At 35.1% G+C, this 144,179-nt stretch overlaps 4 protein-coding genes across 4 annotated transcripts; 3 read left to right on the top strand and 1 right to left on the bottom strand.

The window, feature by feature from the left end:
* Positions 1 to 11,658: 11,658 nt before the first annotated feature.
* On the bottom strand, positions 11,659 to 31,399 carry NMBR (neuromedin B receptor). Its single transcript, XM_059177399.1, has 3 exons — positions 30,597 to 31,399; positions 14,513 to 14,861; positions 11,659 to 12,079 (listed from the first exon to the last, which is right to left on the bottom strand). Exons 1-3 carry the CDS (start codon positions 31,052 to 31,054, stop codon positions 11,678 to 11,680), a joined length of 1,209 nt encoding a protein of 402 aa, XP_059033382.1. The 5' UTR covers positions 31,055 to 31,399; the 3' UTR covers positions 11,659 to 11,677.
* A 5,285-nt stretch (positions 31,400 to 36,684) lies between these two features.
* LOC131833739 (translationally-controlled tumor protein-like) lies at positions 36,685 to 37,101 on the top strand. The gene is given in 1 exon segment (XM_059177402.1): positions 36,685 to 37,101. A coding segment is annotated over 1 exon segment (417 nt).
* A 24,809-nt stretch (positions 37,102 to 61,910) lies between these two features.
* GJE1 (gap junction protein epsilon 1) lies at positions 61,911 to 63,723 on the top strand. Its single transcript, XM_059177401.1, has 3 exons — positions 61,911 to 61,949; positions 62,643 to 62,825; positions 63,328 to 63,723. The coding sequence occupies exons 1-3, from the start codon at positions 61,911 to 61,913 to the stop codon at positions 63,721 to 63,723; spliced, it is 618 nt and encodes a 205-aa protein (XP_059033384.1).
* A 9,595-nt stretch (positions 63,724 to 73,318) lies between these two features.
* VTA1 (vesicle trafficking 1) lies at positions 73,319 to 140,989 on the top strand. The gene is made up of 8 exons (XM_059177400.1): positions 73,319 to 73,481; positions 92,427 to 92,521; positions 95,459 to 95,586; positions 96,462 to 96,537; positions 116,116 to 116,224; positions 128,209 to 128,382; positions 133,586 to 133,666; positions 139,634 to 140,989. The coding sequence occupies exons 1-8, from the start codon at positions 73,370 to 73,372 to the stop codon at positions 139,777 to 139,779; spliced, it is 921 nt and encodes a 306-aa protein (XP_059033383.1). The 5' UTR covers positions 73,319 to 73,369; the 3' UTR covers positions 139,780 to 140,989.
* The last annotated feature ends 3,190 nt before the right edge of the window (positions 140,990 to 144,179 follow it).

Genomic DNA, 144,179 nt, shown 5'->3' with positions numbered 1-144,179 from the left:
GGAGTCCGATGTGGGACTCGATCCCAGGACGCTGGGATCATGACCTGAGCCGAAGGCAGCTGCTTAACCAACTGAGCCACCCAGGCATCCCTCATTCACTCTTTTATTCATAAAGTCAATAAACACTTGTGAAGGACATACTATACTCCAAGCCTCATGACAGGCCTTAGGGAAGGAGTTATGCCAACAAGATACCTGCCTTCATGAAACTCACAGTCGGGTAAGCAAACAGACTGTACACAAGGTAATAAATAAATAAGAAGCCTATAAATTGGTACAAATTCTATAAAGAAAATAAATATGATGGTACAAGTGTGAGAGGTCATTTTATCTAGGGTAACAGAAAAGACTGCCCTGAAAGAATGACAATTAAGCTGACACTTCCAGAGTAAGCAAAAACTGGCTTATGAAGTGCTCAAGATGATCATTTCAGCTGAAGAAACTACAAGGGCAAAGTCCTGGATATTAATGATTTGGTACACTTTCAAAAGTCCAGGGGAAGTGTTTAATAGGATACGAGGTTAACTTAGAGATTTTGTTCTATCAGGCTGTGCAGTTCATGGGTAGAGTTCGGGTTTTGTTTTAGGAGCGATGGAAAAACAGTGACGTTTATTCATAATGGAATCCTTTCATTAATTCATTAATTCAACATTTATTAAATACCCACTTTATATCAGGAATATTGCTGGCTTGGGTGCCTGGGTGGCTCAGCAGTTTAAGCCTCTGCCTTTGGCTCAGGTCACAATCTCATAGTCCAGGGATCCAGCCCCGCATCAGGCTCTCTGCTCAGCATGGAGCCTGCTTCCTCCTCTCTCTCTCTGCCTGCCTCTCTGCCTACTTGTGATCTCTCGCTGTCACATAAATAAATAAAATCCTAAAAAAAAAAAAAAAAAAAAAAAAAAGGAATACTGCTAGCTCCTTTAAACATATTGATATTTTTTGTTTTCTTGGTTATTGTAGTTCTCCCATACTTTTCTATAAGGCCCATGAGGACTGACACTGACTAGTCAGTATATTTTACTTAATATTATTAAATATACTTTAAATATACTTTTAAAAATATACTTTACAGTATATTTTACAATTTATACTAGTCAGTATAAATTATTTGTTCTTGCCTAGTTTTCCACTTTCCATTAATTTGGGGGAATAAATATTCCTCTCCAAGATTTCCCTTCCACTGGAGTTAATCACTATCTGTTGTTGACAATTAAGATGTCTCTGTTCATGTCTGTTTTATTTACACTGTATACCCAGGACCTAATAGAGCAGAGAGCACATACTTGTTGCTACATAAATACTTATCGAAATCAAATTTTATGCTATTTCATGTAGAAAACACAGATCTAAGGACTATTGCTATAATCCCCCACCAAAAAAGAAAAAAGAAACGTAATCAAATCAATATAGTTGAAGGCTTTCTCTGGACAAGTTAAGGCAAAGGGGCTTACTATAAGACCTTGATCTTAGTCACAGAGAGATTTCAAAATCCAGGAAACCAATGATTTTCTATCTGGCCGGGGCTCTAATCATTTGGGGACTGTGAGACTAAAATCAACATCCTCAAACATAAGTAGTCATAATAGACCACTGTGCAGAGTAACGATTGGTTTACAGGAGTTTCATAGACTTAAAACGTATTGTTTGTACATGTCTTTCTTACTATTTGGGTCTGTTAATCAGTTGTCACAATAAAGTGCAAAAACATCTTGGGAAGCTTAAACTTGAGGTCACCAAAAAAAGATTTTCATCTGTAAGTTAAATAATAACAACAACAACAAAAAAGGAAAAACTATCGAGAAAAATATTCTGATGTTGAAGCTATACACTGCCATGCATTACCAAGAAAGCTATACAGTTGTTTCTTATGAAGATGTTAAAGATAAGATACCACAATTATCTTACCAGTAGTTTAGATGTCGTCTTACACCCAGATAGAGCTCTGACACAGATTATGATTGTAGTGATCTGTGGTTGTTTATGAAGCTAATACAATGAATCTATAAAAAACCACCATATGCAAACTTGCTCATCAATGCTACAGTTTAAATGCCATTTTACCACGCAAAATTTAGAAATAGAAATAGTATTAGAATCTACATTAGACCAGCAAAGGACAGTCCTGAGTTATTCTGAGGTGTTAGACTTCACATTTATCCCACGGTTAATTATTTCCCCCCTCAGTAGTGTTTTACCAAAGTCCGATTCTGGGCAACTTTATTTTTGTTTTTGTTACTAAGCATAACAAGATGACAAAAAAGGAAAAAGACCAACCAGGTTCATCGTCACCTATATTTTCTGTAAGTCAATGAAATAGTCTCTCTCGATCAACAAAACATCTGGCATCCAGATGGAGGAAAAAAAAAAAAGAATTACATTTCTAGCCTTTCTCAGTGCTATTACTTAGTTATACACTGCATTTTTAAGCAGCATGCATCCAATGAAAGAAGAAGTGAATGTGGAAGGGTGGGAGATTGTTTGTAATAATACAAACTACGTAATACTTAAATAATACGAACTATGGAATTTACAGCATTCAGAAGTTCAGAATTTTCAATTCAAGAACTCTATCAGAAAAGCAGATACTCAGAATAGCAAATGTCCACACCTGGCCCAAAGTCTCCAGCCTCTGCATTCTAATCAGTTGAATATAACCAACTATAAGCATTTAAATCAGAACGTATTTGACAGGCATTCATAACTTTTATAAATTATCTTCAAAAACTAATTTATCCGTACTATGGCTAGCATTAAGAATACAATCTGAGATTATATTACACAGTGACTCTTTTCAAAATATTTCTCAATTAGTGGAACAATCAAGCAAAATAGAATGCAGCCAGTTTTTAGTTGTAAGTTCCTAAAAAGGGAAGAAATTTTCATGAAGACATAGTGGGAGTCAGTTTATTACTATCCATCTATAGTAGAGTTATGGTCCCACATCACAAAGTGGCTGCTTTTACTTGCAAGAAGGACTCTTGCAGTACACAAAAAGGTGTTTCCTGATGACCAACCATGAGCTTGCTTCTCACCTCAAACCACAGAGCATTTAAGATTAAGGCAAATTCTAAAGCATGAGCATCCCATGTTGCTTTCAAGAGAAATATTCCAGTTTTACTTTATCCCCTTGGCATTTTCCCTGAAAAATATAATCCAAATGTTACTTTGTAAGAAATTCTAAGCACTGTGACACCAGATATACAAAGCTATAAAGTTCTCAGTATCTGACATGGGGAAATCCATGTTTACAGTAGAATAGCAAAGAGGATATAGGCAGAGTAAAAGATAATGATGAACTTAATACTTCATAGAGTTGGATCAATTATCTTCTAAATCTTGTTCAAAAGAAGTTTTTCCATTTAGTTCCATAAGAAGAAGTGGTGCAGAATGATTCCTTGAGGCATTGAACAAAATGCTTCCATTATTTCTTTCCAAGTACCTTCTTTATTTTGTAACCCAGCACCATTCAACCCTTCATTTACTCAGTCTGCAGTTAGTTGATGAGCATCAACTACATTTTAAACTACAGTCCAAGAACTGTTTTAAGCCTTGGGGATATAGTGTACATGAACACAGATAAGTGGCTGCTTTTACAGGACTTGTATTAGAGATGAAGGAGAAAGACCATACAAGCGAGTAAAGAAAAGATGGTAAGTGCTGTAGGAAAATAAATAAGGACAAGAAAATATAATAGAATGATTTGAGAGTGGCTACTATAACTTTTGGCCACAGATAGCCTCTCTGACAAGAGTCAGCCATGTGAATATCTCAGAAAAGAGAGTTCTAGACATTAGGGACAAGTGCAAAGGCATTGAAGTGGGAAGATGTCTGTGTACTTCAGGAACACAAATGAGGGCCAGTGAGCCTTTAGTTCACTAAGCTAAGTAGGAAATGAATTTATAAAGGTAGTCAGGAGCCAGATTATGTAGCCCAAGCAAGTAATTTTGATCTTATTCCAAATGTATTAGAAAGCCAAGGTGTGACATGATCTAAGTGTACCATGATTTTTATTTGCAATGTGGAGAGCAGGTTTAATTGGGGACTAGGGTAAATAGGGAGCTTGGTTAAGAACTTACTGAATTAATCCAGGCAAATAAAGAATGATTGTTTAGAATATATGCTAACAGTTGAAGAGGAGAGAAAGTGAAAGACTCCAGATACACTTCGGAAGTAGAATCAGCAGGAGTTGCTGATGGATTGGATGTGGAGAGGTGGGGAAAGAAGAATTATGAGTGACAGTCCTGGGTTTATCTTCATTCTGTGAAGGCTGGAAGGCATGGCACTTACCAAAATATGGAAGAAAGAAGGATCAAGTTTGAAATGGAAGAATGAAGTTTAGGAGTACTGAAGTAGCTTCAGATAGAGCAACTTTGGGGTGACTTTGAAATGTCCAGACAAGATGTCCACCAAATAGTGAAATTTGCAGATATGGCTCATAGCAGCTGCCCTCTTCAAGGCTTGTCTAGCCCCCATGTCCCTTGCTCTTGGGAAAATCAGCCTCACAGTGACTCAATAAGCCCTCCCCTTTTCTTCTCATTTATTTCTCACCCTTAGTGGAAAGCTTCCTTTCCTTACTCCAAAGTTAAAACTGTTCATCCTAGGATACTATAACATAACTGAACATAGCTTTGTGATTTTTAATGACTCCATATTTGATCTTAAATATACCCACTTTATCAAAAAAGAGTTTATTCTTACTTCTGTTTTAGTAATGACTGATGATGAGTCCCCTTCCATCAGGCTGCTCTTAATACACCAACTTCAGACAGCTGCTTCCAAATCAAACGTGTCCCTACCCTGTCTCCGATTTAATTGGCTGATTCTACTTAAGTCTTGGGATCCTCTTCAAAGTCTTTACTGTAAGTTGAAACAAACAATGCCCTCTTGATTTGTTTCACAAGTGTGGACACTTTATGAAATATTGATTGACCACAACTATAAAGGACAGTTTTTAAAATTTTCTGGAACCTTCATGAAGAATGCATTAAAGATGGCTTATAATCTACATTAATATGAAAGAATGCTCTTTGAAATGCATAAAAGCTATCATGTAAAACATTCTATGTTTCTCTGATAAAGAAAAATACCCAGTAGAGTAAGCACTATTAATTACATTTCTGATTTTTGTCTTACACTATGAATATTTTTAGCTAAAACAAAAGTGAATATAAACAAAAAAGGCTAGTTTCTGCCTTTTCACAAGAAGTTATATATAAGAAGGCAGTTTATGGGATGTCAGTCTATTAAGCATCTGAGTTGGTTTTAGCTCAGATCGTGATCTCAAAGTCATAGGAAATGAGCTTCATGTCAGGCTTAACACCAAAATAGTGTTCTTTGAAAACTATAGAACTTGACCCTAGAAATTTGCAATTTTTTTGTCCTATTTGTAAATTCCAACCTAATTTTATTAAGTACTATTTTATTAACTAAAAAGAAGCCAATATGGTATGAGCTCAGTATAAAATGAAGAACTAAAAAGCATTAACAGTGTTCAAACATTTATCTTTATTTCCTATTTCTTGACTTCATTTACTAACAAATTCTCCTAAAGAAAATGTATCCTTCTGCCCTGTGGTGAGATATGCCAAATCATTTTATTTAAACAGTGATAGCTTTCATTAATATGCTTCTTGGTCAACTACCTGGGGCAGGGAAATAGGTTCTAATGTATAAATACTCTAGACAGCTTATTATAGCTTAGGCTGAAATACAAAACTAATGCAGATCAAGCACACCTGAAATCCAGCATGTACTGTTACATGGCCTTGTGGAGTCCAAGAAATTTATTTTATTAAACACTTAAGGAGAAATAACATGGCTCTTGGTAATTTGCTATTTGAATAAATTTATGTTTTTAACGTTAGAAGTGTACACTAAATTTAATTTCCTATTGAACTTTATTAGGTATCTGCAACATACTACACAGTTTAGCTGAGTAGTTAAACACCCAGTTTAACTCTACCCACTGAAAACCACAAACTTAGGTGAATGAATAAGTCTAATGGAGACAACAGGATTATCTTAAAATGGTTTGTGGAGTTTCTTCTTCTTACTTCTGTATTCTCATAAGACCATGTTGACATATGCTCTTTTATACAGGCACATACATAAATGTGCAAAATTATGAAAGATGGGTCATATTGGTGAGGGTTTACACTTTTTTGGTTTGAGGAATGCAGCAAAATTCTATACAAAGTGAATAGATACATTTCTAATATTCAGCAGAAAATTAAAAGCTGTAAGCATCCTCATGATCCCAATTAAATTTTTGCAGCATATGAAAACAACAATTGGAACATTCTAGTACTTGATTTTCAATTTTGATTATGTACAATTGCCAAAATACCTCAAATGATTACAGGTTTCTCATTTCAAAAAGTTTTAAGTAACATTAAATATTTTGTAAAATACTTTTTAGGTCCCTAAATGGGTTCTATTTATATTATTATTCTACTCTGAGAAATAAAATGTAACTCTAATCTGTTTGGTACCCAAGAGGAGAATTAGTTCCTAGAAATAAAATCTTTTTTTTTTTTTTTTTTTTTTTTATTTTATAAATTTTTTTTTTTTTAAGATTTTATTTATTTATTTGACAGAGAGAAATCACAAGTAGATGGAGAGGCAGGCAGAGAGAGAGAGAGAGGGAAACAGGCTCCCTGCTGAGCAGAGAGCCCGATGTGGGACTCGATCCCAGGACCCTGAGATCATGACCTGAGCCGAAGGCAGCGGCTTAACCCACTGAGCCACCCAGGCGCCCACCTAGAAATAAAATCTTGATTAAATTTTGCTGTACACTACTTCAAATATAAATTACCCATCACAGATTAAGACTTAGCTCTGTATATATGAAAATTTCCTATTTGAAATTTTAGTAAGACACAAGGTATGGAAAAAATAGAACTCTTGGAATAGCTTGGTAAAATAATTTAGAAAACTAAATGTTGTAAAATGCTGTAACCACAGCATGTAAGTAATGTTTCTTTCAATAACCATTAAAGATCCTCTTATAACCAGACTTTCTTTAGCACTCTTGTTATTCTTTTATAACTTTTCAAAAAAAATATTTTTCTCCACTAAAGCTGACCACATTTACTTACACTTTGCCCCTTGCTTTGAGAAAAAGTCCAGGAAAAACATGTTAAAATATTAATTTATTTAAAGTTGAAATACACATGCTTATCCTATTTTAAGAGAAGCTTAATGGTTGAAACATTTCATTTCTCAGAAATTTAGTGGAAATATTTCCTGTATGTGCAATGAAGCCAGTAATAAAATATTAATAAATGGAAAAATTATATTTGTTCAAAATCTATTAACTGTTTTGCAGCTGTATACAGTCACATAAACATTTAAGACATGTTCTAACAAGCAAATAGTCAAATAAAATGTGTTTTGGTGTCTAAAAAAGTTCCATTAATTTTTGTTATTTTTCATTTTTACATAGAAATGTATCTATTCACTTTGTATAGTATTTTGCTGCATTCTTCAAACCAAAAAAGAAAGAAATTGGGAGCAGAAATTAGGAACCTATATTTTTATATATGAGATTATTTTTATAAAAACATTTATATGGAGATACCTGGGTGTCTCAATCAATTAAGCACCTGACTCTAGATTTTGGCTTAGGTCATGATCTCTGGGTTGTGAATCAGGCTCAGTGCTAGGTGTGCTAGGTGTGGAACCTGCTTAAAATTTTCTCTCTCTCCCTCTGTCCAGCCTCCTCCCCAAGCGCTCTCTCTCTTTAAAAAAAAAAAAAAAAAATTCATATGGATGACACAGAATTTAAGCTATTACTCTTATTCTAGAATGAAATGATAAACGTAAACTCAAAGACCCATTTGTTTTTGTACACCATCTTCAAGTAACTTCCACATTCCAGGGAAGAAAACATTCTCATGCTTAGTTCTAACTTCCATTCTGTCTTCCAATAAATTAACTGAATTCCAGATTCTTGGCAGTATTGACCAGAGATAGAATGTATGAATTTAAAGTCAGATAGATAAGAGCTCTACAAGTTCTTCTATCTTGCCTACCTGCTTATTTACCCCAGGTTTCTTCATCTATAGGATGGGAACCAGCATAATGCCTGCCTTTTGAGGCATTCTTATAAAATATGGGATCTAGCACCTCGTAAATTTTTAGTAAATTTTGTTACTTTACTACACAAAGAAAGATAACTTTTAAATACAATAAAAGAAGCTACTCTTATTGAATGCTTATTATTATGCCAGGAAGCGTTTGAGTACATGTGTTACCCAATTTAACCCCTGCAATACTGTGAACCCATTTTACAGAGAAGACAATTAAAAGAGAGCGTTCTCTGGTCCCAAGCATTGCAAAGATCCTATCATGCTATAGTTCTTCTGAAATACACCTGTTTAAAGAAGAGATTAACATAAAAAGACATTTATCTACATGAAAAATCATAATTGGGTGAAATTTGCCTCCATTATCGCAGATATTACCACACTAGACATAAACTTTTTCCTAATAGTACCTTGAGATAAGATACTACCAAATGGAATTATACAAATCAAGAATCTTATTACCTCTTCAAAGGTCTGTTTCACTCTGTTTATTTTAACAAATTTGTTTTTTCATTTTGTTCTACCTCTGACTAATATGCGTAATTAGTTTGATTTCTTTCTGTAGTTTGATTTCATAGATAAATTTAGGGTTTACTTCTTTTATTTTCACTCTCTGGTAATAAAAACAGTCTTCAAATGTCCAGCACTACATACAAATAGTGCAAAAATAAATATGTAAAGCATGTACAAACTAAACATAAAATCCAACCAAGGCCAAAGCTTGAGCTCTATTTTAATACAAATTCAATCTCATATGTGTGTGAGAGTATGTTTGTCTGTATTAGGCATGAAGTTTTGTTTGACTTGCAAGGTATATGATAAAAGTAAATATTAAACATTTGCCCTCATCATGGTGTATATAGAACACATGCTAATATACCAATTCTCAGGTATCTATTCCAAAGAAAATGTTTGAGAAAATGGTGCAGTTCACAGGACTTCTTGAAAATGAGAATCATTATTATTATAATTAGGATTATAACCCAGCAGTGGAGCACAATAGCTAGATTCAAAACAAAGCTTGCACAGATAATCTTCAACCTGCTTAATTTATGAACAGAGTTCTAAGTATTGACAGTCTCCAAACTTCAGGGCTCAATATTAAGAAATTCTGACTCTCGGGGCGCTGGGTGGCTCAGTGGGTTAAAGCCTCTGCCTTAGGCGCAGGTCATGATCCCAGGGTCCTGGGATCGATGAGCCCCACATCCAGTTCTCTCTCTCCTCTCTCTCTCTCTCTGTCTGCCTCTCTGCTTACTTGTGATCTCTATCTGTCAAATAAATAAATAAAACCTTAAAAAAAAAAAAAAGAAATTCTGACTCTCAGTATTAACAGCAACCAGAAAGGAAATTTTTTAAATGTAGCCAATAAAATAAAAAATTAATAAATAAAATAAAAGGCAGACAAAAGTTTGATAATATTGATAATATTGTATGATCAGACATGTGGCTGTTAAAATTCTTTGTTTAAAGGAGGAAAACTGAAGTCTGGTGCTATCATTATTCCATTAGTGTCATTAGAAAAAAATATTTTTAATGAAAAAGTATAAATTTAAAAATTTTTCTAAAATATCTCCTAAAAAATGTTTTCCATTCCCGAAAAACAAATCAGATAACAGATTATATAAAAAATGTTATTTTTGTAAACTTTACATTCTTGGGACTTTATAAAGATGTTATGTATATTCCTTTAGTTTCATATATACATATACATATAGTTTCATACATATATAGCATATATTTCATGTATTTGTGTATATATATGAGAAACATATATGTGTGTATACTACATATATATATATGTATTTGCGTATACCTTGTAATATTCTTACATATACTTCTAATACATACTTCTACCATCATCTTAATGCTAGAAAAGAGAAAGATTATACGTGGACCAAAGATTACCCTTGGTTCTTAAGATTTTAATGGTTGAGGCTTAAAACATTTAAATTCACTCAGAGTCCATGAATAATTTGTGTGTAATATTCTGCACCTTTGTGGTGAGTAGAGCAACAAGTTTTGCAAAGGTTAAAGACAACTAATCGAGATAGAAGAGAATTACAACTCTGTGGATTGTTTTGGGATAATGGTGCATGCACTGTGGTGAAGCATCTGGATTTAGATCTCACCTTGCACACAAGGCTGTGAAAGTCCTCTTTAATAACTTCCTTAATAGTTCTGATCTCAATTTTCTAATCTATAAAATAAGGATAATGAGAGGACATATTTCAGAGATGAATTTATCATGAAGTGAATAAAGTCTAAGTTTAGTGCCCTGACAATATGTGATTGGATATAATTGTTCAAAATTTGCAAAAATTTGATCTTTCTCTTTTGTATGTTCGGGTTTATACTGAATATTAAATTAGATAAATAAAAATGATAAAGCTTTAGGATTATGCCTAGAACAGGAAAAACCCTTGATTAATGTTCATTACCATTATTATTATCGACCACCATAGACAATTTGCTGGTGTTTATTTTTCCCATTGCTGCTTACAATTGAATATTTCATATCTTAAATAGTATGGCTTAGGGGTGTTTAGGAAAGAGCTTAATATATTAACAGAGTTTTCTATTTACCAAATTCAAAAAGAGAAATGGTACAAAATACATTAATTCAAATGTTAGACTTATAGATACAAATCTAAGAAGGGGTGGCTTTTAGAATTTAATCAAGACCATGTTTGCATTTTGGTGAAATATCTAAAATATTTATTCAGAAAAAACTGGTACTATGCAGAGTAAATGTGCTTAAATGAGATTTCATACACTTGTCAAATTGAACTCCCCAGAATTGCACTAATCTTATTGTATTCATATAGAAACTTCTACATATTGAGGGACTTAGCAATGTATACAAAAATGACCATGCCATTTTCTAAGATACAGTTTTAGAACATATGATAACTATTTCACACTCATAATGTAAAATCAACCATATGCATATGATATCTATTTTACTATTCATAATCAAATGTCCTCATATCTTTAATCACCTAAAAGTTACAGACATAAGCTATCTCTATAAATTATGATTAATCACACAAAGAATCATAATAAATAAGTATAATGGACTTGTGATTAAGCTCTACCTTTTGAATTTTCTATTTTATTTAAACAAAGGAGATAAATACATGCACTGCTTATGAATAAAATTCACCAAGAAATTTGTTTATAATATAATATTGTATTTCAAATAATAGGAGTTTGACTATTACCCTCACTGAATCATCAAGTCAATATAGGAATTCATTTCATGCTTCAAGATAAAACAAATTTAAGATAAATACATTAGAGTTGGCTCTAACAACAGCTTAAATTCTGAAGCAATACTAATTTATACACATGTAGAACTGCATCTTGATGACTTTTAATGTGAGATGTATATATTTTTCAATGTAATTTAAAGTCCTGTTCAGAAAAGAATGCTAGCTGTGTTTGTCTTGCCTTTTCTGAGTCAATCATGAAATCACCTCATGAATTAGCTGAGCAATAGTAAGAATGAGGAAGTTGTTTCTTTCTGCTCTGCTCAGTGGAGATAGAAAGGTGAGTAAGTTCAGTTCACATAGTGAATTGAATAGCTCAAATCACAATGCCATTTCCTGCTTCATGCTGTGTCCATTTAGTAAAACTGAATTGGTCATCATGTTTTTAGCATTGCTTTTCAGAGATGTCATACGCACTGCAGAAGAGCTGGGAAGGTAGCTGGTTGATCCCTCTTGATAGGACTTCCTCCCACAGCAGAGCTGGCTGTTGAAATGCCTCCTGAAGCTTTCACTGAGTAGATAAAGAGCAAATGGATTGACACAAGAATTGCAAAAGCTCAGAACACGGGCAACTAAGGTGACAATCATGTGGCCTAGAGATGGGTCAATCTCATTATAATTGAAAGACCTATACATGTAGAGAATGTGATTTGGACACCAACAGAAGACAAAGCAGCCCACGAAGACTAGCACAATTTTAGCCAGGCGCTTCCGTGTCTCCATCTGCAAATACAAGGAAACAGTTCCACTGGTTAAAATGAAAATGGAACCACCCACACGCAAAATATCATGGTGCAAAAAGTAAAATTTACCATGGCATGCAAATGCATCTAAAAACACAAAAATTATTTTCCTCAATAAAGTGATGATTTCAACAGTTTGACAAAGCCTATTTTGGTCACTATACCCTTTCATCTAAAAATATTTGACAGCCTCTACAAGACTAGATGATAAACTATTAATAAATAGCTATGTCCTCATGTTAAAATGTGACGCATAAAAATTCTAATTCTTAACTACTTTCCTCTTGCTTAGTCTTCTGTGTTCACTTTAATATAAATCATGAGTTTGTGTTAAATCCATTAAATTAATGAACCACAAAATATACTTAAAATTAGATTTGTTTTAATCAGGGTAATTGAAATACAGCATGACTTTTTAAATCCCTATTCCACAAAAAAAAAAAAAAAAAAAAAAAAAAAAAAACCTAACCTTGAGATTTAAACTTCTCACTTACATAAATCAAAACCTTCTGACATAACGATCAATCCTATAAGTATGACTATGTTAGATTACCTTTAAAAATAAAAAGATATTTTCTTTCTTTTCTTAAACTTCAGATACTGCATTTACTGTTTTATAAGAAAGCCTTCAGGAATGTGACAGACAAAATTCAAGTATTGGAAATAAATCTTTTTAATCTAAAAATCATTTTCTAACATCTAGAGTTCAAGGTTTAGCTCATATTTGTCTTGCTTCCTTAAATATTTAAATGAGGCAACATGAATGTGAAAACTTAATTTATCAAAGGGTATTGATAGTAGGCAAAATGATATTTCCTGAGCTAAAACTATTGATAGTGAATTAGAATATGCCAAAGAAAACCGTAGTGAGTGTGAACCGGGAAAGCAAATAAAGATGCAGTAAAGAGGAGGAAAGAAATGTGGAACCCCAGATGTATCCTAGTGGTATGAGTTAAGCAACCTGGGAATATTAAGAAACTCAACTGTGAAATTTAGGTTATGAAGCAGTGTCCACCCTAGCAAGTGGAATATGGGTGGAACAATCTTAGGACAGCATGTACTTAGAGACTCAAATGCACAGGTAGGCTATTGGCATTGAGATTACTTCATAGCTGATAACAAGCCTAGCTACCCAGCCAGAGTTTAGAAGTCCTAATAGAGAAATTCACAAAAATAAGGCAGAACTAAGGACATTTTAAAAAACAAAAGTGGAGGTGGGAGGGTAAGAGGAACTCAATTTTAGAAACCAAAGCAAAAACTCAAATACTCCAATTGATAAACAAATTGGATCAGAGGGCAAAGGAAAAAGTGCATTGAGCCCATGACCTGAAATTTTTTTTGTTTCAATGATGCTAGATATTTAGATAATAAACCTATTAACTTATCTATAATTACTTTAGTGATGGTTGATTTTTTGGCTTTTAAAGAAGTTGGATCTCTGACGTTGATGGTCATCAATAAATAGAGGTCACCTTCCATGCAAGAACTCTCTCGAGATTCTGCTGTTGTTGAAGCATGCACCACCCCAGTCCATGGCTCCATTTACAACCTAGCAAATTTTAATGATCTGCCTTAAAATTGGTGAAGACCTAACTAAACCTCCCTGTACCTACAAAATCCTTTGGAAGAATTTCCTCTCTGAGAGTCCATAAAAGCATCATTTGAAACTCTGTCCCACTAGACCGTATTTCCAGCTATCTGTGGATTAACACAATTTGTTTTACCTTAAGTTAGCTTCTCTTTATATTCCTTAAGGAAGAAAGACTGCGTAAGGTACATCTGGAATTTTTAAATTAGCATATGATTTTTATAGGACAAGCTATAAAGTTGAGTTAAAGAAAATATGACTTCAGCGCCAGCCACCTCTGGATCACTCTCACCCTTGTTCTCTGCCTTCTGTTCCCACAGCCCTATTCTGGCATCCTACCCAAACAGCAACCCCAGTTCCCAGACCGTGTCCTACAGTCCTTTCCTGATGAATCCTTCTCCCAGATTTTCTGTCATCCTTAATGGGCTAATGGGAGGAGAGACAATAATTAAATAAATTTATACTTGAAATTTTAATTTTCTGGTTTATGTTGTTTTTATGCATTAACATTTACAGGTAAGGAAAAGCCTTCAAAGACATTAAGTTTTAACAGCTCCAGGCCCAGATGGCAGATAAGCTGGACTTCACTGGACCTCTACAGAGCTGTAACATGGCCACATATCTGAGGTGCCTCCCCTCCTCCTCCGGGCACACCATCCCTTCTAGTCCAGGCTAATGCAAATGCAGTGCACTGTGACCCTTTTCTAATCTTTCACAGTACTGAGAACCCATGAAACAGAACAGAAAATAGCAGCTAAGGCATCTGACCCACACACCCGGAACACACACACCGGGAACACACACACACACCCCTACCAAGCTTACCTGTTTTTTAGTATGTTCATTGTATTCTCCAGGAAGATTATGTGCACTTTTAATTAAGGTCTTTGCAATATGATAATAATAAACGCTAATAATAGCCAGTGGAATGAGAAAATAGACCAAGAAGATGAGCACTGAATGAATCTTTGGGTGTAATTCATCCGTCTGAGGGTAAGGTATACACGCGGTGAAGTTGCCATTTTCCAAGCTATCAATGCGCGTCACTTCTGAAAACACGGCTTCTGGAAGCGCCAGCAGCAGGGAGATCACCCAGATCCCCGCTGCCTTCACGCAGGTCCACAGCACCGCCCCGGATGTCTGGATGTCCATGGGGTTGACAATGGCTCTGTACCTGGAAAGAAAACACGCCTCACATCACTCTCTTAGAAGAAAAATGTAAAGAGAAGGAGAAAGAGAGAGGAAGGAAAGGAGGTAGGTGGGGAGAGGAGGGAGGAGATGCTACTTGCTAATATTCCATTACTCGCTAGCTGTTTTGTAGTATATGGAAGACTTCGTATCTCCGCTGTTTGTCTGCAAATCATTCCACTGCTTATTAGCACAGAAGACAGGAAAGAGAAAGGGAAAGATTTTAAACAATCATTCCCCAAATTGCATTAATTTGCTTACCTCTTTCACAAGTCTTATTCTAAATCAATAATTTATTGAATATTTGTATTTAAATTATTACATTAAAAAAAGTTATCATTACCAAAATGGCTATAATATACAACAAACCTAAATTACAAAATGACTACAAAATAATGTTACTAAGTTCTATCTCGATACTCTCCTTCAGCTTTTGAGCCTGAGTCTCCCAATTTTTCCTGAGGACATCAGTAAATCTTACAGACTAATCTAAACAGGGATCTGCCATAATTCAATCATAAGAACTGTAAGAACTGAAGCTGAAATAACAGTCTGTCTCTTTGCAGCTCAAATTTATTTTATGTGGAGACCTCATGAAATCCTCTCTTCCTATTTAAAAGCATCATAATGGTAAAAGGAACCACACTCCAGGACACAGGGCTTAAACAATCCAAACAGCGAACTCAGTCACACACTTTAGGGTAATAATAATACAAACAAACCAAAATCATGTGTGGACATCAAATTATATTTTTTTCTGAAAATATTTCAGCTCCAGTAAACCTAGAAGGTAACATGATATGGTAAAAAGTGATTTTAGTCAAACAAATCTGAGCCATTGTCTTATCTCTGATATCCTTTGGAAAATCACTTAAGATCTTCTTTATCTATAAGGTGGAGATAAAAACATTTCTCTCAATGTTTTTTTTTTATAAAAAAAGGAGAGAGCGTCTATTACCGTGACTGCCAATTAGCAGATATTAACCATTCCATGACTCTGTACGTTCTCCTTATTTATATTTGATTTAGTCTGGTGTTCTAAAAAATTCAGAATATTTCAAGAACCATGATAAGCAGGTAAGATCTTCTGAGGTCCTCTGAAGCTGTTTCCCATTGCCTGCAGAAGAGGAACAGCTCCCAGCCTAAAGGGAGCCTCTCTTTCTCCTTCCTAATTTGTATCAAATGTTATTCCCAGGCCCTCAATATGAGAAGATCCATATTTTTATCTAGAGTCTTCCCATGTATAACAAGAAACATATAAATTTTAAAGTAGAACAACAGCAAAGGGCCTTGACAGCAAATTAAATAAAGTAGCATACGTAATGCATTTATTTTACCCAGACTTTGCACATGGCAGAAGACAGTAGGCATGTGTTCCCTCCCCATTCGGCTTAACTGGATGTTCTTAAGCAACTAAAAGAAGAATTACAATCAGTAACTGGAATGAGCTGGGGTTTTTTTCTGGTTTTTTTTTTTTTAGATTAATCTATTCAAAGAGGTTTTTATTTTGTTCTGTTTTTGTTTTTGTTTTTAATCAGAAAGCACTACAAGCCTATAAAGAAAAATAGTAGCTCCTGATTTCATTTCAGGTCCTGCTCCTGGGTTGAACCAATTTCACATCATTACCTTCATATGTCTAAGAAATGTCCTTCTGCCACTGTCTCTTGAAATAAATATTATAGACATTTGCTTTCAACATCCTGTTATGGAATTTGAAGATTTTTCTCTCTTATTTCACCTTTATTCCTCACATTGTCAACTGCCTGATTTAGTATGCTATATTAAATGTTTATAAAGTAGTCACTATACTCTTATTATTACTAGAGAAGTATCTCACACTGCAAGATTAAGTAATATATTATGTTTTCTTTCTTAAACATGTCTCTGACTTACCTATAGTTGCTACTTGATCAGTTATATTTGTATAATTTTCCATGTTCCTGAATTTACTTTTTTAAAAAAAAGTTCTTCCACTACCTTATTGGATAATTGGAGTCCCAGTGCTTGAATCTCTCTTAGTCTTTTATTTTAATCAGCTCATCTCCACCTTCTTTTTGGTTTTACTTTCTAAGATACTTTATTAGCTTTAGCTTTCATTCTTTCTTCTGACTTCTTAAATTTCTGCTATCATATTTTTAATTTCTAGAAGTTATTCCTAGTTTTCAAATCACTCTTTTGCACAGTATACTATCCTTATGAATATAAATTCTTATTATATGTCTATGGAACTATTTCAGAAAAAAAATTTTTCATGTCTCTTTCTCATATAATTTCAATAATAGCTAATAATAACAACACAACTTCTCCAAAGTTTCAAGCAAAAAAAAAATTTTTGTCATAGTAAAATCCAAAACTATTTAGAAGTAAGAAACCTAGTGGGAGTATAAGACCTAGGTACAGAAGGCCTTTCCAACAGGGTCAATTACTGGTCATATATCGTGCAAGGAAGGGAAATACACTCTGGATCTTTCCCTAAATGATATACATATAATGGAAAGGGGAGTACTGTTCCCTTCACAGAGTCCAGTAACTGTATTTTCATTGTGAATCCATTTTTTTCTTTTTGTATGCTCAGTTGTCCCTCCTTGCTTTTTTTTTTTTTTAATTTTTATTTAAGATTTTGTTTATTTATTTATTATTATTGACAGGCAGAGATCACAAGCAGTCAGAGAGGCAGGTGGGGGTGGGGAGGAGCAGGCTCACTCCCTGCTGAGCAGAGAGCCCTACCCAGGGCTCCATCCCAGGATCCTGAGCCAAAGGCAGAGGCCCAAACCACTGAGCCACCCAGGCACTGCTTTTTTTATATTAATTGCAAGCTGTTCTTGAAATTCATGGAAATATAATTAAAATAGATAGTAAACCAAAACAAACAAACTAACTAACTAATACATTCAAAGACTTTTATTTGTTTGGTTTCTTTATGCTAGAATTTCTCCTAAAAAGTTAGATATCTACTACATTCCAATTAATATTTAAGATCAAAGTACAAAAACCTGACGGTAAATTCTTTTATACATGGAGGAGATGAGAAAAGACCAGAGAAGTTTTGGGGAGTGGTGATGATTACTAAAAATTGATCAATTAACTAGCTTTCCTTGTTAGATTATCAGAAAACTCAAAGAATATTTCGAACTTTCCTTTGTAGATTTAAAAAAGAGGAAAGTCAGGAGTGCTTGGGTGGCTCAGTCGGTTAAGCATCTGCCTTTGCCTCAGGTCATGATGTCAGGGTCCTACGATAGAGCCCAGCATCAGGCTCCCTGCTCAGTGGGAAGTCTGCTTCTCGCTTTCCCTCTGCCTCTGCCCCTATCTCTCTCTCTCTCTCTGAAATAAATAAGTAAAATTAAAAAAAAAATGAGGAGTGGGAGGAAAACAAACATCACTCCCCTACCTTTATTCCCACCGCACATCTAACCACATAAACATAAAGCATGTTAGGGAAACTGTGAAGAGGAATGAAAGTTATAACTCTTTCATTCTGACAATATTGCCATAGTAGAACCAGCAACAGATCTAGAATTCTTGATTTAGAAGTAAGAAACCTTGTGGGAATATAAGACATGGGTAGAAAATGCCTTTCCAACAGGGTCGATTACTGGTCATGTCCTGCAAGGAAGGGAAATAGACTTTGGATCTTTCCCTAAATGACATATGTGCAATGGAAAGGGGGAGTACTGTCAGTTCTCTAAAGCCAGAAATCACAGTTTACAACAGATTACTGAAGTGTTATTATTAGTATTTAAATATCACATAATTGTCAGAGAGTAAGTTTTACATCAATGTTTTATGTACATACATCTTTGAAAGGATAAAAAGTCAAGCAATACAGCACAAATTAGTAAGGACATGTTTAATCATCCTTCCTTTAAATATTTATAAAAATGTAGGAATGAAACAGTCCCTCAGTATGCAAACTATATCATTAAATTTAGTAGCATAACACATGTGTGAAAAACAATTTTTTTGCTTTCAGATAGTCTCAGAAAGGTATCTTTAATGGAAAACTAGAAAATATCAATCAAAAGGGATTAAAGAAAACATAATTACCATTCATGTATTAAATATTTTTTTAACATTTTATTTGTTCATTTGAGAGAGAGAGACAGAGACAGAGAGAGATAGAAAGCAAAGAAGAAGAGGCAGAAGAAGAAGAAGAAGCAGACTCTGCGCTGAGCTGGGTGCCCGATGTGGAGCTCTATCCCATGACCTGAGCCAAAGACGGATGTTTAACCATCTGAGCTACCCCGGTGCCCCTCATGTATTAAATATTAATAAACAGATAGGTTTCTTCATTAATTTTTGTTTTGAATCTTACACTTATCATATCTGTGTATAGTCTAAATTTAATGTAAAGGGTAATGGAATATAATCATATTACAACATATGTAACAAAAAATAGTCATCTCAATATCTCAATGTCTCCATCTACACATTTCTGTAAACCTACTAGTTGCATTATCCAGTTTCTTTTTTTTTCCTTATCCTTCTTTCATTAGAGGCCAGAAAAGAGTTTAAATGTGAACAATCTGACAATGGAAAGAAAGATACTGTGGAAGCAAGAGAAAGAAAATTTCAAAAAATAAAGACCCTTCGTGTCAAATACCTCTAAAAATAAAAACAGAAACCTCCTTTTGCTTACTGTTGTATCTAAAGTGCAAAACACAATGCCTGACCCATAGTAATTTCTCAGTGAACATTTGTTGAACTAATAAGGAAATGTGGTCTGAGCAGCAAGGATATCACTTTTTTAAAGTAGTTTTGGTAGAGTGGGGTGGTCTTTGGTTATCACATTAAGGGGAGAATAGATATTAGAGATGGATATGTAGTCTAGTCCAGTGATGCCCAAGCTAGATCAATTTATTCAGAATCACCTAGAGCTGAAAACAGTATTGGGTTTCTCCCCAGACTTACTGGCACAGAGTCTCTAGGATGTAAAAATGTGAGTTTCTGCATTTTACTAAGATTTTCAAATGATTCTAAATATAAATCAGTTTTAAGAAACCACCTTTTAAGAAGATTGACTGTGAGGGCACCTGGGTGGCTCAGTGGGTTAAGCCGCTGCCTTCGGCTCAGGTCATGATCTCAGGGTCCTGGGATTGAGTCCCGCATCGGGCTCTCTGCTCAGCAGGGAGCCTGCTTCCCTCTCACTCTCTCTGCCTGCCTCTCTGCCTACTTGTGATCTCTCTCTGTCAAATAAATAAATAAAATCTTTAATTAAAAAAAAAATAAAAAGATTGATTGTGGCCATGAGCATTTTCCACATGATCCCCATGAACTTGCCTGATGCAAAAGACACGCATTCATCAGTGGAGAGTATTGGGAATCCAGTGAAAGTTCAGTGTTAAGAATTAGAGGCATGCCCTTTACAATATGTCACATCATGCTTGCCTTCTTTCTTTCTTTCATTCTTTTTTTTTTTTTTTTTAAGATCTATTTGTTTGTTTGAGAGAGAAAGAGAGAGCATGCACATGTAAGCAGGGGAAGGGCAGAGGGAGAGGAAGAGGGAATACTCAAGCAGACTCCCTGCTGAGCATGGAGCCTAACCACAGGGCTCCACCCAAGAACCCTGAGATCATGACCTCAGCCAAAATCAAGAGTCAACCACTTACCCAACCAAACCATTCAAATGCCTCACATCATGTTTCATTATTTTTTTAATTTAAATTCCATTAGCCAACATATAGTATATCATTAGTTTTTGATATAATGTTCAGTGATTCATTCGTTGCATATGACACCCACCCAGTCCACACGTTTTAAACATATTTATAGCTTGTAGCAGTAAAGCTTATTGTGAATAAAATTAACAAATTTATTGTTTAAAATTATCTATTCAAGATCATAGAACAGAATATCTAAAACAATAATCTTTTTAAAAATAATGTAATGGAAGTGGGCTGTGACTTTGGAAAGGAAGAGAGATACCAGATTCAATTATAGAGGCTCAGCAATTCCATTGTTCTTTATGCTTCCCCCCACCAATTATTTTGTTTTTAACCCATTAAAGTGTATGATTTAAGGGGCACCTGTGAGGCTCAGTGGGTTAAGCCTCCGCCTTCGGCTCAGGTCATGATCTCAGAGTCCTGGAATCGAGCCCCATATCGGGCTCTCTGCTCAGCGGGGAGCCTGCTTCCCCCTCTCCCTCTGCCTGACTTTCTGCCTACTTGTGACCTCTTTCTATGGGTCAAATAAATAAATAAAATCTTTTTTTTTAAGTGTATAATTTAAATGACATATGAAAGTGTCAGAAGAAGAATGACAATGACAAATCATGTTAGTGAAGGCAACAGGTTGGAGCTAGCCAGTCTATGATTAAAGAAATTGGAGAAGGCCTATAGAAGGTAGAGAGCTCATTTCCATTAATTTTTCAATAGGCCCATTTTGTTCTCCACTTCAGTGCCTATTATCTAATAATTAACTGCATATGTGAATACACATTGGTTTGAATGAATGAGTTATTTGTCATCCTGACACATAGTTGACATAGTATAAGTAGTTATACAGCTACATACTATTTAAAAATGCTTTCATATTAATTATGTCATTTCACAAAATAATCCTGTGCAGTAAAATTAATTTAAGTACCCATTTAACAGAAAAGATCATTGAGATTAAGGGATCAAATGAGGTTGAAATGATAGCCAGTAGACAGATGACTCAGGATTCACACAAGACTATCTTGTGACTTCAGAGTCTATATATTTTTTTCAGTTTATTGCACATTGCAGATACAACTGAAAAACTAAATGCTTTGTCTATGCTACTAATTTTTAGACATTTGACTGCCTTGTTCTTTGAAAGTCAGTGGTATTTTTAAGTGGAAAGATGACATGTCTGTAAGCACGTTTTCTCAATTTAATGATCATTTTTTATGGGAGAAACTAAGCCTAAATAGTACTAGCAAGTAACATTTCATATCTTTTTAAAGATTTTATTTATTTATTTATTTATTTGACAGAGAAAGAGAGCACAGGCAGACAGGGCAGCTGGCAGAGGAAGACGGAGCAGGAGGCTCTCTACTGAGCAGGGATCCAAATGACATGGGGCTTGATCCCGGGACCTTGAGATCATGACCTGAGCTGAAGGCAGACAATTATCTGAGCCACACAGGTGCCCCCATTTCATATTTCTTGAGTCATTTCTAAAAACTGCAATGTAAATACTTACAGTCATCTCTAGGTCATGGTCTAATAATCTAAAACTGGTTTCTCGTGAGATGTTTAATGCTTGGTTGTCCCTTAAAATGTGATTCTCTTCCAAAAATTAATTTTTTTTAATTTTTTATTTTTTATAAACATATATTTTTATCCCCAGGGGTACAGGTCTGTGAATCACCAGGTTCACACACTTCACAGCACTCACCAAAGCACATACCCTCCCCAATGTCCATAATCCCACCCCCTTCTCCCAAACCCCCTCCCCCCAGGCAACCCTCAGTTTGTTTTGTGAGATTAAGAGTCACTTATGGTTTGTCTCCCTCCCAATCCCATCTTGCTTCATTGATTCTTCTCCTACCCACTTAAGCCCCCATGTTGCATCACCACTTCCTCATATCAGGGAGATCATATGATAGTTGTCTTTTTCTGCTTGACTTATTTCGCTAAGCATGATACGCTCTAGTTCCATCCATGTTGTCGCAAATGGCAAGATTTCATTTCTTTTGATGGCTGCATAGTATTCCATCGTGGCAAGGGAAGCAAGGGCAAAAATGAACTATTGGGATTTCATCAAGATCAAAAGCTTTTGCACAGCAAAGGAAACAGTTAACAAAATCAAAAGACAACTGACAGAATGGGAGAAGATATTTGCAAACGACATATCAGATAAAGGACTAGTGTCCAGAATCTATAAAGAACTTAGCAAACTCAACACCCAAAGAACTAATAATCCAATCAAGAAATGGGCAGAGGACATGAACAGACATTTCTGCAAAGAAAACATCCAGATGGCCAACAGACACATGAAAAAGTCCTCCATATCACTCGGCATCAGGGAAATACAAATCAAAACCACAATGAGATATCACCTCATACCAGTCAGAATGGCTAAAATCAACAAGTCAGGAAATGACAGATGCTGGCGAGGATGCGGAGAAAGGGGAACCCTCCTACACTGTTGGTGGGAATGCAAGCTGGTGCAGCCACTCTGGAAAACAGCATGGAGGTTCCTCAAAATGTTGAAAATAGAACTGCCCTATGATCCAGCAATTGCACTATTGGGTATTTACCCTAAAGATACAAACGTAGTGATCCAAAGGGGCACGTGCACCCGAATGTTTATAGCAGCAATGTCCACAATAGCCAAACTGTGGAAAGAACCTAGATGTCCATCAACAGATGAATGGATCAAGAAGATGTGGTATATATACACAATGGAATACTATGCAGCCTTCCAAAAATTAATTTAAAGTAAATCACAATTATTAAAAATTTTCATTTTCGAAATATTCCCCCCAAATTTCCACAAACAATAAAAGTAAAGAAGGTCTACACTGAAAGTTGAAAAAATATTCTTAATGAAAATCTGCAGAAGACAAAAATCAAAACCTAATGGCAAATAGATAAATCAAGGGAAAGGCTAGGGATAAATAAATGGTTAGCATTTATTTTTGTTCCCATTGAAGATCCATGAGTAACTGGAAATAGAAAATACTGCCCAGAACCTTTTTGGCATTCACAAAGATAGACCATGAACCTAATAACAATGAGTATTCTGTATCATTAATTAAAACAATAAGTTAAGGGGCACCTGGGTGGCTCAGTGGATTAAGCTGCTGCCTTTGGCTCAGGTCATGATCTCAGGGTCCTGGGATCGAGTCCCGCATCGGGCTCTCTGCTCAGCGGGGAGCCTGCTTCCCTCTCTCTCTCTCTGCCTGTCTCTCTATCTACTGTGATCTCTCTGTCAAATAAATAAAAATAAAAATAAAAATCTTTAAAAAAAAAAAAACAACAATAAGTTAAGAGACAGCTCATTAAGTTTGAACCTAGCAGTATTAAGCTGGTTCATCACTTTGGAGCCTGGATTAAAACTGAAAATAACATTGATCATACAAAAACAAATAATAATACAGGAACAAAAACAACAATAAAAAAAGGAAATGTAATGAAGATATGTATCATTTTGTATAGAAAATAAATAAATGAACTTTCCAAATACCAGTTGTCAGTATATTTGGGATATGGGTAGAGTTCTCCATAGAGCTAAAAATAATCTACTGGCTACATAAATGTTATCTAAAATCTATATATTGATTCAAAAGAGAACATAATAATGAAAAGTAAATACACAAATATAGCATATATCTTGTACTGAATATTGAATCAACTCTTTCCAGAAGAGAATCATCTGTCTACACCTCACACCAACATCAACTTTTCTAGAAATGCAATAAATAAACAAGTCAGGATTAACTAAAAAACTTTAAGTAAGAACTTATTGAATGGAATATTATACAACCACAATAAAGGATGAGATCATGCCATTTGTGACAACATGGATGGACATAGAAGATATTATGCTATGAGAAATAAGTCAGATTGAGAAAGATAAATACCATATGATTTCTTTCATGTGTGGATTCCAAAAAGCAAAACAAATGAATAAAACAATAAAAAAGTAGAAGCAGATCTACAAATACAGAAAATGAACTAATGGTTGCCAAAGGGAAGGGAGGTGAGGGGATGAGAAAATGGGTGAAGGAGGGTGGCAGATACAAGCTTCCATTACATGGTGAATGTCATAAGAATAAGAGGAAGGGCATAGGAAACATAATCAATGTTATCATAATAGTGTTACATTGTGACTGATGGTAGCTACACTTGTGATGAGCATAGAATAATAAAGAAGTTGACTCACTATGTTATACACCTAAAACTAATATAACATTGTATATCAACTATACTCATTTTAATATTTAAAAAAAAAAAAAAAAGAACTTGAAAATGAGAAAATAAAAAAAAATCTTTAAAGACCTTGGAGTCTGGTCAACCCTCCTGAGGAATCAGCAACTGGAAGAGCTAAAGTATATTGTTATTTTCATTCCTGGAATATATAAACAGGAACTGCAAGTCTGGGACAAATAATAATAAGGAAAGTGTTGTTGAACTTCATTGTCTGACCTCTTGGCTCAGCCAGAGCAGATGGGCCCCTATTTAAACGTAACATTACAGGCAAAAGACTGACAGGTACATCTTAGAGCCTCTTTATTTCCACTGAGAAGTGGGCCAAACAGAATCAGTATAAATTATTAACTGAAAGACTTGTCTGAGATGTTGCAACATGGAGTAGCAGGATGAGTAGACCCCCACAGACAGAACTCATCACCCAGCTGCCTCACCAATACAAGTGTCCCTTTTCCTCTTTTGGTCTTTCTCTGCTCAAAATGCAGGTAGGGAAATAATAGGATCCTAGCTATAGTCCCTCAGTCCTACAGTTGAAGACATTATTCTTAATTTGCAAATGAAGAAAATAACTGCATTATGAGCACGTGTTTTGCACTATTTTATCATCTTCTCCAACTAGAACATTTGAACCTAACAAATGCAGGACTAGCATTAACATGCCTGGTGCGTTCCTTCTTATTTGTAGCGTGTCCCAAACATTTCAGATCAAGGTGGATAAATAGCTTCAAAATAATCTTCAAAAACTATAAAGTCATGTATAAATTATGGCAATAGTGTGAATAATGTAAAAATTATCCAGTACCTCCAATGTGGTATTTAGAGTCTTTCTCTTCTTTAGAGAAGAGAAAAAGGATATAAGATAGAAGCATTTGACTTATTGGAGTCAAATATAACAACTATTGTTTAACAAAAAAGTACATATTCAAATTAAAAACCAATAAATTAAATGTAGGTTATAATTTATCCTGTTTTATGACTACATAAAAATAACATTGAGCACTTGTAATGGAAAAAATATGTCCTTTTTACATTGGCAGCCAGAAAGCTTGCAGACAAACATTTGACTCACAATTTGTGGTAGTATAAGTCACCATATAGTCTTCAACTTTTTATTTTTCCTCTACCTGGGTTTCCTCCCATTTTTATTTCTGTTGTATGTTGTTTGTATCTTTATTTTTAAGCTCCCTTAAATTCTTTTGGAACAACTTGACAATAAGAAAGCCCTCACTCTGATAAAATGGGTTATCAGGGCAAGTAGGGAATCTGAACTCTCCAGAAGAATTTAGAAATACACTAAGAAATATATAATGTCAGTGCAGAGAAGAAAGCCTTCTCACATGCTACCCAGGACTCCAGACCGAAGGATCACATGCTACCCAGGGCTCCAGACCAAAGGAGAAAGCATCTGCAGGCCGGGCTAACTGGTTAATGAGTATCTGAGTTTTGGTCCCAGCAAACAGATTATGGCATTCATCCCCCTCCTCCAGCCCCCTCCCCTGCCCCATCACTGGATTGAGACCACTAAAAATGTTTCTTACAGCCTAGGGAGTATAGATCCAGAGCCTACATTTGATCTGTTCCACTATTTTAACAAATAATTATACTGAAGAGAATATCTGTTTGCATTGGTAAAATATCCAAATAATGTTAATGATTCAAGGTTCATACCTAACAGAACCAGCTCAGTTATGAAATTATATCTGATTATTTCAACAAGCAAACAGAAGTTTGAAATCATGAATATTTTAACACTTTAGTCAGATTTGGTGCAAAATTACTTTTGCTTTCAATCCAATATTGGCTATTTAATATTAGAAAAACAACATAATCCAATACATTAAATTAATATTAATCTCACCTTTATTATTTTATAGATTTTTAATATTTAATTTATAAATGCATTTTAGTTAACACGTAAAAAATGAATAAGAATTGTCTAGTTTTACATTTGTAAATACATAAAATTATAAAGTTTGCAATTTGGCACGAGGAATCTGAGAAATTTTTCCTGTAAAAGAAAAAGAACTCATTCTTAAAAGCTATTTTCACTTTAATTAGGGCCTTTTAGAGGCCAAAAGGTCTTCAAGAATCAAAGAAATTACATTCTAAGCTTGGAAATGAAGCTACTGTATTAGATAGTGAAGGAGAGATCTACAATGTCAGCCATATGAGCAAGCAAACAAGTACATTTCCAAAATACAAAAAAATTCATCAAGATAAAAGTAGAAACCAAACAAAAGTCACCACTCTCACCCTCCTGGATCACACTGTTATCTCCTTGACACACTCTGGCTGTGATACAGCTCTGAGGCACATCTACAGTGAGCAGAAAGGAATTTTCTAAAGGATGAATCAGTTGAAACTTCTCATAAAAGTTTGGAAAGCCAAGGATAATAATTTTGAGTACCAAAAGTGTCACCCACACAACCCTTTGGCCCTAGTGATCAAGGTGATTTAGGCCCCAAGGTAGATTTATAAGAATTATATTTCTTATGTCTGTCTCTGCTCTAGAACACTGAAGTCCACATCACATTCCAGTATGCTTTCTGAAATAGAATTATCTTCCTCTTCCTTTTTCTACATCACTGTGATCTCTACTTCTAAACTCTCTCTCTTTTCTTAAGCAAGACATTCAAGCCATCTCATGAAAACAAGATATTTGGTTTAACAAACAACTGAATTTAAAACTTGTTTAAAAACCCTACTAACAGGGGATGCCTGGGTGGCTCAGTTGGTTAGGCGGCTGCCTTCGGCTCAGGTCATGATCCCAGCCTCCTGGGATGGAGTCCCACATCGAGTCCCACATCGAGTCCCACATCGGGCTGCTTGCTCAGCAGGGAGCCTGCTTCTCTCTCTGCCTCTGCCTGTCACTCTATCTGCCTGTGCTCACTCTCTCTGTCAAATAAATAAATAAAATCTTAAAAAAAAAAAACAAAAAAACCCTACTAACAGGGTTTTGAGTTTTGTGTGTATGTGTTTTCTATTTTTTCTTTGTTTAGTGTTCCTGTTGCTACAACTACTCTTTAATTTTGAGACATTTATTTTACAATCACATTTATGATGTTCTGTTGCCTTTGTTGAATCTAATAAATCAGCTTTTGCAATCATTTTTCCTTTTTTACTCTTGGGTGCTTTGTTTCAAACTGAATTTTTCCTACTATTAGTAGGAAAGATCATTAATAATTTCTTACGATTAGAAAAGCAATAACAGGCGCGCCTGGATGGCTCAGAGGGTTAAAGCCTTTGCCTTTCAGCTCAGGTCATGATCTCAGGGTCCTGGGATCGAGCCCCGCATAGGGTTCTCTGCTCAAGCAGGGAGTCTGCTTCCTCCTCTCTCTCTGCCTGTTTCTCTGCCTATTTGTGATCTCTGTCAAATAAGTAAATAAAATCTTTAAAAAAAAAAAAAAAAAGCAAAGCAATAACATGGCTTAATGTGAAGAGTATGGGCTTTGAACTGATCTCAAATGCTAGATCCATCTCATTATCAGATCACGAAAGTGTTGCTTAATTTCAAGACTTAGTTTTCTTTAGTTTAAAATGGTAATAATATTAATACCTAATTCATAATGTTGTGAGGGTAATAAACTCACACACAGAAAGTACAGTGCTAAGGGAGATTAGTATTCTATTTATAATCAAATTGTACAGGAAATCAAAACATTTGTTTAAATAAAATATGAGGAGATGAAGTACTTATCAACATGTGATTACTATGTTCTGGAAGAAAAGTACACATGTAGACAATATCCAGCAAAACATTTCCAAACCACTTTAATTGAATATTGGAATGTATGGGTCATTTCATCACTAGTGATTTCAGTTACTTAGTTTATATTTCCCAAACAAGCACTAAAAGGCAAAGTAGAACCTGGACCAAGTAGAAAAGGTAACCCACTTTCTATTGTCCTTAGTATAAGTTGTTGTGCTTCATTTGCAGAGTACTGCCACACATAACAAACTGAAAAAGTCAGTAAGTACGTGAGGAATAGCATGTTCTCTCAGCTCAGTCAGAGCCAATTTACCTGCGGGTCTCCATGATAATAGGTTGAGAAAAATGGCATGAAATGTACTCAAGCCTTGGATCTTGCTACTTATGGAAATAAAAGCACAATGATAGTAATTTTAACTATTGTAATGATAGCTATTCATTAACTTTTATTCTAATCATTAAGTAACTTTTTTAACTTTCTAATTAAAATAGATCCGATAAGGAAGGGCAGCTAAATGAAAAAGTCACATTTTAATTATAGGAGTCAAGGGAAACTTCATAAAAGGTAATAGAAATGGTGTCCTATTAGCAAGATGAGGTGCATAATCTACCCAAAGGCACCTATTTTTATAGGAATGTGATTTTAAAAAGAATATGACACAACCCAAAAAGTCAATAATATTTGGTTTAAAAAGATAGGAGCTCTCAACTCCCCAGTGACCATTGTCTTTCCCTCAGTGAAGAAGAGCTCTTCAATGCCAGAGTGATGGAGGGGTATTATTGCAAATACCAAGAAATTTATTTTTTTTTTAAAGAGATTTCTGTGGCTTTTTTTTTTTTTAAGATTTTATTTATTTATTTGACAGAGAGAAATCACAAGTAGACGGAGAGGCAGGCAGAGAGGGAGAGAGAGAGAGGGAAGCAGGCTCCCCGCTGAGCAGAGAGCCCGATGTGGGACTCGATCCCAGGACCCTGAGATCATGACCTGAGCCGAAGGCAGCGGCTTAACCCACTGAGCCACCCAGGCGCCCAATACCAAGAAATTTAGATGGACTTATTTTCCATTAATAACACGATGTAAATTAAAGAAGAGGAGAGTAAACAACTTAATCATCCAATTGTTTGCCTAAATAGCATAAGTCCATATCCTATCCACAAGGGAATTAGACCAGGGTTCCACGTACAGTTGCCTAATTGGACATTCCATCACCATTCTCATCCAGACATCCTTTCTGCTTAAATGCCTGAAAGCATGATCATAGAGAGACTGAGGTAGGGGCACTGAACCACGAGTCAGCTGACCTGGATTCTTCTCTCTGTTCTGCCAGTGAAATTTACATTCCCTGGGCCTCAGTATCTTCACCTAGAGAATGACACAGTTGAACTTAGCTGATCTGCAAGGTAGAATAATGGTCACTTCCCCACAATTAAAATATGTGAAAAGCAGTTTTGATATCAAAAATCTATTTTTACAGCACCATTTTAAGACACTAAAATTTGGTACCTACCTGTTGGGAGTGAGGGGGGAAAACAGTTGACTTGAGATATTAAAACAAAACTGTGTAGTCATCTGTCTAAAGAGCACTTACTATTGTAGTTGTTTGACTTCAAATAAATAACAGAAGTTAGTTAATGAGTGTAAATGATATTTCCCCATATTTGAAAAACCTCAAAATCAAACATTTCCCTAATATTAAGTCAGACATTCTTACCTATCAGGTTATTAATTTGGGCACACAAGAAGAGCTTCTACATGGTAGTTTCACTGTTGCCCAATTATTCCAAGCATTTCTACAAAATAGATAATAAAGCTTTCCAAAGTGTGTGCAGGGGAGGAGGAAGACCAGAATATGCACTTTTAAAACTACTTTCAAACTAATGCAATGTTGAATATCTTAAAAGTAATAATTTTGTTATATACATTTTTTTCAAGCTTCACAGCTCAGTCCGTTTTAACTCCTTTTATTCTAATTCCCAGGTACACTCTCCTTCTCTCCTTGCCCATCCCCAGCCATTCCAACCCCACCCCCCACCCCCTAACCCCCCGCCAAGGGGCCCTCCTCCCCCTCTCCACCTCTTTTCCAGGCCACACCACCACCACCTGCACCCTCACCTGTCGGCGCTGAGGGCAGTGAGAGTGAACACGGAAACCCCCACGGAGGTGAGCTGAATCACCGGGATCAGTTTGCAGCCCACTTTCCCGAACATCCACTCGTCAAAGAAGTAACGCGAGGCATCCACTGGGACGCAGGTGAGCAGCAGCAGCAAGTCCCCGGCGGCCAGATTAGAGATGAAGATGTTGGGGACGCTCCTCATGGCGCTGTTGGTGATAAAGATCTTCACCAGCAGGATGTTGCCCAGCAAGCCCACCGTGATGATGAGCAGGTAGAGGCACGGGATCACGCAGCGGATCGCGAACTTGGCGCGGGTCCCGTCGGAGGATGGCAGGAAGTCTCTCTCCGACACTCCGGGGACCAAGTCGCCCGGATTCACCTCTGCGCTCTCGGAGAGGTTGCAAAGAGATTTGGGGGGCATGTTCTCCTTTCCGGGAGAGTCCACTGGTTTTTCCATGCGCCCTGGTGCCCTGACAAGTGCACCACACACTTGGGCTTAATCAATTTCCCTCTCACAGGGGCAAGTTTACTGCCTGGGGAGAGCAAGTCACACTGCCACGTCCCAAAGAGGACCGGGCCTTGGTGAGAAGTCTGTCCACGCTCAGGTGCTTCACTTCTGGAAGCGGCACACCGGCGCGTACAGGCTCTAAATTTAAAAACAGAAAAAGGCAAAGCATTTGCGTCTTTGTTCTAATCCTCAGTGGTTTATTTTCCTTTATAGCTAGCGGAGAACAATCCTGCTGTGAACAAAGATTTCTCCCTCCGGAATTAATAAAAGTACCTGCCCGACAGTTCGCGGGGAGGGGAGGAAGTCCTCCTGCCGCTGCCCAGCGAACCGCAGCTGAGACCGTGGGAATAGCAGACCCGCGGCGGGCACTTTGCTCTTTCCACAGCTTTGCTCTTGTTTCTGCATTTCCTACTGAAATGTGTGGAATTGGAAGGGATTTGAGTCCTCTCTTTCACTCGCGCCCCTACAGAGTTCCATCCTTACCCGCCTCCAAGCGGGAGGAGCCCCAGATGGTTGCCAACCTGCGAATTCAGGAGCTGAGCTGGCAAGGTCCTGGCATTGGAACACTCACTCAATTTAGGAAAGAGAATGAGTGACAAAGGATGGAGCAAAGAATGGAATTCCTTCCCCACTCTTCTTTCTTGACCCATTTTTTTCACCCGAAATAAGGAAACTTTCCAACAGCTGGCGTATTAGTTTTTCAACATATTTTATTGAAATATGGTATGCATAAGTACACGATTCCTAAATGTACAGCTTAATCTAACCACTGCTCAGAACCTACAATCTAACCATTATCCCTCGCAGTGACTGCTATTTATTCTAACTTTTAGCATCTAAGATTAGTTTGCTGCTTTTGAGCATGTTATAAACGGAACCATAAAGTATTTAATCTTGTGTACGGTTTCTTTCTCTCAACATTATATCAGTGAGACCCCTTCGTGATTTTGTGTGTAGCATTTTTCATTGCCACGGAGTATTCCAATATAAACATGCCACTGTATGTACCCCTTCTAATGTTGACATTTAGATTCTTTATGGTTTTAGCTAATTTAGCCAATGTTTCCATTAATATTCTTTGTCTTCTGATGCACATTTGAATGTCAGGTGTAGATTTTCTTTTCTTTTTTTTTTTTTTTTTAGATCACAATGATTGAATATGTTCAACTTTAGCTGAAATGAACAATTTTCCAAAGTGAATTCTAACTTTTTTTTTTCTTTTGGAAACTTGCTGGACAATATCTACTAAGATTGAACATATGAATGCCTATGACTGAGCAATGCTACCCCTAAATATACACTCAATACACATATAATGCACTATTTTTCAGTTTCAATTATACAAGAGAGCGATTCAGCAGTTCCATACATAACTCAGTGCTCATGATGATAAGTGTACTCTTTAATCCCCCCTTACCTTGATAATGCTATTATATTTTATTTTATTTTTTAAAGATTTTATTTACTTATTTGACAGAGAGAGCTCACAAGTAGGCAGAGCAGCAAGCAGAGAGAGAGAAGGAAGCAGGCTCCCTGCTGAGCAGAAAGCCAGATGTGGTGGCCAGGACCCCTGAGATCATGACCTGAGCCAAAGGCAGAGGCTTAAACTACTGAGCCACCCAGGCCCCCAATAACACTATTTTAAATAGTGTATTCCCAAAACCAAAATGATTTTCCAAATTAACACCATCTGAGTTTAATGTAAATTTCTCAGAAGTGGTACAGTTCTGAAGTTAGCTAAATAACATTCTTTGTTAGAAATGACATTAGGCTGGTTCTTGGTTACTAAAGAATAAAATTGTGTGATAAAAAGAAAATTAGTCAAGAACTATGTACAATGATCTAGCCATAAGCTGACGAAATGTGCTAACCCATTTCTAAAATGTAAGCAATTGTTCAAATATTTCTGATCAGTAACAGCATTTAATTATCATAGTTTCGGGGCGCCTGGGTGGCTCAGTGGGGCGCCTGGGTGGCTCAGTGGGTTAAGCCGCTGCCTTCGGCTCAGGTCATGATCTCAGAGTCCTGGGATCGAGTCCCGCATCGGGCTCTCTGCTCAGCAGAGAGCCTGCTTCCCTCTCTCTCTCTCTGGCTGCCTCTCCGTCTACTTGTGATTTCTCTCTGTCAAATTAATAAATAAAATCTTTAAAAAAAAATTATCATAGTTTCATTAGCCAAGATAAACATTTGCACTGTAGTCAATTTCATGTTTTCTAACTTGATTACAAGTCCTTATCATATTCTTCTTGGATTTCATTACTTAATTTGTTATTAGGTTAAGGTTGGCTAAATAAAATCAGTTTGAATGCATATAATGTATATAAATGTATATGTATATAAATCACTTATATGTCATATATATCAAGGCAATCAATATTACATATAAGTTGAGAATGTCTCTAGGAATTTTATCTTCAAAGTTATTTAAACTTTATCTTTTATCATCCAGTCTTATTATGCAAAATAAATTAACTACCAAAGCAATCTTCTACATTAAGAAATCTCTCACTTTTAAACTGCAACTATTCCATTCTAACCTTTGTTATGTGAGAACAAATTGGAGTCTAAATCGGTGTATGAATATACGTATTCTTTTCTGACTGTGTCTGATGATGTTAAGCATTTTATTTATTTATTTATTTATTTTAATTTATTTGACAGACAGAGGTCACAAGTAGGCAGAAAGGCAGGCAGAGAGAGAGGAAGGAAAGCAGTCTCCTTGCTGCACAGAGATCCCAATGCAGGGCTCGATCCCAGGACCCTGGGTTCATGACCTGAGCCAAAAGCAGAGGCTTTAACCCACTGAGACACCCAGGCACTCCAATGTTAAGCATTTAGATGAGAAAAATGTTTAGTCTAAAAGCTAGATTGATAAATATCCAATTGCCTGACATTACAGAAATGAGGCATCTAGAATTGAATTTTTGCATTTTAAGTGAATCCATATGTATTTACTCAAGGTCTTAGGTTAATGAGATTGGAGCGATAATGAATGCCTTAATAATAATAGCCTTACTGATATTTTATTAAAATATTATAAAATTATTATAATTATGTATATATTTAGATATATCACCAAATTGCATATAGGTGCATGGGTATTATCTCATTTGTATAGAATCAGTACACATCAGAATAAACATCTACCAAAGGGACAATATTTTTTATTAAAAACATTTTTTTAAATTAAAAAAGTTCTATACATCAATGTTCTATACATCACAAAAGGTGCCTTAAAGTAACATCTAATTTAATGTTTTTAGTGTCTATGAGGTACATATGTGAGTCTTAATTTTACATATGAGATGATCAAAATTCGTAGAGGTAAGATGACTTGCTTAATTTCCTAAAGTCTTTAGTAAAACTGTATTTTGAAGTCTAATATATTTGACTTCAAAGTTCACTGTCTCATTGTTCCAAGAGAATAAAATTGTATGAAAAAATATAATTTCTATGTAATTGAAGCACACATTTTTAATACTGAAGTTTTCAATGTTTATAAAATGTATATTTCATTGCCCTAAACTGAACAAAATCTATTCAGAAGTATATGTAAACATTCTTTGTTTTTTAAAATTTATGCAAATAAGCTGGAAATCTCAACCAAAAAAAGAAAACAGAAGAAGAAAAAGAAAAGAAACAATTTGTCAGATGATACAAACAATTGTATCAGATGATACAATAAATAGATAAAGATGTCAAAAATGTACTAAAACCTTAAACCTTGTGTTTGAGAAGGAAGAAGAAAACATTAGCATTAACATAGAGAAATGGTGAATATAAAAAGACATATTCAATTTCTACAGAGGAAAATAAATTTTATAAGATTAAGAGTAGATCAAACACTGCAAAAGAGATCAGTAAACTTGAAATATAATAACAGGAATTATCCAAGATAAAATACTGAGAGAAAAAAAAACCTGAAAGACAAAAAAGAACAGTGTATCAATACACTGGAAAGAATTCAGTGGCCTAATCTTTCTGTAATTAGGTCCCTGAAGGACAGGAGAAAAAGAAAAATTAAAATAGTGGCCCAGGATTTTTTCAAATTTGATGAAAGTAAATCCCAAGCAGAAGAAACATGAAGGAAACTCTACTAAAAAAAAAAAAAAACCAAACTGAAAACTCCCTATAAGATTGGGAACAAAGAAAGGATGTTCTCTTTCACCACTTTTATTTCACATTGTACTGGAAGTCTTAGCAATGCAATAGGACAAGAAAAGGAAATGAATGGCATACTGATTAAGAAGGAGGAGTAAAATCGTCATTGTTCAAAAGTGGCATGATTATGGAGATAATCCAAAAAATTCAACAAAAAACTTGCAACTAAAAAGTGATTATAGCAAGATTGTAGCATACGAGGTTAATATATAAAAGCCAATTGCTTTTTTATATAGCAGCAATGCATAAGTGGAATTTGAAATTAAAAACATGATACCATTTGCATGAGCACTCCCAAAATAAAATACTTGTACAAATCTTGAAAAATATATACAAGAACTATATGAGGAAAGCTATAAAACGCTGATAAAAGAAATCACATAAATAAAGGAATGAAATAAATGGAGAGGTAATCCATACTCATGGATAGGAAGACTCAATATTTTTAAGATATCACTTTTTCCCCCACTTGATCTATAATGATATATCAATTAAAATCTTAAGTTAATTTGTGGATATTGACAAAGTGAATCTAAAGTTTATATGGTAAAGCCAAAGACCCAAAATATCCAACACAATATTGGAAAAGAACATAGAGAACTTACACTACCTGACTTCAAGATTTACTATAGAGCTACAGTAATCAAGACAGTATGGTATCAGCAAAAGAATAAACAAATAAATCAATGGGACAGCATAAAGAGTACAGAAATAGATTCACATAAACATAGTCAACTAATTTCTGACAAAGAAGCAAAGGTAATACTATAGAGCAAAGATTGTCTTTTAGCAAATTGTGCTAGAAAAAAAAAATTCACATGCAAAAAAAAAAAAAGAAAGAAAGAGAAAGAAAAAAAAGAGAATTGTGACTCAGACCTTATATCTTACCCACAATTAACCATCAACCTAAGTGTAGAACATAAAACAATAAAACTCCTAGAAGATAACAGGAGAAAACCTAGATGACCTTGGAAGGCAATATTATTTTACATAAAATATCGAAAGCTCAATGTATAAAGAAATAATTGATAAGTTTGACTAAATTAATGAGTCAAAATCATATACTTCTGCTCTACAAAAATACAGTGAAGAAAATGAGAAGACAAGCCACAAACTGGGAAAAAATATTTACCAGACAATAGCTGGTAGATGACTGTTGTCCAAAAATACAAACACAATACTCAACAATAAAAAAAAACAAAAAACCCTACTAAAAAATAAGCAAAAAAAATCTGAACAGAGAACTTTTCTACCCACTATCCTTCCCCCGGCATGCCTTTCTAGGCTGCATCCCACTTCCTGCTCTGGGCTCCTACAAGGCTAGCGCTACCATAGACTCTCTCCAGCCATTGTTATAATCATCTACTGAGATCTCATAAGCCATGATGAGCTGGGTTGTGCCTGAGGGGAAGGGGAAGATGGCCAATAAGACATAGGGTAACATTGATAAGTAGTTCATTGGTGAAAATGCCTTCACAGAAGGCCCCAAGGACAAAGGGACTCAAAACACAGTAATCAGTGATGTTGATATTGTCATGAACCATCACCTGCAAGAAATCAGATTCACAAAAGAAACCCACGAGAAATACATCAAAGATTATATGAAATCAATCAAAGGAAAACTTAAAGAACAGAGGTCAGAAAGAGTAAAACCTTTTATGGCAGGGGCTATAGGACAAATCAAGCACATCCTTGCTAATTTCACCAAGTTCCAGTTCTTTATTTATGAATACATGAATCCAGATAACATGGTTGTTATCATGAACTACTGTGAGGATGGTGTGACCTCATGTATGATTTACTTTAAGGCTGGTTTAAATGTAAAAATATGTTAACATATTTGGCTATGATTTTGGTTGTTATCGCCTGTTGTCAAAACTGCTTGCCGCTTTTCATCCACACAGTCAGGACTTAGACAAAATCATCTTGAGCTCTTCATTTATTTTGACCTAGATTTATTTGGTATGGGGGCATTGTTTTTAAGGAAAAACAAAAACAAAAAAACATGTCATGTAGGGGTCAAAAAATAAAAAGCACTTAAATTCAAAACAGCAGCAACAACGAGATACCACCACACACCTATAGGAATGGCCAAAATCCAAAATACTGATAATGCCAAATATTAATGAGGATACAGAACAACAGGAACTCTCACTTAGTGCTTCTGGAAATGCGAAATGATAAGTTACTTTTGAATACAGTTTGGATTTTCTTACAAAATTAAGTATGTTCTTATAAAATCTATCAGTTGTGCTTCTTAGTAGTCACTCAAATGAATTGAAAACATAACATCCACACAAAATCCTGTGTAGGAAGTTTATAGCAACTTAATGCATAATTGCAAAAACTTGGAAGTAACCCAGTTGTCCTTCAGTAAGTGCACATATAAACTGTGGTATATGCAGACATTGTGATATTATTTAGCACCAAAAAGGTAGCTATCAAGCCAGGAAAAGACCTGAAGGAAACATAAATGGAGATTACCAAGTGAAAGAAACAAATCTGAAAAGGCTACACATTTCCTGATTCCAACTATATGATATTCTGGGAAACACAAAAGCATGGAGACAGTAGAAGGATCAGTAGTCACCAAAGGTTACCTTAGGAAGGATGCAGAAGAAAAGAAGCGCTGCACAGAGACTTTTTAGGACAGTGAAACTACTTTGCATGGTATCAAAATGGCAGATGCATGCCACTATACAGTTGTCTAAAGACATAGAAAATGCAACACCAAGGGTGAACTCTAATGTAAATTATGGACTCTGGGTGATAACAATCTGTAAACATATGTTTATTAATTACAACAAATGTACCAACCCTTGCACGATGTTGATAGTGAGATGTGCACAGATGAGAGGAGGAGATATAGAGACAATCTCTGTAACTTTCATTTTGTGTGTGTGAACCTAAAACCACTTAAAAATCTCTATAAAGAAGGCTCCTGAGTGGCTCATTTGGTTGAGTTTCCCACTGTGGATTTCAGCTCAGGTTGTGATCTCATGGGTTGTGATCTCAAAGGTTGTGATCTTTAGGGTCATGAGATAGAGCCCTGTGTGGGGATCCACGCTCAGCCGGAGTCTTCTTGAGATTCTCTCTCTCCCTCTGCGCATCCTCCCCCTCTCTCTCTCTAAAATAAAATAAGACTTAAAAAATACTCTAAATATAGTTATAAAAAAGATAAATAGAATAAAATCATATTTTTTACAAGGTATTGCATTTAACCTAGATATTTATATCCATAAGAACTCCTGGATAGAATTATCTGTTCTATATTTTGATGTCAAAAGAAGTCTTGTTTGGGATTGTTTTTGGTTTTTTAAATAAATTCCACCTGTGGCTTAAAAAAAATTGTACCAAGGTACATCATAATCAAAACAGCTTTCAATAAGAAAAAGATTTTGTACAAGAAAGAGATAAACTATGAAAGTGGAGCTTGAAAGCTTTCACTAAGGGAAATGACTGTAAAGGAACAGAGTATGAGGAAGTTCAAGCTGAAAGACACTGGGAATGACAATGAAACAAAGAAAGTGACCCTGACAGTAGTTCAAATCCTCATGAAAAATCAAAGAATGTGGGCAAATTTAATTAGAAAAGAGAGTATATGCATATTTCTTCCTTTTTCTTCTTTTAACTTATTTTAATAAGCAATTGTATAAATCTATATCCATAAAATTGTATCATTGAGCCTATAATATATACGAATATAATAATATTTGACAATTAATGCACAAAGTAGGTGCGTGGAAACAGAACTATACAGGAGTAAGAAAAAGACACTAGAGGAATCCATAAGAACAAATAAAGAGAATCCACAAGAACAAATGAAAAGAACCAGGAATGGTAAATAGGAAAGCTACTCTAACAAACAATAAATACATATTTGCCCTTTTTTCTTCTCCCTGCATCTTTAAAAGGAATAATTATATAAAGTAATAATTAGAACAATGTATTATTGGGCTTTTACTACACATAAACTGGTATTAATTTAGTATAAATGTGAAGTAGATTCTGATAAGATATATATAGTAAGGCCTAGACCAACTACTAAGAAAATAACACAAAACAGTAGTAAAAAAATTACTGAGTAAGGGACAGACTGGGTTAGGTCGATAAAGACAGATAGGGGGCTCTGTGATCAGGCTCACAGAAATCCCAAAAATGTGAAGGTGTGGGGAAACCAGAGATGAGGGAACAAACCAGCCCACCCTGCCCTAGGCATGTAGGGTGTGTGTCTTTTTTATGATAATCACCTGAGACCAGCAAAGAATAACCAGACCCTAAAAAATGAGAAAGCCATTGAAGGTGTTATCACTAGTCCTTGCTCAATGGTGATATCAACAGCAATGTTAAAAGGATTCAAGTCCCCCAGTCAGCTTTCTATAAAAGACCAACCCTAAAGGCCCTCAGTGTCAACCCTGTCGGGAACCCCTCTCACTCTTGAAAGCTTTTCCTGTATTTTCACTTAATAAACTTTTATCACTTTACTCTCCTTTGTTCTTGAGATTCATTCTTCCAGTCTGTGAGACAAGAACCCAGCTGTCCTGCATCATTATTTAAAGAATTGAAATGTTAAACTAGAAAATTTTACTTCATTCAAAGAGAGCAATAAAAGAGGAACAGAAGAACAAAAAAGAATGAGATGCAAAAAACAAAAAGAAAACTGTCACACAAAATTCAACTATATCAGTAATAACATAAAAGGTAAGTGGATTAAACAATCCAAATAAAAGTCAGAGATTGGCTGAGTGTATTAAAAAACAAGATCGGGGCATCTGGGTGGCTCATGTGGTTAAGCGTCTGTCTTTGGCTCAGGTCATGATCTCAGGGTCCTGGGATGGAGCCCCGCCCATATCAGGCTTCCTGTACAGCAAGGAGTCTGCTTTTCCCTCTCCTCTGCCCCTCTCCCTGCTTGTGCTCTCTCTCCCTCTCTCAAATAAATAAATAAATTTTTTTTAAAAATCTAACTCTGCATAAGACAGGCACACTTTAGATTCAAAGGTACACATAGGTTGGAAGGGAAAGAATGGAAAAAGAAATATTCAAGCAGCAGCCATGAGAGAGCTAGAGTTCTACACTAGTATCAGACAAAATAGCCTTTAAACCGAAGGGGTTACTAGGGATAAAGAGGGACATTTTGTAACAAAAAAGAGTCAATTTATCAAGAATTCTAAACACATGTGTATGTAACAGCGAAGTCTCAAAATATGTGAAGCAAATATTGACAGAACTTAAGGGAAAAACTGAAGATTCAATAGTAATAGTTGGAGATATTAATATCTCACTTTCAGTAATGGCTAGAACAACTAGACAGAGTGGCAACAAGGAACTGTAAACCAACTAGACCTAACAGACATCATTAGAACAATCTACTCAGCAAGTGGAAAATACATATTCTTCTCAAGTACCTATGAAACATTCTCCAGGATAGATCATAGGTTAACCATAAAATAACCGTCAATGAATGTACAATTATTAAAATCATTAAAAACACAAATGTTTTCTGACCACCGTGGAATAAAATTCTAAATCAATAACAAAAAATTTAGGAAATTCACAAATACGTGGAAATTAAACAACATATCCCTTAGTATCCAATGTGCCAAATAAGAAATCACAATGGAGGGGCACCTGGCTGGCTTAGTGGGTTATGCCTCTGCCTTCACCTCAGGTCATGATCTCAGGGTCCTGGGATCGAGTCCCACATTGGGCTCTTTGCTTGGGGGGGAAGCCTGCTTCCCCCTCCCTCTCCCCCTCTGCCTGCCTCTCTGCCTACTTGTGATCTCTCTCTCTGTCAAATAAATAAATAAAATCTTAAAAAAAAAAAGAAATCACAATGGAAATTAGAAAATATTTTAAGATGAAAACAAAGATACAACAAACCAAAATTACCAAAATGCAACGAAATCAGTGTTTACAAAGAAATATATGGATCTAAACACCTATATCAAAAAAGAAGAAAAATCTCAATTTAATATCCTAATCTTTCATCTTAAAGCAATGAAAAGAATAACTTAAACTAATCAAGCCGATGGAAGGAAATCATAAAAATTAGAGCAGACATTAATCAAATGGAGAACAGAAAAATGAAAGCAAAAATCACTAACATTAAAACTTCATTATTTGATGAGATCAAAGCTTGATAAAACTTTAGCTAGACTGACCAAGAACAAGAGAAAACTCAAACTGCTAAAATCAAGTATGAAAGGTCTTCATTTTTGTGCTTTCCCGAACACCATCAAAAAGGTGGAAAGATGATACACAGAATAGAATTTATAAATCATATATCTAGACTATATAAAAAGCTCTTACAACAAAAGATACCTCAATATATAGAAATGCACAAAAGATCTAAATAAACACAAAGAAGATATATAAATCCAAAGAGTTCTCCAAAGAAGATATAAAAATGGTCAATCAGCACATGAAGAGAAGCTCAATATTATCAGCCAGTGGGGAAATGCAAATCAAAACACAAGGAGATACCACTTTGTACCTGCTGGAATAGCCATAATCAAAAAGACAACAAAAACAAGTTTGGCAAAAATGTGGAGAAATTCAAATGCTTATACATTGCTTGTAGAAATGAAAAATGATACAGTCACTGTGGAAAACAGGCTGTTCCTCAAAAGGGTACCAAAGGTACCATATTACTAAGCAATCCACTCCTAAGTATTTACCCCCAAAAATTATATATTACATAAACGCTTTGTGTTGTGACCACAGCATTATTCATAATAGCCAAAATGTGAAAACAACCTACATGTCCCTCAACTGATAAATGGATAAATACAATATAATATATCCATACAATGGAATATTGTTTGGCATTAAAAAGAAATCAAGTACTAATACATGCCACAATGTGGATGAGCCTTGAAAATATTATGCTAAGTAAAGCCAATCACAGAAGAGCACGTACTGTATGATTCCATTTATAAATGAAATGAAATGTATAAAATTTATATGCAGTGTCCAGAATGGGCAAATCTATAGGGATAGAAAACAGTTTAGTGGTTACCTAGGACTCAGGAGTTAGAGGGAAGGGGCTGGGAGAAGATATGGGAAAAGGTTAATGGATATGGGGTTTGTTTTGAGGGTGATGAGATATTTTCAAATTGATTGTGGCGATGGTCACACACTATGAATATATTAATAATTTGATTGTACACTGTAAATGGATGAACGATATGCTGCAAATTAGATACCAATAAAGGTGTTAAGAAGAAGATGAAGAAAGAAGAGGAAAAAGTAGAGAAGTTTCCTCAATAGCTTATCACATTTAATGCTTAATCATGTATAGAAAATCTATGGACCCCATAAGTTATGAACATTTCTAAATAGGGCAAGTAATTTGATGTAGGAAAGACATTAGGTTCAAATCTGACAGCCAAGAAAGAATTCTTGGAGATGTCTTTGGTGCAAAAAAGTGGTTTTATTAAAGCACCGGGACAGGACCCACGGGCAGAAAGAGCAGCACTGGGGTCATGAGGAGTAACCTATTATATACTCAAGTCGGGAGAGGGTTAAGGATAGCGTAAGTCTCTTTTTTTTCGAAACAAGGTTTTCAGAACCTTGAGGGGGCTAGTTATCATTGGTAAACGGTCATTTATTACCATCTAATAAAACCTTAGTCATGAGACTCTTCAGATGGATATCAGTCGGCCATATGCTTGGGGGATGATTGCCAACACATATCTTGGGGAATTTAGAGATAAACAAAGTTTTCAAAGGAATTTTTATACACTAAATGAGACTTACAGGATCCTGCGCAGGGGGCGGGGGGGCGCTGGCAAAGGGGTGGGGAGTCAGGCTAGGATTGCCTTTTGCCCTTAGCAAAGTATTAAATATTATCATTGAGGCAGTTGAGTCCCTAGAGGAATGTCACTCTGCCTGTTTCAAGGACTTGTCAATGGGCTACAGGTAGTAAGGAAATTTTTCTTCTGCCTTTTTTCCACACATCATAGTTCACATCTGTCTTCTTAATGACTTTGCTCCCATGGATAGATTAAAATAAATCATGCTCGGTTAGGGAACTTGTGGAGGCAGGAAATATATTAAATTATTCTCAAATAATCCTACTAAGAAGTTAATTGGCTGTCTTAGCAGACTCCTCCCATTGGGAAACTTGATCCTGTAACATGATCAAAGATCCTGGCTATGCCCACAAAATACTTGAATTCACTGCTCCATGGCCTTTCCTTTGCATCATTACGAGCAACAAAATCTGGTACCTGGGAAGAGGTCATCTTTGTTGAGAAAGGGCAATGAATACAACAGTCATAATCTCTGATTTGAAGAAAGAAGAGGAGAATGTAGAGGAGGTTTTTCAGTAGCTTATCACGTTTAATGTTTAAGCATGGATAGAAAATCTATGGACCTCCTAAATTAATTGTACAATTAAATTATTAATATATTCACAGTTGTGTAACCATCACCACAATATATAATAATGTTATTTCTATGAGTTTCCAATCATTAATGTTACTTACAAAAAGAATAACTCAGTTTTCCTTTACGTAGAAGTCTCTTAAACCTTAGACATTTAGACGGAAGTTTTTTGAAGTAGTTTTATGCGTGGCTAGTTTCAAATAGGATTCACAAAAATGTGAAATTGATCACCTTATTCAAATTAGAATATAGACTTGGGATGAGATTAGTTTTTATTGGAAGAAAATTGAGCTTTAAAAACTTAAGATACCGGAAATGTCAATGACCATATAACCTGTGTAGAAATGTGACTTCAGAGAATGCACATTAGTATGTTCTTAGTAAACTCTGCTGAATTCTCCATTTAAAATTCAACTCTGTCTTTCCTGGTGAGATACCTCTCAAATAACTTGGTCAGAAGCCAGCAAGGCACTTCCTAATACATGAGCAGATGTTATTTGTGTAGCTTAATTGCTAAATTGACAAAATAAGCAAATAATTTCATCCTCTCTAGTTAAATTTCCTTATTCTGAAAAATTCATTTTTCATTTAATGCCACATTATGTCCAGTTTTCATACTGAATGTTTAGTAGAGCCACAAAACAAAAGGAACTTTCCACCTTGGAACACTGGGCCTAAACGTTGATCTGGTAAATAATCTGCCAAGTGTCCCTCAAAGATAAATAGGATTATAATTTCTTGGGAGTTAGTAGCTCCTAAAAATCTTTTTTGAAGTCCATATTCTGTGCTTAAAAAAATAACCACAATAGATTCATTTTTTTCCCATTCCTCCAGCATATGAATGGAAGAAAGTTCATAGGGGTAAATGACTAGGTTTAGTTTTCAGGTGAAAGAAGTCTATTTTTTTTTTTTTTTAAATATTATGAAGTAAAAGAAAGAATAAATATTATCTTCAAACTCAGTATAAAGAAGGGATTGAATAAATCTCTAAAATGATTTGATGTGGCATCAGCACTGCTCAGATGATAAACAATGCCACCAGGCTGTTCTTAAACCCCAACATTCTTAATTACTAAACTACTTAATCTCCGTCTGTAGGAGGCGAGGATTCAATATTTTGTGTCTCATTAGCGCCACCTGCTGAGTGCTGCTCACATTTTGTAAATCGCAGTTACATTTTTGTTATAATGTAATAAATGTAATGTAATGTAATAAAACCTTAGTCATGAGACCCTTCAGATGGATATAACAAAAGAATGACAGTAGAATTATTACATCTCCAGCATTTTCTTTTCATGTGAGCTACTTGAGTGTAGGTTCAATAGCCAGAGCAGTGAATGTCAGATCAGAAAAAGAATCAGTTTTAAATTTTATTTATATGAGTGTAATACTTAATTTGATTAATAGAGGCTTCACCTTGGCCAAAGCTGCCTTACCCATGTCATGAATTTATAATGTAAATTATATCAAAATAATACATGCAAAAAATATTTGCAAACCACAAAACATTAACAATGTAAAACATTCTATATGATTTAACTCATATAGAGTTAAATTTAACTCATTTAACACATATAGAGCCATTCATATTGGAATGACATTTTCATTTTTTTTTTAAGATTTTATTCATTTATTTGACAGACAGAAATCACAAGTAGGCAGAGAGGCAGGCAGAGAGAGAGGAGGAAGCAGGCTACCTGCTGAGCAGAAAGCCTGATGCAGGGCTTGATCCCAGGATCCTGGGATCATGACCTGAGCTGAAGGCAGAGGCCTTAACCCACTGAGCCACCCAGGTGCCCCTCCAGTTTTGTTTTTAATTTTTTTCCAAAATTTTAAAAATAGCATCGCTGAATTTATGGTACAAGCTAGACTACTACTTTAGGTTCACTTGATTTAAGCATTTGGAAAAACTGAAATACTTTGTTTTGCTGGAAAGAGATTTCCTACATTTGATGGTTTGGAATTCCTTTCTTCTATCTTGTCACTTTTAAAAAACAAAAGTAAAAGAGTGAATCTTATAGTCTAAAGTCATATTTAATTTTCAGTTCTGAAAATGCATTGAATCTCATACACTAAATATGCATAAGAAGACTTCATTATGGAAAATGGAGTTGGTGATTCAAACTTGTGATTTTGCTACAGCTGCTGAGTCATGAAGCACATGAAAGACTTACTGTTCGTTATGTATCAAGTTCATTGACTTTTGACAGTTGGTGAGTTTCATGAAATAGAATGACTTCCTGCAAAAGAAGTTCCTCTCACAAACTTTAGTTCTTTTACCATCTATTACCATCTACCTGTGGATCATGTCTGAAGTAATAAAATCATAATAAAAACCAAAACAATATGAAATCATAATTATCAAAATAAAAATGAAGTAATTCCATATGTCTAACTAAATGAACTCATTACATTCATTTTTTTTTCAACTATATACATAGTACACGTAGAACCCAGGACTGAGGAATCAAACAATGGTAATGTTGCTAATTTTCTTATCCACAGCCTCCAATTACATAACAAGCAGCCAACTGAATTTGGAAGCATCCAAAAATCTCTAAACATTCAAAGGTTTGTCATTTTTGCCTGAATTGTTCATTTTTATTTGAATGCTTCCCTTTCACATGGAGGTTTTCATATTTTATATATATAAACATAGCCCAAATATTAAAGCCACATACACTCTCCAAATGGAAATATATGAATGTTTAACAGATACCTTCCTTTGGCCCAATTCCCTCCTACATGCACATCTTCCCTGCTGTCCCTCCAGATCCCCCAGAGGTTTCTCAGCATGAAGAGCCCAATTACGAAGTAGGAAAAGTTCCATCAAAACCAATACACCACGCAGTTACAAAGAGCTCTGTAGAGGTTAAAAGACTGATATGAATTTGGCCCACTGCATATAACCTGCAGCAATATTACCAGAGAAGACAAGAATTTGAATGAGTCTAGGTTGGAAAAATAAATTACTTTGTCGCCTTAAAGGCAATCTCCATGGGTCAAGGCTAAGGTCTTTCTCTTTGGTGTTATATGGAGAATCATCTCTATCACTGTTTTTTCCAGATAACTAGGTGGTTTTGACATTTTTGTGGTCAGTAATCTGATATTTTTTCACAAATGGTCTTTCAGAAAAATGGAAAGTGTTCTCATTAGTTGAATGGGAATGTTTGATCAAACTAACAAATGTCTTTCTCAAAATGTATCATAACTTTAAATCAAGATCACTGTATTAATAAGACTGTTACTTCCTCATATTTATTTCCTGTCTCTGGTCTTATATTTCCATTCGTATCGAGTAATGTCAACAGCAAGAGAAAATAACATCTTAGTTCAAGAAATGTAGTCTTGTTAATATTTATTTAGGAGGTACTGATCTGATAATGATTATCAGTAAACATTTCAGTCAAAAAACTAAAATGCATTTGTCTCTACAAAGATATTTAATTTCCATACCTGAAACTTTAATTCAAGGAGAAAAACAGACTAGCCCTGAAATTAAGGATGGTAGTGTAAAACATAATAATTATAAGGGTCATTACAATTTACCAATTGGGGTTTCTATGCCAAATATCCAGCTAGAAAATCTATGTTCATTATCTCTATTATTATTCTTAGCAATAGTATGAATTTCATACTATTATCCCTTTTTCAGGGAAGAAAACAAAATCTAGAGAAGTAAAATAATATACCCAAGGTCAGCCAGCTACACAGTGACAGAAAAGAGAGCTGAAGCCTGGTGAATCTCTTCATTAAGCCCCACATTCTGGGAAGGAGCTCCATCTGCTTTTTCCTGCTTCACTTAGAGTTATAGTCTGCTCAACACGCTGTGCGCTTATGGGAGTCTTTCCAAAGGGAATGGGTTTTTCTAATTTGTTCAAAGATGTCAAGGGGCCTAGTATTAGCCTTGTGCATTGCGAAATATTTTGAAAGTTCGGAGGGAAATTTCTCTGTTGGTTCGGTTGGTCAGGGATGGAATCATAGACATAAGAAATTTAAATGTAGCCCCCCAGATGGATAGGACCTTAGTGGGAAAAATAAACAGTATGGTGGGAAGATAAAATAGAGCACTTTTGGAAAGGATCTACATATGGAAAGGAAATAAGGCACATCTGAGGTATAGGAGATGGTCTGAAGTGGCTGAAGCATGGATTTTTCTAAAAGAATGGGAGAAGAGACTGAAAAGGCCGACTTGTGGAACTCAAAACCCTAAATTAAGGTGTGTAGACTATGGTCATTAAAATTTGGGAAGCAAAGACGATTTTGGAGGAAAACAACAAAACCATATATAGAACAATTACTCCAGCATTGGGTGTAGAAGCACTTGAGCCAGTAATATGACAATAAGAAGACAGTATCAAACTATGAATACCAGACCTGAACTATACTAGTAGAAGCAGAGGAACAGGAGAGGGGAGATAATCAATCACTAGAAAAGCATTATTGTTCTTTCTTCCTATGACCTTCTTTTTTAAAATTTCTTACTTCTAGCATTTTTTCATGTAGACATCAAGTTAAAACTCTAAGCTCTTTTGGAATTTGACGTAGGGGCAATGGTTGTGAAAAATTACCCAAAGATCTTGAATAGGACTTTCACAGAAATGTTAAATCAAAGAAAGAACTTGGATACCCGTTGCTCTCGGCAGTTCCTTAATCTCACAAAAAAACTACATTTATCCAAACACATATACACATCTACACAAAAATACATCTTCAGCCTACAATTATTATAAGAAGCTGTACATAGCATATTTGGCTCCAAGGGGGTGTGAAGAGTTAATTAAAAATCTTGTTTGAAAACGGAGAACTTCAAGGATTACTATCCGTAGAGCCTTTTTTATAAAGGACTCAAGGATAAATTACTGGAACCATACATCTACTTAAAGTCTTGAAACCCTAATAGGTTGTTGATGCTTTTCAGTTCCGAAAAATCAGCAATCCATGAAAGGTCTCTATAGCGTATCTGTGATACCATTCAATTGCAAATTGCTCTGTCTACTGACTCCGGGGATTTACCCCAGCAAGGTCTTGCTTTTTCACCAGACCTTTATGTGTCATTTGATAACTGATGAGCAATTTTCCACTCAGTATTATGAGCTATTCTTTTATTTTCTTATCTATTTATGTTTCTATTCATAATTCAGTGTTACATATTTTTAACAGCTCTGTTGGCACAAAATCATCTTTCAGCTTATTGTTACTGTAAATTTTAATCTCTGTTAGCCAAATAACCCCATAATCATTATCCTTGTCCTTAATATAATTGCTTTTAATAAATTAACTTCTAACATTATCATGATTAATATTACTAAAAACCTGTTACCTCACCCAAAATAAGAAATCCCTTTTTAATTTTACAGATCGAAAGTGCTATTAGAAACTTGCCGCCACACAAAGTCATCTTAGACTATTTGTATCCCAGTAACAATAAAAAATGGTAGCGGTTTCCATTCACTGGAGTGTCCAAGAATGCTAGTGATGACAAGATCATTAGATATTCATAAGACCTTTAAATACTTCTTGAGAAGTTTATACCCCTAACATACAAAGTTGGAAAAATCACTCCTTCTGAAATTATCAGAAAATATGCGATGGTTTTAGTTCATATGACTCATAAAACTCAAATAATTATAGTTAGTAGCATATTAATAATGTCATCTCACATATGGTTTCATATTTTACTAGCTCCAGTACATTTCCATCCCAGCATCTATATTAGCATTTTAAAGATAAATTAGCACATTCCAATACTTCATAAGTAGGAATTCATAGAAAAATGGCCATTAAATTTTCTTTATAAAAAGAAGCAAAGGTGGTTTATATATTAGGTGTTCAAAACAGAAAAAGGCATTAATCAGCTTTCAAAAGCTAAATTTGTCTCAAGCTCATTATTATTCAAAGCAATGAATTTTCCCTGGTAACATGTCACAAAGGGAATAAGGAATGGAAATTCTAATGATAGCCCAACAATTTAGCACAAGGTTTTAATTCAGTAATCTGGAGTTTGTGCACATCAGACTAAATATATACATGGAAGTTTGATTCTATAAGCATTTCATAAATTAAAGGAATGCAATGTTTCAAAAATACAAAATATGATACAACATAAACTAAAATTAAGCAGCAGTTAGAGTACCCTACCATGCCAAATATACAGTTATTAATTTTTCCCACTTTGAAGCTTATGATAGAAGTATTTACAATTTCTCAGTATGTCCAACACTGAAAAGTTACAACAAATTGATGTCTTATGGAACTTATGTTGATGAAAATTGAGTGAAATCAGGGATAAGCACCAACAAAGGGTAGTATTAAGCATGAGCTTTCTGAGTTTGACTCCATAGCAAATAATTTGATAAAAACCATTTGCTGTCAGGTTTGGACCTCCCCACAGATACCTGGTTCACAAAAAATAAAAAAAATAAAACTTGGCTTGCACAAATTTAATAATTCAGTATTTTTCAGAAAGATGAAAATAACCTCCAAGTAATAAATCTAAAGCATCGAGTTATAATATTGTAATGCTCACTAACTCTTTTAGCATTGAAATAATTTGAAATCACATGAAAACCTGAACATGTTGAAAGGTTATGCTAATATATCTATATTTGTAGTCATCACTAAGTTATTACCAAGAATATTAATCATGGGTACATAGCCAAACCTGATGCTAAAGTTTTTCATTTGCTGATGCCAATTTGTGGTGACTTCAGATAAGAGCCCTCCAAAATCATGTTTGTAAGATGCAGGTTATTTCATAATGAAGAATTTATTCGTTGACAAATTATCATAATATCCCCTCAGGTTTATCTAGGAATCATTCTTAAGAGAAATGCCTACGACTAAAGATCTTTTGGGATATAATTTATTTATAATTTTATATTTAAAAATTGTCATGGGGACTAGAAGCTTTTGGGAGGTTAATGTGAATCTGATGGCCAAGAAATATTCCCTCTTTCGGCAGAGCTGAGGGAGAAACACATTGGCTGCCTACAGCGTTGTTATTATTATTATTGTTATTGTTATTGTTATTGTTATTGTTATTTTAATGTCAGGGGACCAGTTGTTCTAACTACTGCATCCCCTTCTACATTTTCTCCATATACTTTATTCCTCTTTAAGGTCAGGTACATCAGGCTTAAGATGTATTCAGGAAAACATGCTCAATTTTAAAAGGTGAAACATTTCCACATTCATTTGAAAGGCAGAATATTGTAGTTAAGAATCACAGGGTAGGGAGGCGTAGGAACTATCTGAGCTATAACCCTTGATCTCAATACTCCCAATTCAGATGCCTATGTCAGGTCTCAGAAAGGGCCAGAGCAAGGGGTTTTCTGCATTGAGAATACAACATTTCTCATTTGTGTGTATTTCATACTCATGTTACCCAAGCATCTTGGGCTGGGTTCCATAGAAATAAATTCTGAGGGTGCCTGGGTGGCTCAGTGGGTTAAAGCCTCTGCCTTCGGCTCAGGTCATGATCTCAGGGTCCTGGGATTGAGGCCCGCATGGGGCTCTCTGCTCAGCCGGGAGCCTGCTTCCCCCCACCCCCATCTGCCTCTCTGCCTACTTGTGATTTCTGTCTGTCAAATAAATAAATAAAATCTTAAAAAAAAAAAAAAAAGAAAGAAATTCTGAGATGACGATGTGTACGCAGGAGGTTTATTAAAGAATGCTTTTAGAAATTGACCCCAGAAGGAAACAAAGCAGGACTGAGCAGATGAAGAAATTCCTGCAAAGTGGTTGTGCCTGAAGTTTCCATCATCCCCAAAGCTGGATGCCCTTCAGAGTTGTTCTGAAACAGAATGGGAGCAGACCATTTAGCTCTCCATCGGCCAGTTTCTGGCTGCATGTCACCCCTCTGGGAAGGAACACAGGCTCACGTGAGACATTCTCCTGCAGCAGTCGACTATGCTCAGGGAAGAATATAGTTGGTTGTGCATTGCCAGCAGCCAAAATTCCTAGCAGCCAGGGGTTGGTATGTAAGAAAAGCACCATAGCCTTTATCACACCACAAAGGGAGATGTGACTGCATCAGGCTAGCCCCATCTAAATAAGAAGACCTTATCAGGCTTAACCTTCTAAGTCAAGCCAATTCATGGATGGCTTTGGCTGGTGCCCTAAGAGCAGTCAGTTGCTGCTGAATTCATTGGTCTACTTTCATACAAATGGTAAAGTGCCAAGAATTTCCAAGGACTCTAGCATGGAGGGCACTTAAAGTCTTGCAGACTCATCTTCAGTACAACAAAAGAACAACTTCTCAAAAACAATCATCAACAACGGCACAATAATGTTTATGTTAATTTGGAACTTACAATGCTAGATATCATGTTAAATAAATAATCTATGGCATTCAATCCTAACAGCAAGGCTATGTGGTGTGTTTTATTTATTTTTTTGTTATAGATGGGAATTTGAAACCCAGGATAAAAAACAGAAACGGATCTAATATGACAGAACTGGTCAGTCACAGAACTTGAAATGAAGCATTGCAGACTCCTTCATTCTAAGCAACTGTACTAAACTATCAACACAGCCTGACTTATTGCTGACCCTATACTACTAAACACTTGGATAGAATTCTGTTGACTTCTTAATTTTAAGTGTAAATAAGATCTACTATATTACAAATACTGCAAAATTGAAATTATATTTACTCAGAGATCCCATGATCTTTACTCTTTAAAACATTATTGAGAACAATGAAACTAGGTTTAAGGGCTTTTGTTTTATGGTAGAAATAAAGTGATACAAATTAGATTTGTAGGGAGGGTTTTCTGCTTTAAACAACAAGAAAACTGGACCCCAAAAAAAGTACCAATCATTGCAAAATTCAGAAAAATTGGAAAACAATCAGCACAGATTGAAGTCACCGAGAGGAGAGAGATAAAACACGCAAGCCTAGCTTATACCCTAGAGGTCACTCAGTGATCCCTCTCCCCCAAGTTCAGGAAATGGAAACCCTAACATCGTTCAGTGGCCTCACTGAATGGAGGAATAAAAAATCAGTGTTTGAAGAGACAAAGATGGCTAGAATTTGGAGGGCAGAGTACTGTAGAGCCAGGAGCTAAACAGAGAACTCTAGAGGGGGGTCCATTTGAGGCTTTGACTGAGTACAAATCTGTTCATGCATAGATGAAACTTCCCAAGTTCAGAGAAAACCACCCATCAACAGTTGAAGTGCAAACTGAGTTGAGAATAGTTTGTGTTTCCACACCCAGCATGGAAAGACTTTTAATGCAATGTGTATCCTGTAGAATGCACAGGATACATACATACTTCTTTAGTTGTGAGTCTAAATATGCCCGACTGCAAGCTAACCCCAACCCATCTTAACAGGCTAAAATCAAGCCTGAAAGGTATCCAGCTGATCTGAGTAACCTACCTGCATGCCAGGACAAATTCTAACACCATTGAAAGGAAATCAACAAAATATAGCAACCAACAAAATGTCAGCAATTCATTTAAAACTTAAGAGGCATACAAAAAACAGGAACTTATAAACCGTAATGAGGAAAAAAATTGATCATTAGAATAGACAAACAAGGACACAAAACAGCCATTAAAATATATCTCATCGGGCGCCTGGGTGGCTCAGTGGGTTAAGCCACTGCCTTCGGCTCAGGTCATGATCTCAGGGTCCTGGAATTGAGTCCCGTGTCGGGCTCTCTGCTCAGCAGGGAGCCTGCTTCCTCCTCTCTCTCTCTCTCTGCCTGCCTCTCTGCCTACTTGTGATCTCTCTCTGTCAAATAAATAAATAAAATCTTTAAAATATATATATATATATATATATATATATATATATCTATCTCCCATCTACCTTTAAAATGATACAGAAAAATATTAACATTATGATTTGAGAAATGGAAGATTAAAAAAAGACTCAAATCTTAAAAAAGGTGGGGGGTAAGGAGTGTCGGGGTGGCTGAATCAGTTAAGCAGCTGCTTTCTACTCAGGTCATGAAGTTGGGGTCCTGAGATGGAGCCCTAAGCCAGACTCCCTGCTCAGTGGGGTCTGCTTTTCCCTCTTCCCTCCCCCTGTTTGTGCTCTCTCTCTCTCTCAAATAAATAAAATCAATCCATTAATCAATAAAAATTTTAAAAGACCCACATTCAACTTCTAGAGCAGGATTGGCCCTAGAAAGGTTGGCATGTTTTTTTCTTACATGGCCAGAGGGTAAATATTTTAGATTTATGGGACATATGATTTCTGTTGCAGCTACTATGATCTTGTAACACAAAAGCAACCACAGACAATACATAAATGAATGGGCATGACCATGTTGCAATAAAATTTTATTTTACAAAAACGGTGGCTGATCCAGGTGCTACAGTTCATTGACCCTTGTCCTAGATAGAAATATACAGTATCCCAGATGAAAAATGTCCTGGGAAGGATTAACTTCAGTTGAGACTCTGTAGAAGACAATATCAGTGACATTAACATAATAACTATTTACAATGAGAAGCAGCATTCAGAGAAAGGATCAGATACCATATTAAACACTCTAGCATCTAAGTAATTGGAGTCCCAGAAAAAGAGGAGAAAAGGACAAAAAAATGTTTAAAGAGATAATGGCTGACTTTTTCCCCAAAATTTGTTGAAAACAAATCCATGATCCAGAGAACTCTACAAATCCCAGTGGCTGAGGAGAATGAGGTTTTGAGTCGTTAGCTAGTTTTCCTGAGGCATTTTCATCGCAAGCTGTGATTCAAATTCTACGTTCACTGATTCAAGAACCCAAATTTTTACCTATTTGATATACTTCCTCTCAAGTTTGATACAATGAGTCTAGTCTCCATCACAAGAGCAAAAATGGTATTTATTGGGAAATCAACTATGTGTCAGACATTGTGCTAGAAATTACTTCATATATTCTATTATTAATTATAGCATCTTTTGGGTAAGAGTTATTTTCCACACTATAAAATTAGAAAAACTAAACTTGTACAGTTAACACAAAATGTGTAAACAACAACCATAATGGTAGAAAAGGACACAAATTCAGGTGTCCTGGACTTATAGACTGTATTCTTCCAGGGGCTTGACTGTATGGCTAGAGCATCTGAAAAAGAAATAAGGCATGTGTGTTATATGCCTAGAAACTGTGCAATATAGGCCTATTGGAAATATGAAATGTATAAATTTGTTGATGAAGAAGAAAAATGAGGCTTTCAATTTAACCAGTAGGTCAAGCAATTACTGGTAACATACAAATTACTCACAATAGTTCTCACAGCAAGTACAATAGTTCCAAGTATGGTTATAAGACTTAGAATCATAAAACCATATGTGAAATTATTTACAGATTGTGGAATCCAGTCTATTCCTTTCAGAGACACGGAAATGCAACCCAGCAAGTTAAATCATTTGCCTAAAATAACATGATTGGTTATTGACCCTTTCCACTAAGGCATCCCCAGTTCCATTCCAGAGAATATAAATTATTCATGCAGAAAGACAAACCCAATTTTGGCAGGTCAGAGATTTCAGTGAGATGTGAATTGGTTAAGGATTGTGATTTATGAATTGAGGCAGCTGTCCGGATTGCCTTATCTCAGCTGTCCTTCTGTGAAATCTACTATTGGGAGTACCTAAATTGATCTCTATTTTATCCCATTCAACAGTTATTGGATATCTCATCAGGAGAACAGTAAATTACTGTAACACAATGCAAAACTCTGAGACTCAAAGGATGCTAGAGAAGAAACTTATGAAGAGATTATTTCTCCTTGTTTGCCAGATGTGAAATAAGCCGAGGTAGTTTGTGACCATACTTTGAAGGATTAAACATAAATCATGCTTTATTTTAAACATATTGAGCACTATACATGTCAATTACATACATTTATATACACACACGCATATATATATGCACAAGCACACATGCTCTACTATACTATAAGCCCAATGAAGGCGGGGGCTCTATTATTCTCACACATAACACATAACAATGTACATAGCAGCTGATATTCTAGGTATGCAATATTTACTGGTTGAGTGAAAATGAATAAGCACAAATACGTAGAAAAGAATAGCTCTAAAGCAAAACCTGTGACGATTTAAAGTATTAATTTAGAGCAGATTGTAAGTAGTAATAATGAAAAATATTTATGGGCTGTTACGTGTTAGCCATCCTGACCAGTGCTTTTCTACAGTTATTTCATTTGGGTCCTATCTTGAGTTGTGTGCAAAATTAGAGGTTTTTCCCTTTCTGGGCTAGACCACACAGGTCTTCAATGTTTTTAATCTCAGAAATTTTAGGACTCCAAGAATATCTGGCAAAAGATTATACATGACTCCCATAGTTTAGAGCAGTGCCAGAAAATAGCAGTAATCAATAAATGTCAGCAATTTGTGTATGCATCTGTTTGTGTGGTGTGTATGTGTGTGTGTGAAAGCACTAGTAATATTAACAGTAGAAGTAGAAAAAGATGTGAACCTGTTTTCACTCCTCTGCTAAAATGAAAAGCTTTAAGCAAGTTTAAGCAAGCAAGCTGGTGCTATAGTTTCAAATTCAGGGCCATTTACTCAGGAAATTGATGGAGGTAACCTGTTCATTTTAAAATCTTTGGAGCTGGGAGAGCAGAGGTATGTTTTAGTAATTAAATTTACTCAAAGCTTCTCTGGGCTTCAGTCCCACTTGTCTTGGCATCTTAGTAGACTCTAAAGGAAGAGACACACCCTCCCAAAAAAGATCAAACAGAGACAGAGGAAAGACATTGAAAATAAACATACATATTTCAAAGTTACTGAAAGAATAAATCTTAAAATTTCTTATCACAAGAAAAAAAAATTCGTAACTATGTATGGTAACAAATGTTAAGTAGATTTATTGTGGTAATCATATTGAAATATATACAAATATCAAAGCATTACATTGTACACCTGAAACAAACATAATGTTATATGTCAGTTATACCTCAACAAAATTTTTTTAAAAAGTGGGATTTGCATGTTATTCATTCTTCCCAAAAATGTTCTTCATGGCCAATACAAACGTTCTTTAGGTTGAAGAAAGCAGTGACTCTTCCTTTCTTAAAAGGGATAATTAACATTCTGTAGTCTGAATAACTAAAAAAATTTAATAGAAAAAAAAGATGATTCGGGGTCTCATTAAACACAGGAGGAATGGTTTCTCAAATACTTTTAATAATCTTCATACAACAACCCTGTGAGGTAAATACTACCATCAACCCCATTTAGAGAAACTGACACTCAGAGATGGTAAATACTTTTCCCGAGATCTCAAATCTAACCGAGTGGTGAAACAAGGGTCCAAACAGGTTTTCTGATTCCAGAGCCCATATGTTCTTCCTCCTCGCATGGATACCAAATGAGAAAGAAATTTAGCTGACATCATTTCTGGGGAGTCATTCACATTTCTCAAGTACTCCCTTGGCACATATTACACTGTGTTAGTTCTCTGCTTGGCTTTTCCTCTTCACATTGAGAACAGGCCAGGGAAATACAAAAATGGCCAATCTTCACAGAACTAATAACCCCTGAGATTTTTGCAGGAGAAAATAAGAAACCCAGACTTATTTTCCCTTAATTCCTCATATTTCAGAGTCCTAACAATCACCGCAATAATATTCTCGTGTGCCTACAGCTCACCAGTTAACAAAAAGCAATTCATTCACTATCTTTCACCCCCTGGTTTTGCCATCTACTAACTGTAACTTTGGGTAGATTACTTACACTCTCTGGGCTTCACCTGTAAAATAGACATGCAAAAGAACATATCTCACAGAGTTGTAAGAACTCTGGGGAGATAATTTTTTAAAAATACTTAATAGCAGATAGAAATCATCCCATAGGCTAATATATTATTATAAGAGAGTTTTTTCCCATCTACTCTAGTTCTTCTCATATGCTTTTCACATCAGGAAAGAAAGGCTCAGTGGACAGCATACAAGCATGGCCCCAAACTTTAGTTTTCAATAATTGATTCTCTAGGAAGAATGTACATATCTTTGATTGCCAATTTGCATTTTGAAACAAACAAGATTCTTGAATATTGTACTTTCTCACTTAATGCCCCCAGTCATGGGGTTGATTGTAAAATCACTATACATTCTTTACCTCCCCGCATCCCTGTCACTGGAATATAACTTCAGATCTTCTTACTAAAAGCTGGAATCGCCATGAGCCTTGCTTTGGCTGGTGGGACATTAGTAACTCTGAAGCAAGCAGAGGCTTGACATGTTCTTGCACTTTTGGCCTTTTCAACTCTCTGTTTTGGAAACTCTATAATCCCCACCACAAGTAGAAGTCTGGGCCAATCTTCAGAAAGACAAGAGACATGTGCCTTAGTCACCCAAATCACTCTGGGTCAAGTCTGCCAACCTCCAGACATGTGAGTTAAGTCACCCTGGATAATCCACCTGGCAGCTGACCTGCTGACTAACCATATATGCATGCAAGAACTCAGTAGAAATTACTAAACCAGTCCAGGCTGGGTGAGATAGTCTCCTAAACCACAAGTGAAATAAATACTTTTTATTTTGGCTATTAAATTTTAGAGTGACTTGCTATGAAAAAAGTCTCAACTGATACAGATATTGAAAATATTGGAACAAAAAGTCACACAGGGGACACCTGGGTGGCTCAGTGGGTTAAAGCCTCTGCCTTCAGCTCAGGTCATGATCTCAGGGTCCTGGGATTGAGACCCACGTGGGGCTCTCTGCTCAACAGGGAACCTACTCTCCACACTCCCTCTGCCTACCTCTCTGCCTCCTTGTGCTCTCTCTCTCCCTGTCAAATAAATAAATAAAATCTTAAAAAAAGAAAAAAGGTCAGACACTACAAAAACAAACCCTAAAATTGCAGTAACATCTTCAGTAGGCAGAAAGTGGAAAAAGGAACAAAGAAACTATTACCAAAGGCAAGAAAAGCAATGTGAAATTCTTAGTAGAAGCTGGAAAAGCATTGAGAAAATAACTGTAGCAGGCCAGAAATATGGTGACTCTTATAATATGAAGACAATCAGCACAATAGTCACCTGAAATAACATGAAAGATTAAAAAAACATACTAATGAAAATCTGGATTTGGCTAAGAAATCCAAAAAGAACTCTAAAAGTAACAGGTTGGTACTCCTAGCCACATTTTTGTTTGTCTGTTTGTTTTGCTTGGTTTTTTTCCTAGCCACATTTAGTAAGGTATAAGAAGAGAACAATGACCTAGTGAAGGGACCTAGAGATGAAATTGCAGGCAAATTTGGGGAAAATATAGAGGGATCAGGACTTGCTACCTGGGAATTCTTTTTGTTTTGTTTTGTTTTCATTTCTAGTGTCCCTGGCAAGTAAAAATTCCTAATGTAAGACTACAAATCAAATCAGTAGTATGACTATAACATTCTTGGATAAACCTCAAAATATTTAAGACATGACTAATTAATATCTCATTAGACAGAAGTTTTCTAGAAATCTTTAAAAGCATGGTCTCAGAGACGTTTTATCCTTTCTTAAAAATAATTGAGGGTATAACTCTTTTTCAAACTAAGTGCATTAAAACTGGTACATTGGAAACTAAAAAAGTGATTAAGAGAGCTGTACCAAGAAACAAAACAAAACAAACAAAAGCAAAACAACTACTAGTTTCAATCAAATGGATAATATTAGTCAAACTGTAAAAAAGCCTTCTGATCCTCCACATTTCTAGCAGGAGGCAGTCTAAGGAAGTTACTCAGGTTCAAATGCAACCATTTTTTAATGAAAAAGGTTAGATGTTTTCAGCTAAAAGCACAGATGATGGAGTCGCAGACTTTGACAACAATGCACCAGGAAACCACTTTGATCAAGAAGTACTGTACAATAGACTGGGGAGCATCTTTCAAAAGTAGTACTAGGGCTTAAGCAAGGGATATTCAGTGCCTTCAGAATAGGGAGAACTGGCATTATGTCCTATGCAAAATTTCAAAATTGCTATGGGCCAGTAATAGCAGTGTGCCTCCTGTTCTCCCACACTGCAAGTGGAGGTGTCAGAGTTCTTCTATCCCTCTATCACTATTGTGCATTAACGTTGTGTGGAAGAGAACTTTTGCTTTTCTTTCTTTAGATTCTGGCTCCTAAGGAGCCATATATCAGCCACATTCAGATTTTCATGTGATGCAAATCACAAAACCTTGGATTTCAACCTTAATGTTATGATTGGATGAGACTTTTACAATGCTGAAATGAGGTGAAGATATGTGGGAGAGACATGAATATGTGTCATCAGAGGGCATATTGTTGTAGAACATAAAATCAGTCACAAATTATTCCTATCTCTGTACCCATACCTCTGCAATCTGGCTGCAGGTCAATTGACAGGTAGTAGCTATTTCTTGAATTTGGGCTGACAGTGTAACCTGCTGTATCTAATGGAACATTAGTAAACATGAAGCAAGTCGAGGACTAAATAATGCTTGCACATTGGGGATTGCCCTCTTTTGCTGCTTCTAGTACTGTCAGCTCTTAGCATGTAAAGAGGTTCAGGTTGTCATCCTAATTAATAGTCCTATCAATTGCCAAACGTGAGACCAGAGTCACTACAGCCACTGTCTTAGCTGGTGAGTTGACCTCACATTTGGAAGGTAAAACTGAGCATTCATCATTTACTTCTTAACATTTTCCCTTTGGAAGACAGTTGTCCACAGAAATCAGCAGTTTTGTTCTGCTCTTCTCATGCATAAATCTTAGAGAGGCAGGAAGGCACTTCATGTGGGAAAGGCAGCTAGAATACAGCACTGATGAGGCCTGCACCTGTGTCTGGCTAAGAATCACACTTTCTTGAGGAGATAAACCACATCCCTCTTCCAGCACAATCTTTATGGTAATGAGAGTATAATAAGGGTGACATTTTGGCCTCTATGTGCTTTATACTTTTGTCTTATGGCTCGATTGGATCATAAGCTATAAGGGGAAGAGCAGTATTATTTATTTGGTCACCATAGATCCCAACAATGAAAATTAAACTGTGTTTCTACCATTTGCATATGCAATTAAGGTTCAAGCTAATTTTGTTCATCTCTGAAAAAACACAGGAAGACTTTGATGATTTTAAATGTTTGACCCTAGTGTTTGATGGTCTAAACAAACACATCCATTATTGCACATGATAGAAGTCAAAGCAGAATTCCGCCCATACAAAATATAGTTTTGGTTTTTGGATACTGCTTCATAGGCATCAGTAGACAGCAAATCTGGAATTCTGTTTCTGCGAAGATGAGAATATACAGCAATTTCTCTCATCCGGTGGCTCTGAGCGATCATTACATTGTCCACGTATATTTCCCCTATCCAGTACAATACCCCGATTCAACAAGGCCATGGCCCCTTGCCCATTGGCTATAATTGCATGGGTTATACAGTCACTTCATTTGCTAAGGAAAGCAGTGAAGTTGTCTAGAGTTACAGCTTTCACAGATCACAAACAAAACAAAGATGAGGAAGGCAGGTGAATAAGCAGATTTGACCCACCATTGTCTGTACAGGCACCCCTGTGTTATGGTTTCTTAAATGTCCCAGAAATTAATCCTATTCCATGAAAGTAAACAAGAATCAGGAAGATTTCCCATGTAATTTTCTTTTCAGACATACCTAAATGGAGGCAGAGGGGAGGATCACTAAACATTTCGGAAAAAACTCTAAGCTTAAAAATCCACCGATTAGGGGCGCCTGGGTAGTTCAGTGGGTTAAAGCCTCTGCCTTTGGCCCAGGTCATGATCTCAGAGTCTGGGGATCAAGCCCCACATCGGGCTCTCTGCTCAGTGGGGACCCTGCTTCTCCTCTCTCTCTCTGCCTGCCTCCCTGCCTACTTGTGATCTCTCTGTCAAATAGATAAATAAAATCTTAAAAACAAAAATCCACCTATTAACATATAGGCGATTCTCAGGTAATTGAGAGGCATTGAGGGTTCAGAGCTCCTGTTAGACTGGCCTCTTGCTTTGCTAGCACTCCTGTCTGGCTGGCTGGCTCTGCTGACAGTGTGAGTCAAGGGATTATTACATTGACCACATGCCCTCCGCTTTTCTTTGTTTTTGTTTTGTTTTGGGACAGAGATAGGAAAGTTGACTGGGGCCCCAGAGATCTGAAAAAAAAAAAAAAAAAGGGGGGGGGGAGAAAAAAAGGAGGGGAGAGAAATTTGCAGTGGTAAGTGTTTTCTGCTGTAAGAGTCATGAGAGAATATGAGTTTGATTCTGGCAGACACGAAGTGGCAATGTGGGTCAAGAATTAACCCACAGGGATGCCAGGCTAACAACTTCTGAGACATGTCTTTGAATTACATCAAAAACTTCTATGAAGGATGTGTAAGTATTATACAAACAAACAAACGAAAAATCATTGTTGGAGTCCTGTCTTGTATTTTAACCTGATTTGCATTAAGTGTTGATGAGTAAGAATCTCTACATATATGGAGAATAATATAAATATCAACTGTATGCTTCAGAATATTCTGAATTTAAAACTATAACTAGAATAATTCAGGAACTACATTCAGCTGTTAGTGTTTTAAAGTAGCCGCTCTCTTCTCAATCTGATAATTAAGAAGTAGAAAATAAGCTGTAATGACAATTAAATAAACATCATTTGGTTGTTGAGATAGTGTGCATACTAATGAGTTTAATATTAAATTTATTATCTAATTTTCTAAAAGTGGTCCTAGATATTCTAAGATTCTCTTGGTTTTATTGCAAAAGGATTACAAGGATAGGAAGGACAGTCATTGAATTTAGAGCTTTTTAAATATTTCCAAGATCATACATTTGGTCAGCAACATGTCTTTATTTGACTGTTAGCATTTCATATTTTTGGAGTGCGAAGGGGTGAGCAAGCTCATGATACAGAATTTGCATGGGGCTTAATGAGGTCTGAAATTCTATCTTGCTTCAAAAATTCATGAATCTTAAATATTTTAAAATGTGATAATGAAAACATCCTTTAAAATGTACTTCTTTAATGTTTGTTTTCAAACCATCTTTCTCTCCTAAAACCATTAACAGGTGAAGCCTCCAACTGTGATCGGTCAATTCCACACCCTTTTCTTTGGATCAGTAAGAATGTTCTTCCTTGGCGTGTTAGGCTTTGCGGTCTATGGGAATGAGGCTTTGCACTTCAGTTGTGATCCAGACAAAAGAGAAATAAATCTCTTCTGTTATAATCAGTTTAGGCCAATCACTCCACAAGTAAGTTTTTCTGTGTGCATATAAACCTTCCTCTACACCAGATAAAAACTGTTTCCTTTTTAAATGTAAAAAAAAAAAAATCATAATAAGATGAAGAATATTCTGACAGATATTATTTCTAGAATTATTACTTGTTCTCTAACTTGTTCTATGTTTCAGGTAAATTTGAGTTGGTCAAGAGTTTCCTTCATCTCCAGAATTCTGTTATCTATTGATGTTATAATTATACCCTAGTCCTGTAATCAGAAAATGGAAATTAGGTAGCTACTAAAATAAAATACTTCATTATTATTTGTAATTGGTAGTGATGATAGCAAAATAGGACTACATCTTAGTAATTAAATATGGTCAACATCACTATCTTCCTTATATTATTTTTACTCCTCATAAGACTTATGAAACTTAGAATTGTTAAGTCTGCCTCTGTTAAGAGTCAGTCTCTTTCATGTGTTTTTGGTAATAGGTGGACTGATTTGACTAAGATATTTCTGACATACTTTAGGTGTTCTGGGCGTTACAACTAGTGATTGTCCTGGTTCCTGGAGCTATTTTCCATCTTTATGCTGCATGTAAAAGCATCAACCAAGAATGCATTCTTCAAAAGCCTGTCTACACTGTGATTTATATCCTCTCTGTTTTATTAAGAATCAGTCTAGAGGTGATAGCATTTTGGCTTCAGATTCACCTCTTTGGATTCCAAGTTAAACCCCTTTACTTGTGTGATGCTAGATCTCTTGGGAAAAAGTTTACTATTATAAAATGCATGGTGCCGGAACACTTTGAGAAGACCATTTTTCTCATTGCAATGTATGCATTTACTGTGATTACAGTAGTATTATGTGTTGCTGAAGTTTTTGAGATCATATTTAGAAGATTTTGCTTTCTAATCAGGCAATGATGAGAAGGGTAATTACTTACTGTCATGCCACAATTCTTTACCAATTATTTTTAGTCAGTTCATCTTATTCAGTGAGTGTCTCAATTTCAAACATAATTTTAAACTTACCTCAGTGTGTCTGAACTTCATGTCTAATATAAAACATTATACTAAGTTCTGAGGCAGATATTCCTGAACAAACATTTCATTCTATCTTAATTTTGTCACCTACTAGAAAATATACGCAGAACTAATGTTAATTTTTTAAAATAAAATCTTTACAGAGTTCTCTCACACAAAACATCTCAAATAATCACAGTATTTTGTGGACAGAGAAACTTTTATTATCCCTTTTACACAAAGTGGAGAATTGAGTCTCAGAGAGGTTAATGTATATGCCCAAAGTCATATAACCACATTAGAATTCAGATCTCCTAAATATAAAGGCTGAACCCTTTTGGCTAAACTTTGAGGGTATAATTATATTTGCATTCATATAAAATGTAACTTGTTTAAGCACAAAAGTTGTAAATTAATTATTAAAAGTCATTCTATAGTTTGATCACTAACTTAAAGAAATGGATTAATTACATTTTTAATATTATATTGTTTTCCTGACCATTTTAACATTAAATGATATGGTAATATAGCCAACAAATAAATTTAAAATGCTATGGCAAATATTGTGAATGGTTTCCTTGTTTCTTGCTGGAAAATAAAGAAAACACCTCTTATAGATATCCTGATAACTGTAGCTTTTATGTTCAAGATTATGGAACTAGAAAACTATATTTATATTAAGTTAGACTTCCTGAAGTGTTATGAAATCATTTCAGAGAAATTTATACCAGCTCAGTGTATTCTTTTAATCTACCTGTCTTACCAATAATCACCTTTATATGACATCATTTAAAATCTTTATATATGGGGGCACCTGGGTGGCTCAGTGGGTTAAAGCCTCTGCCTTCAGCTCAGATATGGTCCCAGGGTGCTGGGATCGAGCCCCGCATCTGGCTTTCTGCTCAGCGGGGAGCCTGCTTCCCCTCCTCTTTCTCCACCTACCTCTCTACTACTTGTGATCTCTGTCTGTCAAATAAATAAATTAAAATCTTAGAAAAAAAATCTTTATATATGACTGCCTTATACTGACGCCTTATTAGCAAAGAGAGTATAGTCAGTCAAATACTGAGGTTTTCAAATTTTTCCTTAAGCATTGTTCAGCCTATGTTTAATGTCATGAATTCTAGATTCAGGATTTTAAATCGTTGAGGCTTTTTCCACGTACAAAGCACAGGAGAAGAGCCAACTTATTTTCATTCAACAAAGAGATAAGTATCTGTTATTGAACATGTACTATGCTAAGAGTTCCTAGACAAAGATAACCAAGATTTAATACCTTTATATTTAGTGAGTGGTCCAGTGGCATCTTAAAGAGTGCTTACTGTGGGAAGAGCCCACCCTGAAAAGAAGGAGTATTTATTCACTGTCTTTGTTTAGAATCACTGGCCCTATGTGCTAAGAAACAGCAACAATGATTAGTCCCCTTTATTATTATTGTCAAATTCTCTGTAGATAGCACATCTTTTATTGCCTGTGTATTGCTTTCACCAATCCTCCCATCAACATAAACATGTTTATCTTGGATTTATTCTCCTGCACCTTTAAAAGTAATTTTTTTTATTTGGTGCCAGACAAGGTGTGTTTTACTTTGTTGGATGCAGGATATTTTTGTCTTCCCATAAATATTCTTAAACTTTATTCTGGGGGCATGGTTCATTTTCTTGGAAATGGTTGATCCTCTGAGCTTCCTTTTAAGTTTTGTTAGATGGAACCAGTGTAGCTCTTACTGAGGCAAACCCTTTCTGAGTACTCTATCAGATGATCCTTTGATATTTTGGAAATGCTACTTTTCCACCACTCTCAAAATTCTATCTTCAAGCTGGTTGATTTTATTTATTTATTTATTTATTTAGCACAGGACAGTCAAGTTTGGGTGAGATCCCTCTTCTGAGTTATAGACTTGTCCTGAATCCTCACATGGTAGAAAGAAGGTGAGGCAACTCTCTGGAGTTCCTTTTATCAGGGCACTAATCCCATTCAAGGGGGTCCTACCCTCATGATCTAATCACTTCCCAAAGTTCTGACCTTCTAATACCATCACATTAGGTATTAGGATTCTAAAATATGAATTTTAGGGGGGACATAAACACTCAGTTTATTGCACTCATGGTTGCTATATAAATTGCTGTAGCTGCAAGAAATAGGTCTGTATTTCTCAGAGAAAGAAGGGAGAAGTAATACAAGACATTCTCCTGGTTTGTCTCTTGGGATTTTTCCCAGGGGAGATCTTTTTTTTCTCCCTTGACCCTCAAAAACGAATAGGCTTCCTCTTAATACCATTGCCCACTCATAGAGAAACAATAATTTATTCTTATTCTAATTCATCCTCCAGTACCTTGTCAAAGTATGACTCTTTTGTTGTTGTTGTTTATTTTTATTTTTGTTTTTTAAAGATTTTATTTATTTATTTGACAAAGAGGCACAAGCAGGCACAGAGAGAGAGAGAGAGGCAGGCACAAGCAGGCAGAGAGAGAAGCAGGGGGGAGTAGGATCCCTGCTGAGCAGAGAGCTCAATGTGGGACCTGAGATCATGACCTGAGCCAAAGGCTGAGGCTTAACCCACTGAGCCACCCAGGCATCCCTGTTGTTGTTTCTTAAAGATTTTATTATTTATTTGACAGAGAGAGAGAGAGAGGGAAAACAAGCAGGGGGAGGGGTAGAGGGAGAAGCAGGCTTCCCACCAAGTAGGGAGCCCAATGTGGGACTCAGTCCTAGGACCCTGGGATCATGACCTGAGCCAAACGCAGACGCTTAACAGCTGAGCCACCCAAGCACCCCCAAATTATGACTCTTTGTAAAGAGATTTTTTACATTGGCTGTTGTGTGACGCAACTAGTCTCAATCATGTGTGCATCTTGGATAATTTTTCTTTCAATCTTATCAACAGTTCTTTTCCTTAAAAGATATTTAAAGATGTTACACCAAGCAGGATTCAGTTGGATACCCTTTACAGATCTCTGGAGCTCTCTTGCTTTACAGGTCTCCTGCCCAAGATACTTTGTCCTGCAAGATACAGTCTCTTTGCCCCTGGACTCTATCTCCTTGCTGGACGGGCAATGATGGCATTTCTAAGTCACCATAGAAACCCTGCTTACCTCTGCTTCTTTTCAGCAAACAGTACAGGTTGTTATGGTTAAAGATACAGATCCGGTGAGAAAGCTGGTTTGGATAATCTTTTTAATTCCTTACTGATCTGCTATTTTATGATTTCATTTTGTTGGTAACTATATCAGGATTGTTAGCACAGCTACATACTCATGAATAATAAATGATATATATAAATATGGCATTTATGCAATGTAAATATGAAATATTTATAAAAATTGACTTTTCCATCCAAAATGTAAACATAGTAAAAATTATTAAGACTGTCAATATTTCATAAAAAGCTCATGGATCAAACAAGGTAATTTAAACTGTAGTTTTTCTGTATTTATAAATGAATAGCAGTCAGAATACTACATATTAAAACCCATGATATAGGACCAAGTCTGTAATACACAGAAAATTCACAGTTGAAAATACATTTATTATTAAAAATAAATAGTAAATGTAGTTTAAAAAGTAAAAGAGAACTTCAAAATAAAACTAAAAAATACAAAAATACTCTAATAAGAATAAAGGTAGAGAATACAGTTAATAAATTCAAAAACAAACATAAAAAACATAAACTATAAATACAAAGTAGTAAAGGAAAATAATAATAAAATAGACAAATTTGGTGAATCAAAGTAAGTATGAAATATACTATTATAACATTCTTGCATGTAAAGTTGTATGTTATCACCTGAAGTATACTGTAATAATTTAAAGATATATACTTTAATCTATAAGATAACTGGTAAAGCAAAACAACAATATTTGGGCTAAAAAGATAACCAAAAAAGCTAAATAAAATCATAAAATTAGTTAATTAACATTAAATTAATCCAGAAGATGACAAAAAAGAGAAAAAGGAAACAAAAAATGATGGAACAAATTGAAAGCAATAACAAGGCAGTATCTAAATCTAAAAATAACAATAGTAACAATAAATATAAAAGGTCTTTGCACACCTAAACAAAAGCAAAGATTGTCCGGATGCATTTTTTTTAGAAGCCTGACCAATTAACAAGAACACTACTTTAAATATTTTTGAATATTTAAAGATTTATTATTTAGACCATTCAAATATTTTACAAATAGATAATGGAAAAAAATGGAAAAGGATATATCATGCAAAAGCACAAGAGAGCTGAAGTCACCACAATATGAGGAAACCCAAGTAAATTTCAGGGCAAAGGAAAATGACAGGTATAAAAGAAACATTTAATAATGATTAAAGGATAATTTCATTAGGAAACATTCTAAATGTTATGTCACCAGTTAAAGAGCAACAAAATATATTAGGCAAAACCTGACAAAATTCAAAAGAGAAATAAATTCAGTTACAATTAGAGATTTCAACACCTCTCTCTCACTAATCAATTGACAAACATCAGAAAGGAGAGGGAGTACTTACACGTTACTAAAAACTGACTTTCCCTTATTGATATTTAGAGAACATTTCACCTTACCAGCAGATTACACATTTTTATTCAAGTGCATGTGGAACATTCACCAAGAGGGACTCTTTGCTGGGTCATAAGAAAGTCTGAAGGAATGAAATCATATGGAGTATGGGAGCTGGTCACAATGGAATTAAACTAGAAGTTAATAAAAATAAGATATCAGGTCAGGAATATGCACAAGTATTTGAGAAACTAGCAATATCATTCTATTAATCCATAGTTCAAGGAAGATATTATGTGGAAAATTGAAAACTACAATAAACAAATACTAATGCAAACACAGTTTTTCAAAATTTGTGGAAAGCAGCTAGAAGAGTAATCAACAATATTAGAAGTTGTAAATATTCTATTAGAGGGGCACCTGGGTGGCTCAGTGGGTTAAGCCTCTATCTTTGGGTCAGATCATGATCCCAGGGTCCTGGGATCGAGCCCCGCATTGGGCTCTCTGCTCGGCAGGGAGCCTGCTTCCCTCTCTCTCTGCATGCCTCTCTGCCTACGAGTGATCTCTCTCTCTGTCAAATAAATAAATAAAATCTTTAAAATGAATAAATAAATAAATAAATATTCTATTAGTAAAAATTAAGTTATAAGATGACTTAAAACTCTCAATTTAGGAAATTATAAAAATAATTTAAATACCAATTAAATAGGAGAGAAAAAAACACAAAACCTGAAAACTGAAGAAACTGTAGAAAACTGAAAGACAATAGAAAAAAAAATCAAGGAAACAAAAAGTGCTTCTTTGCAAAGATTAGTAAAACCAATACATTTCTCACTAGACAGGCTGGGATAATAAAAGGGAAAAAGAAAATGACCCAGATCATAAATGAAAAAGAGGGACATCAAAACAGAGTATTTAAATGTTCATAAGGAAACATCATGAACAATGTTATGTCAATAAGTTTGATACTTACATAAAATGAACACATTCCTAGAAAGGCACATATTACTAAAAACTGAATAATTAAACAGGAAATAAAGTATCTTTATATTTATTTTAAAAATAACACTTAAAATCAAAAGCCTGGGGTGCCTGGGTGGCTCAGTGGGTTAAGACTCTGCCTTCAGCTCAGGTCATGATCTCAGGGTCCTGGGATTAAGCCCAGTATCAGGCTCTCTGCTCAGCACAGAGCCTACTTTCCCTTTCTCTCTCTGCCTGCCTCTCTGCCTACTTGTGATCTCTGTCAAATAAATAAATAAATAAATAAATAAATAAATAAATAAATAAAATCTTTAATGCCAAAAGCCTTCCCACAAAGAAAATGCCAGGCCAGGGAGCTTGACTGGTTAATTCCACCTATGCCCTCCCCTAACTAGCCAAGATTTAAGCCCCAACCTGGAGGGGGATGTGAAATCCATAGCAACTCTTCGGAGCTGGATGGAGGAGAGTTTAGGTCTTCCTTCATAGTAACTTCTTCATTATAAAACATCAAGAAGAAGAAACAATCACATGTTATTTGGGATTGGGAGGGTGACAAACCATAAGTGACTCTTAATCTCACAAAACAAACTGAGGGTTGCTGGGGGGAGGGGGTTTGGGAGAAGGGGGTGGGATTATGGACATTGGGGAGGGTATGTGCTTGGGTGAGTGCTGTGAAGTGTGTAAACCTGGTGATTCACAGACCTGTACCCCTGGGGATAAAAATATATGTTTATAAAAAATAAAAAATTTAAAAAAGAAAAAAAAAAGAAACAATCACATGTTATTAATATTTATTTTCTTTCACACCATAATTTTAATGTGCTGTTATGCTAACAGTCCCTGTTACTTTTCTTCCCCATATCAATAGTCCTTTCACGACGGGAGTACAGTACTTGGAAAGAAGAGAGCATGTCTTAGCAGATGGCGTAAAATCCATTTCACTTACTTGCTTATTTTGTCCCTTTCCTCCTAGAACACATGCAAAAGAGAAAGGGAGAGCCTTTACTAGAAATAGAACACATAATTTTCAGACATAGGACCATTCAATAGGAAAAACATAAAATACAAGGATATATTGGCATAGAGGGACATTACGTGGTTAGATTCCACAGGATCTGAAACCAAAGCACATGGATTTTAGTATCAAACACTCATATTTGCTGGCTGTGATCTGCTGCAAGTTACATAATGCCTAAGTGCTCCATTTTTCTTTTCTATAAGATAATGAAAGTGATAATATGTTCTTCATAGGGTGTGGTAAAGATTAAATGAGTTTATGCTAAGTCCATAGAGACATACATGATTCATAACAGAAAGCTCAGCAAATGCCAGCTAGTTATTATTACTTTGTTGTAGCAGAGGTGGGGTAAAACAATTTATATCTCATGACTTTAATCTCAATAGCAGGAATTGCAGGTTCTGATCAAGGAATAATATGTATAATATGTACTTTACATATTATACACTCTGCTTCTGGCTTACTTCTTGGTACATCAATATATTAATTGTAAAGTTTATTGTATAGTATTTAACCACTGAACTTCTTATTTTATGTTGTGCTTATGTGAACCCCTTGGTGAAGGTCCCATTTTCCTTGGATAATGTGTAGTTATATGATCTCTTTTTAAATGTACAGATATTTTGTTATAAAATTGGTGCAGTTTTTTATGGTTTTTACACTTTAATTCCCACCTAACCCTCTGGGTAATATTGTAAATATTGTTTAAAAATGCATCAGCCTGCGCTATACAATCTGAATGTTATTTTAACTTATAGTTTTTTTAAATATATATATTTAACTACAAGGACAGTTTAGGGATCAGTTACCACATTTCACTTTAGCATACCTATTTACAAAAAATTACTTTTAAAACTGCCACCTGCTAGCACATTTTCATAAATGTGTACTTTAAAAAGAACATGCCAAGATTTTGTCTGTTAACATTGATTTTGATGAAAAAAACAATTTGACCATGATACAACACAAGTAGTTGGCTCTTTTTGACAGGCGGCTGCTTTCCAAAGCTTAATACTAAAAAGCATATATTAAAATAGTTGCCTATTTATTAATCAACAAATAGACAATAATGTTGGCATGTTCTTTTCTGCTTATTAATGGGCTTGCCTTCTTAGCAATATTAGAAATGTTTTGTAAAAAAGCAATTCATGTTACTTTTCTGGTCTTTTCATGACATATGAGCAAATAAACTATTTACACTACTATCCTGTAAAAAAAAAAAAAATTAGAGAGTCTAGCTTAAAGAGAGAGGACAAGGCTTGAAATATCACCCACATATTGATGATTCACTGGGGCACTGGTCCTCAACCATTAAAACTTCCTGAAGCCCTTTTAAAAATACTGCTATTTAGGCTCCAACCCAGGACATTTACATTGGGGTGCCTGGGAGTGAGATCTAGATATGTCTTTAGAAACAACAACTTCTTAGGTGAACTTAGGTGAAGAATAACCACAGTTGACAATCAAGAATAGGAAAAGAGTAAATGAGAAGTCATAAGGACAAACAGATGGCATTTATGGTTAACCCACTCTGTTTTAGTTCCTCTACCAATCCAACTCTTCTGACTGGAAGATCTGGGGTCCAGCATGGTCAGGTTCTAGTGAGGACCGCTCTTGTAGGTTGCAGAATGTTGCTTTTGTATCTTATCCTCCTCACGTGGGAGAAGGCCAAGATAGCTCTCTGGGGTCTCTTTTATAAAGCTATTAATCCCATTTATAAAGGCTCTGCCTTCATCACCTCTCAGAAACTCCACCTCCTAGTACCATCACATTGGGCATTAAGTTTCAACATACGAATTTTAAGGAGACCCAAATATTCAGTCTATAACACATACATTGTCAAGCGGTAGTGAATGTTACTGAGATTGGGGAGAATACAGAACTCAGTTTCTTGTTGGGTTAAAAAAAGAAAAAGAAAAAAAAAAAAAAAAAAAGGCAGACCCAGTAAGGTAATGTACTCTGCAAGAAGAAACGGACAAAGGATGTGGAGTAGGGGGTAATAATGAGGACACAGAGCAGTTTCTGCAGGGGTGGGGGAGTGGGGAAGATGGTTTGGTGATGAGAGAATAGCAGGCATGACAAATTTCAGAGGTTCAGATCTTTTTCCTTGGAGATGGTGTGATTTCAATGAAAGCTAGTTTTAAGATGAACCCTCAAACCTGGGAGCTGAGAAAAAAAAGCAATAAAGATGAAGGTTATTGGACAATAAAGTGTAAAGTCCTGGAAAACGACAGAATGGGATGGAGAAGAGAGAAAAAGAATGGAAGTCACTGATGGTAGAAGGAAAAGTTGATGCCGACAATGGTATGAGTCAATATATTTGGCAAATTATTGATCATTCTCCAGAAATAAATGATCTTCAGATTATTCATTCACCAGTTCACAAGAAAAATTCAATTTTCTTTAAGCTTAATGTGCCTGGTATTTAAGTTGAAAAGAGTCTGGCTATTTTACCCAATGTGTCAATACAGAAGAACTCAATTACCTCTCATGCTCACAGTAATTAAATTTAAAGTTTCTAAAATCAGAAAAGCTTCTAAGGACACTATTAAGATAATCTGAGAAACTGGAAGTGATAATTTCTGAACGATACTAAAGGCAATTCACGCCTTTACCCTTTCTCCCAGTCAACAAACATTATTCTCTTCTTGCTTTCCCCTTCCTACCTTCTGTATTGAGAAAGAAGAAGGAAGGGAGGAAGGAAAGAAGGAGGGAAGGACCGACGGAAGGAGGGAAGGAGAAAAGGAAAAAAAGGCAGGAGGGACGCGACAAGGTAAAACAAAACGAAAACTCTTTTCCCTCCCACCCGCAGCCAGCAGAGGGCGCTGGTGCCACAAGCCGCACAACCGCGGAGCGGCTTAGCCTTCTCTGGGTTCCAACCACCAAGAGCGAGGTACTCTGAGGTTGTCCCTGTTGGGAGTCCGTAGTTGACTTGCTGTCGCTGAGCAACGGGAGAGTGGGCGGGACTTGTCGTTTGCGTTCGTGCGCGCGACCTGCCAGACGGAAGCGGAAGTGTCGGTGGCGCGCGAGTAGGAAGTGGTGATTCCTGGAATAGAGATGGCCGCGCTTGCTCCGCTGCCCCCACTCCCCCCCCAGTTTAAGAGCATACAGCATCATCTGAGGACGGCTCAGGAACATGACAAGCGGGACCCTGTGGTGGCTTATTACTGTGAGTCTTTCCGAGTCGCCGTGTCCCTCTTTATCCTCCAGAACCCACACACCACCCCTTGGTTTTTAAGGCAGGCCCCGCCCCTTCAGCTTAAGACCTGAGCTTTGACCTCTGGCCTTCCCTGGGAACACAGTGGAGCCCCGCCCTTTTCACGGTTTCCCGGGTCTCACGTGCTCCCCCTCCTCCCCTGCCGCAGGCCCCAGAGAGGCAAAACTTAGAAGTTGGTGTTTGCCACCTTTTTAGTCTTGTGCATAAGTATTCCTAAACTGGCTACCTGGGCACTTGAGCTAACACACTGTCTTAAGGTGTTGTGTGTGTACTCAGGAGTGTCTCCTGTATCGAAAATAACCTGGATGGTTAAGTAACGTGTGTTGGAGCTAAAACGAAGCTGTGTCCCAAGGACAGAAAGGATGTGGACAGAAGGAAGGTAGACTAATTGAAAACATAGTAATAAGTGCAGGTTAAGTATGACAACAGGCCAGCCCATTAAAAAACTCATAAATGGTGAAATGGAGACGAGTAGTCTTTGAATTCAAGTAGCCCTTGAATTTGGCCATTTTCCCACCAATGAGAATTTTTTGTCTTGACTTTTTTGAATAATACTTGGGTTTGAGACAATTCGTAGGAATACTGTGTTTGATTGTGACATACAGTCTGCAGTTGGAGAACAGATTAGGTTGTTCAGATTTTTTTCTTTGCAGTAGTTCTATGTAAACTTTAAACTTTAAACTTGACCGCCAATAAAAAGAGTGACCAAGCAACTATAATCTTCTATAAAGGGTTTTTAGCGTTGGAAAAACTCGGTATAATGTGAACATTATAAGGCTGTGAACATTGTAAGGCTCGCTAAAATCTGGTCTGCTGTCTTCCCTGTCCTACTCTAGAACCCCATTTTCATTTCTCAGGTGTACAAGGCCCTTTTAAACCTCCATGTTTTTAGTTCCTTGGAATGTCTGTCTTTTTTTTTTTTTTCCACTTCGCAAACTCATGATTCAAGATCTAACTCCAATGTAATCTCTTCTGTAGGCAGTACGTTGATTACTCTCTAGGCTCTGCTTCATTTTGTTCAAGTCATACAGTATTGTTTTCATTATATATGTTCTTCCAGTTCCTCGAGTAGGGACTATTAATCATTTATTCACCTTGTATTTATTGAGTTTCTTCCTGTGTATCAAGCATTACCAGGTGCTGTGGCTCTAGTTCATGGAGCTTGTAGACGAGTGGGGAAGAGGGGATTAAACAATAAAATGAGCATATTATATGGAATATTAGAAGGTTTTGAAGAAAAATAAAGCAGGGAAAAAGAACAAGGAGTACTAGGAATAGAGTAGACGGGGATGAGGAGGGGATTCCACTTTTAAGGTACTCGGAATACTTCACTGAGTTCATATCTGAGCAAAGACTTGAAAGGAGTGAAAGGCAGGCTTTGCATCTTTGGAAAAGAGTATTCTAAATAGAGGGAGTAACAGATGCAGAAGTCATGAGGCAGGGGCTTGCTTGAAGGAGGATCAAGGAGCCCATTGTAACTGGAATGGTTAGAGGGATGAGAAACGTGATTTGATAAGGTCAAAAAGGTACTTTTTTATAACAGTGAAGTTGGAACCCTTATTTCTGTCTAAAACTAACTGCTATTCATAAGCTCCATATTATATACCTTTGTATATAATAGCCAGGGGCTTTTATTTTCTGTGTCATCGTCCTCTTCCTTCTGCTATTTCTTTTTAAATTTGCCCCAGTTTCCTTTATTTAAAAAATTAAATTTTAAAAAAGCTCTCACTGTGAGACTAACCTCAAATTTAAGCTCTTAATAGTTATTTGTGTTGTCTTTACCTTCCTATCACATAGAGCCTTTTCAGCTCATTGCAGCCTGCTTTTCATCCCCTTTATTTCACTGAAACTGCTCTCTGCAGGGCCATAGACAAACATGTTCATTGCTAAATTCAGTGGTACTTATAAAATATGTTTTGTTATAAAACATATTAAATAACACATACAATGTGTTTATACAGCTTAAGGAATAATAAAATGAACACCAAGGTACCCACCATATTTGAAGTTATTAGACTTTTTAATTTTTGCCAATCTGGTGAGCATGAAATTGAAGCTAAATTTGCAATTCACTGAGTCTTAATGAGGTTGAGCATCTTTTCATATGTTAATTACCATTTGTGATTCCCCTTTGAAATACCTATTTATTGCTTTTGTCCATTTTTTTTATTTCAGTGCTTGTCTTTTCTTTAAGATAATACTCCTTTGTTACATGCATGGCAAATGTCTTCTCCAAGTTCATAGTTTGATTTTTCACTCTATTCATGAAGTCCTTTGGTATTCAAAAGTTCTTAATTTTAAACTATAGCCAATTTATCACTCTTGTATTTTATGTTCTGATTTTCTAGGACTTGATTTCTTTTCATCTGCCTTCTTTAGGATTGACTTTGGCTTCCTGGATTTACAGATGGGTGTCTTTCATAAATTCTGGAGAACTCTCTACTATTAAATCTGTTTAAGTATCCTCTACTGAAATTTTGATTAGACTTGTTGGACTTTTCTCCTTTATTTATCTCAGTGTTTTCATAGTTTGCATCCCTTTGTCTCTCTGTGCTACATTCTGTATAATTTCTTTAGGTCTGTGTTCACCTCCACATATCCTTTTGTATCACTCATTTATTGAGTTTCTGTTTCCCTTTTTTATTTCTGGATGTTTTCTTTTTTTGTTGTTTTTAAATCGGCGTAGCCATTTCTGATAGTCTTTTGTTACTATATTTCTTAAATACTCTTATTTCTTTAAATGCTTTAAAAAGTTTGTTTAAATTTGCTCTCTCATAATTCCTGTAACTGCCATATGTGTGGGTCTGATTTCTGTTGTATAACAGAAGACCGCTCATGGTAACTTGTTATGATTCGTGCTCTACACGTACCAACCAGTGTTCTTCAAACCTCAGTATGAAGGAATTCTACAGGAATTACCTCCGCAATTCTCAACTTCTGTTTCTTCTCTGACAAAGCTCCTTTGATCAGGATAGCAAAGTAGTATGCTACTTCTCTTTTCCCACATCCTGTTCACAAATGCTCTTCAACTTTAAAGAAGAAAAGCATGCTCTCATGTATCATGAGTATTTTTTATGACATACTGCCCTGGGAAGGAGTGTGGAAAACCTTCCAGGGTGTCCAGAAAAAAGGGACAATTCAAATTAATGGTGTAGTGAAGTCTCTGTTAATTAAGGTATTAAGGAGAGCATCCTTTCCTTTCCTGTTTTATATGGAAGAAAATTGGAGCCAAGAATAGACCTTTATTTGAAAATACAGGGCATGGGAAAGGATGTCAAAGCAACATTCTAATTTGGGGAACGAGACAGAACATTTTATAAAAGGGAAGAAAAGGAATTGTCCTTAGATATTAGTAGCCATTGTTTGATCATTTGGGATTTTATCCAGAAGGGTAGAGAGGAACAGTTTGGGACCAGAGTCATGTACAAGAGAGTATGAGAAGGTTTAACTGTGGGGAGGAGGACTTGGAAGAACCACATTGGAAAAGGCTTTTTCCAAAGTCTCTTACACTTACAAATGTATCTGTTGAGGGTAGAGCCTCATGTTAAAACCAGGCTGTGTTGCATTGTTCTGAATTCCCTAAACGTAAGAGTTATGAAATGATCTAACCTTTACATTATGTATTCATTATTTTAAAGAATATCATTCCTGATCTAAGAGAAATGCTGAAGTGGGTAGGGCCTTGTTTCATCCAAGTGACTTAAGGATCTGTGGCTTACTGAAATTTTGGAATTAGAATTCAGATGAAATGAGGTGAAAGCAGACATGGCTTAACATATTTATTCAAATTGGAAAACTATGTGATATTTTTCTGAGAAAGTAAGCCTCCACTGACTGGCTGGTTTGCCATTAACAGCAGGTTTTGCCATCAATATTCTGTGGTAGACATTCTCAAATTAAATGAGTGTAATCATCAGCTCTGAGGTATTTTGTTTTTTGAGAAATACATTTAAAACAAGTGATAAGAGAAATAAGTTTAAATTGGTTTCAAGTGTTTTTGTTTTGTTTTGCTTTGTTTTGTTTTGTTTGCCAGAGGATGTTGAAATGAACAGTATTTCAGTTTTCCTAATCCTGTCAGTGTCTTAGAATAATCCTGTCCCAATGTCATGAAAGAAAATGATGAATCTGTAAGATTTTTTTTGTATTGCTTCACAAAATTGAGAAAATGAATAACTCTAATGAGGGGTGACAAGTACTTTTCTAATTTTAAAACAAATTTTGAGGCTGACCTATGTGAAATGTCAGGTAAGAGATGATTAAAAATAATATTTGATGATAGGTAAGTATATGCTTTTTATAAAATACAGTGCACTGTATTTTATAACTTACCCAGAAGGAATTCAAAGAATTCAGTGATTTTGATGTGATAAAACTTCCATTCTCCTCTGCTGTTTTATGTGAATAAATTTTCTCTCATCTTAAATTTGTCAATATGAAAGTGGGAACAGAAGCTTTGCTCTACTCCTGTTCTGTATGATAGTAAATCATATTGGTTCCTGGATACACAGTTTAGCTCATTGTAAGATGCATTTCCAATAAATTTACCTTCTTTTTAATGATTATTGAAATGTGTAACATTGATATGTTTTGATCAATTATGCATTACAATAATTATGTAATTTTAATGCTTAGAGGAAATCCAGAGGAAAAATTTTAACACTTAGTATCTTATCTCACAGGAAATTTTGGTAAATTTAAACTTCAATTTTTATACATTTTTGTTGTTGTTGTAGAGAAGTATAATCAAGTTAGGATTTTGAGCATACAAATACATTCTTTGTAATAAAATTCATTATGATATGTAAATGGAAATACAGGTTAAAGACAAAATGTATTATTTTTGATGCTTAAAGAAAGAGCTTTGTGTGTTTTAGAATTATATCAAATTGTGTGTTTTAGAATTATATCAAATTGTTATACAGTTGAAAGAATGTTAGAAATTTTAGATGTATGTATTTGATGTACAGAAATTACAGCTTTTATACTTGCTTAAACTGATGAAAAGTGGTAAATAGCAACTTAAAAATGTGTGAAGAGATACATTTTTATAATCTTAGTGTAGTGTTCTAAATTCTTACAGCAAAGAATTTTTGGTAAGGAAAAAAAAATCAAGATTATTTTGCTAAAGTACTTGCTGACTGGTAAAGCTCCATACTATCTTTTAGTTTTAAGGCTCTGTGTACGTTGCTGCTCTTTGCCTAGAATCCCTTGACTTCTTCTTAACCTGGTTAGCTTACTCTTACTGATTCAGTACAAATTACACTTTTTGTAAGCTGCTTTTCATTACCTCATAGGGATGGTTGGAAGTTGTTCTAGTGGGCCTCTCATTTTAATTAAATTGTGTTATAAATACTGATTTGCCTTTTCATCTTCTGGATTCTCCTGGAGGACAGGGAGGTTTTAATATCTTTTTTTCTCTCACCACCTGGCACATAACTGACATTCAGAAATACTTAATGCATGCCATCTCTCTAAATGTTACTATTACTTCACTAGAGTGTAAGCTCTATGAGAGTAAGAAGTATGTCTTATGTTGATGATCGTTGAGTTTCTAACTCTTAATATCTAAGACACAGTGGATGTGTGTAAATTTTGTCTGTTGATTGAATAGATGAACTATATAGTAACTATAGTAATTTATGGCTTTTTAAAATGTTCTAATTACAGTGAGGAAATGTAATGGAAAGAATCTCAGTGCACTGTATTTTATAACTTACCCTACTGTGTTTATAATGAGTTTTAGATGAATTCTCAGTATGTACCCATTGTGCCTCCTCCATTTCAATTATATGATTTCCAAAAATGATTTATCTCTGACCTCATCATTTTTTAATTGTGACCTTAATATTTCTGTATTTCTTTGTTTGGTCTTTTGTTTTCTTTTTAAATCAGGAATGTATGTTAAAATGTGTATCAAATTACTTTTTTTCACCATTTGTGCAAGTGCTAGTGTGCTTATGCTTACTTCTTTGAATTTATTATTGTATTATGTAATAAAAAAATAGTAAATGTCCTCCTCCTTGAAATACCCCTCCATTCCTGGAAAGAATCCGTTAGTTTTTTTTTTTTTAATTATTAATTTGAAGTAATTGTAAAGCCACATGAATTTGTCAGAAAAAGAGAAAGAAGATCATGTGCTTTACCCTGTGTCTTCTAGTAGTAGTAACTTGCAAAACTATACTGAAATATTATGACCAGAAAATATTGACATTGATGAAATCCACCAGTCTTATTCATACTTCCCCAGTTTTATGTTTGTTCCTGTGTGTGTGCTATTTAGTTCTAAACAGTTTATCAAGTATAGGTTCCTATATCACCATAGTCAAGATAGAGAACAGTTCCCCAAGAATCACTTGTTACTTTTTTGTAGCCACACCCATCTTCTTGTCGCCACACCCATCCCTCAACGCTAGGCTACCCCATCCTGGCATTTGGTGTGTCACGGTTTTTTATTTTAGTCTTTCTGATAGTTACATTGATATCATGTCTTTAATTTTATTTACCTGATGGCTACTGAAATTAACATCTTTTCTTGTGTTTATTACTATATGTATATCACCTTCAGCATATTTTCTGGTTTTGTCCCTCCCCCCCTTTTGTGTTTCCTTGGTTTTAATATATTGTAGTTACTAGTCCTTGTTTTGCAAATATTTTCTCCCAGTCTGTGGCTTCTCTTTTGTATTCATAACAGGGTGTCACAGACACAGTTTTAATTTTCGTAATATCCTGTTTATCAGCCTTTCTTTTCTTATGCCGTACTATTGGTATAAACTCTGTATATCATGTATTTTTCTTAATGTCGTAGTCTATTTTTTCCTTTTTTTCTCCTGCAAGAAGAGTTCCTAAGTAATACTGATTCAGCCTTTTTTTTATGTGTTACCATTGTCAGATTTTCAATAACCATATCATGCTAGCTTCCTTAATATTGTTATGAAGGTTCTCATATCTGATGTAGATTAAAACACAGCTTTATCTCTTTTTTTAGATTAAAGAAAAGTAATTGATGAAGCAGAACTTTCTGCTTTTGGGGGGAAATTATTTTTTATATTGATTAGTTTCTTCAATTTGAAATATTTTTGGCCTAGCATGGATATATTAAATAACATTTTCTGGAATATCCCATTTCTGTCAGATGTGAAAATTGATTAGCTAGAAATTACAAATTTTTTAAGAGAGCATGAGCTGGGGGAGGGCCAAGGGAGAAAGAGAGAGAGCAGCAGACTCCCCACAACCCTGAGATTAGGACCTGAGCCAAAATCAAGGTTGGTTACCTAACCGTCTGAGCCACCCAAGTGCCCCAGATTACAAATTCAACCTTTCTCAATTCCCTCATATGTCTCAGTCATTAAATTTTTAGAATTTTACTTGTCTACTCAGTTTCTTTGGTATATTATGGCCTCATTTTATCCCCAGTTACTGACAGAGCTTCCTAGTTTCTACTTCAAACAGATAATCCCTTTAGCTGCTAGGAAGACCTGTTTTAAGTGCTTAGTTTAAAAAAAAAAAGTAAAAGAATAATAGAGTTGTCTAGAAACATTTAGAAATTCTGTATGGCACAAACAGTATTAATTTAAAAAAACATTGCAAGAAAAAATATTTCCAGTAGATGAGACTGGAATCCCTGGTATATAAAACACTCATACAAAACTGTTTTTTAAGAAAGAAGATCCTTGTAGATAAAGGGACAAAGAGCATGTATGTTTAACTACTAAAGGAAGGAATGCTAATTATTAACATTGAGCTTAATTAGTCATGTAAATTAAAATAGGTTACTTTTTTTGGTTGTAAAATTGTAACTCAGTGTAGATGAATATGTGGTGAAATCTCCATTGGCAAGGCTGTGTGACTTGGTACAAACTTATAGAAAGTATTTTGGCAAAATGGAATTGTAGAAGTCTATATAATTCAGTAATTATAGTTTTGGAAAGTTTTTGCTTAGGAAATAATCACAAATATACTGAGAGTTTTATGTGGAGTCCTCTGGATGATTATTTATGCATTTGTGAAAAATGCAAAACAACCAAAATATGTGTCATTGTGGAAATGGTTAATTAAGTTACGGCAGATCTACTGGGTGGAAAGTAATGTAATCAGTAAGAATTACAAGTCATCTTTTGTAACATAGGAAGAAGTTTATTTGAAAATGCAGGATATAAAATTGTATGTATAATATGAATTGAACTTTTTAATATGTATATACTTGGAGAAAAATATTGTGGCTTTTGGGTTCATGGATAGTGTTTTCTTCTGATTGTCTTTTTTGTTTATTTTCTGTTCTCTAAAGTGAACATGTTCCATGTCATAAAAAATGCAAAAACAAAAGCTTTATTAAGGACCGATTCATTTTTAAATCCACCTATTGTTGCTCCATATTATAAGTGCCCTTAGTGATTGGAACCCTGAATCATCTATAGCAGTTCTAATCAAACTGAATTTTACTGTTTCTGGAACCTTGCTCATTCTCTCTTGTCTTTAAGCCTTCCAACATTATATTCCCTGTGCCTTGACAACTGTTTCCTTCCCCACCATCCCCACTCCACTTTATCCTTAGGAACCAGCTTGAATGTTACCTTTTCAGGGAGGCCTTCTCCTAAATTGGAAAAGCGCTTCCTTTTTGTGTCCTCATTGTGTCTTGTAAGACTACCTTAATTGCTTTTCATTTATCTGCTATCTTTTCGGGAGTTTAAACTTCAGACTTGCATACTTCTGGGGGCTTTTTATTTATTGACTGTGCCTTATAGTGCTGGGCCACTGGAGATAGATACATAGTAAAGAAAAGATGCTCAAAAAATGTTTGTTAAATTACCTGGATTTTAAGGCAACAGCGGTCCCTAGAGGGAACTATAGCCACACAGTTGTCACTGAATAAAGAAACCAGACAACTAACATTCATGTAGCTCTCGGCATTTGTAACAGTGCTGTCTTTCAGGATATCTGATTTGAATCCCACTGTCACCCTGGTTCTTCTGTTAGTAAGTAATGGAACCAGGAACCGAATGGCAAATGCTAGATGAGAACTAGTTATATGGAAGATTGTTGACAGTAAGTAGTAATTAGAAAACCAATTATGAAGTGAGTGAGGGTAAAGGACCGAGTCAAACTGACAATGAAAGGGGGGCAGAAAGGCAGTGCAGTAATCTGGTAAGTGAAGAGTAGAAAAGGAGGATAGGCTTGAGTTGCTAACATAACTGAGCAACATGTGTGTCTCTCTCTCTTTTTTTTTTCCTTTAATGAAGCCAGAATATTTTTGAGCCTCTGCTAAATATAGGCACAGTATGATACATATTTTGATTCTGTTAGGTTTGGTGTAGATAAAGCTAAACCCATAAAGATTCTTTCCATTGAGATTTGGTTTAACCAAATGTTTAAACATAGTTTCAAGTGTGATTTTTCAGAGTTTCCTCTAGGGGGTGACAGTGTATAATTATCAGACTGTGAATGAAGGTGTGTAAGTGCTCTTTGAGGGTCATTTGTTTATATAATCACTGGAAAATTAAATACAGTCATTTAGGAAGTTGTAAATACCTATGGCCATTTCAATTCTGAGATATTACAGGACCTACAGTGTAAAATTTTAATTTAGTTTAAAGGCTAAATAATACTGGATTTTTTTAATGGATGTGTTAAGTTAGATTTTAGGATTAATAATCAGTTGCCTATTATTTTTTCTGTAGTTAATCACACAGAAATTGGATCTTTTAAAGCCAAGGAGACAAACTTAACTAAACCAATAAAAGATAAGCAATTTTCCACTTTTTTACTGTTTTCTGAATCTGTGATTAATTGAAGTCCATAGTTCTGTTGTCTCAGTAATTATTTTTTATTATAGGCTGACTCAGGATACTTTACTATAGCAGTGACAGGTTAATAATGGAAACACAAAAGATTAAGATACCTGATTTATCCGTTAACAATCCATTTATTTACCTTATATTTGTTTTTGCAGACATGCTGGGATCATGAGTTCTGTTTTGTAAAAAATGGTCATTTTAATAGTTAATCCTATTTTTGAGTAAAGTAAATGAGTTTTTAAGACTCTCAGCCTGTCCCTAAGGTTAAAGGGACAGGATCAGTGGTGTCAAGTAATTCGGCCTTCACTGTCATTATCTTTCTTTGGCAGCCATGCAGATTTAAAGCATCTTTGGTAAGGTTCATTTTTTATGACAATTATGTTTGACATTCAAAGTGAAAACTGACTCTCTGGCAGCATGTTGCTATATGAGAGGTTTCGTTGCTTAAGTTCCTGCTTTCATTCAGTCTGTCATTTATCTTTCTATGGCTTGTTTTTTGGTTGTTAGATGTTTTTGAACCTTAGTTACTGCTTCTCTTTGGAAGCAATTCAGATTCTGTTGTGCCTCCACTGTGGGCTTATTAGATATTCCTCTTTGTTTTATTTTTTTAGTGGTTGCTTTAGCATTCATGTTAACTTATCATAACCTGTCATCATATAACATAACACCTCACATTCAACATAAAAACTTGATTTTCTTTTTCCTCTCCTGTCCTTTGGCTATCATTGTCACACATTTTACTTATCAGTATGTCATAAGCCCATAAGCCCTAATCTACGTTTTAATTTCTTTAGTTGTCATTTTTTAAAAGAAATTTATAAAATGAAATAAAATTTGAAATATTTTCCCACATAATCTGGTATCATTTTTCTGTCCTGTTGAAGAGCTTTGTAAGTGAATTCTTGATTCACTAGAATCAAGTGAGTTCTTTCAATTTCTCTTGTTTGAAACAAGCTTTATTTCTTACTTATTTTCGAAAGATAGTTTTGCTGGGTAAAGAGTTTTAATTTTTCTGTTTTATATTTTTCTTCAGCATTTTTTTCTTTTCTTTCTGTTTTTTGATATTTTTTCCTCACTGAGACTCTGATCTTCTATTTCTTTTCAATCCTTTTTTTTCCCTGCTTTGAGTAGTTTCTGTTGCTACATTCTGAAATCAGTCTTTTGTGGTATCCTGTCCAGTCAGTTTTTCATTTCAGAAATTTTTCATATCCAGACATTCCATTTGTGTTCCTTTGTTTTTGTTTTTTTTTTGTTGTTGTTGTTGTTGTTTTTTAAGATTTTATTTATTTGACAGATGGAGATCACAAGTAGGAAGAGAGGCAGGCAGAGAGAGGAAGGGAAGCAGGCTCCCTGCTGAGCAGAGAGCCCAATGCCAGCCTGATCCCAGGACTCTGGGATCATGACCTGAGCCAAAGGCAGAGGCTTTAAACCACTGAGCCACTCAGGCGCCCCATTTGTGTTCCTTTGTGCACGTTTTGTTTCTCTCCTCATTTTATTCATGGTTTCCATTAAATACTTGTTCATGATTTCCAAGTGATTTAATGTCACTGCTGTTTCTGTCATTTTGTCATTGTTCAGTCTTAATTGGGCTGTTCACATTCTCCTCCTTATTTGCCATCTATAGTAATTTTTGACTGGTTGCAGGACATAGTGAAGTTTAAGTTCTTGAATGTCTGGATATTATGGCCTTTGACCACATTTGATCTGGCCAACAATTAAGTTAGTTGCAGTTAAGTGTGATATGTTTGTGTCTTTGTTTTTAGTTTTGGGGAAAGTCTAAAGTAGATTTAAGGATGGGGTAATCTTCTACTACCAAAGCATACCCTACCATTTGGGGTCTCTACTGAATATCTTGGGTAGGCATTTAGAACTCTTCACCCTGGTTGCAACTTAAATGCGTCCCAGCTTTGGGGACGGTCCAGCTCACAACTTCCACTCACTCTGTCTAACTTCGTGGAGTTCTGATCTACGTGTGCATCTTGTAGTATTCAGTTTAGCCTCTAGTTTATCTCTGTTTGGGATGTCTCTTTTGCGTGGCTTCTCTTCTTCAGAACTCTGCCCCTCCACTTAAAGCTCCTTTAGTCATTCTAAGCTTTAGTCTGTTTTCTCAGCTCTACTGATCTATATTCTCTTTGAGGTATGTAGCAGCAGGAGTTTAGAATGTGCCTCCAGGAAGAATGCTGGACTGATCATTGGTGTAGTCATCTCATTTGTTTCCTTTCTCCTGGTGTCATAGTCTTCCCATCTATTTCTATTTGTGAAAAAGTGGTTCATACATTTTGTCTAGTTTTTTGTTGTTTATGGTGGAATGTCAAGTCTAGTTATTCCATCATGGCCAGAATTAGAATCTGGTCTCATTTTAGTAATCAAGTAGTCACTTTGCTTTTGCTCTGTACCAGCATAATCTTTTAGTAAGAATTCAGGAATAGCTCACTTTTTCTTAAAGCTACTATATTACGACAGGAGCTCCAAAAATAGTTGTTTAATGAAGGAATGAGCAATGTAAATATCTTCTGTTAGTAGATACTCATTCACAGTTTACTTTTTATCTTTGATTCAGAAGTCCCTTCACAAAAGCTAATACTAACCATAGAGTAAGTATTTACAGTATGCTTATGAATAGAGTAGTATTTTCAGTTCTGTTTGTTGGAATAAAGTCTTTTAAACATAAGTTGAAATTATAATGATTCCTATTTGAGTGCCTTGTTTATTTAACCTATCAAAGCATCTCTCTTCATAATTGCTTCTATATATCTTTTTTGCGTGTTTATAGCTTGCATTTCATAGTTTTATATTTCTTACGTATAAGCAAGGATGTGTTAGAATGTTAATGTTTAGATTTTATGGAACTTCGAATTATACATACCTTCAGGATTAGAAAATATTTATCTCCTAAATGCCTCACATTAAATTAAAGTTAGGTTGGAAAGTATTTAATCCTTTTGCAAATGTGCCTCATTACTCATCTTCAAATAACATTTATTCATAAAAATAAACACATTTCCTTGATGAAATAAATCAAATATATTTTCTTATAGAAGATTTTAGCTACATATTTATTCTGTTTTAGTAGGTAATTTTCCATGTTAGACATTAATTTTTCATCATCCTCCTGCTGCTACAGTGAATTAGCACAGTGTCTTGAGCTCTATATGAAAGTGATTCTTTTTTTCCATCCTTTATGGCAGAAAGATCTTCTGGTGTACTTACTAATTTTTACAAGTAGATTTAAGGCATTTTTGCTTTTATTAATATTAAAAATATATCAGAAGATAATTTTCTGTATTTAATAAGTAAACCACATGAGATACTAAAAAACTGTTACAGCCATGCCATTTTCATCCTAAATATTTCCAATTCTGAGGTGATTTCTTCCCAGTTCTTCAATTAAAGGTGTTATGTAATAATGTCCTAGTAATTGCAAAGACCTAAATATGCATGTAAACCAAGAAAGAAAATGTATGTGGGTGAAACCAGTTAACTATATTATCATTACATTGTATTTCAGGTAATAGCCATCTGTATTAAGGTAACATTTAAAGGATGGGAGCTGAGCCTTGTTTTTATTTGTGTTGTGAGGGAGAATAATAATGGCTGTGGTGATATGAATTGGGAATAATTTGATTTTTGCTTCAAAGTAGATGTAGATAGTCTCCATTTGTATTGTAAACAATAGAAGTAGTTAAAAATGATAAATAGAAACCGAGAATTGTACTTTTTTTTACATGTGAATAAGTCACTTAAATCACTTTCTCATGGTAGCAAGAAATAGTGCCTGATTAATTTCTGTAGTCCTAGATGGCTTCCACTAAAGCCAATGTGATCCTAATAATTGGGCTCATTTTTTCAACCTGTCTGTGCTGAATAGCCATTTATCTCCAAAGTTGGTTCACCAGTTACACTCAACAACCTACACTCCATGGACTGTAGGATGCATACAGTATTCACTACTCTGTTAGGAAGATAGGAAAAAGACCTCCTAGGAACATGAAACTGTACTGTTTCTTCACATTATTATGACATCCTGCTGACTAACAGTATATATAGGTAGTGAATAATTAATTAACGTCCATCAAATTTCCTGTGCTTGTTTCTGGGTGAGGTGGTTGTTTAAAGAGATTGATGTATGTTTGAAATAGTCATTTGGGAGGTTGGGAAGGCAAGCATTAAGCTCATTTGAGGTTGATAATTATGATATTTATAATGGTGCTCATCTGCCAGTGGTCTCTATTGCTTATATATAGGCATAGAGAAAGAGGATAGATGGGTTTAAATAATGAGTGTCCTTTTGCCAGAGGAACATAGTAAAGAAAAACTTAAGGGGTAAGGGCAGTAAAGTTCTAGAAAAATATAAAATCAAAGCTGGTTGCAGAGGTAAGTTAAAGGAGAAAAGACTGATCGCAATAAAGAAATAGACACCAGTGAACTGGCCACCTGTTGTAACAGGCATAGTTTCAAGTTGGAAAAAATGAAAATTGTGTTTAGATTTGATGCTTAATATACTGATTTGGGAAGTAGAGCAATTTGAGATTGTGATTTAATCATGGAGTGAGTGGCTTGTATGGGAGAGTACATACAATTATTAGGGTCAGCAAGAATTGAGAACATTGTTTTGTGTATTAATTTGGATTAGATTTGCTTTCTTATTGCTGAAAATCCAAAATAACAATAGCTAAGTCAGGTAAGAACTCCCTCATTTAAAACAAAGTCTGATGTTGGCAGTACCCAAAACGTGTCAATCCCACGAAGTCATCAGGGACCCAAGTACTTTGCAATTTCAGATGTACAGGCAAACACATGATTACCATTTCCAAGGTTGCCTTGCGGTCTAAGTTGTCTACTAGTGTTTCAGTCACACCATGTCTATTTTAGGCATCAGGAAGAAGAGGGAAAGGGTCAGTAAGATCTTTCCCTTGCTGTCATTTCCCCTTTAAGATTACTTCCAGAATTCTCTCCCAACAACTTCTGATAACATGGTATCAGTCTTAGTTGAATGGCCATATCTGGCTTTGAATAATATTGGGAAATGTACTATTTTGGCTAGGTACATTACAGCCCCCTTAATAGTGTAGGGGTCTCATTAGCAAAGAAGGTAGGAAGAAAGAATGTGGGCAGTTAGTAGTCTCTGCCACAAGTATCAATTATCCATGCAAACAGCAAATTTTCAAGATGGTGGAAAAATAAGGAAGGACCCTGAGGTTCTCGGTCAGTTACAAGCATTAACAAGATCAGGTAGAAGAGAGGGGCTTGAGCTTTAGACCAGTGTGTTTAGAAGATACTGAGAGAAAGTAAGTAGCAATGGGATGCAAAGAAAAAAACAGTCATGCTTGTCAATCCTGATGTAGAAAGAATATAAGAGGATTGCTTCCAGTGGTGTCTAGGGTTTAGTTAAGGCAGAGGGAGAAGGAATCTGAGGAGATGCACAGGATTTTGCTGATTATAAAGCAGTAATTCCAGGGATTATGGTAAAAGAATGGGGCCCTGTAGAAGAGGTATGGGCTAGGTTGGGATAAGAAAATATAGTTTATAGATGAGAGGAGAAAGGATGTAATGAGTAGTGATTTTTAACCTTATCACCTATCCATATGAGTTAAAGAAATGAATCTCTAATTATGTAAATGTACAAATACTCTATTATAAAAGTACTACCTGTATTATTAAAGATGCAAAAACAGAAATTTTTTAAAGAATAATTAACAATTATCAGTAGAAATGCTGATTTTCTCTCCTACACTCTAGTGAGTTATCTTGCCAATCCCTTGGTCCCAAAGGCCGCAGTTTCAATATAGCATAGGGTAGGGACTCTGTTAGGGGAAATATGAGCAACCTGGCATGGAATTGATCCCTACTCTGAAGCAGAAGCTTTCCTCTTAAAAATACGAGCAAGACCACATAAAATTCTTGATAAATTTTTGGTAATACAGCAAGACATAGCAGAGTAAATTTGGAGGAAGAAAAAGTGAATTACCAATTAAGAGATACTATCATGTGCTAGAGGTAGCATTTGATCTGTGATCTCAGCAAATCAAATAACCAGGAAACATATAAAGGAAAAATATACACTGGGTGGCTCAGACAGTTAAGTATCGGACTCTTTATTTCATCACAGGTCATGATCTCAGGGTCATGGGATCAAGTCCGACATTGGGTTCCGTGCTCAGTGCATAGTTTACTTGTCCTGCTGTTTCTGCTACTCCCCCCCGCCTTGCATGTGCACACTCTCTTTTTCTCTTTTCTCTCAAATAGTCTTTTTAAAAATGATTTTTTAAAAGGTGAAAATATATTAAAGAGGGAACCACAAAACCATGAGAGAAAGGTTGCATCATTTTTTGTGTATTTCAGATAGGTGCCAGTAACTTGTGGAGGAGAGGAAATGCACGTTAGAGTTAAACTTGAAAAATTAAAACCATGGGGAAAACTAGAAAAATCATGTAACTGAATATCTAGCCCCTTCAAGGTAAAAGAACTTTTCCAAGCTTGGAATTTACGGGGTGGGGGGGAGAGGAAAGGAAATAATAGCTTTGAGAACATAGATATTTCATGTCTCTGTGTTTTAAAACAGCATTCAGAAATTGAAAGATGGCATGATATATGCAGCCAGTATGTTTGCTTTCAAAAGAGCTCATTTGATTCACTGTTGAAGAAGAAATGCAACAAAAACACTGGGAGAAGAAACCTGAACAGCTCACAAAGAAGAAGTGTTAAGGAGTTCAGTCAGTTACAAGAACAAAAGGAGCTAAGACAGGCACAGAGCTTAAACAGCTCAAAAGATATGTGACTGGTTTAAAAGGAGAGAGCGGTTCAGCCATGCTTTAGGAGCTATGGGGGGGTGGGGTTGGGGGCGGGGAGATGATTAAAACCTTAGAGACAAATGGGTAAAGGACGCAGCCATGTTGCTTAAAGAAATATATATATGACTGGTTAAAAGTAGAAGAAAGAAAAAGAAAATTTGGTCACATTTGGTATCAAAGCAAGAGACATTTAAAATGAGCTTTTTTTTTTTTTTTTTTTTTGGTTTGTTTTTTTAGATTAGAATTTGGTTTTGGGTCACAGTGATGCCCAGTGCTGGCTGTTGTGTAGAGAAAACAAAAGCACCTTGCTATTTATACTCTGTGGCAATGTAAATCTGTACAGTACTTTTGGAACTCCTTTTTTTCCCTCTTGTTAATAACTACATGGATCGTGCTCTCTTCGGCAGCACATATACTAAAAAATAACTAGATGGATCAAACCCTGAAATTTGATAACGTGAAAATAAATGCATTAACAAATTAAACACCAAACTCTGTAATAGGAGATAGTCCTAAAAGCAAGACTAAGTATTTAAAAAGTAGTTTCTTCAGATAAAGCTTTTAAAATTAAAAACACAATAAATAACTGTATATCATGTGTATCTTAATACATTCTTAAAGAAGATATCATTGAGTAGCCTTAATTGAATTGGAAATCTTGAGAGTACTTAACAGATACCCAAACTATGTTTTAAAGCTCTAGTAAATAAAGCAGTGATAGGCCAGTAGACTAATGAAGCAGGATAGACAATATACAGAATTGGGCCTTTTTATCCCATGGAAGCTTAATATATGATAATGAATGATAAAAGTGGCATTTAAATCAGTGGGGCAGAATGAGCTATTCTTTCATCCTTCTTTATCTATGCAGAAAATGTTTATCGAAGGCCAAGCACTATCCTACATGCCAAGGGTACATCAACAAACCAAATAGACTGAAATTGCCATCATCACAGAGTTTAAATTTGAGTTGAAGTAGAGACGGTGGATTAATAAGTAGAAGATGATTACGTGCTGAAAGAAAAATAAAGCAGGGAAGGGTGATGGTGTTCATAAGATGCCATCTGAGGGGAGAAACATATCCCTCCTTTATACTGTGTAAAGAACTGCCACAAGACAGTTTGTTGAAAAGCAAACAACCAAATAGAAATTTGGCACATTTTTTTTTCTTTTGTTTTGATAGCTACTAATTCAAGAAGGTGGATATAGAGCTATCCAGTAAATATGCAGTACTTTTTTAGTAGTGAAAATGAAATATCACGTAAAATCTTGACACTGATAAGTTCGATACTGCCAGGCTTTTTTGTTTGTTTGCTTTTGTGGGTTTGAGGAAATGGTGCTTGCATATGTTGGAACTATAACTGTATTTTGGTAATCTGTTTGGAGGACAGTTTAAGAGTAGCTCTCAAAGATGAAAAAGATACATGTATATGACCTGGGTATTCCATTTCTTGGTTATTTGCCTCAGGGAACTCTTGAATGCAAGCACAAGAAGGTATGGTAACAAGATTTGTAGTAATGAACATCTGGGAACCACCTAAATGTGCTTTCATTAGAATGATATATCCATAGTGCTGTCACAGATTTCCAGGACATATTTGGAGAATATAAGAGTAAATTACAAGTGGTTTATGTACACACCAATGATAAAGACCAGACCTTTCACTGCTCCGGTCACTGGAAAAGCTATTAAGATCATGGTGTCATGGAGTTGGTTTTTTTGTTTTGTTTTTAGGTTTAGCCTTATCTCTAATGTTTTTATTAACTTTTTAAAAAGGGTGTGTATTTTTTTTTGTTTGTTTATATACAAGTAACTTAAACAGTTCTCCCTGTTAGCCTCAACTCAAGTTATGTTTCCCAGTGTTCTAGCTCATATTATATATTTTGTTAGTATCACTTTTGGGCACTTGGTGAGTGCTCTTGTACATGTGATTTTTCTGGTTGCCTTAACTTCCCAATTAAATTACAGGTCTTTTTAACAGCTTAGGACCTAGTCTTTTTTTCTCTTCTCCTTCTCCTTCCCTCCTTTCTTTCTAACATAGTGCCAAAAGAGAAGACTTTACTTGATTTAAAAAAAATTGCTATTATCATGGATCTGTTACATTCTTTGGATAATATTTGTGTGTTCTTTATTTTTGTAAATAAGATCCATAATAAATCAGTTTTATTGCTAAAGTTTATTTTTCCAAAGTTTATTTTTAAAGTTTTATTTCCAAATTCACTTAGATTTTAAATTATTTATTATGAAGAATGTATATTTTAAACATTCACTAATGGAAATTGTTCAGGTCATCTCATTTTTCTTTTCTTTGTAGGTCGTTTATATGCAATGCAAACTGGAATGAAGATTGATAGTAAAACTCCTGACTGTCGTAAATTTTTATCAAAGCTGATGGATCAATTAGAAGCTGTAAGTTAAACACTGATCATTTATTTTCTGATTGTTTTAAGTGGCATTTTATTACATTCGTTTATGTGTATTTTGCCATTTTATAATTTTTTTTTATTTTTAAGATTTTTTATTTTTAAGATTTTTTAATTTTTATTTATTTATTTGAGAGAGAGACAGTGAGAGAGAGCATGAGCGAGGAGAAGGTCAGAGAGAGAAGCAGACTCCCCGTGGAGCTGGGAGCCCGATGCGGGACTCGATCCCGGGACTCCAGGATCATGACCTGAGCCGAAGGCAGTCGTCCAACCAACTGAGCCACCCAGGCGTCCCGTCATTTTAGTTCTTCCTCTTGGCAGCCATCAAGTAATGTCATTACAGCTGAGGAAAAACTAGACACACTTTTTTTTTTTCTCTCAAAGATTTTATTCATTTATTTGACAGAGAAAGAGAACACAAGCAGGGGAGCAGCAGGCAGAGGGAGAGGAAGAAACAGACTCACCCCAACCAAAGCAGGGAGCCTGACACGGGGCTTGAGCCCAGGACCCAGGATCATGACCTGAGCCAAAGGCAGACACTCAATCAACTGAGCCACCTAAGCGACCTGACTCAATTTTTTTCATTCATATCTTACTGCTAAGGGAGTTGTAAGTTGTATAAAGTAGATTTCTATATCTTGTTATTGTAGGTGACCTTCAAGTCATTCTTTCATAAGTGACAAACCCTTTCTAATCTACTTCATACAGTTACATGGATTATTGATTTGGGAATTCTTAAATTGCTCCTACAATAATGAAATGGACTACTTATTTAGTGAAGGACAACGAAGGAAATAGTATCAATTGCCTATAGTCTCTTTGTCTCACTCTTGGTACCAGGAGAAGATAGTTTTATGGTCCAGGCATTCTTCCCTGCTAGTAGAAATGTGGTAGGTGACTAATGGATGAGTCATCTTCTTGAACCATGATATAATTTCACAGGTCGTATAGAAGTACCAATCCAGGGAAGATTGAATGAGTTGAATTGGGTATCAGTGCAAGAAGACAGGAGTGGCTGTGCCAATTCAACTTAATCAGGACTCCACCCTGTGCCTCCCTTGCCCAGCTGTCCTGGCTTTTCTTTTAACAGTGTCAGGGTCTACTTCTGGTAATTTATGTCTTCAGAGGCTGTTATATTAATACCTGCAGCCTTTTATTTACTTAGTTATATGACCTGCTCAAGAGAATTAGAAACCTAAATATTTGACTAGTTGCATTATTTTTTGTAGAGAGAATTTTAGATATTTTAAAAATCAGAGCATTTATAATAGTCATCCCAGAGCTTTTACAAATGTTGAAAGTTACTCAGATCAAAACCTAATTACATTAAATAGCCCTAGGCAGTAGGGTTGTAACTTGGTTAGGTATGGGTATCTGGCTTTCTGACCCAGAGTCCCTGTCATTGCTACTGTTAACCACCCATTGGATCTAGTGGCGCCACTGATGGGAATCCCGCTGCCCTTGAAGCCTGTCCGTCCTTCTACTTCTAAAGTGGTTTCTGTAGATACAGGAAAAAATTGAGTATTCTTTTTTTGAAGATGAGGTTAGGGAGAAGAATGTGTCTCATGCATAGCAGTACATTTATAAAATCATATTGCTAACAGACTTTGTATAGAATACCTCTTTATTAATTTCACAACATAACAGCAATAACTAAATTATCTTATGGATAAAACAGAAATCAGAATAGTTCTTTATAATAAGCAAAATATAAAATCACATTTGTAAAGGGACTCAGCAAGAGTTTATTATTATCTAAATTAAATAACAGGTAGAATAAATCTATTCTATGGTGAGTCTGTCCCATCTGCCTGTGCTGTAATGTTTAGAATACAGTTGGAAAACTGAGTGTATGTTTTTCCTGCCAGATATTTCATGTTGAAGATGAGGTAAAGTACATATTTCCAGTTTTTTTCTAGAATTAAATGTACAATTAAAACATTTCATAACATGGATATAATAAACTAGTGTTACATGTGGGGTTTTTTCCCATTTTTGTTCAGGGTAAGTATTGCTGTAGCTAAATCATCCTTCAGTTCCAACATTAAATCTCTTCTAGAACTTAACGTTATTCTGTTGTAACAATGAGAATATTTATTTTGCTGATTTATGTAAAGAATCCTGAAGCCTTTTTTAAATTTAATTTTTTACTTTATATAATGTTTCTGAGAAAAGCCATTTTTAAGCAGTTAGTATGGTACTCAGATCTGATATTCCAAAAATCCATTTCATTCTAGTACAGCAGTCGGAATAAGTAGGAACTTAGTTTGTTGTGTTCAAAATATTTTAAATTATTATGTGTGTAGGAAAAGGATGTACTGACTGAAAATTTACAGTTGTGAATTGTGTTAACGAGGTATATATTTGTCTAAATTTTAAAAACTTCTGTAATCCTTTTCTGAGTTTGTGATCTCATACTATAGAATTAGATCTGTTTTACACAGTACGCTCTATGCGATACTGTTTCAGGATATAATGATTTCTGTAATCATATTTTTTTATATTTGATAGAAATTGAAATGGCAACAAATTAAAATTTTAAATCATGATTAGAGAATTTCCTAATTCCATTTTTAGGACACCTGATAGTTTATTGGCTGTTATTTTGAAATACTTGTTTGATGCTTTACATAGATAGTTGGGTGTGTTATCTTTTTATTCTTAGTTACTTTGATTTTTAGAGCTAAATTATCCTTTCAGGTTATCATGAGTGTGTCTTCAAAATTTTGTTAACATTGAGTTTTATTCTAAAAAACCTTGGGCTGAGACAGAGTGGTTTTTGCAAGATTTCATTGATATATCTTTTACTGAAATGAATATAAAATAATTTTAAAAGTCTAAAATGGTACTTAGGATTATTTGTATTTAAGCATACATTTCTGTGAATCCAAAATCTTAAGCTTTGTATCTGATTTAATTTTAGCTTAAGAAACAGTTGGGTGATAATGAAGCTATTACTCAAGAAATAGTTGGTTCTGCTCATTTGGAGAATTATGCTTTGAAAATGTTTTTGTATGCAGATAATGAAGATCGTGCTGGACGATTTCACAAGTAAGTAAAGCAAGAGAAAAATTAAAATTGTAAGTTTAGTTACTATATGAGGAATTATCCAGTTATCCATTGGATACTTTTAAACTTCTTGAATAATGATTTAGATTTTTTTTTAATTACTTATAGAATATCAGAATGATTGGCATTACAAAAACCAGCCTGTCTTTTTAGAGAAAATGGCTGATTGAAAAAAGGCCAGGGTAGATTTATTTTTTTCAGTAATTATACCCCAATTAGCCATTCTTTAACATTTGGTAAAATCTGAGATTTGATTTTAGCCAGCAACAGCCTGGTGCAGTGATACTGATTTTTTTTTATTGTCACAAAACCTGCTAATTCAAATGATTTGTCATTACATTGTAATGATACTTAAATGGAAAGAAACACATATGGCTTGATACAGATTCAGATAATACTGTAATTGATTGCTTCCCCGCCCCAGAGCGTGTGCATATGTTGGGGGGGTGCGGTTGGAGAGGGCAGGCAAAGGGAAAGGGAGAGAGAGAATCTTAAGCAGACTCCATGCCCAGAGCAGGGCCCAGTCTCACAACCCTGAGATCATGACCTGAGCCAAAATCAGGAGTCAGACAATCAACTGAGTCACCCAGGTGCCCCTGTAGTTGCATTTTTTAATAAAAAATATACTATAAAATCTTGCCGTAGTATATTTATTTGTATTATGAATGTTATTACTTTTTCCTAATAACAGATTACAAAAGGAGCTTCATTGTGTTCTTGAAATCTAATTTTATTTAAAACATTTATTTCAGAGTACTGTTGTAAACACTGGAGTTTTTTTTTTCTTATGGTTACATGGCTAATTCTGCAGCTTAATGTTTTTCATTTAACTAAGTCAGCTTTTTCTTCTCTTTTAGGAACATGATTAAGTCCTTCTATACTGCAAGCCTTTTAATAGATGTCATAACCGTGTTTGGCGAGCTCACAGATGAAGTGAGTGTACACTCTGTTGCTTCAATAGCCTGAGCTCAGTATTTTTGCTCTCAATGAGTGTTGTAACTGCATTTGGCCTGTCAGAAATGTAGTGTAAGCAAAAAAATGTAATTTTAAATTTTCTACAGGCCACATTTGTAAAGTAAGAAGATAAAATAATTCTTAATGATTTACTTTTTGTAGTAAAATTCTTAAATCTAGTGTGACTTTTACAGTTGAGCAAATGCACAGCTGTGTTGGGCAGCATGGGTTTAGCATGTGATTTTATTAAGTGCTTAAATATTACTAATCCTGCCTGCTGTCAAATTTCTACATTGTTATTTGGTACATACACTGGAGTCAGAGGCTTTTAGGGTTGGGTTTTTTTTCCTGTTTCATTTTTATTCAGGAATATTGTGATTTGTTTCATTGTAAAGCACACAGATTTGTTATCTTCTGAGATGTTTCATATCCATTTTAGCATTTTGTTTTTCTTAACCTTTAAGATAAGTAGAGCATATACTCATTTTATATATGAGCAAATTGAAGCTAAGTGACAACAACTTAACTGCTGTTAGTTCAGTGTTGTTTTCACTGTAGCACACTTTGCCATTGGCATGGAAGATGTGTTTTTTGAGAGAGGAGATATGAATCTAGAAATAGAAAAAGAAAAAAAGAGCTACAAATGAAACTGATAAAGGTATGTTATATTAATGATTTGAAATTTATGAAAAGTATTGCTTTCTGTGACGTGATTTTTTCCTAAATGATGAGCAGCTCATAGTAAAATTGCAAACAAAATAAAGTATGATCTGTAAGATGTTTACATTTTCATAAAATAATATAGCAAAACTGCAAAAAATTCTTTATATTTAAAACAAAGTTAAGCTTTGGGATTGATAATTATAAGTTAGATTTTTGCATTACTGCAAAAGAGATGTGCAGAACATTTCAAGGTTATGTCCAGTGAATAGCAATTTTTTATTATGTGGGACTGTCTCTTTTATTTCAAAACATCAGGCATCCCTGGCCTTGCCCACACAGCATTTCCCAATTACTCCACTAACCAGAAACCACCCCCAGATATTTCCAAAACGCCCTCTAGGGTATGGGGCAGTGCCCATCGAAAAGTCATGTTTTCAAGTTGCCTTGAGACAGAGTAATACAAGAGAAAAATGAGACCTGGAGCATGAAACCTCAAATGCTTCCCAGTGGTTATTCCTTTTTTTGTATTCTGAAGGCTCTGTGGATCCGCTCTGTTTAGCAGCCTCTCTGCTCCCATTTTGTGTTCTGGCTGATCTGGAGCTCTTTTTCCTCTGTGTACTAGCTACTTGAGGGTACAGAAGTGCTTTAAACATGGTGATGGACTAGTCCTCTTCAAAGTTTTAGAGAATTCAGTATGGTTTTAGAAAGTACCAGGTAGGGTGAAGGAGAATAATGGGTTCAGATTAAAAAATAAGTCCTAAGACAGATCAGACAATAAAAGGCCTGGCATCTTCAGTTAGTGAATGTTTTGAATGAAGAACTGGACTCTGATTTGCTTTGTATGGTAGGAACCTGTGGAATGAACTTAGGCTGAGGAAGAACTACAAGTCATTTGACAAAAGAACTAGTTAATGATAATTGTGGAACTTTGTACAAGGTAGGTTCTTTACTTGAGGAAAAATAATGTGTTCAGACCTATTATAAATTTTTGTCAGCACAAACATAAGTCAGCAAATAAGACTCCTGCAAATAAGAAGACAAGGAATCTGTACAACAGAGATGACAGTTGAAGTTAGATTAGACACACCCTCACGTAAGAGGATAGTTTTGATAGAGAAGATGGTCAAGTCAACATTCTGGTAAATACTTAACATTGAAAATGCAAGAGGAAGACAACAAATACAGAAATAAGGATGTGGAGACACTCAGGAGATCAGCAAAGGTCATGATACGGGGGAGCGCCAGATTAGCAGGGCCATTTGCCCCGTACTTCCCAGAGGGCTCTCCCTGCCTCGCCCATCTGCTGTTACTTAGGGGAACTGCTCCCCTATCTCAGAAGGAAGACAACAGTTGTTTGAACTTACAGGTGCCAACCATGAGGACCCCGGATAATAGGTGAAGTAATAGATACAGGAAAAACAAGATATCTAGAAGTCTTAAGTGAGTAATGCAGGTTTTGTTTAAAAAAAAAAAAAATTTAAAGATACGTACATAACCTGCACATATAATTAGCATGAGGTCCATCTGCATTTCAGAAAAAAATCTAGGTTTATATTTAGGTGTCCTTAACAAAGAATAACTTCCTTAGTTATTTGAACATAGCAGCTAAGGCAGGGACTCTGAATTGGGCAAACAAGAGAGCTTCAAAAGGAGTGGGGGGAGATTGTAGAGACTGAGCATGCTAACGAATATATGTAGCAACAGAGTAAAGGGCCATTTTCTAGAATGTTGGCACTCTTTTCTTTTCCTGTCTTACACACAGCCTGCTACCTGAGCTCTTCTGCCTTGCACTGGTACTAGACTAAAGTAGGAAATGGCATCTGTGTTGGTGGTTAAAGGACCCAGCTAGCTGGAAGGATCTGAAATGGCTCAGAGAAGAGAAGTTAGGCATTCTAAGACCAGCCTAAAAGGGAGGTTCTTCTTATTTTATTGGGCTGAGGTTATTCCTTGTGCCTTCATCATGTAAGTCATCATGTAATTCATGCATATATATTTGCATATATATATATATATTTATTTATTTATTTATTTATTTTATTTATTTGACAGATAGAGATCACAGGTAGGCAGAGAGGCAGGCAGAGAGAGAAAAAAGGAAGCAGTCTGCCTTCTGAACAGAGAGCCCGATGTGGGGCTCAATCCCAGGACCCTGGGATCCTGACCTCAGGCAGAGGCTTTAACCCACTGAGCCACACAGGTGCCCCAGTCATGCATATTTAAATCAAGAAATATGTACATGCACAATTAGTGTGTAATTACATGTAGGTGCTTTTCACTAACTTACACATGTTAAAACATGCAAAATTTGGAAATTCAGGGGAAGATGTGCATATCGAAATTTACAAACTGCTTGACACACAGTGCTGATGTATCTCATATTCAAAATCATACAATGATCTTATCCTTATATGAGTTGTGAACTGATATTTGCCCATTAACTGAGGTTGACTAAATACATAAAGTCAGCCAACAAGGAAAGTAGAATATGGGTGAGACTGTTCATCTGCCACTGACATAATCCCTAGGCCAACCAGTTTATCAGCATAGTTAAAAATTCTTTTCTCTTATTTTAATGTTGTTTTTTTGTTCCATCATTTTCCATGTCTGGAAATGGCATCTTCATTGTCATTACTGAGATTTAGATTTTTCAGAATGATGGTGTGAAATGTCAAATAATTGTAAACCAAGCTCCATTGGTTTAGTGAAATAGGGAGAAATCCACTCTAGCTGTGACTTCAGCAGCTTGTCATCAGTACAGATGAGCAGTATGGTGACTGGTAGCAAGACTTTCCCCTAAGTCCTCATTGTTGTCTTTTTTTTTTTAAGTTTTTATTTATTTATTTGACAGAGATCACAAGTAGGCAGAGAGAGGGGGAAGCAGGCTCCCTGCCGAGCAGAAAGCCTGATGTGGGGCTGGATCCCAGGACTCTGGGATCATGACCTGAGCCGAAGTCAGAGGCTTCAACCCACTGAGCCACCCAGGCGCCCCAGTCCTCATTGTTGTCTTAAGAATATCTGGGGCTTATACTTATTTACTTGTGATTTAAGCCTGATATGCCCAAAACAAGGCACAAACTCTTATAACATTTATTTCAAAATAACTATTAAGAAGATGAGCTGTTTTAAAAACAATGGGTATAAACTGGCTACTCAACGCATTTAGCAGTTTTAACTCATTCCCTCCTTTCCACTTTCACTGTAGTTACATCCTGTACTTGGAAAACACTAGCAGACACACAAACAGGAAACAGAAAGGTGGGAAAAGAATGAGTTTAAGGATTTCAGGTAGGCAGATTTTTTTTTTTTTTTTAAATATATCTTCCTGTAGGTATAGTTCAGGACTCATTAATTTATTTGTTCATTGATAAGGTAAGTACAGTGCTGCATTTGACTAGAGAATATGCCGGGGCGCCTGGGTGGCTCAGTGGGTTAAAGCCTCTGCCTTTGGCTCAGGTCATGATCCCAGGGTCCTGGATCGAGCCCCACATCAGGCTCTCTGCTCAGCAGGGAGCCTGCGTCCTCCTCTCTCTCTCTGCCTACTTGTGATCTCTGTCAAATAAATAAGTAAAATCTTAAAAAAAAAAAAAAAAAAAAAAAAAAAAAAAAAAAAAAACTAGAGAATATGCCAGAGCTTTTTTAACAAAGCTAAAACTTTCCTCAAAAATAGTTGTTTTCCTTGCTTCTAAAAGAATGCTCTTTTGAGAAACACTAAAATCTCTAATAACAGAAAATGGAAAGTGGAAAGGTATTATAACTGTCTCATAATTTTTATTTGTGTATTTTAAAATTCTCTTAATTTTATCATCTTTATAAACAAGGGAGTGGTGGTTTTTAATGTAACACTGTACTTTTTTATTATTATTAACTTATATTATTTGCCCCAGGAGTGCAGGTCTGTGAATCATCAGGCTTACACATTTCACAGTCACCATAGCACATACCCTCCCCAATGGTTTTTATATTATTGTTTTCTAAAATTTTTAAAATACTACATTTTTTTTGCTATCCGCTCTGAGAATTTATTGTAAGAGAGATAGTAGTCATTAGAGGCAAGCCCCACTGAATTTTAAACCAAGAAGTCATTTTACTTCTTTGGACTTGTTTTTTCTTCTGTAAAATGTGAAGCCTGGATGAGCAGGTCTCTGAGGTCTTCTGCAGCTCCACCAGTCTCTAGGAGTGTATGTTCCACATGTGGGAGAGGTGATAAAAAAGGAACAAAAAGCAAAGATGAAAAAGAAAGGGAGAGATGCAAAAACAGTTTTAGGTTAGAATCTATAAAAGGAGGGGTGAAAACTCTAGGAGGTTATATAAATGAAAGGAAAAAGTTAGACCCACTGAAAATATGATAGCACAAAACAAATTTCTAGTAGGAGGAAGGAAGAAGAAAGGTAACATTGCAACATGGGGAGTGGGCAAGCTGAACACCCGGGGCCATCTGTAGGACGTGTATGTGAAGATTTTGAGTCTTCTAATTAAATTCTTTTTAGCTAATGTTCCAGTCTTTTTAAAAAATTCCACTGGAACAAGAAAGAAACCCTAAGCCCAGCAGGAGAAGAGAAATCATAAAGATCAGAGCAGAAATCAATGAAATAGAAACCAAAAAAACAATAGAACAAATCAACGAAACTAGGAGCTGGTTCTTTGAAAGAATTAATAAAATTGATAAACCCCTGGCCCGACTTATCAAAAAGAAAAGAGAAAGGACCCAAATAAATAAAATCATGAATGAAAGAGGAGAGATCACAACTAACACCAAGGAAATACAAACTATTATAAGAACATACTATGAGCAACTCTACGGCAATAAATTTGACAATCTGGAAGAAATGGATGCATTCCTAGAAACATATAAACTACCACAACTGAACCATGAAGAAATAGAAAGCCTGAACAGACCCATAACCAGTAAGGAGATTGAAACAGTCATTAAAAATCTCCAAACAAACAAAAGCCCAGGGCCAGACGGCTTCCCGGGGGAATTCTACCAAACATTTAAAGAAGAACTAATTCCTATTCTCCTGAAACTGTTCCAAAAAATAGAAATGGAAGGAAAACTTCCAAACTCATTTTATGAGGCCAGCATCACCTTGATCCCAAAACCAGACAAGGATCCCACCAAAAAAGAGAGCTATAGACCGATATCCTTGATGAACACAGATGCGAAAATACTCAACAAAATACTAGCCAATCGGATTCAACAGTACATTAAAAAGATTATTCACCACGACCAAGTGGGATTTATTCCAGGGCTGCAAGGTTGGTTCAACATCCGCAAATCAGTCAATGTGATACAACACATCAATAAAAGTAAGAACAAGAACCATATGATACTCTCAATAGATGCTGAAAAAGCATTTGACAAAGTACAACATCCCTTCCTGATCAAAACTCTTCAAAGTGTAGGGATAGAGGGCACATACCTCAATATCATCAAAGCCATCTATGAAAAACCCACCGCAAATATCATTCTCAATGGAGAAAAACTGAAAGCTTTTCCGCTAAGGTCAGGAACACGGCAGGGATGTCCATTATCACCACTGCTATTCAACATCGTACTAGAGGTCCTAGCCTCAGCAATCAGACAACAAAAGGAAATTAAAGGCATCCAAATCGGCAAAGAAGAAGTCAAATTATCACTCTTCGCAGATGATATGATACTATATGTGGAAAACCCAAAAGACTCCACTCCAAAACTGCTAGAACTTATACAGGAATTCAGTAAAGTGTCAGGATATAAAATCAATGCACAGAAATCAGTTGCATTTCTCTACACCAACAGCAAGACAGAAGAAAGAGATATTAAGGAGTCAATCCCATTTACAATTGCATCCAAAACCATAAGATACCTAGGAATAAACCTAACCAAAGAGACACAGAATCTATACTCAGAAAACTATAAAGTACTCATGAAAGAAATTGAGGAAGACACAAAGAAATGGAAAAATGTTCCATGCTCCTGGATTGGAAGAATAAATATTGTGAAAATGTCTATGCTACCTAAAGCAATCTACACATTTAATGCAATTCCTATCAAAGTACCATCCATCTTTTTCAAAGAAATGGAACAAATAATTCTAAAATTTATATGGAACCAGAAAAGACCTCGAATAGCCAAAGGGATATTGAAAAAGAAAGCCAACGTTGGTGGCATCACAATTCCGGACTTCAAGCTCTATTACAAAGCTGTCATCATCAAGACAGCATGGTACTGGCACAAAAACAGACACATAGATCAATGGAACAGAATAGAGAGCCCAGAAATAGACCCTCAACTCTATGGTCAACTAATCTTCGACAAAGCAGGAAAGAATGTCCAATGGAAAAAAGACAGCCTTTTCAATAAATGGTGCTGGGAAAATTGGACAGCCACATGCAGAAAAATGAAATTGGACCATTTCCTTACACCACACACAAAAATAGACTCAAAATGGATGAAGGACCTCAATGTACGAAAGGAATCCATCAAAATCCTTGAGGAGAACACGGGCAGCAACCTCTTCGACCTCTGCCGCAGCAACATCTTCCTAGGAACAACGCAAAAGGCAAGGGAAGCAAGGGAAAAAATGAACTACTGGGATTTCATCAAGATCAAAAGCTTTTGCACAGCAAAGGAAACAGTTAACAAAATCAAAAGACAACTGACAGAATGGGAGAAGATATTTGCAAACGACATATCAGATAAAGGACTAGTGTCCAGAATCTATAAAGAACTTAGCAAACTCAACACCCAAAGAACAAATAATCCAATCAAGAAATGGGCAGAAGACATGAACAGACATTTCTGCAAAGAAGACATCCAGATGGCCAACAGACACATGAAAAAGTGCTCCATATCACTTGGCATCAGGGAAATACAAATCAAAACCACAATGAGATATCACCTCACACCAGTCAGAATGGCTAAAATCAACAAGTCAGGAAATGACAGATGCTGGCGAGGATGCGGAGAAAGGGGAACCCTCCTACACTGTTGGTGGGAATGCAAGCTGGTGCAGCCACTCTGGAAAACAGCATGGAGGTTCCTCAAAATGTTGAAAATAGAACTGCCCTATGACCCAGCAATTGCACTATTGGGTATTTACCCTAAAGATACAAATGTAGTGATCCAAAGGGACACATGCACCCGAATGTTTATAGCAGCAATGTCCACAATAGCCAAACTATGGAAAGAACCTAGATGTCCATCAACAGATGAATGGATCAAGAAGATGTGGTATATATACACAATGGAATACTATGCAGCCATCAAAAGAAATGAAATCTTGCCATTTGCAACAACATGGATGGAACTAGAGCGTATCATGCTTAGCGAAATAAGTCAAGCAGAGAAAGACAACTATCATATGATCTCCCTGATATGAGGAAGTGGTGATGCAACATGGAGGCTTAAGTGGGTAGAAGAATAAATGAAACAAGATGGGATTGGGAGGGAGACAAACCATAAGTGACTCTTAATCTCACAAAACAAACTGAGGGTTGCCGGGGGGAGGGGGTTGGGGAGAAGGGGGTGGGATTATGGACATTGGGGAGGGTATGTGATTTGGTGAGTGCTGTGAAGTGTGTAAACCTGGTGATTCACAGACCTGGGGATAAAAATATATGTATATAAAAAATATATGTTTATAAAAAATAAAAAATAAAAAAAAAAAAATTAAAAAAAAAAAAAAAAAAAATTCCACTGGTTCACAAGCTACATGACTACAGTTTACCTAATTTATTTTCCTATTTGGGGTTCTTTTTTTCTACAACATATTTTCCTCTGTTAACTGTTTCATTGAAGGACCTAACAGGGACTGTTCACTTCCTGGCATTGCAAGTCGAGGCTCCTGTCTATGGTACTTCTTCCCAGTCCTCTTTTATGTTCTTCAGCCTGGTCTCCCTTACTGCCTGCCCGGTTTCTGCCATTGATAACTGTTATGTTTAGCCTGCATGTGTAAGCCTTACCTTCTCATTGAGTCAGCTACATTACTCTTGCCCTTACATGAATTCCCCTGTTTTCTCAACTGTTAGAGTCTTAGCTCTATGAATATTATAGTGTAACATACTGCATTAAGTTTTGTGGATTATTTTTTGGAATAAAGTATACTGCAGTCTCTTCAAGAGGGGACTTAGTCTCATTCTACTCTTACATCTTCTTTGGCATTAAATGTAAATTTTTGCTGAGTGAAATCTCAGGGTAAAAAACAATGGCTGATCGTTGATATTTCAGATGTTGCTACAGTTCAGCTTTTCATTTTTCTATCTGTAGATGGAGATAATGTTCAGACTTGTTTACACAGAAATTCTTTCCTAAGTCTTCTAAAATGTTAATAGATCTCTTTTACTCACAGCATTTTTCTTGGTTATTTCCTGATATTTTTCACATCATTATTCATAGTTGCACAAAAATGAAATCTGTATTTTCTTTAGTCTACAACTCTTTTGTAAAGATACTTTATCTGCCATCTCCTATCTCTGTTTTAGTTATACCTATTTAACTCTTTTAACTGTGCCTTTTATACTTCCATCTCAGTATTTAAATATGTTATTGTTTAAACTTCTAGCAATCCTATAGCTATATGGAAATCAGTATCCCAGTTTTAGGGATAGAATCACCAGAATATATAGTATAATTTATAATTTTGTATTTTAAAACAAGGGATGTTCAAAACATAAATATTTTGTTTCCTATGGTATCTTGTGCAGTCTGTTTATGGCCAATACTGTTGATAGACTTTTATTGTATTTTAGATTTGTTTCACTTTTAGCATGTTTGGGAGCAGAGAACATTTTGCCTTTTTCCTTTGTAACAAAGTCTTTTGTTTAGGTTTAATACCGCTAATTTAGGAAGAACATAGAAATTGCAGGTAAAAGATAATACTTGTTCTCATCTGCTGAGTTTCTGCTAATTTAGGGGAATCAAATGAATATGGTATGCTTTCCTGCCCTCACAGAATTTGTGTTCTGATGTGGGAAGAGAAGCAAAATAACTAATTATGAGGACTTATGGTATAGTAATGACAGAGTACAGGGAAGATATTTTACTCCTGCCATTTGCCTGGCACTATGCCTAAACAATTTAGATATACCTTACTTCATCTTTTACAACTCTGAATTATAGTAAGAAAACCAAGAGTCAGGAAAATAAAAGTAACTTGTCCCCACATGCTCTGGCCCAGAACATCACTTCGTGTGATGAACATCCAGCCTTTTTTTCCCTTTGTAATTTCTATTCTGTTGCAACTAATAGTTTTATAAAATACAAGTAATTATTGAATTACTAGAAAAGTGAAACTTAAAAGGAGACCTGTAAAATCCAAGCCAATTTGTTACAGGTTCCCTCAAGGCTTTTAGTTTCTGTATGGTCTTGTCACAAACTCATAAATGGTTTGGACACTGGAACTGGGACCACATTTTGGTTGGCACTGATCTAAAGCCCTCTCTGGAAACCCCCAGGGAATCCTGTTTATATACCAACCTGACTCTCCCTGCTCAGAAACAGAGCTTTGCAACATCTCTGTAGTGATTATATATATGAATCACAGGCTGGGAAAGAGGTAATCTGTTTAAAATATCCATTTGTACAGAAAGATTCTGAATTAAGCCACATCTTACTGGTAACCTAGAAAACCATGATAGACCAGGAGAAATGATGTGCTTACGAAAGGATGTGTTCAGGACATATACCATACCTTGGGTTTTCATGCTCTTACTGTATGTACACTGAAGGTCTCATTCTTAGCATTTACAATAACAAAAAAATATAAAGGTAGTATCTCTCTTACTAGAGTAGGAATTCCACATACTTTGAATTGATTTCTGTGTAATAATTACTGCTTAATCGTGAATGAATGGTACGTGTTTGCATGCAGTGTTAGGATAATGTGACTTAAGAATACATTGGCCTCTGAAGTCCATACGCGACTTCATTAGCTGTGTGACTTTGGCCAATTACTTGCATTATGTAAGCCTGTTCCCCTGTCTTTAAGGTGAAGAAAATTATAATGACCTGTTTTGTCAAGTACTCCTAGATTTCAAATGAGAAATGTATGTAAAGCCTTCAGTAAATAGCAAATGCTTAAAAAACACAAGTTCTTGCTTTTACTACTAGATGGTTAGTGTTTTATTGTGCTGTATTACAAAGGGCATCAGCAAATACATGAAAAATTTAATGGAAACCATCCTAAACTGCTCAGTTTTATATATTTATTTAACATGAATCTATTCAAAAATAGATGGGCATTATATACTATATACTACTATATGTGGAGGTCCAACATGTGCAGTTGGAGTCCCAAGAAAGAGAATAGAAAGAAAATGTAGAAGAAAAGATATTTGAGGAAATAACGTAAATTTTCTATATTGGATCCAACAAGTTCAGTGAACCCTAAGTAAGATAAATAAAAAACTATACCCGAGAACATTATATAGGCAAACCAGTGAAGTTGGGTGGTGGAAGAGAAAATCTTGAAAGAGCAGTCTTGGCAACCAATACATTATACACAAGGTAACACTGTTTTGAAGGATGGTTGACTTCTCATTTTTTGAAAAAAATGGTGGCAAAAAGATAATGAAATTGACATGTATAATACTGAAAGAAAGAAAAAAAGAACCTGTGAATTCAGAATTCTACTTTGAACAAAGCTATCCTTCGAAATACAAAAGTAAAATAAAAGACCTTTTCAGCAAATTAATTCATTGCTAGCAAATCTGCTATAAGGAGCTAAAGAACTAAAGAACCACAGAAACAAAGTTTTTTAGGCTGAAGGAAATGATAACAGGTGGCAGCTTGGACTTAGAGGAAAGCGAGAGGTACACTGAACATAGTATGTAGATAGATACATTTTTTAAAAATCTACATATTTTCTCTTTTCCTTCATTTCTTTAAAAAGATATCTGCCTATTAAGTAAAAATTATTATACCTGTACATATTTGTTAAACCCAAAAGAAGACAGAAAAGGGGAAAAGAGGGTAACAAAAACAGATGGGACTAATACAAAACAATTAGCAAATTTTAGGCCTGAATATAGTTATGTCAGTATATACTATATATGTAAATGGACTAACACTCTATAAAAGAGGCTTTCAGTCTAGATTAAAAAAAACAAGCTATAACTTTATACTGCTATAACTTTATACTATTTACAAGAGACACCTTTTAAGTACAGAAACACAGATATTTTGAAAATGAAAGGATAGAAAATACTTAATGCAAATACTAAGTAAATAAAATTCCAAGTGAACACATTAATATTAGACAAACTTTAGGAAGATGTGTTAGTAGAAGTAAAATGGGACTTTGAATAGCAATAAAGGGTTCAGTTCATCAGTAAGATATTACAGTTATACATGTACACAAAATAAGTTTTAATTATAGAAAACAAAAATTGATAGAAATAAAAATACAGAAAAATTGATAATCATAGTTTGAGATATTAACACTCCCTTAATCATCCTTAGAATAAATAGTTTAAAAACAGTAAAGTTAATAAAGACTGGCCAAATACTGGCTAGAAAGTAGAAAAACAAAGAGTTTTCATACATTGCTTGGTGAAAATGATAAATGTTATAACCACTTTGGGAGAAGATGTTTTCTTTCTTTCTTTCTTTCTTTCTTTTTTTTTTTTAAATTTGAAGTTAAATATACACCTATTCTTTTACCCAGCAATTCCTCCTTGGTGTTTATCCAAGAGAAAAGAAACCTGTGTCCCGAAAAAGACTTGTTCAAGAGAGCTCATAGTAACTTTATTCTTAATAGCCTGGGGCTGGAAACAGTCCAGGTGTCTACCAACAGAGGACTTGATAAATGTACTGCTCTGTACTGAGATCTAAAACGGTAGTACTGATAGACCCTACAACATGGGTGACTCTTAAAGGGATTATGCTGAGCAAAAGAAGACTCAATACAAACTGATCCCTTCATACAAAGTACTCCAATATACAAATCTATTCTATTGAAAAAGTTAGGATTTGTATCTGGTGGGGGATGGGGCAAATTGATCTGAAAAGAGATACAAAGGAACCTTCTGGGAAACCAAAAGTGTTACATTTTGATAGGAGTATATTTTATACAGGTATATCTATTTGTTAGAACTACCTAAATTATATACAAGATTTATGTATCTCAAGGTATGTCAATATTACTGCATAAAGCTAAATATTGAATTGTTGTTGGTATTTGTTTTTAATGCTTTGGGCTGGCAGTTCGAAAACTGCTTACTCTGTATTCTATGATTGAGCAAATGTGTAAATATATTGAGAGAGCTAGGTTTCTCACTTCTGGGGAAAAAGGTTCGACTAGGGTGGGAGAAGACTAGATTCTGTTAATGGCTTTGGATTGGAATTGGAGATGTCCATATTATTCATGCTTTTAAATATATTTGATAGAGCAAAGTAGATACATGTGATAGTATAGTGATTATGTAGTAGTATAGGTAGTATATATGTATACTATAACTGTATATATGTACAGTATGTATATTTGTGTATATACATAGAGCATACATTCATAGATGGGTATATACATGCACATAAAATTTAGTTCTTATATGTCTGTAGCAGAGGGACCTGGAAGCAATGGTGCACCAAATAGCAGTGAGGGCACACCCCAGTGTCTTATTTTGGGTTCCAAATACCATTCATCTGTGAAAAGAGCCAGTTCTCTTACAGAAAAGGCTGGATTTAGGACTGGGTCAGGAAAGGTATTAGATGAATTGGACCTTTGTCCTGTGCCAGAAAGTAAAATCTTCATATGATTTTGGGGGTATGTCAGAAGGATCCAGAACAAGCTGGAAAGGGTTTCCACTTTTCCATGTCAGGGACAATTTGAGCATCAAAATAGAATGATATTAATAGATGAAAACTAGTTGAGTAAAATAAGAATGGATGGGTCTGTTCTGAAACATACAGAGAAATACGTGAGTGAATTGATGAGTGAATGAATGAGTGAATAATGGAAAAACAGAAGGCCCTTTATAATAGAATTCTAATAAATACAGAATAGTGATAAAGGTAGAAATAATTTATGAGGTTTAAAACTAATAGGTGGGAAGTTTGATGAAAAACAGGATATTTGCTTTAGTCTCTATTCCCTCAAATTGCTTATTTTAAAGGAGGAAGTAATAAGTCTCTGACGGAGAAACATGGTGTCTGACACCACTTTTAACCAAGTCATCAAACATGACACAACCAGTATTGGGACCAACCAATACCATGTGCTTTCTAGTAAGATGAAGTGAGAAAGACAAATATCACTTCAGTGCTAATCCTGATAAAAATGCATAATCTGAACCTAATCACGAGGAAATATCAGACAAATCCTAAAAAATAGACGTTTTACAATTAAGTTGACTTTTTTTTTTAAAACATGAAGGTCAAGAAATATTAACAAAGGCTGTTCAAATTAAAGACTAAAAAGACATGAAAACTAAATAATGCAAACTTCTTAAATTATATAAACCTAGGGAGGTAGTAACTATGGGGGACATAATTGGAACAATTGACAGAAGTTGTTCGGACTGCAGGTCATAGAATACTCTTATATAACTATTAAATTTCCTGATTTTAATAACCATTGTGTATGAGACTGTCATCGATCTTAGAAAATTGGTAAAGAAAGGATAAGAGGCACAGTGACTTCCAACTTAATCCTAAATGGTACAGAAAAAAAAGTGATACAATTTGCATATTAATATATGCATAAATGTGTATATATTAATGGATAGATAAAAATGCAAACACTTGGGGAATCTAAGTGAAAGGTATGTGAGAGTATCTTGTACTTATGGCAAAACTTTCCTAAGCTTGATAAAACTGCGTAAAAAGTTATTTCACAGAACTATATATAGAGAGAAGAGAACTATATATATATGTATGTATGTATTATTTTATATAGTTTTTAAATGTTCAATAAATCTCCATAGGAAATATATGTAATTTGTGACAACAAATAATTCATTATTGGAGTCATTGTGGTAATAAATTTGTTGAATATGTATTTTTCAAGCATTTCTCATTGTATTTTGTCCATTGTTCTGGGAGTTAGAGCCCTTGTTGTTTATATACTATATTTGGGAGAATTGAGGAACTAAGAATATCTAAGTATTATCTTTGATGTTACCACCCACTTGGAGATAATTCCTTTCTTTTGTATCATTAACTGCTTTGAAATGTTAATGAAAACTATGGATTCTCTCCCATGCATTTATGTATTGCATTTTTGCATATAATTCAGAGGGTTTCACTGACAACCTCAGCCCTGGCCACTAACCCTTCTTTGCAAGCCTAAGTCAAACTGTGTACCCAAGTATAATATTCACATTTATTCATTAGCAAAAATGTTTTACTCTAGTTCAGTGTTTTTCAAAGTGTGGTTCCAAGACAACCACCTTCAGAATCATTTGGCTATTTGATTTTTAAAAAAACGTGGATTCCAGAATCTGCTGTCCTTTCCTTGATCATCAAATATTAAGCTCTGCTATACATCAAGCATGGTTCTAGGCACAAGTAATGCAGCAATGAGTAAAATCCCTGCCCTCATGGGAATCTCAGTCTTCTGGTGGAGACAGTGAGCAAATTAATACATCAAAATGTCTAGTATGTCAGATTGATAAGTGCCATAGCAAAACTCAAGGTAGGGTTAGGAAAGTTCATTTCAGTAGGGTGGTTGGGAATGGCTTCACTGAGAAGCAACATTTTAGCAATGCCCTTGAAGAAGATAAGAGAATGAAATGTAAAGATGTTCAGGAAGAGAACATCTTTGTCTTTGTAAGACAAAGTGCAAACCGTTTGAGGTAGTAAAGAGGGTCTATTCAAGTTTAAGAAGTATCAGTGAAGATATAGTATAGTTAAATCTGGAGTGAGAGAGGAGACTGATAGGAGGTAAGGCTGAGGAGGAGTTCAGCTAGAATTGATGGAATTTAAGTGCTATTTTTAAAGCATTTCATAAATTAAAGTATTTCTAGTGGTCAAGGATGGAAGTAAGTTGGCCCATTAGTTCATTTTTAAATAATCAGAGTGAAAGGTAATACTGGCTGAGATCAAAATTTGCAGTAGGAAAGGTGCTGAGAAGTAGTTGGACTCTGAATGTATTTTGAATGGAGAGTAGACAGACTTTAAAAGATTTGTTGGTAGATTATAAGAGAAATACAGGACTAAAAATAACTCCAGTGATTTGGGCTCGAACAACTGCAAGAATGCCATGTACTGACATGGGGAAGAACAAATTTAGTGGGAAAAGATCAGAAGTTGCTGTTGAACTCTGAATGCTTTGAACTATCAGGTGTACATTAAATTGTTGAGATGAATCAAAAGTTCACAAGAGAAAACTGAGCAGAGAATATGAATTTGAGATTTGGAGCATAGGGTGATACTTAAAACCATTACACTGAACAAGATCAGCCAGGTAAAGTGTTAGAAGAGAAGAGGAGAAGTCCAAGAACTGAAGCCTGTGGAGGGTTCCCCACTTTGTAGATAAAAAGAATCAGGAGCACCCAGCAAGGCAAAAACAAAACAAACAAACCAAACAAAAATAAAAACACCCAGTAGACCTTGATAACCAGGAAACCCAGTGAAAGGACATTACAAAGAGGAGGAAGTGCTCAACTTTTCATGCTGATAGAGTCAAGTAGGATGATGTCCAAGTTTGGGATTTTGTAAGAGAGAAGTAATCTGTAACCTTGACAAAAGCAATTGTAGTGGAATAAACACTTGACCAGGTGGGTTCAAAACAAAAATCCAAGAGACAGAATGGGAGCATACTCTTTCAAAGTGGCTTTTTGGCATGATAATAGAAAATGATTTTTATCAAATTTTCCATAGTTTGGACTAAGAATCTATTTTTTTATTATATCCTCATGTAATTTTTATATGTACCGGGTTTGGGAACCCCTGCTGTAGCCTTTGGTTTGCATTTCCTAACAAAAATCAAATGAAAATTCTTACCACCACTGACTCTTGTGTCCAAAATTTGCAGTTGTCAGTGATTCTCATCAATCTAGTTACAAAACAGGAACTTAGAGGCCACAGACAAAAGTAAAAGTTCTTTTTGTAATTCCTGTTTCCCAGAAAGGATGTCTAATCAGCCAAAAGGAGTTAAAAGATCTCAAAAATATTGACATCTTGAAATTTTCCTCTTCAAATATTCTTTGATATCTAGCATCCTTTATTTTAAAGAAAAAAAATTAAAAAGCAAATTAATTTTGAGTACAGCTGCCAAAATTTTCTGTGAAGTATTACAAGTTCCAGTTTGTGGTGGTGTCTTGAAAATAGTACGGAATAAAAAATAAACAGTTGTATTGATTTATCTGTCTGGGGAAATTTTGTAAAAGGTATTTACTAAAATGAAGCCATCTCACGTTAGAGCAATGTTTTTAAACTTCACATACTAAGGAAGGAACTCAGCATAGTTTATACATCTTTACCCTGTTTATTACTGTGAAATTAGGAATGAAGGAACCTCCTAAAGTTATCATAATGCAACTTAACCCAGCTTAGTCTTTAGATGGTGTTAAATTATTTTGAGCCGAGAAAAATCTGCCCTATTTTTAAAGGTCCCAGAGGAAGGCAAATTAAACTTTCCTAAGCAGTTTATTCATTTTCTTTCAAAAGGGTCCTCTTTATATATACCAAATTATAGCCTCTATTAATATGCATTAAGTAGCTGACCTTTTAAGGCCAGTTTTACCTTATTTCATATATTCCCATCTGAGTTACAAATTGTAGTGTGCTAATTGTAGCATAAGGTAGCCCTGAATGAGTGGATGGCTTCACTGCAAAATAGTGCAACTTTGGGTAAGTCATTTACTTTTGTACTGCCATTTGCTCCTATTTATAATACTGGATTGCAGAATTTTAAGAGAGAAAGGTGAAGAAAATATCATAGACTTTAGATAGTACAGTGATGGAAATTATTGCTTAGCTTTAATTTTGGACTCCCAAAGTTCACACCTGCCTGTTCATCGTGTTATCCCCAGCACTTCGGATCTGTAACTGACTTGAATAAATGATTAATTTATGTGCTGGTAGGGAAGTTGATAAGAGAGTAAACATTTGAACTGAGCCTAAGGAGACTCCTGTTGGAAGAGGAAACCATGTTTAATAGGAAGACTAGCAGGAGAGAAGACTGCAGATGAGAAAGAATCTCATCTGGATTGAGGGGAGATAGTAGGAAGTAGAGTAGACTGAAACAGTATCCACAGTGTGGAAGGCCTTGAATTCTAGGTTAAACTGTATTTACTTCATTGACCCAGTATTTTAATATCTCAGAGCCTTGTGATGACCTGCCTAAATTTCAAGGTTATTATGAGAACCAATTAAGAGAAAAATGTGTAAGTGCTTCAGAGCCTGTAAGGTACTATAAACATGCTGGTCCACAACTTTACTCTTGTCTTGGATTTATCTTACTTACTCAGCTGGTCCCTGGTATGTCTATTCCACCTGTGGCAAATTTACTTTCTCACCTTCATTCTCTAAATACCTCATTTACTTCTGCCCTTCTTCCTTTGCTTGTTCTTTTACTTCTCTCCACGATAGTCTTACTACTACTTTCCATCCCATCCCGTAAGACCAAGCTAACATACCATTTTACTTTATCAGCTGTCCATTATTGTAGACTTACCAAAGAAACAAGTTCAGTACTTTCTACCTACTATATTTTTATAGTACTGTTGTTTTGTATTTTAAATCTCTATCCATAACAAGATGATCAGCTCTCTAAGGGCAGAAGTCAGTGTATTGACTTGTTTTATATCTCCCTTTTGCCTATCTTAGGTCTTAACTAAAAGCAATTATTTATGAAGCATAAAAAATGTTGAGATTATCTGTATCTTAGGTTTTCCCCAAAATAGGGAAGCTATAAATCACTGAAAACTTGAAGTAATTCCCTTCACTAGTTAAGTGGCTTTCCTAGTACTTAATTATATAAAAACATAATTCATATTTAAAATTGTATTGCATGGAGTACTGAGTGTAGTACATAAACAGTGAATCTTAGAACACTGAAAAAATAAAATAAAATTTAAAAAAATAAAATAAAAATAAAATTGTATGTGAATCCATTGATTGAGCCCACCCATTTATAGAATGTGCTAGTACAGGGTGTGTAATTTTATCTGGAGATGAGCTAGAGGATTAGTAGCCAAAGACCGGAGGGAAAGCAGGAGAACAAGAGTGTCACAAAAACCAGTAATAGACAGTGTTTCACAGAGTTTGGAATGGTTCGATGTTTTGTATGCTGCTGAGAGGTTTGGTAAGATAATACCTACAAGTGTCTGTTGGATTTGCCAGCATGGAGAGGGCTGTTGGTGACATTGAGCACATTCCTTAAGTGAACTAACAACTTAAGTGAGGTGGGGGCTGGTACATGTGGGCTCACTGCCATTAAAGGCATGGCACATTCAAATTCTCTGACCTTTTATGTGCTGAAAATCAAACAAAAGAAACTTTTTTCTCTCTAGAGTGAGTCAGCTGGTGAAGAAGTGAAAAGTTAAATGTGGATACTTCTAAAAAGTTTCTTTATAAAGTAATAAAGTAGAATAAATTAAAATCATACCTGGAAGAAAATGGTAATCAGTGTAGAAAAGTTGTTTTTAGTAGAACATAGAGGAGGATTGTTTGATTTATGATGGACATTCTCATATTTCCATTGCAGACCTTTTCTGAAGTACAGAATCATAAGCGAGAACTAGGTATGTGCTTGAGGAAGATAGCTTTTTATGGTCTGTTGAGCCCTAGACATTTGGTAGAATCTAGTGGTAGGATGGGGAGGTTGCCAGATTGTTTCAGAGATGTAACATGCAAAAATGGGTTTTATCTCAGAAATACCATAGGTTATCACTGTATCTTTTTATTTGACTTCTTACTAGAATTTAATATTGATATAAAATTTAATATTGATATAAAAATATTCCTTCTAGAATGTGAAACACAGAAAATATGCAAGGTGGAAGGCAACATATATCCATAATTGTTTAAAGAATGGAGAGACTCCTCAAGCAGGGCCTGTTGGAATTGAAGAAGATAATGGTATGTATTTACTTATTTAAGTAAGATGACTTAGTAGAATCATAATTGTTCCGAATATTATCCATGATTTTTCAAAGAAACAGTACATTTTCTTTTGTTCCATCAGGTCCAAAATCCATGAAAATTAGGTGTAAAATAAATTTAGGGACAGTAAGAGATTAAGGCCAAACTGCTTTAATATCTGTCTTTATCAACAAGATGGCCTGGCCATCTCCTGCCTGTAATCAGATTTCATTCTTACATAGAACAGGTAATCCATTTATAGTTTATAAAATATTCCCAAACCACAAAGGACACTATTAATTTTTATGTATCTATTTGAAGTGAGGTTTTTTTTTTTTATCCGAGGGGTAGGTAGTACATTCACATGGTTTAAAATTTATAGGGGATATAAAAAAAATATATTAAATGAATTTCTCATTTCCATCACATCCCTCATTTGGCCAGATTCTACCAAACCCAGATAAATAAATACTATATTATTTTAGGTTTTTTGTGTCCCTTAACAGATGATTTTTTATGAATTTACAAATAAATAGGAATACATAGCTTCCTTTTTTTTTATACTATTGGTAATATAGACACTTCTGCACCTGATTTTTGTTTTGACTTATAAATGCATGAAAGATTCACCATTACATAATAACTAGTTTTGTAAAATTAAATTGTGAAAAAATAAGGGTCTTACCATTTCACTTCACCTTTCAGTTAGTGTGTAATTGAAAAGAAAAGGAAGGACCTTTTTCACTTGTTTTTATTGATTAGACATACAGGAAATTGACTATTAGGAGAATAATCACTGTAATCTGCATTAAAATTCTAGGTGATCTTTGTATTTTGTTATACAGATTTTAGGCATCTGTGAAAATGGTCATTCAGTGCACGAGTTTCTTAAACCATTTCTTAAAGGGTTAGATAATAAATATTTTAGGTTTCTAGGTCATGAGGACTTGTGGCAACTTCTCAGCTGCTCTTACAGTGCAGAAGTAGCCACAGACAATATGTAATCAAATGAGCATGTCTCTGTTCCAATAAAACTTTGCTTAACAAAAACAGATAGCCAACCTGTTGGCCAGAGTTGACTGACACCAGCCTAATCCAGATCCTTAGATCTGTTTCTGTAGTGAATTTATCAAAAGATTTCCTAATATTGAGCCATCTCTATATTTTGTAATAAACCTCATTTAGACGCTGTGTATCGTGTAAGACTGATGAATCACAGACCTGTACCCTTGAAACAAATAATACATCATATGTTAATAATAAACTTCATTTGACTCTGTTTTGGGTTTTTTTAAATAGATTAATTTCACTACTACTCTAATGTTACCAGCTTTACATTGAGTAATAAACCTCATGTGGCTCTGTTTTTTGGTTTTGGGTTTTTTTTTTTTTTTATTATATTGATGGATTCAGTTCACTACTATATATTTAGGATTTTTTAATTGACATTCATGAGTAAGACTGGTCTAGTTTTCCTTTGGGGTGTCAATGTCCTGCTTACTCCATAAATATAATCTGAATATTTCTAGTATTTTGATCACCTTAGAATCTCCTTTCCCTTAAGTGTTTTCTAGAAATTTTTTTGTGAAACCAGCTGTTCCTGTTCTGGGGATGGCTTGTTGGCCCTACTCCTCCATGGGAATTAATCCTCTTGGATTTTTTTTTTTTTTTTCAATTTTCTCAATGCCTGATGAAATTAATAATTTAGTTCTTATGGGCCATTTTAGTGATTTCTACATATATGTGCTGTCCTCACAGTTTTTCAAATGATAGTTACATTGCAGTTCTGCATAGTAATATATTGTACATATTAAGTATCCATAACAAAATGTAACAGCTATGTTGAGTATTTCCATATATCAGTTAAGAATGAATGGGTAGCAAGCACGCACATGAAATGATGCTGAAATCTTTAGTCATTAAGGAAAAACAAATAAAGACTATAGCAAGCTCTATCCTACCTACTAGAATTTAGGGCTAAAATTGAACAAACCGATAGTCCCAAGTGCTACTGAGAATGCCAGGTAGCTGGAACTCTCACACATTACTCATGGGTAAAGAAAAGGAAAACAGTTTGGCAGTTTTTTATAAAATTAAAAATACACTTGACACAATATCTGGCAGCCCCACTTCAAGGTATTTTTTTACCCAAGAGAAATGCAGACATATGTCCATATAAAGCCTTATACATAACTTAACAGCAGCTTTATTTGTAATTGCCAAAAGTGGAAATAATTCAGATGCCATCAGCCACTGATATTTGCAGCAATATGGTATGGACTGATTTCAGAAGCATTATGCTAAGTGAAAGAAGCCAAACAGAGAAGGCTACATATGTATTATATGATTGTATTCATACAACTTTCTGGAGAAGGCAGTGTTCTAGGGACATAAATCAGGTAAGTTGAGTACTTGGGGTGAGCGAGGGGTTTACTACAAAGGAACATGGGAAAGGCTTGGGGATGATCAGAAGTGGTGGTTATACATTGTATAAGTTTTATGTCAAAACTGTATACCCAAGATGTGTGAATTTTACTGCATATAAATTATAGCTCAGTAAACCTGCCTTTAAAAGACAAAGGAGATGGGAGGAGAGAACAAGTGAGGAAGACAAGAAAACCTTCTTGTTCTCTTTATTATTTAGAGGACTGTTTAAAATGTTACAGTGCCATTTGGTGAAAAAGGTACACTACAGTTTTATATATGGATACTCTAAATTATTTTGCAGTTTGTCTTCTAGAGATGCAAGCTTTCATATGGCATTTCAAGTTAACTTTTTGTTATCTATTTGTGAAAAACACTTCATATGTCCTTAACTAATTTACAATAGTCTTTTTCACAAAGAATTTTTCTTACAGTCATTTTCTGTAATAAATACCTTGCATTCATATAGTGCCTTAAAGCTTACAAATCATTTCCACTTATTCATACCCTCGGAAATCCCTTGGGACTAGTTTATGTTATTACTGTTGTACACAGGAGTAAGTTGAGATTCCGCATGGGTTAGAGCCTGCCTAAGGACATAGAATCATGAAACAGAACTAGAACTTGAATCCCTGGCCCTCTTATTCTGAGTCATGTGTCTTTTTGGTATTTTGTTTCTTCATTTTTTTTATACCCAGTGTCTGTGTTTTTTACATACTTCCTTTCCTACTTTAATACTGACCATAATCAGGAATGTTTTATGTCTGTCCTACTGTTAACAAGTGTCCACAAGAAAATACCCAAGATCTTCAGGCTTTAAGCAAGAGTCACCACAATGTGGCATCAGCCTACTTTACCAATTTTATTTTCTGTTCCTCTCTTGTATTGTCTTGGGTGGGTCAGGTTACCATAACAAAACACCATAGACTGGGGTGGCATTCATTTTCTCAGGGGTCTAGAGGCTGGAAAGTCCAAGACCAAAGTGGAGCAGGGTTCTTTTGCTCTTGAGTGCCTACTTCCTGGCTTTCAGACATCAGCCTTCTCTTTGTTCTCATATGACCGAGAGAAAAACAGATCTTTCCTTTCTGTAAGGCCACAATTCTATTAGAATAGGACTCTACCCTTATGACTCTTTAACCTTTGTTACCTTCTGAAGAGCTTATCTCGAAATATAGTCAAATTGGTGATTAGGGCTTGGTCATATGAGTTTTGTGGGGACACAGTTCATTTCATAGGACCTATATATTCTCTTTATTATAGTCATACTATATATTCTCTTTATTATAGTCATAGATGTTAAGAGCTAGATGAAAAGAGACCTTCATCTCTTTCTTTAACTATAAAACCATCCCTCCCTCCTAAATTGCTTATCTTTTTTTACCTATCTGAATCCTGCCTATCTGTGATGTTTTCCCCTTTGTCTGAATTTCTGCAGAACTATTTTATGTATGTATATGAAGTCTTATAAAATATATAGCACTTAATAAAGTACTTTCATAGTTTATGTTAATATTTGTTATTTATGGAACGCTCAGTATTATCGGGCATTGTGCTAAATATTTTACATATATTAGCTTATTTAGTTCTCATAGCTTGTGAAGGTGGCTGGGCATTTCTGATCAAGCTCTAATAATTAGTTAATGAAACTCAGCAGTTGAACCCAGGCCTTCTAATTCTAAAGTCTGTGCTCTTATTCTGCATTTAAGCAGATGAATTTTTTCCCTTCAACCAGTTTTACAAGAAAATTTCTCAGCCAGTCATTAAAATTATTAATTTCACATTCTCTTGAGACCATAGTACCAACATTACAGGGTACATTTCTGTGCTTCAGATACGATTTAGAGACCTAAATTTGGAATGAACTCCCACTTCCCAGGACATATCCTTGTTCTTGCATTTTTAAAATGTCATTGTTTTTCATTCATTTTTAAAGAAACTTATTTTTTTAATGTCGTTTTGTCAGCATTTGCTGGGTACCAGGAATGAATAAAAGACATGATCCTTACAAGAGCATACATCTTCACAGGGTACAAAAGTTTTAATAAGCAGTTATAGTGCATGGTAATAAGAGATTGTGCCTGAGCTGAGTCTCAAAAGAGAAGTTGAATTAAGTTGGGTAAATGAAAAGAAAGGATGGTACAAATTTTTAAAAACAAAGCAAAACAAAAACACTTCAAAAGCAGCAGGGAGGCAGATTGAGATCTGGCTAAGACTGTAAAATCTGTGTGTGTGGGGGGGTGATTTTTGAGAGCGAATTGGAGAAAGATAATTCTGCAGATTGTGAGAAGAATTCAGGGGCTATTAGTGATCTAAATTATAATAAAACAAAAGCCTGGGTGAGATATTGACATGGGGATAAGGAGAAGGAAATGTAATCAGTATAACATAGAACACTTTAATGAGGGAGGAAATGGATGATGATCCCTGAGTTTCCAGCCTTTCAAAGAAATGACTAATACAAGGTAGCAGGTTTGGTGGGAAAAATCAAGAAAAGATACTGAGATGCTCATTTGATTACTACATGCAGAACTCCCAGCTGCCAATTATATACTCATCTAAAGATTGCAGGAGAAAATTCTGGGCTAAAAGAATTTTGGAGTTGTCAACCTAAAAGCAAGAGATGAAGCCAAAGTAAAATGTTTCTTCACCCAGGGAGGGTGAATAGTTTAAGAACTAAGGCCAAAGATGAAACATTTCTTCACATTCAGTAATTACATTAAATTGGAAATTGAAGCTGAACCACTTCTCTTACCTGATGATATTTAAGTAACCTTTACACACACATATTTGTAGTAAATATAATCATATTGTACTTATCATTACCTTCTAACATCTGATTTGGGAGATATTTCTTGAATGTGGTTATACATATATTCTTAAATACACCATGCAAATAACGTTTTTTTGTTTTTAACATATTTGGCTTTAGTAGCATTTCAGATATGTCATTTAGATATATTAATATGCCTAATAAATAATCAGTGTTATTTTTTCTAGATATTCTTTCAGTGACTTCTAATACTAACATTTTCAACTTATGTCCTTGAAAGTGTACATTTTAATAATTATCATGAACTCTTCTGTTGTGATATGGTTGTTTTATGCTTTTTATAATACTAACTTACTAGATAATTAGATACATATAATTTTTGTTATGTTTTCCAAAAATTAAGCTTACATGGAGCTTATAATTTCTTTCATTATTTTTAATCAGTTTTTATAGAGCCTCTAAGTAGAAAATTGGGAGTTACGGAATACCAATAATCCTTTAAAATCTAAAGGAGAATATTTTCACTGGATACTTTTTCAAAAGAACAAAATGTAACCTGGTAATTTAATCAAGTGTTAATGTCATGACATCTAACAGTGTCTGCTCAGAAATGGTTTATGGCTCTAAAATGGTTTATGTCCTTAAATCTGAATGTATAAGAGAAAAGCCTTCTTCAAAACCTTGATTCTTCTTTTCCAAGTATACCGTTATATTCTCTTGTGTTCTTAAATTAACTCTAGGGGTAAAATGTATTATGTTTAACAAAAGTCTAATTCTCTGTTATTCTGGAATTAAATTTCTAGTAAAACCATAAAAATAATGGATATTACACCTTAGAGTAAGAAAAAAGGGAAAGATAATTCTGAAAATACTGCTGTGTGCAATTAAGTCATATTATCAAAAAGTACATAAGGAAACCATATGATTAGTACAAAAACAGTGTTCCAGGAAAAAATAAGGCTCAACTGAAGGGAATTCTGTTAACATTCAAACTCTAGGTTTACATGTCTGTCAACTCAGTATCTGTAAAATGATGCTATTTTTAACTGGTTATTATTAACCTATATTCAATAAAAAAGTAATATTTTTTATCATATTTCTACTAATTTAAAATTTCCCTCTTTGGGGAAACCCTAAGACACAGTTAACTTCAACATTTTTTAGTCTCAGCAAATATTTGCTGCTAATTAAGACCTGTAATTGCAGAACATAGGAGATATAAAATAAGCCAATATATTAGTCATCTAAAATGTAATCTTAAAGTTCCCTAATCTAGTGTTAATGTCATAGCTTTTTACAGTACTTCCTCAGAAATGGTTTATGGCTCTACAGAAGGATATAATTTTATATATATATATATATATACTTTCTGAAGTATTTGAAAATGAGTTGAAGAATGCTCTTTTGCTTCTCAGTACTTCATTCAAATCTGTTCAGTTGATTTAATAATCTCCTTTGTGGCTCTAGTCCAGGATTAACCACTGCATCTGACTTTCATGTCTCCTTAGTTATCTTTAACCTGGAATGGTCCTTCAGCCTTTCTAAGTGTTTCTTGGCCCAGTGTTTTTGAAGAGTACAGGTTAGTTATAGACTGTCCCTCAATTTGGGTTTGCCTGATGTTGCCTCATAATTAGATTACAGTTACATGCTTAGCAGAAATACACCAGGATGAGATTATGTTTCCTATGTCAACATTGGAAGGTTGTATAATATTGGTGAAATATTGGTCATATTAACTGATCACTCAAGTAATGTGGTATTCTCTGGGTTATTACACTTTAAAATGATTTTCTTTTTGTTATCAATAAGCTGTTTGTGTTACTAATAAGTTACTGGGGAAAAGTCCCTTTGAGACCATGTAAGTACCCTGGGTTTTTCTTTGTTTTGTTTTGTTTTTTAAAGATTTTATTTATTTATTTGACACAGAGAGATCACAGGTAGGTAGAGAGGCTGGCAGAGAGAGAGAGAGAGAGAGAGAGGGAAGCAGGCTCCCCGCCGAGCAGAGAACCCGATGTGGGACTCGATCCCAGGACCCTGAGATCATGACCTGAGCCGAAGGCAGCAGCTTAACCCACTGAGCCACCCAGGCGCCCCAAGTACCCTGTTTTGGTTTTTTTTTTGTTTTTTTTTTTTTTGTTTTTTTTTTTTTTAATTTATTTGACAGAGAGAAATCACAAGTAGATGGAGAGGCAGACAGAGAGAGAGGGGGAAGCAGGCTCCCTGCTGAGCAGAAAGCCCGATGCGGGACTCGATCCCAGGACCCTGAGATCATGACCTGAGCCGAAGGCAGCGGCTTAACCCACTGAGCCACCCAGGCGCCCAAGTACCCTGTTTTTAATAAAAAATTACCCCACAGTCTTTAACATCTACTGATACAAATTAAAGTTTACTGTTTGCTTAGTATATAATTCAGTGACTCAGTGACTTTTGACACTCACACCCTCTAAATAAAAAACATTTCCATTATCCCCCAAAATTACCTCATACTCTTTCCCAGTCCATTCGCACCTTGAGAAACAACTGACTTAGTTATTTGTTTAATCAAAAGTTAGTTCTGTCTGATTAAAACATTGTGTAAATGGAATCCCATGGTGGTGTTTTGCACCCAACTTCTTTCAACACTCTATCTGTGAGATTCATTGGTGTCTTGTGTAGCAATAGTCCACTCTTTTTTACTGCCGAGTAGTATTCTGTAGTATGGATGCCATAATTTGTTTATCAGCTCATCTGCCAATGAATATTGTGGCTATTTCTAGTTTGAGGTTATGATGAATTAAGCTGCTTGACATTTAAATGCATTTGGTTTTTAGACATACTTCACATTATATGTAAAGATGTGGCGTGTGTTTCATCCTGCTGGGTCAATAACCAGAATAAAATTGTTGGGATATCTATCTATCTATATAGATAGATAGATAGATTTTTATAGATAGACATTTTATCTATCTATCATTTTATTTTATCTATCATTTTATCTATCTATATAGATAGATATTTATAGATAGACATTTTCTCATGTATCTATATAGATAGATAGATAGATATCCCAAACCATTTTCTGAAGTCATTGTACCATTTATACTTTAATCAGCCATGCATTAGAGTCTGTCACTCTGTATCCTTGCTAGCACCTCGTATTGTCAGTATTTTTAAATTTAGCCATTCTGATCCATATATAGTGGTTTTTCATTGTGATTTAATTAGCATTTTCCCCCAATGGCTAAATGATACTGAACTCTGTTATATGTGTTTACTGGATGTTCATATATATTTATTTGTGAAGTGTCTGTTTAAATCTTTTGCCTGTTCTTTTTTGTTGTGTAAATTCTACATAACAAAATTTACTATTTTAATCATTTAAATGTACAGCTCAGTGGCATAAAAAGCACATTCATATTATTCAGCCTGTCACCACCATCTAACTCCAGAATATTTTTATCTTCTCAAATTGAAACTCTATACCCATTAAACTATAAGTCCCCTTTACCCTATCCATTCCTAGCCTCTGGTCACCACTGTTCTGTTTTCTGTCTTTGTCTCTAGGTACCTCATGTACATGGAATCAGACAGTATTGGTCCTTTTGTGACTGGCCTTTTTCATTTATTGTAATGTCTTCCGGGTTCATCCATGTTACAAGATGTTTTAGAATTTCTTTCCAAACGCTGAATAATATTCCATTATATGCCTATACACATTGTATTTATTCATCCATTGAAGAACATTTTGGTTGTTTCTACCTTTCAGTTGTTGTGAGTACTACTGTGACCATTAACAAACTTGACCGTTTTTCATGGATTGTCTGTCATTTTATTATTGAATTATTTACAAATTATGCATATAAGTTCTTTGTTAGATGCATGTTTTACAAATATTTACTACTAGTCTATTGCTTCCCTACTTGTTTTCTTACCTTCTTTTAATTACCAAAAATCTTTAATCCTGGCAAAATATAGTTTATAATTTTCAAATTTTTATGGCTACTTCTTATGTCTTATGAGATCTCTATCTATCTCTACCTTAAAAATTCTTTCATATTTTTAATCCTGAAGACTTATCATTGGAGCTGTTACTTTTGTTTGTGAAAGACCTTAAATTTTTTCATGCATACAGTGTGAGGTAGGCTGGATTCAGGATTCTTTCCTCCATAAGGATAGCCTGTTATTCCAGCACCATTTGTTAAGCATTTTCCTTTCCTTGTTGAATTTCTTCGGTTCCTCTGTCAAAAATTCAATTAACCTTTTAAATATGATTCTGTTTCTGGATTCTATTCAATTACGTTGGTATGTTTTTCTAGTTGGTACCAATGGCACACAGCCCTCCACCTTTTTTACAATAAACCTTGGAGTCAGGTGGCATAAGTTCTCCAACTCTTCTCTTCTTTCTCAAGATGTTCTTAGCTATTCTATGTCCTTTGATTTCAACATAAATTTGGAGTAGGTTTTTCAGTTTCTATTAAATAAAAAACAGCTGAACTTAGGTTTGATACTGCACTGAATTTATAGATCAATTTAGGGAGAATGGGTACCTTAACAAAATTGAGTCTTTCATTACATGAATATGGTGTATCTTTCCATTTATTAAGCCTCCATTAATTTGTATTGATAGTATTTTGTATTTTTCCAAAGTAGAGATTTTTTGCCTCTTTGGTTAAAATTTGTTTCCAAGTATTTGGTTTCTTTTCATTCCCTTGTTTACTTTTAGTGTATGAAATATAATTGATTTTTGTATAATGATGTTGTATTGTACAACCTTGCTAAATTTACTATTCTGGTGGTTGTTTTCTAGATTTCTTGGGAGTTTCTTTGTAAATAACCATGTTATCTGCAAAGAGAGACAGTTACGTGTCTGTTACTGGATTTAGCTACCTCAGCTTTTGTCTGCTTGGTATTTAATAGTTTATCCTTTTACTATAAGCATGTCTGAGTCTTAAAGCATATCGTGTTTCTTGATATGGGTTTTGTTCATATGTTTGTTTAGTCTGTCAACATCAGCCTTCAAAATAGTGTTTGGTCCATTTAATGTAATTATTGCTAATCCTAGATTTAATTCTGTCATTTTTATCATTTGTCTTCTGTTAGTTCCATCTGTTTTTGTCTCCTCTTACAGTTTTTTCCCCTTCCCCCTCCTCCAGTGAGTTTTTCCTCTTTCTTTCTTTTTTTAATTTTTTTAAAGATTTTTTTTTTTTTGAGATTTTATTTATTTGCGAAGAGAGAGAGAGAGCAAGAAAGGGGAGAGATCAGAGGGAGAAGACGACTCCCCACCCAGCAGGGAGTCCAATGTGGGACTTGATTCCGGGACTCCAGGATCGTGACCTAAGCCAAAGTCAATTGCTTAACCAGCTGAGCCACCCAGGTCCCCCGAGTTTTTCCTCTTTCATTCATTATGACTACTTCTTTCTCTATGTCCTTAAACATATTTATAGTACCCGCTTTAATGTGATTTTTTTTTTTTTTGCTAATTTTGATATCTTCCCACCCACCCACCCCATGTTTCTATTAATTTTTATTGTTGATAACATCTTGTAGCTCCCCTGCATTTTCTCATCTTCCTCTTCCAAGTTCTTGGTTCTTGTTCTAGCAGGAAGTTAACATGCCTGGACTCAAACATTGCCTGTCTTTCTTTCAGCTTTAAGGCTATTGCTCTCACTAGGAGCCTCTAGAATCCCCCTGGAGTGTGCATGCATAGTTCAGGGTCATACAGTATTTAGTTGGGGTTTATACACACACTTCAAGGCTCACTTCTTTTGCACAGATTGTTGAGTGTGTGCAGGTGAAAACCCACATGAAGGCAAACCTTACCTGGTGAGATTTTCTCTCCAAAAGACCATCTTTACTCTAGTTTCTACCAGCTTTTAGTCACTTTCTAATGCCTTTAAAAAGTAGAGGGAGGGGCTCCTTCCCAGGACATATAAATGTTAGAGTTCTCTAATATAGGAGAAAATTATTTTAGTGTATATAAAGTATAAATACATCTACAAGGTTACTTAGTAAAATGTGTATCTCGGAATAGATAGGTTTATTTTGGTTGATTAAAATTATCTACATTGAATATGTAATATATTATCAAACAAAAAAACTTATTTAAAAATTTGATAGGAAATAAATTGATTTTGGAAATCTCTTGCTCTCACTTACATTTTAAATTATGAGGATTCCCAAAAATGACTGTCATTTTAAATAGACTGTCACTATTTAATTTTCCCAGAGTAGCTTTCAAATTCAGCTAGTAAGATAGTATATTTTAAGTCTGAATTTCAGAACTTAAAAACACAAAGTCTCTACACTTAATCTTAGCCAAAAGGCCGAGAAGTGATTCTACACAAATTCTCTTATTATTCCTTTCTATGCAGGTAGCTCTGTGAAATCTCATTGCTTTGTTTTTGTTGATTAACCTAATACTTTGAACAGCAAACACATAGGTAGTCATTTAATGGCTTGTTGAATGATGAATAGAGTAAAGGGCAGCTTTCAGAAAAATAGGCTATGCATAGTATAAATGTGACATGTTTTGCCAAAAATATCATTTATCATAAGCTTAAAGAAAAGATTTTGTAGAATTAGAAAGTGTTACCTTGAAGTGACAATCATATTGTCAGGCACAATTAAGTGATTTAAGGAAAGAAAACAATTAAAACTATTATTTTAAGAGCTAGAGCCTGCTTATCAATTGCATTAAATAGAATTGCATCCAAACATCTGTTTCTCCTGTCTGTATAGCAAAATAAGAATGTTTGGCGTTTTTCTTTCAAAATACCTAGTTTAACTTTACATCTATGTTATACAATAGATGTTGAAGAAAACGAAGATGCTGGAGCAACGTCCCTGCCGACTCAGCCACCTCAGCCGTCCTCTTCAGCTTATGATCCAAGCAGCATGCCATCAAGCAGCTTCACTGCGATACAGATTCCTCCCGGCGCGCACGCTCCTGCTAATACGCCAGCAGAAGTGCCTCACAGCACAGGTAGGAAATGAAAGCTTAACAAGTTTTGAACTCTCCTCTCATAAATGAGGACTGCACTTTATAGTGTGTTTATGCCTAAGCATGATGGTCATAAAGCATGATAAGATCTTTAAATTCTATTTCAGCCCACAAAACAATGTTACATCCTTTTTGTTGAAGTTTGAATGTTAACTGTCCTTTTGTTTTTTTGAGAAATGACCAAACATTTACAAACATTACTGTAAACTTTATATTTTTTTACTAAGAATAGCTTCTGTGCTTTTCGTGTGTGGTGCTATTTTCTCTTTCTTCCCGTCTGTTACCTTGCCCGTCACCCTTCACTGTTCAAGAGTAGCCCTGAGGTATGCGGGTCTTCTGTTATAATATGTTTTGATCAGTGTCCCACTGTGTCAGCAAGATTTGATTTTTCTTGCCTTATTTCCTTAGGACCCAATCTCTACCCTCAACGTAGATACTATTAATGAAGGGAGCAGACATTGAGGCACACAGTCTCTGTAGCAGTGGAATCACAGATAACTGAAAAGAAGGGGTGTGGGTTAATTCTTTTAATATTATAAACAGTTGACTGAAGGAAAAAAGGGAAATGATAGCTACTTTGAATAAATCAGCATTGTAAGTCCGTTTCTCATGGAAAAGATCTAACCACACTTGTCTCTAGTAACCAGTCGGTGTCAGTAAATAAAAGATAATATTTCAAACTGCAGATACTGTTCCATTTACTTGTATTATTGACAAAGTGTTGCCCTTACCTTCAAATAGAAGGGCATTTAAAGCCATAATTTGCATCTTGAAGTTTTTCCAAAAATTGTTCTTAAAATATTTCTTTTATCTCATCATAAATGTAATCTGTGGTAGTAAATTGTACAAACATTTCAAAATAGTTAATTCATAGGATGAAAATCATCCTTTGAGCCCTAATTTCTAAGGTTTCTATTAAGTACCACACCATTACTAACTTTAAAATTTTCAGCCCCAGTTTAGGTGATTTTGCATGAGTTGCATAGCATTTAAGTTTTCTACTTGACTACCATAACACCAGTTTTTATTAGTTTCTTTCCTCCTATTTTCAAACCTTTAACTTTGTATTATCTGCAAATATGGCTATTACTTTTGTCTTGAAGAATATTGATGAATGTGATTATTTTAATACTGATCTCTTTTGTGTCATCATTCTATATATTTTACTCTGACTTTGCTTTGCTTTATGGTATGTATGTTGAGTTTATTAGACAAACCAATTTGAGTTTGTTTTGTAAGTAAAATTTCACAGAACACTATTATATTTTATTTCCAGTATTTCCAGTGTAGATTAATATAAGCAATACCAGCTACTTAGATGCATCTGCCTTAGATAAATACTACTCTCTTCTAGTGAATTTAAACAGAGGTGAGCCTCTGACACACCGTATTTATAGAAGGGCAAAGTGAGAATAAAATGCACTTTGAAGTGAAACAGTGTTCGTTATTAGTTCCTGCTCCTTTCTAAACCACAAACTCAGATGTTATGCCGCTTCTCAACCTACGTTTTGCCTCTTTCTAAAATGAAATTAAATCATATTCTCATGGTGATTTTAATTATTAGAGAAAAAGTTTGAAAATTCACTACTAACTGTGCCTAATCACAAAATCAGTGTTCAGCAAATTAGCTTCCTTTTCCTTTTTTTCCTCTTCCTTCCTATCTCTGTGCCAAATACAGGGTATTTAAGAGCAAGCTAATGAACACTTAAAATCATTTTGTGAATCAAGGGAAGTGTCACCTTTGGGGATAGGATATTGACCTTAAAAAAAAGTTGCCTAAAAGCGCTACCATGTTAGACAACATATTGTAGGGCAAAATTCTGGTACGAGCACATATGTACATATATTTTATATATAGTTATACAGTGTGTATATAGAAGAGAGAAAGCTTACTTCTGGGAGGGCTGTATTTGGGTGAAAAAATATGAAATTGCTACTTTTATATAAGTGATAACATCTTAATAGGTTCATATGTTCACACTAACAGACAGTATGTCCTGCTTAGAATATTCTTGACAGGGGCGCCTGGGTGGCTCAGTGGTTTAGGCCTCTGCCTTCGGCTCAGGTCATGATCTCAGGGTCCTGGGATCGAGCCCCACGTCGGGCTCTCTGCTCAGCGGGGAACCTGCTTCCCCCTCTCTCTCTGCCTGCCTCTCTGTCTACTTGTGATCTTTGTCTATCAAATAAATAAATAAAAATCTTTAAAAAAAAAAAAAAAAGAATATTCTTGACATACAAAGACTTAGATATTGAGGAGGTAGTCTTCTATTAGAAAGTTTTCTGGCATGAACAGTTCATCTTGCTCCAGCTAACTCTGGCTTGAGCCTTGTTGTGGTTTTGTTTTTTTGTTTTTGTTTTTGTTTTTGTTTTCTTTTTTGTTCCTCTGAGTGAGCACATAAAACCAAAACCTTGGAACTTCTTTAAGGTGAGGTCCTATCTTGTTACTTTATATACACTCTTATAGGCATAGCATTTACAAAATTATCATAGCTATTTTATAAATTAATTTTAAGCAACTGTATTAACTATATTAGATATTGCTATCCCTAATTTACACACTGGAAAGAAATTAAGCAATTATCCCATGAAAATAAGCACATAAACATACTTATAGTGACAGACTAGAATTTGAACCCACATCTTTCTGATTTCGTGTTTTTGGCACCTCCTTTCTGTGTCTCTTCCTCCAAGGAACTAAATCTCTGTTAAATCAGAATCTCCTTTTGTCACAATATTTTGCCCCTTAAAATTAGTTTGAAATATTGGAATCTCCTCTTAGCTGGTAGATTTAAATTTCTATTACATTTAAAACATGGGCTATGTAACCATCTACTTTTTTCTATTATATTTAAAACAGTTTAAAAAAATAGGCTCTCAGTTGGCTAATAGCAAATGAAATAACATTTTTAGTTTATAAATATAGCAGATGTTTCCCCTCTTACTCACTTTAAGATTGATTTACTTTCCCTCATATAAAGATCCAGGATGCACTTTTATCAAAGGGAAATCCTCAAGATAGCTGAAAAGAATAGTATGTACTAATATACAGTTTTTAGTTCTTCCACAAAAAAGCACAGGCTGCAAGGAGGGCCGCGAGAGCAATTGTTTCAGCAGGCAGAGTGTTGGCCTCTGAGCTTTCACCACTGTGGACGATTGGATGGAGGCGATCAAATGGACGGTTTGTCCTTTCTCTTGAAACACATGCTTTCTACTGCCTATAAATATTGAGGAAGAAGATCTCAGTAATAAACCTAAATAGGTTAAATATTAGAATTATGTTATAATTAATGCTGACCTTTTGATTATAAATACAGCTTATCAAATGTAGATTAAAAACTTAGCTCTTCTATTGTTCTTTCATGTATGAAAAGTACTGCATTTGAGTTTTCCTGCTATACAGTTTCCAAAGTTGTTAATATTTTGTCCTGACCATTTCTGTCAGGACATTTCCATTGATTATACTGAGGTTTTACTCAGCCCAATCCTCCTATTTTCTTGACTTTGCTTATAGTGTTCCTTGTAGATAGTGTGGCTTTCTCCCTTTTTCTCTGCCTCTCCAAATGCTACTCCCTTAAGGGTTCTTTTTTAATTGTAATTCTGGATAATCTTCTCTAGTTTTTTAACCAACACCCATTTCTTCCTTTTCAAAATTCCCAGACTATGTAGACTATAGAACAATTTAAATTCGACACTTAATTAGAAATCTTGTAATGTTTAATTCTTAAATGTGTATTAATCCTATTTAAGGGCTATGTAACCATCTTCTTAAAAGTTAACCAGAAGTTATTTTTTGACATTTCTTTTTTGTTAAATAATAAAAAGGAAGAAATTTCCAACACAGTTCTACTCTTCCACATGAATGTTTTTATAGTCACATTACTCCCAACATATTGCAGTTTTTGGAGCTGCTGTCCACTTGTGAATTGACAAATGAGACCTTTCCAGATCCGGAAAGAAAGAAAAACAGATTTGGGCATCTTAAAAAAATAAATGAATAACATAAGCTAAGAGCTACTTTTACTAATTTAACAAGTATTTATGAGCTTATGTTGGGCCTGTACACTAGGCCCCCATGGGAACATGTCATGATGGCTGCCGAAGGGACAGTCCTTGGCTCATGCACATCAAGACAAATGGAAGCAGCATCTTCTTACTGCTGCTTGAGGCATGTTTAGCAGCCTGTGCTGTCAGATCAAGCCTTAGGTGAATGACTGTGACCAGAGAAGTTCTTGATAAAATACAGACCACTTATTTTTTTAATATTGCTCAAATAAAATTTTACTACATAACTGAATTTTCTCCCTACAAATTCTGTTTTGTTCTTGTTAATTAATAGTGCCTACTTAATTAATTACATGAAGATGTACTAATAAGCATTTAAAAGTTAATACAGTACACTGGTCAATAAAAATACTCCTTTTCTATAGAGAAAGAGATTTGTTTGAAAATTTTAATTTAGCCAGAAACACAAATTACTTAGCAAGGGATGGCTTGATATCTAGAATGATTTATGAGCAGGTTGTAGACTTACCTTTTTTTTTTTAACATTATACAAGAAATATATCATCACCTACTTATGGTTTAGACACAGCTCCTTCAATGCACTAGGCTTGACTAGGTAGTCTCTGAGGATGCCTCTCAAATCTTGCATTCCATTTTTTTTAATGTAATTATGTCTTTTTAAAAGTAAGTTTTGAGGGGACAGTTAATGTTGGATGGTGATCCTTTAATATATTTGGTTAGCACTTACAAAATCAAGCAAAAGATAGTCATTGAATTGGTCATTTTAAAACTTGTGTGTCACCTGACTTTGGAGTTACACTTCTTTAACTTTTTCTATAAATGAATTTGTGTATATATACATGTATATATATATATATGTGTATGTGTAATATTAATTGAGAATTACTGCTAAAGCTTAGTAAGTGAAAAATGCATGACATAGTATAGTATGCAGACATGCCACCATCTACATTAGACATGTGTATGTAAACACTCAGAATATATTTTTCTGCATATTTTCTTTACCAGGCTCTAACATCAAATAAGTGTGTCAGATTAAAATTCATTAATATTTCAAAAAAGTAATTAGGAAATGAAAATTCCTTCATGATCCTTTAAATATTTTCCTAGTATATAATTAAGAGGTATAATTTTTATGCTCATTTGTGGTTTTCTGTTGCAGGTGTAGCAAGTAATACTATCCAGCCTACTCCGCAGACTGTTCCAGCTATTGATCCTGCGCTGTTCAGTACAGTTTCCCAGGGTAAGTCAGCTGACTGATTTTTTGAGACATACTGTATCTCTTGTTTTGGGTGTTCTTTTCTAATTATGCCTTAGAAGTATTGTATAGTGGAATGTTTACACATTTCTTTAAATGTCTGTTTTCACTAGATTCTCCAGTGAACCAAGGTTGTTTCATATTATCAAAAATATCTAAATCTGAAAGCATTTCCTCTCCCCCCCCCTTTTTTTTTACAGTTCTTTTTTGTGGTATACTGCTGGATATAGTGGCACAAACATATAGCTAAAGCTATCAGGAAGCTGATACTATATTACTTTAGTCCAAAATTACCATATCTTATGATTATGATCTTCCTTATCTATACTAAATGATTAGATTAGCCAGAAAGAGGAACTGACCATAGTTGAAAACAAAAACAAAAAGAAACCTTTTATAAACTGGCAAATTACCCAAGAACATAGTGGAAAATATTTATCTTATCAGTAGACAGGCCAAATAACCTGCCCAATGGATACTGTGTTCCTCTGTTAAACTTGGTTTCCAGACTCCCCTCTGGAGTCCCACCTAATTTTAAAAAAGATCCACCTAAAATCTGATGTGAAAATATCCGAAATAGATAGGTCAGTGAAACAGAGTAGGGACTCTGGAAAGTAGACCATATGTTACAGGAATTAAGTTAATGATGAATGTGGTATTTGGATCAGTGTGGCAAGAATATATATTCAGAAGTGATGATAGAACAATTGGTTATCCAGAGGGCACCTGGGTGGCTCCGTCAGTTAAGTGTCTGACTTCAGCTGGAGTCATGATCTTAGGGTTCTGGGATCAAGCCCTGAATTGGGCTCCCTGCTCAGTGTGGAGTCTGCGTCTTTCTCTGCCTCTCTCCCCATTCATTCTTTCTCTCTTTCTCTCTCAAATAGGATCTTTAAAAAAAATAAAGAAAAATTGGTTATGAGGAAAAAAATATATATTAGATACTATCTCTCAGTACTTTTATCTGATTTAGTTGTTAACAGGTTTGACAAATGAAAAATGATAAATTCATACCACAGAATACTCCTTCTTCCCCATTACGTTGTTAGAATGCAACTAATAGACCAGGAGAAATTGAGATTTAAAAATAAAGAAGTAATGTCCAGAGCATATATAAAGAGCTCCTACAAATGAATAACTGAAACTCAATTTGGTAGGAAAAAATAGGCAGGGAATATGATCGGTAATTCAGGTATGCAGTGAACACATGAAAGCTTTCCCAACCATATTATTAATTAGGGAAGTTGAGAATTAGAGTGATTTAGGTTTATGTCAATAGATAAAAAAATATTTTAAAGGATCAATAATCTATAGTGTCATTGAAGACCTAAGGAATGACTCTCGCATGCTGTTGGTGGGAAATGTACATTAGTAAAGTTTTTTTCAGCAGTATTATGTCACTGTCAGAATAGCAAATGTAATTTTTTTGAACCTGCTATATTCCACCATCTTAAGAAAATACTCAGACATGGTCACAAAATTTACAAGGATCTTTTATTTCAACATCATCGTAATAGTGGGAAATAATCTTTTAAGTGCTTATTGGAATATTACGGTTCATTCATCATATGGAATGCTGAGTAGATATTAAAATATACACACACACACACACACACACACATAATATAGTACCTGACATGAAAAGATCTCCTAAGCATATTAAGTTAAAAACAAAAACAAAACAGGTTGCAGAACATTATGTATAGTATGACCCTATTTAGGAAAAAAATACTAAAATTATCTTCCTGCATGGATGTATGAGTTTAAGTACATTGAAAAATTCTAAATAATACTCAGATCAAAACTAATAGTTATAACTATCACTGTCTCTTTACCACCACCTCTAATAAATACTCCCTGAATCTTTTTCCTGTTACATTTTTCTCTTTAGTGCTTAGTACTTATCACCATTAATACCCATAGTGTATGTGTGTTAGTATTAATATGTTAAACATTTCTGTAGTGAATTTGTGGCTTACTGTGGAAAAGAAAATGAAATTACTTGAAGAACATTTCCTTTTTTAACTTACATCTCTCTATATAGTATTACAGTATGAATAACCACTTAACCTCATGAATTTTTTTGAAAATTAAATGGAATATCTGAAAAGTATTTAGCACAGTGCCTGACCTAATCAGCTTCTACCTCTAATCATTCTAGTGTTGCCATTTCTAAGGAACATATCTTGGTAATGCCTGGATATAAGGGTTCTGTACTGAGCTTTATCTTTACCTCTAAGATTTACTGCATATCAGGTGATTCCCCAATGATTCTGCCCATGCTTTGCATTCAAGTCAGAGGACAGTAGAGTACACTAGGATCAGATATCCAAGGTTCCTGACATGAATTTTTAAAATTACCTAGGTAAGTAGGAATCTCAAAAGACCCATTTTGGAATTTTTAAAATTATGTATTCTGTGATCTATCATGACATTAGGTAAATCAGTCTTAGAAATGGATGCTTATGCCTACTGAATGTGCAGGGATTTCTCTTAAAACCAAAAAGGTTATCTTTGATCCAGTGCTGACCTAGGCTCTTTCTGCTGTGAATGGGAACTTGACTAACAGCTCTAGCTGTCTTCTGCCTTCTTGTACTGCCCTGTGGAGGAGAAAAGCAGCCCTGTGATGAGGAGTCTTCTCTGAAGCCATCTGCAACTGTACTGAGCTTAGAGTTCAAAAAAGAGATTCTTTTAGACAACCTCTTTAATCCTTCAGACATCTGTTAGGTCCACTGTGTGCTCTCTGGTCTGTCTGATATGACCTTTAGTAAGTTTTAATAATATAAAAAAACAGCTTTTATTTGGGTGCAGTATTTACTATTTTGTATATACTGAAATTGAACAGTTGTTCTCTTCTCCTTTTATGTATTTTCCATTTATCTAGTTTTCAAAGATTTTATTTATTTATTTGACAGACAGAGATCACAAGTAGGCAGAGAAACAGACAAGACAAGCAGGCTCCTTGCCGAGCAGAGAACCCAATGCGGGGCTCGATCCCAGGCTCCTGGGATCATGACCTGAGCCGAAGGCAGAGGCTTTAACCCACTGAGCCACCCAGGCGCCCCTATCTAGTTTTCAAATGCTAAGTTAAAAGAATCATAATTAAGCAGATTTTCTTTTTATTTAATTTAAAATTTTAATCACATGTCTTACTATTAATGACTCTTAGATGATATTTGGTTGGTTTGGGGTTTTTTTTGTTTTTTTTTTTTAGATTTTATTTATTTATTTGAGAGAGAGTAAGATAGAGCATGAGAGGGGAGAAGGTCAGAGGGAGAAGCAGACTCCCCATAGAGCTGGAAGCCCAATGTGGGACTGGATCCCGGACTCTGGGATCATGACCTGAGCGGAAGGCAGTTACTTAACCAACTGAGCCACCCAGGCACCCGATTAGATGATTTTTGTTAAATGAAGGGAAACCTGAAGTGTTACAGAATAGCAAACACAACTATTTGACATGGCTTTTTAAGTTCTTTATATTTTTAATTAATAAGTCTAGCATCTCTATTTAAATCTATAACTTATATTTTGTATCTGAGTCTATAAGTTGGTTATTATCTAGTTATATTTTATATGATAGTTATGTAATTTCATACATGTTATAAGCTATATGTATTACATATCTGTAATGATATTTTTCTGTTAAAATATTTTCATTCACTTTTTCTGAATATTGAAATTGTTATTTCATGAAAAGTACAGTATTTGTGTTTTAAAATAGTTTTATCATTGGTGGATAAGTTTGGTTTATAAAAACTAAGATAGTAATGGAGTTCTTTCCACTACATACATCTCATTAATAAATGAGTGGTATGTCAGCAAAACATTGCTAAGGCTAATGCTATAAAAATAAGAGTTCTAACCATGGGGCTTTCTTCTAGCAGGTCCAATAAATTCTGTATGTATATCTTTAAAGATTGCCCTGAGATAAGAAGACAGGCTGTTAAAGCACAAAATGAGTAGTGGGGTAAACTCAATTATCAACAGTGTCTCCCTCACCTAGATAGGGTGTATAGCTTTACATGACTGGAACCTTTCTTAATGTATTTGGAAAAACCATTGAAGAATCTAGTAGGTATTTTCAATAAAAAAAAAATAAATAAACCTAAAGTGTCCTGACTAAATTTTCAACAGAACAACAACAGGATAATTGTTTTTTAGATTTAATGGGTAACAAATGCCAAGACACTAAAATACTAAAAGATTTGTGGTGATTGCATTGCAGTGGTGTTGCATTATGGTGATTGCAATGATTGCATTTTATTAGTTTATTGATTTGTATTTCTTTTTAAGCAAACTGAAATGCAGGAAAATTGAAACAAGGTCTGTCAAAGTTGGAATATATAATCTCTTAGTTCACAACAGTAAAAACCAACCATTATGATCTTTAATAATACTCAACAACTTTTTGAAGACTTTTTATGTAACACACTGGGCTAATTACTGTAATGTAGATCTATGTGTATCATCTTAAAATCTGAAATTTCATTTATGTTTAATTCTGTATGAACTCTGTTGTAAAATATAGGAAATACAAATAAATAAATAAATAAATAAATAAATAAAATATAGGGAATAATGTACAAACAGCATTTTTATTTTCATTCATTAAAGTTACTCAGTACTTATAGGTACCTGGCATTGGCCTAGAAACTTTAGGATGCATTGTTTCAGAACTCTTGAAAATTTTAGAAAATAATGATTTGGATCAGAATTTAGAGTCTAGATATCTGGAGACACTACCTACTTTGAAATCCTTTCCTAGGTAATAGCAAAATTAAAAGCAACTAAACAAAGTCTGTGTAGAAGTACATGCTTAAGACTGAATTAAAATATATTATAAATATATTTTTTAAATATTTTAAAATAATCTTTTAAAAAATAGTATTTTAAAAATAAATATAAAATAATATATAAAATATATTATCTGAGCCTCTGTCTTCAGCTCAGGTCATGATCTCAGGGTCATGAGATCCAGCCCCACATCGGGTGCTCTGCTCAGCAGGGAGCCTCCTTCCTCCTGTCTCTCTGCCTGCCTCTATGCCTACTTGTGATCTGTCAAATAAATAAAGTATTTAAAAATATACATACATACATATATGTATGCATGTATATAAATAGAATTTGAAATATATTGTGTGTTTATTATATTCTGTGTCCCAGCCTTCTGATCAGTTCTTAATATCCTTATAAAGAATTCTGAAGAAAATAGTATTTCAAAAGTCAGGACACAAAGTCAGTTTTTAATTTCATCTTTAGAAATATATATTCAAACTTTAGATTAAGTGAAGTTGTTTTTTTGGTTTTACCCAGATTATTTAGTCAGGGTCTACCCATATTAATCATATGTGTAACTGGAAAACTTGTTGAGAATAAATTTTGGACATAATTTATAAAGGTTGTTCATGTGTTTAATTTTATATTAATGACAATTAAACTGTAGAGATTTTTATATGGGGGGCACAAAAAATATTTTCATGCTGAAAAAGCTAAATGACTTACATAATTTTTAAAAATGTTATTTCTCTTTTTTTTCATGGCGAATTATATTTATATTCTAGCTCAGATGAGGGTCAGATGGTTTAGTCTGTGTGTGAAAAGAGAGGCCTAACTATTCTAGTATAAACACCAATGCCACTGTCATTTTTTTACACAGATTATAATTTTTTTGCTATTAATTTATCAAAATAGAAAGGCTTCTAGTTTGACTTCCAGATTAAAAATCTTTTCAAAAACGCTACTAGTATTGGCATATGTATGGTTTATGTTAATAAGGAAAAAAGTGAAAAGCATAAAAGTACTTAGTTAAATATTTACACCTAGGGTTGAAGAAAACCTTCATGTTTTTATATAACCTTAAATATTTTCTATAATTTTAAATGTAAGCATTTAGCTAACCGAACAGGATACTTTTAGATTCCTACAAATATCTTAATGACTCTCTGTTTCTTCTAGGGGATATCCGTCTAACTCCAGAGGACTTTGCTAGAGCCCAGAAATACTGCAAATATGCTGGCAGTGCTTTGCAATATGAAGATGTCAGCACTGCTGTGCAGAATCTACAGAAGGCCCTCAAGTTGCTAACTACAGGCAGAGAATGAAGCCTTTGTACAGTAGATCCATGCATTTTTGGCTTAAAGAACTAACAGTCCATTACTCTATCTTCAGCCCATCAGGAGCACAGTTTTAAGGAAGACTTCAGTTGCATTGACTATAACAATGAAATCTGTGTCTCTGTATCAGATTCCTGTTGAAGCATTCAGCAGCAGCCTCAACCAGTTTTCATTGTCCATTTAGTGGATCCAGTAATCTTCGGGTGTATAGGGCTGATGTGAGCAAAATCTAAAAATGCCCATTGAATCCTGCTTCAGAAAACAAACACACACTTCTATGAAATGTATTGGTGTTCGCATTTTATCTTAATATTCATAAATTAAGGATTTTTTAAATCATAATTTGAACACACAGACTGTATTTCTTTGCTATAAAATTCTAAATTTAAGTTTAAATAAAAATTACCAGATTATACTAGATTAGAGATCATGTTTTTGTTTTCCTCTGGATTTATGAACATCCTGAACTGTTAGAGGAATCTGAAAGGGGTTATGTTCAGAATTAAATTTATGTTCATTTTTAATATAACTACATTAAAAGTTAAAATTTTTATGGAAAAAAATAGAAGGTAAAGAGGTGGAATCACTTTTAGACTTAAGAATAATGTTGGCTTCCCAGCTGTTTTCCTTTCTCCATTGAAACAAAAGTGAATTGGTATTTATTCATAGGCAGTTTGACCGCATGTACTAGGGAATGAAAAGAAGATATTTGTAGTAATGCCTGGAAGCTTGGTGCTTAAAGTTAAGGTTCTCCTCTGCTGCTGTGGAATGGATTCCATACAGTGTATAGCTAGGAGCAATGCAGAAGGTTATAAGAATTTTGACTCTCAGTTGTTAATTTTATAAGTTTTGTGGGAAAATATGAACTAACTGTGTGTCACCTGCATTTGTGCTGTGTTAAAAATAAATACGAGGATTCTTTTAAGTTGTTCAGCTTATTACAGAGCCAATTGTGTTTTAATTTGCATGCTAGAGTTTGTCGTTTTTTTAAGTCATTATGCTAGTACAGGAATATGGATATTTCTATAGTAAAAAAAAAAAAGTTTTTAAAAGGTGCCAAATTTACCTGAAATTTATCTCATCCAGTTCGTTTATCCCATTAAAATTGGAGTAATTTAACATAGGGGTCCACAAACTCTGTATAGTCAGTGGGCAGACTCCTGTTGTGTAAATAAAGGTCTACTGAAACAAAACCATACTCATTATTTATGTTTAATCTGTGTTTGCTTGCCCTAACTGCAGAATTAGATGGACTGCAAGTCTAAAATACTTAGTATCTGGCCTTTTAAGAAAATGTTCGCTGACCCCTGTTCTATCAGTCTCTTTGAAAGAAAATGAATCATTAACTCATAATCATTTGTCTTTCAATTTTCTTTGCCTAAATGTAATGCTACTGCATAGGGTTTGATAGAATGAACATTCAGACAGAATAAACTATTCTAAGGTAGTGCAAATTCAAGCCCCACAAACCATGTGGGGCTGAAAAATGTGCTCATATCTTTCTGAAAAATGTCTTCCATATCTTTCACAACTAAATTCCTGTAACATCTGTAGAGTTCAACATTTGCATCTAGAACGCTAGTGCTCTGATGCATTCCTCTACACTTCTATTGTAGTGGGAGAGGGTCTAGGATGGTCTTTAGTGTTACAAGAGGTAAATAAATACAGCAAATTTTAATTCAGATCTTCACAGGCCTGGACACTTGAAAGAAAACTGTCCCCTCCCATTTCACACCCTACTTGGTTGCTCCCAATTGGGAGAGCACACTGCAGGGGGGAAAAAGATAAAGTGGAAGCCCTGAAGTTCACTGATAAGTGCGCTGTGGTGTAACAGTACTTATCTATAAAATGGAAGCAACATCGCTAGCTTCCTCACAATTTGCTGTGAGATGCTTTAGGTGTTCAACAGCTGATAGCAGACCACAAATGTTTATTGTTATTAACCGTAATGTTGAGGTAATTATTATTAATTTATTTCCCAAATATCAGGAAATCCCAGTTGTCTCTATGTCTAATTGCTTTGCAGTGCTTTCTTGCCTAAGGGGATTAAACTATATAAATATTTTTAGCTTTGTATTTCTTCATATGAAATCTGGCAAGATACAGTTAGAAATTTTTTGATGTAACACTAGGATAAGAAATTTTTAGTCATTCAACATATATTTAACGAGCAGCTACTAGACCTGATATTGTCTTTGCATGAGAAATAAGCAGGAAATAAGAAAAAAAAAAAATTCCTTCCTCATAGAGTTTATATTCTTATGGAAAGGAAACAGAAACTTAATAAAAAGTGTATCATATATTCACCCAGTGGTTTTTCAAAGGGTAATTGTTAGAAATGCAAATCTTAGGCTCTTGCCCCAGTCCTACCCAATCAGAAGAAACTATAAGGGTGGGGTCTGGCATTCTGAGTTAAGAGACATTTTAGGCAGTCTGGCAGTCCCTGAAGTTTAAGTAATTTTAGCCCTACCGAAATCACAAAGAATGAGAATCTGGGAGGGGAAATCATTAAAAGGATCATACTGGCAGAGACTAGGCCATAAGGCGGGTAAGAGTGGAAGCTGGGAGACCTGTTAAAAGAGGATTGCAATAATGAAGGTGAAGTATGATGGCTTAGACCAGAGGTGGCAGTGGAGGTAACAGGATGTCCTTCGTTTCTGGCTATGTTTTAAGTAGAGACATAGTATTTCCAATAAACTGGATATGAGGTATGAGCATAGGAAGAATGAAGATTGACTCCCAAGTCTTCAACCTGAACGCCTGAAAAGAATGAGTGGTGGTTAATTGCAGTAGAGATAGATTGTTGCTGAACGCTGCTAACATTTAGGCTGAAGTACAATGTTCCCAGGTTCTTGTGACCATCCTGAGTAAAGCTATTTGATAACATTGTTTTGCCAGTGCAGACGGAGGGGGAAGAAAAAATAAGATAAAGTTCTATCTGCACTTGATTGTCAGAGACATCTCACCAAATCACCACTGAGCTGGAGCTAGAAGCCAAGGACCGATCCCAGGGTTAGGGATCCCATGATCAAGGATGTATGCAGGCTTCAAGATTACACCCAGAAAAAGACTCCAGTTACAGTTCTTGAAAGTTAACAGCCTAGGGTGTTCATATGAATTGATCTCTCTATATTTACATAACTTGTACTTCTAGAAATGTGAGGTTACTGTGTATGCCTTAAAATTAGATTATATGCTGTTCTTTTAGAGGAATTTACACCCTAAATAGCAGCATTGTTATAAATAATCTTCAACTCTGAAAGAACAGGAACTAACTAGGGGTTGAAGAGTTCCGGTTATCTCCACAACTTCCCCTACCCATCCCCATTATTTTTTAACTTCTCTCACGTTATGTATCAGAGCAATTGGATCAGATCATCTACTTTGGGCCATAAGTAAACTTTCACCAGTAGAAAGTTTCTTTAAAAAGATGACAAAATTTTAAGACATCCCTCATGTGGAGATGTGCTTACCTGGCTGGTGCCCACTAAGGACTAGGCACTATACTCAGTATTTTACATGTGTTAATTCATTTAATCCTGCCCGTGATCCTGAGAGGTGGGTCCTGTTGTTGTCCCTATTTTATAGGTGAGGAAACTGAGCCAGATACTAACTGTGCCTGAAGCCATACAGCTAATAACTGAAAGTTTCTAAGCTCAGGCTACCTGTTTGAGACAATGCGTTATCATCCATGTAGGTAAATCACCAGTTAAATTGTGAGTATAGTGAGATGTTCTAAGTGAACTCCATATTACCAAGGTCATGGATCTCAGTCAAGGTCACAATCCCTATTATTAGTGGGAGGTGTATCAGCTAGATTTTTCAGTTATCAAGGCAATGTGTTACAATTAACTGCAGGTGTGAGGCAGTGAATAAAGAACAGGAACACACAGTCTGGAGCTGATGGCCTGGCAGTATATGGACTGAGTCCAGGGAGAAAATAAGCAGGAGTTGAATGCAAAGGATAAATATATTATCTTGGAAAGGGTGTCCCACATCACTAGGGAGACCAGAGCTTCCCATATTTCCTTTTATTTTAAATAATACTACTATTTTGACTCTAAGTATACAAGGTTTATCTCAAGTATTTTTATTTTAAAAATACATTAGACCCATCAGGAAATCAGATAGGGATATGAACATCAATATAAAGTTAATAATCTTTATAATTAGTTACTTCCTCAAACTTCTATCTGAAAATCTGAGGCAAGAGTGCCTGTCCTTCCAGAAATCCCTTGAATTTGGAGGGGGAAAGAGGTGACTGTATAACAATGACTTCTAACTTTCTGGAGAACTAGCTTTGTGGTTCAGCAATATTAAGAGATCTTGTAAAAATATTAGCATCATTCATATGTTCAAAAATAATACGTATTAAGCATCCACAGTCA

The sequence above is a fragment of the Mustela lutreola genome, chromosome 6 (assembly GCF_030435805.1).
Source record: "Mustela lutreola isolate mMusLut2 chromosome 6, mMusLut2.pri, whole genome shotgun sequence".
In the NCBI taxonomy this organism is placed as follows: Eukaryota; Metazoa; Chordata; class Mammalia; order Carnivora; family Mustelidae; genus Mustela; species Mustela lutreola.
Note: the sequence above shows the minus strand (reverse complement) of the source record. Positions and strands in the feature narration are given on the sequence as shown.

Excerpts from the sequence above, each read along its gene's own strand:
- NMBR (XM_059177399.1), bottom strand. The coding sequence starts at position 31,054 with ATGGAAAAACCAGTGGACTCTCCCGGAAAGGAGAACATGCCCCCCAAA. Across the intron at positions 14,862-30,596 it reads ACTGCCCTCAGCGCCGACAG|GTACAGAGCCATTGTCAACC; the intron begins GTGAGGGTGCAG and ends TTTTCTTTCCAG. Across the intron at positions 12,080-14,512 it reads ATGAACATACTAAAAAACAG|ATGGAGACACGGAAGCGCCT; the intron begins GTAAGCTTGGTA and ends TTGTATTTGCAG.
- GJE1 (XM_059177401.1), top strand. The coding sequence starts at position 61,911 with ATGTCTTTGAATTACATCAAAAACTTCTATGAAGGATGT. Across the intron at positions 61,950-62,642 it reads AAAACTTCTATGAAGGATGT|GTGAAGCCTCCAACTGTGAT; the intron begins GTAAGTATTATA and ends AACCATTAACAG. Across the intron at positions 62,826-63,327 it reads TTAGGCCAATCACTCCACAA|GTGTTCTGGGCGTTACAACT; the intron begins GTAAGTTTTTCT and ends GACATACTTTAG.
- VTA1 (XM_059177400.1), top strand. The coding sequence starts at position 73,370 with ATGGCCGCGCTTGCTCCGCTGCCCCCACTCCCCCCCCAGTTTAAGAGC. Across the intron at positions 95,587-96,461 it reads CGTGCTGGACGATTTCACAA|GAACATGATTAAGTCCTTCT; the intron begins GTAAGTAAAGCA and ends CTTCTCTTTTAG. Across the intron at positions 116,225-128,208 it reads TGGAATTGAAGAAGATAATG|ATGTTGAAGAAAACGAAGAT; the intron begins GTATGTATTTAC and ends GTTATACAATAG.